Consider the following 144,179-nt stretch of genomic DNA (forward strand, 5'->3'; position numbering starts at 1 on the left):
GCAACAAGAAATTAAAAAACAATTGGCTAAAGGAAGGGGGTGCGCCTAGGTTAGAGGAAGGAAGACCCATCAAAGAAAATAATACAAAAAGCCTAAGACATCTTGTAGCGGTAAATTGATGATCATCAAGTTATGGATAAATTAGAGATCGAATAACAAGAGCCCCACCGCGCTTTTATTGTTTCCAAGGGAAAAGGGAAAAAGTATGAACAAAACCCAAAAAATAAGAAGTTTTCAAATCAAAACTAATAAAATGTCAGAGATTATAGGTAAGGGGGTTGGTTACACAGAGGGAAGGTGTTAGCACCAAAAGTGATCTAGGTACTCCTAGGGAGCCCTTTTTGTGTGCATATGTATTTGGTACAAAATGATGTTTACAAACAAATAGAATGGGGGGATGAGAAGATAATTCATTAATTATATTTTTGTGTTTGGCAAGACCTTTGGTCTTGTGCCTACGTACTAACATAAAAATGAGCGATCAAAACCTCGTAGTTCGTGATACAATTTTCAAAGTGGATGCATTGCTTTTAACAAAAAATTAAGTTTGAAAGACACAAAAGCCTAAAAATGGTTTGAATGAGTTAGTTATTTTTTGGCTTTTTGAAAGTTTAAGTCAAGTATAATTAAGTTTATTTACAAGTTTTTGATTTAAGAAAAGAAGTTTGAAAATGCAATGGCATAAGGCCAAAGTTTCTATCTTTTTGCAAAGTGGTCAAAGTTTGGAACAAAATAAGTTCAATCAAAGAAAGATTTTGAAAAGGGAGGGAGAGATTTTGAAATTAAAGAAATAGGGAGAAGATGAAGAGACTAATCCTATTCACAAAATTAAAAGTTAAGAGTTGAAAAGATCTGACCAAATGGGTAGCAATCCAATAGACAAAAATGTCAATAGAAACCCAGAATTCCCTTGGACATTTAGAATCAAGCAACACACAAATACATAATTATATTATCTTGAAGAGCAAAAGCATCAAATAAAGATAGCCACATCCAAGCTTCAACCATTCCATGATCTTCTTCAGATTAACCCATGTAACAGATGAATTCCACCTGTCACAGGCTCAAAATAACAGCTTCACAATGATCATGTTGCAGATGAACTCAGAAGGATCTTAAATGATGTACCAGATGAAGTTTAAAATTGCAAGCACTTGGTTTCTCAATAAGTTGGCATTGGCCAAGTCCTTTAGCATAGGAATGCTGCCTAAATTCTAAGTCCACTTGTCCAAGATCAAGCCAACAATCCACACAAGAGTCTTTTAGGATATTTGTTGTTATTATGTACATTAATGGTCAAAGACGACACAAAACAAGCAAAGTATACACAAACAAGATATATCACACAATATGGCCCAAGTGGACAAAGGGAAAATTGCATTAATATAAACAATTAGAATGGTATGAATAATGGCAAATGAATAAGGCTAGGATTAAATGACATTAAAGTAAATGGCTTGAAATTAAAAGTTAGTTGTTAATGAATTAGAAGTTAGTATTGTTTTCCTTTTGCTTTTCATTTTAAGACATTCTTTGGAGAATACTCAACCCACTTATCACAAGCATAGATCCTTGAACCAAGACATCTTCCAAAGGAAGGAAAAAAGGCAAAGTTTCCACACAATACCATGAAAGAGGGAAAACTTACAATCTCACTAACTAGAATGTTATGCCTTTTGTGTCACAAATTTAGCGCTATGTTAAGCAATCGTAATTGGACTTATGTAGAAGTCACAACTATTTGAGGTCGGACAATAGAATTTTGGTGTTAATGCATGTTAGAGACATAGTATAATGGATTATGCTCATGAAACATACCACACACAAAAAATGCAAAAGAGGTGGCCTAATCTCATCCATACTCATGTTAATTTTTCAATCAACTAGCTTTAGGACTTTGAGATATCATAGGCCAAATGAGATGAATGCATAAAGAAGGGGAATGAGGTGAAGAGGGAAGGGAATGGTGTTGGTGTAAGTCCTAGAGGCCAATACTTTTGGTACTTGTATCGAATTATTTATTAATAATAAAAGGCATTTTCTTTATTATGGTTGATTAATAAAGTCCCTGGAATAGATAGTCCGTTTAATGTATTAAGTGTGACTTAATCATGAGAGCATATTAAACATAAGGACACTATTCTTAAAGTATCCGTAGTCGAGCTTTAGTGTGAAGTGGGATAACATTAAAGCATTAAGATTATTATGTTTGTAAACTGATGATCACATCTCATGGATCATGGATAAGGAGTTATCAAGTCTTAAACATAGGTATGAATATTAAGAGTAATATTTATACCGGATTGACCCGCTATGAAAATACTGTATAGAAAGTTATGCAAAGTGTCATAAGTTATTCTCATGGTGATAATAGTGTATACCACTCTTCGACCTGAAACCACTATGGATCCTAGATGTAGAGTCGAGTGCTTTATTGCTGATCCAACGTTGTCCGCAACTGGATAACCATAAAGATAGTTGATGGGTACTCCACAAAGCATGCTGAGGGACATGAGTGTCCTAGATGGAATTTGCCAATCCTGCGTAACAGGATAAATGTCTATGGGCCCAATATTGAATTGGACAAGGATGACACGGTCTATACCTTGTGTTCAATATAGACATAAGGGCAAAGGGGTAATTATACACATAATTATTATCTCAGGAGGTTTTGTCAGATCACATGACATTTTTGTGACTTGGGTAGCAGTGATGTGTTGCTAGATACCGCTCACTGTTTATTATGTTAAATGCGTGATTTAATATAATTGCCAACGTCGCGAAAACCTACAGGGTCACACACAAAGGACGGATTGATGAGAAATAGAGTAATTAAGGAACACCATAAGGTATGGTGCACTTAAGTAGAATACGAAGTATGGTAATGTACCAAATACTTAAGTGATTTTGGCATATTATGAGATATGGGCCAAAATACACTTAAGTGGGCTTTTTGGCTTGAAGCCCACACAAGTGGTTCTATAAATAGAACTCTTGTGCAGAAGCATTGTATGGGAATACAAAACAACTGAAGAGTTGGAATTTCGTATCTCTCTTTCTCTCACTCAAAGCCTTCATTCATAACAGCTAGCACTGCGATTGAAGGAATCCGTTCGTGTGGACTGAGTAGAGACGTTGTCATCGTTCAACGTTCGTGATCGCCCCGTGGATCTGTATCCAAGGTTTTGATCGTTACAAGAGATCTGCACCAAAGGTTTGAATCGCCACAAGAGGTAACAATTCTATCACTGATCATGCCCATTCGTAAGGATCACTAAATGGAGAAAATTTTAAATTCTGCTGCGCCTTGGATGGCAATTCTCCTTCAGTGGTATCAAAGCCACTTACGAAACCATGAATCTGATAACTGTTTTTGTTCTGTATTAATATGATTAAAGACAGAATGAATCAAAAATTAAATTGAGATCGATCAAGTTACATATATATGATATATGTAATCCTGATGCAAAATACATTATATATGATATAGTGTTCTCGTTCCGTTCATTCAAACACTCAATGATTGTTTTCCTTTGAGCGAACAATGGTCATTTGCTTCTTGATCCGACATTAGTATGGTGAAGCAATGACGTGTTGATCAATCATACTGAATCAACAATCGAGATGTGTTTGACGGTCTGAAATTGGTGCATCAGGGTTAGTGACGGCACAAGGGTTGTGTTGTTAGAGAGTTATGCGATTGGGGTTATGACTGCACAAGAGTTGTGCTTTCTAAAACACTTTTTGGAACAGTGTTAACCAATTAACGCATATGGTTAACCGGTTAACGCAATACGAAATAATTTTTTTTTAATTTTTCAAACAGTGTTAACCGGTTAACGCATATGGTTAACCGGTTAACGCAAGACGGAAAACAATTTTCCAAGACATTTTCAAACAGTGTTAACCGGTTAACGCATTTGGTTAACCGGTTAACGCAAGGCAGAAAAGAATTTTTTGAATAGATTTCAAACAGTGTTAACCGGTTAACGCATATGGTTAACCGGTTAACGCAAGGCAAAACTCATCCGTTCGGCTAACTTAGTGCTTTAAAAGTATCAAGTGTTGATGCGAAAAGCGACATTGATTTTAAATGAATTGTTCATTAAAATGTAGTGATCGGTCGTCGAGATTTAATTTGGTTTTAATTAATTAAAGGAATTAATAATAATAATAAAGTGTTTATTATTGTCTTGTGGTGATCGGTTATGGCCTTAGTTTTCCTTTATTCTGCTTTGGGTTTTAAAATACGCCCTGCGTGTCGTGCCTCTCTCTTTATCTCCCAAATGTAACTTCTTTTCTCATCTCACTCCCTCGTATGTAAAACGAGTTTCTTTTTGTAATGTAATGATATGAATAAAGCAAAGAAGTCAGTGCCAAAGGAGGACAACCTTGAAGATCTTGCTTGGAGAAACTTAGATCGTTGTTAGGTTAGCTTAGGTTCTCTCATTGGCTTGGGAGAACAATTGCGCTAGGGGCCATAACTGTTTCATTATGTTTGTATGTATGTTGATGCATGTGAATGTATGTTGATGCATGTGAATGTATGTTGATGCATGTGAGAGACGGTTTATATGATAAACAAGTCGGTGAGATCATAAAAATTGTAATTCCCTTAAAATAAATATTAAGTTTATGCTTTCCAAGTTTTAACACTCATCAAGACTAGTATCGAATAATGTAGGTTTCGCCTACGCGAGGTGCATGTTCTATATTAGTAAGGTGCGATGGGATAATTGTAATATCCAACTGTTAAAACAATGGGTCAAACTTAACTAAACAAATTATAATAAGATTATATATATGTTTAGAAGCAAGAGTTGGGAATGATCCATATGATGGATTGGAATAAGGAGTTATTCACCCAACTGAAATTTTCGAGAGTTGTATGAGATACAATTGGAAGGAGTTCCTACCTAAATAACCTAGTTTTGTGTAATCCGCCTACGTGGACTTAGAACGAAGTGAAATATGGATCTCGACCCACTAGAAAATCTTCCAACGGGATTTTCCGAATCAAATGACGAGGGTCATTTGTTTTGAGTAAAATAGTGGGAGCATGTTTAATTAAAGGCCTAATTAAATATGTCAATGATACTTATATTTTCATTAATCCTTGTGTAGATTACCATGACAGCAAACACCTCTAACAACATCTTGCGATCAATCCTTGATAAGGAAAAATTATCTGGGACAAATTTTTTGGATTGGCACCGAAACCTGAGGATTGTCCTCAAACATGATAAAAAGCTGTATGTCTTGGAGACACCTGTTCCTGAAGAGGAACCTCCTAGTTCTGCACCTAAGGCAGAAAGAGATGCTTATAAGAAGCATGTCGATGATGCCAATGAAACTGCTTGTCTCATGCTAGCTACCATGAACTCAGAATTGCAAAAGCAACATGAGAACATGTCAGCGTTCGATATGATCGAACACCTGAAAATGCTCTATCAAGAGCAAGCAAGGCATGAGAGGTTTGAAGTTTCAAAAGCCCTTTTTCAAGGCAAGTTAGCTGAGGGAGCCCCTGTAGGTCCCCATGTTCTCAAGATGATTGGGTATGTGGAAAACCTTGAGAGATTGGGTTTTCCCCTCGAAAAGGAACTTGCGACTGATTTGATCTTGCAATCGTTGCCAGATAGTTTCAGTCAATTTGTCCTAAATTTCAATATGATTGATATGGACAAATCGCTTCGTGAACTGCTCGTCATGTTAAGAACTGCCGAGCAGAATCTGAAGTCAAAAGGGAAGTCCATTCTGATGATCGGAAATGGAAAGAGACAGAACAAAAGGCCCACTAAGCAGGGTGATAAAGGGAAAGGAAAGGAAGTTGCCAAACCCAGTCCCACCGTTGCTGCTTTAAGGCCTAGTGGAGGCATAGAAAAAGAAGGCACCTGCTTCCATTGCGGTAAGACCGGACACTGGAAGAGAAACTACGCAAAATACCTGGAAGATAAGAAGAATGGAGTAGAGACTTCAACTTCAGGTATTTTTGTTATAAATTTATCTACTTCTGCATCATGGGTATTAGATACTGGATGCGGTTCTCACATTTATACAAATATGCAGGGACTAAAAAGGAGTAGAAAATTGGCAAAAGGTAAAGTTGACCTACGAGTTGGCTATGGAGCAAAGGTTGCTGCTTTAGCCGTAGGAACTTATGTATTGACTTTACCTAGTGGTTTAATAATTCAGTTAGAGAACTGTTATTATGTACCTGCAATTAGCAGGAATATTAAGTCCATTTCTTGTTTGGACAAGTTTGGTTTTTCATTTATAATAAAGAACAATTGTTGCTCAATTTATTTGAATGATATATTCTATGCTTCTGCACAAATGAACAATGGACTATATGTCATTGATCTTAAAATGCCAATTTATAACATTAATACTAAAAGGATGAAACCTAATGAGTTAAATCCAACTTACCTTTGGCGTTGTCGATTAGGCCACATAAATGAGAAACGCATTTCCAAACTCCATAAAGATGGACTGTTGGACTCTTTTGATTATGAATCATATGAGACATGCAGATCTTGTTTAATTGGAAAGATGACAAAGTCTCCATTCACATATGTCTTACATGAAGATTTGGGGTTGCGAAGTTTATGTGAAACGACAAATTTCAACTAAGCTTGAGCCCAAATCTGACAAATGCTTATTTGTGGGGTATCCTAAAGAAACAAGAGGGTATTACCTCTACAATCCTTCAGAGGGCAAAGTGTTTTTCGCTCGTACTGGAGTTTTCCTAGAAAGGGATTTTATTTCCAAAGGAATCAGTGGGAGGAAAGTAGAGCTTGAAGAAATTCAAGAATCACAAAGCATCGATACACCTATGGAGGAATTAGAGCAGGAAACACAAGTAGTTGCGTAAGAGCAACCTGCTCAAGTAGAACAAGACCAACGTAGGTCAGGCAGGATACGTCACCTACCTGAGATATATGGATATCTGATCAAGGTGATGTATTACTCATGGATTCATCAAAAACAAATATGAGCCTTGTGTCTACAAGAAGGTTAGTGGGAGCATGATCGTTTTCCTGATGTTATATGTAGATGACATATTACTCATTAGAAACGATGTCCCTACCTTGCAACGAGTAAAGTCTTGGTTGGGGAAATGCTTTTCTATGAAGGACCTAGGTGAAGCTTCCTATATATTAGGAATCAGAATCTATAGAGATAGATCACAAAATGCTTGGCCTAAGTCAGGGTACATAGACAAAGTGCTGAGACGCTTTAATATGGATGATTCCAATGGTTATGTGTTTTGCTTAAATGGTGGCGCTGTGAGCTAGAAAAGTTCAAAGCAAGATACAGTTGCTGATTCTACAACCGAGGCCGAGTATATTACTGCCTCAAGTGCAGCCAAGGAAGTTGTTTGGATCAGAAATTCCTTAGTGAACTTGACATAGTTCCTAGCATAGTGGATCCCATTGCTCTCTATTATGATAACAATGGTGCTATCGCACAAGCTAGGAAACCTAGATCTCACCAACAATCCAAACACATACTTAGGCGTTATCATCTCATTCGAGAGATAATTGATAGAGGAGATATGAAAATATGTAGAGTACCTACACTTGACAATATTGCTGACCCACTAAAAAAGCCTCTTGTGCAGCAGAAGCATGATGGCCATACTAGATCAATGAGCATAAGGGGTATGCCTGATTGACTCTAGTGCTAGTGGGAGATTGTTGGTGTAAGCCCTAGAGGCCAATACTTTTGGTACTTGTATCGAATTATTTATTAATAATAAAAGGCATTTTCTTTATTATGGTTGATTAATAAAGTCCCTGGAATAGATAGTCCGTTTAATGTATTAAGTGTGACTTAATCATGAGAGCACATTAAACATAAGGACAATATTCTTAAAGTATCCGTAGTCGAGCTTTAGTGTGAAGTGGGATAACATTAAAGCATTAAGACTATTATGTTTGTAGACTGATGATCACATCTCATGGATCATGGATAAGGAGTTATCAAGTCTTAAACATAGGTATGAATATTAAGAGTAATATTTATACCGGATTGACCCGCTATGAGAATACTATATAGAAAGTTATGAAAAGTGTCATAAGTTATTCTCATGGTGATAATAGTGTATACCACTATTCGACCTAAAACCACTATGGATCCTAGATGTAGAGTCGAGTGCTTTATTGCTGATCCAACGTTGTCCGTAACTGGATAACCATAAAGACAGTTGATGGGTACTCCACAAAGCATGCTGAGGGACATTAGTGTCCTAGATGGAATTTGCCAATCCCGCGTAACAGGATAAATGTCTATGGGCCCAATATTGAACTGGACAAGGATGACACGGTCTATACCTTATGTTCAATATAGACATAAGGGCAAAGGGGTAATTATACACATAATTATTATCACAGGAGGTTTTGTCAGATCACATGACATTTTCGTGACTTGGGTAGCAGTGATGTGTTGCTAGATACCGCTCACTGTTTATTATGTTAAATGCGTGATTTAATATAATTGCCAACGTCGCGAAAACCTACAGGGTCACACACAAAGGACGGATTGATGAGAAATAGAGTAATTAAGGAACACCGTAAGGTACGGTGCACTTAAGTAGAATACGAAGTATGGTAATGTACCAAATACTTAAGTGATTTTGGCATATTATGAGATATGGGCCAAAATACACTTAAGTGGGCTTTTTGGCTTGAAGCCCACACAAGTGGTTCTATAAATAGAAATCTTGTGCAGAAGCATTGTATGGGAATACAACACAACTGAAGAGTTGGAATTTCATATCTCTCTTTCTCTCACTCAAAGCCTTCATTCATAATAGCTAGCACTACGATTGAAGGAATCCGTTCGTGTGGACTGAGTAGAGACGTTGTCATCGTTCAACGTTCGTGATCGCCCCGTGGATCTGTATCCAAGATTTTGATCGTTACAAGAGATCTGCACCAAAGGTTTGAATCGCCACAAGAGGTAATGATTCTATCACTGATCATGCCCATTCGTAAGGATCACTAAATGGAGAAAATTTTAAATTCCGCTGCGCCTTGGATGGCAGTTCTCCTTCAAATGGATCAAGACTCAAATTGGTCAAAGGAGGACTTTTACCAAATTAATATCATCCATTCATTTTGGGATATGGAATGTACATTCCATCAATCCCCTAAATCCAATGATATTAACTTGACAAAGTCAAATCAACCTTGACCTAGGCCCAACAACAAGAGTCAAACTCAAACAAGTCATCACAATTGGTCAACAAAATTATTTGACATTTATTCAAATTAAAAATACTAAAATAAGGCATTTAAATTAAATATGGTTTGTCAAATTCCTAAAACCTCATCAAAACACCAAAGAAATGGCCATGAGATTTATCATAGGTCAAATAAGGTCAAAGGACCTTGGAGAAAAAATTTCAGAATTTTTAAAGACTTAAAAGTATTTTTAAACAATTAAAAACAAATGAAAAATCAATTAAATCATGAAAAATATTAATAATGATCCAAAAAAATAATTTTAATTCAGAATATAAAAGAGGAAATTATTTGAATTTTTTTGGTGAAACTCTCATATTTTTTGGATCAATATTAAAATTAATATGAATTAATGAAAATAAAAGGAATAAAAGAAAATCAGAAAATAACAAAAAAACGTGGACCACTTGATCTCCCTCATTAATTGAGGTAGCAGATCAAGTGGTCCTCATCGCGCTTTCCACCGTGGACTTAAGTCAATGCGCCACATGAATGGTATCCAGAACCAACGCGTGAGATTAAAACAATTTAAATCATATCAATGGCTCTGAACGCTTCCAGCGCATCGCCGGAGTCCAAAGGCCGGTCATCTTCTTCGGTGACCCTGACCGGACTGGTTCACTCATCACCATTAAGAAAATGTAAAAGGAGGAGATGATCTGAAAGAAAAAATGGCGTAGAGCACGAATCTGACCTCAATTTTAATTAACTCCACATATATAGAAAAATATGAGGAGTTGAATTTTAAGGTGTGTCAACTGAGTTGCTTCGATTTGACCTCTAAGCAACTCAATCTTCTTGCCTACATTGGTAGGACTTCAGACAACCAAGGATCCAAGAAAATTGAGTGGAATTGAGAGAGAATTGAAGAGATGGAATTTTCTGGAAAATACCTTCAATGCAGGTCTGGATTCACTTGTTCTTGCTTTGGCTCGTGCTTGATCTTGCTCAGGATGCTTGCAGAAGTAGATTAGAATGCACAAAAGGTCTTGGATCCCTGGAGTTTTGAATCTCAAAACAGTGAGAATCCAACTCAATTTCCAAAGGAAATTCTCAGGATTATCCTCTCAAATGGAAGGGTTTGGTGTTTGGGATCAAAGCTGGCACGAAGGGGTTCTCCATCGTAAGCATAAGGAGCTCTATTTATAGCTGAATCATGTGATATTTGCACCTTACAATTGAGTTTCCAAAATTGGCAATGAGTGATGCATGTGTGCATGGGCGTATACAAGCCCATGATATCATTCCATTTGATCCAAAATTGAGTGTGAACAGGTCTGAAATCAAATTGGAGTGCTAGGCAATTGTACATGGAAGCTTGAAGTTTGATTTTTGCTAAATGATGATGCAATGTTCAGGCCATGCGCAACCCATTCTAACCTTGTCCAAAATGGATGAAATTGGACTTTTTGGAAAGGATAGATCAAGAGGAACAACTTTCATGTTCAAAACATTTCCACTTGAATCTTGTATCATGATGAATATTTAGGTGGAAGTTTGGAAATTTCAACATGTTGAAATTGTTTCTTAGTGTCAAGCCATATATCTCAATATTCCACCTTGCTTAACTTTTTATGTGAGCTTCAAATGAGAAAGGTTTCTTCATAAAAGTTATATCTATTTCAAAGAAATTCAAAATGGTCACAAATTTCATGTCATTTGGATTTGGGATGATAGAGTTATGCATTTTTAAAGTTTGGAGAAATCACTTGTTCAATGGTATAGGTCAAAAGTGACCTATAATGTACCCTCATATCACATGCTCATAAAAGTTGAATTAGATCTCACTCCAAACATAAAAGTTGAATTAGACATCTTAAACTTGATTGTGCAACTTGGAAATCTTTCATCTTATAAAAATTGAGCAAGTTATGGCCTTGGGAAGTTGACTTTCAAATTAGGGTTTAGACAAAATTTGACCTATAATGTTTCAACATAGAAAATGATTTTCCAAGCAAAAAAAGCTCTAGGTATCTACATTAAAGTTGTTTGTAATGTCATTTAGAGTAACTTTTCTCTTGGAATCATTTTTATATGGTGAAAATTGTAGGAGATAGGGTCTAGGGAGACCCAGTTTTGATCAGATGAATTCATCTGGCCAACGACCATCAACCAACTTGCTAACCTTCAATTCTCTTGACTTTTTTGGCTCATGGTAGATCATATATTCATAAGATGATGAATTTTGAAGTGTCCCTTGAGATATTTGATCAAATGGTAAGATAGCTTGTTGGAGAAGTTACTCAAGATACCCAGTCGAACTAGGGTTTCCAAGGCAAATCACCCTCAAACTCTTGAAGAATGCTTGATCAATATAACATGTAGGAATCAATGGAACTCATATATGATGCTTATACCCATTCTTGGATAAATTCATGGTTGTGCTCTTTGTCATGAGGGTCTCAAACCCTAGATATGAACTTCATAGATCAATGGAGATTATGCCCTACCTACAAAAGAGTTAGGCAAATACAAAGACATTTTTGGTATTTTGGTTAGTAAAATGATAATATACAAGTATGAGACAATCACATGGTGCTTGGTGATCTCTCCCAAACCAAACCCAATGAAAGAGGGGTAAGAAGGATGCCAAGGTATGATCCCAATGCTAATGCTTATGATGAAGTTGCATGAGGGATCTTAGGGTCAAAATTGGGGTCTTACACATCTAAATCGGTTGGATCACAAGCTGGACCTGAGTTGGGTCTAACCCAAACCCGAACCTGATCTTTAGCATTAACCATTAAAAAAGGTTGACAATCTGAACCATAACTTCCCTTCTTCTTTCTCCCCGACATCGCTCTCTTCTTCTCAACCTAAGCCTGTCGCCCAAACATCTGACAACCGCCATGAATGGAGGTAACGAACACCCCAATGAAACCCACGAGCCTACAATCATAAACCATGCCTTTCGAATTCAATAATTCCTTGATTAAACATGAGAGAATTGGAAACTCCCAAAATAAACCCTAAAATTCGAAACCATAAAAAATCAGCACATCAAGCAAAAGCAACAACATATGGCACACAAGCGAGTGCACAAAGCAAAAAAATCATGCAACATAAACAAACCTTATCCCCACAGTCTTATACCCCCTTCTCCATTATCTTAATATTTTACAAAAAAATACCAACATAATGATCAACGGGTAAGACAAAGAAAGAAGAAAGAAATGTAATAAGCTACCAAATCGAAGAAGGTGGAATCTCTAGTGGGGGCTCCAGCGAGGGAGAAACTAAGGTATTTGCTTGGTGGGGCTTAGCTCAAATTAATCAGAGCTTTAGCATAAATCACTATTAATTTTGGAGAAGAGTTTTTTGGGGTGTTCTGGGGAGTATTTGGTGGAGTCGTGGATCTTCTTCTTGATCATGAGTGAATAAGATAAGGTTTATATAATAGGGCTTTGGAGTGAAATTAAGTTGAAATAGTTAGCAATTGATGAATGTGAACCTTTGGATTAGGATCCATGTGAGAGGTTTAAGAGGGGCTGAGATGGAATCTCAATTGTGCAGTTAGGATTTGTGTTAGTTTAGAGTGTTTTTGTGTTAATTTGAAGTTGTTAGAGGATGTTATGGAAGTTAGAAATGAGATGCAATTGAGATGAAATGTAAATGATTTTTTTTTGGAAATTTGGTTTAGTTTGAAATGAATTTTTCACTATGATGTAAATGTGAATTTGAAGGGGATTTGTTATTGAGTTTGAAGTTTGACCATGTTCGAATGGCTTTCTTAATGCAATTTTTATGTTGATTGTTTTTTTTTAAAGTTTATTTTCATGTGACTTGAAGCTATAGCTTGAAGAGGACGCTGATGGCGAGGGAAATATGAAGTGGAAGCTTGAAGCTGAAGATAAGATCTCCTTTTTCTCTTTTATTTTTATTTTCCTGAAAATGTACTCATGATGTATAACATAATGGGTATGTATTATATGTAATATGGTGTATGTAAAAATAATTATTTGAATTAATTAATAAAATGAATTTTGTTTTATTTTATTTTCATATATTAAAAATTAATTAAAAAAAATACAAATCTAATATTTGAAATACAAATTCAAATATAAAAAATTCAAGTTCAATTAATTTTTGATATAAAATGGCAAGGAAAATAAATGCAAAATGCAAAATGCAAACGATGCAAATGAAGTTTGAAACAATGCAAATGAGCTTGCAACAAAAGTCAGCATAGTCAAACTTTGACTTTTGACTTTTATTCCAAAATATGATGATGGATGACAATGGTACAAATGAATTAATGAATGGAGAACTAACTGCGGAAAATCAACTCTTGGACTATTTATCTCTAATTCTCAATCATAAATGACACTTTTTATTTTCAAAGACAAATATGAAATTAAGTACTCTTGAGTCTTCATCCATCCGGGCCTCTGAATAATGCAATAAAATGAATGATGTTCTGAGATTAAGAAAGTACCCTTGATTCCTCAATCCAAAAATAAATGGATGAATACCATTAAGATAAGATAAAATGGCAGAACTCCTTACCTTTTTACCTAAACCCTAATGAATGTTTATGACTGATAGAATGCATGACCAAATGAAATGATCTTGCCTTGCTAATGCAGATGAAAAAACTCATGGTAAAATTTAAGATATGACAACTTTCCCTATTTAAATATCTTTAATTAGAAGATATGAAGAACTCTTGTCTTCATCATGGGTGAAAGATAGCTTAAATACCAAGCAGACCCAAATTTTACCTTCCAATGCCATAGGAAGACATGCTAATGATTATGCAGGAAATGTCCAAATGAAACATTACCCTTGAATTTTCATTTGGTAGAAATATGGGAAAAAAAGATCAAGCTCATGACTCTTTTGTCCTTATTGTAAGGGTATATGATGCAGATGAATTATCAACGGAGAACTAGATGCAAAGTAGTCAACACTTGGACGTTTTACTACTAATTCTCAAACATAAATGATAGTTAAAGCTTTACAAATACACAGATGAATTCAAGTACTCTTGACTAATCATTCATCTAGATCTCTGAGACCTGATGCTATAGCTTAAATGAATGCATTGAGATGAGATTAAGAAATACTCTTGACTTCTTAATCATCATATGATATGAATGAATGGACACATTGAGATTAAGACATATTATTGACTTCTCAATCATCAAGTGATATGAATGAATGAACGCACTGAGATTAAGAAATACTCTTATCTTCTTAATCATTAGATGATATGAATGAATGAATGCACTGAGATTAAAAAATATTCTTGACTTCTCAATCATCAGGTGATATGAATGAATGCACTGAGATTAAGAAATGCTCTTAACTTCTTAATCACCAGGTGATATGAATGAATGAACTGAGATTAAGAAATGCTATTGACTTCTTAATCATCAGATGATATGAATGAATGAATTCAATGAGATTAAGAAATGCTCTTGACTTCTCAATCATCAAGTGATATGAATTAACGCACTAAGATTAAGAAATACTATTGACTTTTTAATCACCAGATGATATGCAAATGTGCTGAGACTAAGAAATACTCTTGACTTCGTAATCATCAGATGAAACTTGCCTTGGGAGTTCATGAAGCTTTACTAGAGAAATTTCCACTGGAAACTCTGTGGGGAGATATCTACCGAGGAAACCAAGCCTAAATTATGTTGACACTAGAGCTTACTTGGGGGAATATCAATCAATTTGTTGGAGAAGATCATCGTCTTGAAGATTAACACCATTATTGTCCTGACTTCTGAACAACTCTGGCAATTCAGAATGAAGAAGAAATAAGTCTCCTTTGAGAATGACTTTTGGTTCTACTGAGGCTTAAACTGGACTTCCTTGAGAGGTCATTGAATCCTGGATGAGGCTTATGCATGTATGCTCTATGCATGATATGCAAGAAAAATGAATGCATGGATATATTGGTTTATGCATTCGGTGGGTATCAAGCTTTGGTTCCCTAACATCCTGGTCTTGAATAACTTTGACACCATGCAGATGGTTTACAAAACCCTGATTTCTGCTTTGTCTCCTGGTGGGCTCCCTGCTGATTCTTATTTCTGGAATAATAGAAACTTCTGACTTGCTTAGATTATGATGATTATTGAGATTCCTAACATCTTATGAATCAAATGCGTTATTATGAGCTAACTAATATTCCTTTAACACTTCAAAAATCAAAACAATTTAAACTTTTCAAAATATTTTTGTTTCTTTAGTGTTTTAATGTCTTTATTTTATCAAGAATAAAACAAACATTCTATAAACAAGCAGAAAAACAAAATTAATTGATGGAGAAAGATCAAATGGAGAAGAATAACTCATACATGGGATGACAATACATGAAGATGTAAATCCCTTTAAGATGAGATTATAGAAAGAGAAAACAAATAAATGGAAATGAAATTTTTATTGAATTTCCATTGAAACACAAAATTTAGGCAGGAAAGATCTAACCAAGAGACAACAAGCTTTATGACATAAGTCAAGAAAGATTTATCTCCTTTGGATTAAGCCTCAAGCAAGTCAAATAAACAAAGAATGATCCATGTGTCAGATGAAACCAAGATAATCAAGCAAAGTCTTCAAAAGAAGCCCAAAGTCAGAGGTATCAGATGAATCCCAAGGTCTAAAATCACCATCTCCCAAAGGAATGGCCAAGATCTTAGTTCTAAGTCCATAACTCCATAACAATGCTAAGGATAGTAATCATAAGTCCATGAATCAAGAGAATCAATTCTTTTTTTAGCTCTTTCCTTTATTAATATCTTTTTACAAGGAAATGAAAGTCCAAATGGACAAAGAACAAATAACACAAGTACAAATAATATGATGTTAGATGTTAAAAATAAAGCATAAAGTAAATGACAAAAGAGTTAAGAGCATAAGGTAAAGGACATTAAAGTAAAGTCAATGCAAATATATGTTATTAAATGTTAGTGATCAAAAGATGAAAAATGGTTTGGTCATTTTTTGGAGAACACTCAACTATGCACCCACAAGTACGAAAATATGGACCTTTACATTACTTATGAGAAGAGCTCCAACTTGGATAAAGTCAACAAGTATGTCACTAGCTCCCATAAATGAAAAGAAGGCAATATTTTCACACAATACCATGAGGAGTATGAGACTTACAATCTCAATTATAAAAATGACTTACTTTCGGGATAAATGTATCTCTATGTTAAGCAATCGTAATTGGACTTATATAGAAGTCACAACTATCTGAGTTCGGTCAATAATAATATTTGTGTTAATACATGCTAGAGACATGATATGTAAATCACTTTATTAAACCCATCCCACACAAAAACAAGAAAAGAGGATGGATCAAACACACAGGCTAGGAGGATGGTCCATTACTTCAATCCATATTTCATAGCACTTAGGAAAAACTTATGCATCAATCCAAAGTACCTTAAATGATCCATGATCAATTAGGAGGTAGATTTGAAATGATGAAAGTTCATCAAGTACCAATGCATACATCATGAACAAGACGAACACAAGCCATCTAATTGATCAAGGGGAAAAGAAAGAGACGAAGAAGAAGAGGACAATAGAGATCACACCCAAATTGGATCAAAGGTTTGATCGAGTCATCATCAAAATCAATCATCCGTTTTGGTGGATTAGGGTTTTCACCCCATCAACACTCAAGATCCATTGAGTTTGATGAGACATATGATCAAAACAACCATGATCCAAGCCCAACAGAAGTCAACAAAGGCCACATAAATATAAAATGCAATAAAATGAAATGAAATACAACAAAAACATTTTTAAAATGAATTTTAAAATGGAAATAAAGGGGAAAACTCATAAAGTCCTTCAAAACACCAAATAAATGGCCAATAAAATTATGGAAGGTTAGCAATAAAATAAGACGCGTATAATAAAATTTTCAGAATTTAAAAATGCAGAAAGATATTTTTAAACCAATTAAAACAAAGGAGAAAAGATAAATTCTATGAAAAATAGAAAACCAATAAAATAAAATATGGAAAAATAAAAATCAGATGGAGAAAAATGAAATAAAATTTTAGAAATTATTTTGGGATTTTTTGGATGTAAAATGATTTTTTTATGAATTTTAAAAGAAAATACAATTTAAAATAAAATCAGAAAAAAACACTGAGCATTGGATCTGACCTCATTAGTTGACGTGGCAGATTTAACAATCCTCAGGGTGGGGCGCACGATGGAATTTAACAAAAATTAAACACGTGATCTAATTCAAATTAGACCAATAGGAATATTTCATTTGTACAATGTGTCTGGCCAAACTCAGACGACCTGAGATAACTCCGGTCATCTTCCCCGATGGTTCCTCACCGGAGTTTCATCGCTTGGTAAATTTAGAACATAAGACCACCACCAATGTGACCGCCTCCTCATCACGAATTCAACCTCATGCTCCAAATTCATTTATCTAAACTGAGCACGGGGAAGTTCAGAGAAGTTTCAGAAGCAAGCAAGCTACGAAAAATAAAATTAAATGATGAACATGATCAATCAACACCAGATAAGTTAGGGAAAATCATCATAGAGTGAAGGACTACATTGTGGTAACTTGTTTGAGTTCAAACGGTGCTAAAAACTACCTTGTCCAAATGGCGATAAGAAGTTAACGAAGCTCGACCTGGTCAGAGCACTTTAGGAGGTCTCGGAGCTTGGGAATTATTGTAAAAGCTTCAGAAGAGGCCAAAGATGCTAATCGAATCAAGAAATTGGATTGAAACAAGCTGGAATTCAAAACACGATAGTTGATTTTTTTTGGAAAATTTTGTATTGAAGCAGGGGTTTCTTGGATCTCAAAAGCTTGGAAATGAATGCAGTAGCTTCCTCTATTTATAGGGAATGTGTTTGGATCGAAATACTTATAGAACCCAGCTTGATTCGTGAAAAACAGATTTGATCATGAAGTGAGAAAAATGTGACTTATAATCCATCAAAACACATCCAAATGATGCGTTTCAAGGGTTAATTAACTTCTGGAGACTTGGTTAAACATGTTTATGTCCAAAACACAAGCTAATTTGGCTTGCAATTGAGAATTAGTGAAGCTCAAATTCGGACAATGGTGATTTCTTGAGTTCCAAGTCACCATGTTCAACTCAATTTGGCATTTTGCTCAGGAGGCTTTTTGAAAATTTGGCAAGCAGATCCCGAATGTCGTACACGATGTTACGACCTCAGGGTTTGCACATTATCACACCACAAACAATAACAAATTAAATATAACAGTATAACAGTAAATAACATAATCAATTGTTAACCCAGTTCGGTGCAACATCACCTACATCTAGGGGCTACCAAGCCAAGAAGGAAATCCACTATCATGGAATTAGTTTGAAGTCCTGAACAACCTCAGGTTTTACAGAATTCTCACCTAATCTCTACTTGTGGACGTTACTATCTAGGACACTTCTAGATATGAGACCCCTCTCACTTCCCTTAACCACATGACAACTAACAACTGAAAAAAGTAATCCGCTATTGCTTAAAAGCTTCTGAGGGATAGTTAGTTATAACTCAATACACCAAGTCGAATTCAGGTATCAAAGTGATACTCAAATGGCTCATACAAAGCATACACACGAAACCCTAATGATAACAAATTTCTGCACTACTTCAATATAATCTTAGGTTTAGAACTCCTCTATAAATAGTAGTGAAAAGACCTGGGCTTCAGTCTTGATTTGCAACAAATCCAAGATCGCTGCATAATCTTCTGAAGATATGATTTCAATCAAATCAGATGTTTCCTAAAATGTCTTGACATTGTTACTTCGTAAATAAGTCAAGATACAATATTCTTCAGGTACAACGAAAATACTCAATAATATATGAGAGCTAAATCTTTAGAGAATCTTTAGATAAGACATTAAAGAGACTAAATCTCACAAACAGCTTAAGCATGGTAACATTGAATGTTGAAACAACATGTCAGGACATCTTGTTTAACATTTGTCAAATATAGTTGTTTTTCCAAAATGCAGTCAATCCCAATATGACATACCTAACAATCTTCCCCTTTTGGAAAATTTTGGCTAAAACAATCTTTGCAACAGTCAATAATTCAGAGGGATAGAAACAAGGATATACATCAACAAAAAAGCATATGACATCCTTTTTCACACAATCACCAGAGGCAGGCGCAACGATCAATATGCCTTATATTGTGTAACACACCAGGAAAATTTTTGTTTTTAGAAAGGATGTTAGGAAATTGATCCTGACATCATGAACACAAGTATTAGGCGCTCCCCCTGAGTATTAGGCACTCCCCTTGAGTATCAGAACCAGGGGCCGAGTTACCCCAATGGTTACTCCCCCTCCAAAGAAGCACATGCTCCCCCTCAAGGAGAAATTTAAATAAGAAGCAAAGCACAGAGCACGCTACTGGAATCACACATTCACACATACCTGCTCCCCCTTTTTAGCCATAAAGTTAACAAAAAAACACATTAACCAAAACATCATTGTAAGTAACACAAGGTCAAGAGAGTTTACAAACCAAACAAACCCAAGAGAACTTATAAAGTGCACAAAATAGAATGCATGGCACAACCCACAAAAGAAACAAAATAATAATAAAACACAAAATAGCTAGAGATCATTAATATTCATCACTGTTGGTAGCATCTTCCTCATCACTTGCATCAGACCTGTCTTCATTTTCTTCTTTTTCATATGTTCAATCACTTTTCAAACCACCTTCTTCTTCAGATAGAGCCTTAATCAACATTTCAATATTGCTTTTCCTTTCAGTACAACTTTTTATAGTTTCATCCAAGGTCTTGCAGGTGTCCCTTGAAGGAGTACGTCTAGTTGTCATGACAATGTATGGGACATGTTTCCCAGTGAACATTCTATAATGAAATGAGAGAGGAGGGTCCCTTTTGCATGTACTGTTAGAATTGATTAATATATTGGGGTGTTGACTCATGATAACCCCACAAGTCAAAGAAGGAAAATCTATTGGCATTTTCACAGCATAAGAGGCATCATGCTTCATAAACATAGGATCCAAAATCAAAATTTGACTTGGTCCCAACAATATAGATGAACTTACCTAGCCTAGTAGCTATATTGGAGGTGTGATTGGTTGGAACCCAGTTTGCAACTCCAATTTTGTGGAGAACACCATACTTGACACTCAATGTACTAGCAAACAATTTCCTTTTCCTTCGCCATTCCTTAACTTGCTTAGCAGTAATCTCTCTGCATATGACATTGTCAGAGACTTCAATTTCAGCTTGTTCTTCTTCATTTCTATCCAAGAACCTGTTGATTATTTCAAGAGAAAAGTCCACACATCTTCCTCGGACATACACTTTTATGAACTCCTTGGAGATGTTCACAATAAACTCTTTGACAAGCATTTCATAGCACTTGCCAAAACCTGTTACAGTTTCCATTAATCCAGCTTCTTGAATTAGACTCAACACCTCTTTACATTCAAAAGCATTCTTCCCCAATTCCCTTTCCAGTGCTAACCTTCTTTGATAAACAAATTTCCATTTTTCAAAATTTTCCACCTAGTGAAATGAAATGTTGTCAAGTGGAACTTCAGGAATATCAGCTGGCATCTTCTTCCCAGAGGCTTGCTTTTTGGAAGTAGAGATGATGTCCTGAACATTATGTTCGACATCATGATCAGATTCACTAGACCTAGAGGGAACTTCCTTCCTTTTCAGGGATTTCTTCTTAGATACAGGATTCATCACCTTGCTCCTTATTTTTGTGGGACCAACAATAGATTTGTTCCTGACAGATTTGGAGGGAGTGCTGGAGGATCCAACAACTTGGCCTTTCCGTTCTTCAATATTTTAGCTATTCCAAGAGCCAGTCTTTGCCCAATAGGAACATCATCAGAGTCTAGTTTCTCAATATTAACAATGTCAGTGGGTTGATCAACATGGTTTTAACTGTGTTACCCAACTCATTATTCATATCTTCATACCTTACTTTGTCTTTAAATTTCTTAGGAGACATAGTAGATGTATTAACATCAAGTTTATCTCTGGGGTTATTGGTATTATTATCAGGTTGGGCCAAGGATGTGGAGACATCTGGCATGACATTTGTCTTGGGGTCAGTCCCCAACACTTGAGAGATCAACACACGAATATTCTTATCAACATTGTCTCTATCAGCAACGATCATGCTAGATTTACTTAGGGTAGTAAAAAATCTAGGTTTGTTACTGGTCTCAGAAGCTTCAAAATTTTCCATAACATTTGTCGCAGTGGGACAATCTTTAGACACATCAAAATCAGGTTCAATGCTGATGGGATTGAGATACAAACTATTCATGGACAAGGGTTTCTTCACTACTGTAGGGGGTTCAGGATCATTCATATTTCTAGAAATTATGGCGGGAGTGGAAGAGGTACTTACTTTAGTAGGCTTACCTTTCGTTGAAGATAAAGTTCTAGCCTTTCTCATGGGAGTTGCATGGACAGGGACGATCGAGAGGGGAACAACATCAGTAATGACATCAGAGAAATCTATCTAAATGCTAATATTTTTAGGGTTTGGTTGATCTTTAGAGGATTTACTTGGAGTTGAGACAGAAGGTTGTGACATTTTGGAGGTTTTCGGTAGAGAGGAGATAGAGAGATGAAGATGTATGAGAACAAGTTTGAGAGAGAGAATGTAGAGGGTAGCGTGAAGGTGGCCAGGGTATAGTGTTGGGAAAATAAGAAAAAGTTGTAATGATAGTCCTTGAGTTTTATGCACAGTTAAGTGGAGGGAAGATAAAATTTTATTTCCATAGCTCCCCTTAAGTAATTGCTATAATTCTTCAAGCATGCAAATCCCCAATTTACATCTAAAGCTTTAGTAAAAATACCTTCCAGTTGCTTCTTAGTAGTTAAATGCTCAAGAGTGATAATTTGGTCTTCCACCAGATCCCTAATGAAGTGATGAGGGATACCAATGTGCTTAGTTCTATTGTGCTGAATAGGGTTCTTGGAAATGTTAATAGCACTTAGGTTGTCACAGTACGATGTCATGACATCTTGCTGGACATTGTATTCTTCTAGCATTTGTTTCATCTAAATTAATTGAGAGCAACTACTTCCTACATCAATATATTTAGCCTCAACCATAGATAAGGACACACTATTTTGCTTCTTACTGACCCAAGATATTCGATTATTTCCCAAAAAGAAACATCCTCAAGAGGTGCTTTTTCTATCATCAACATTGCCTGCCTAATCTACATCACAATATCTTGTTAGTAAGGAGTTTGCATTGTGAGAATACAACATTCCATATTCATTATTTCCATTGATATACTTTAGAATCATTTTCACTTGAGTAATGTGACTCATTTTGGGTTCATATTGATATCTAGCATAGACTCCTACAGTAAATGTAATGTCAAGTCTGCTAGTTGTGAGATAAAGTAAACTACCAATCATACTCCTGTATAGACATTGATCCATATTTACACCTTTTTCATCTTTGGTTAATTTCAAATGAGTTGGCGCAGGTGTCCTTTTATGGATAGCATTTTCCATTCCAAACTTCTTCACTATATTCTTGGCATACTTGCTTTGGGAGATGAAGATAGTGTCATCCATCTATTTGACTTGGAGCCTAAGAAAGTATTCCAGCTCACCAACAAGACTCATTTCAAACTCAGATTGCATCTTCTTGACAAAATGTTGTACCATTTGGGTCGACATCCCTCCAAATACAATGTCATCAACATATATTTGAGCTATCATGAGTTTGCCATGATCTTCTTTAACAAACATAGTTTTGCTTGTTCCTCCTTTCCTGTATCCATTGTTAACAAGGTACTCAGTGAGCCTCTCATACCAAGCCATATGTGTTTGCTTTAATCCATAAAGAGCTTTCTTAATTTGTATACATGATCTAGAAAGTTCGGATCTATGAACCCCTTGGGTTGTTCAACAAAGACTTCTTCATTCAAGTACCCATTTAAGAAGGCACTTTTCACATCCATTTGAAATAGTTTGAATTTAAGTAAACAAGCCACTCTTAACAGTAGTCTTATTGACTCAAGCTGAGCAATAGGGGAAAAGGTCTCATCAAAACCGACCTCTTCAATTTGAGTGTATCCTTGAGCAACAAGTCTGACTTTGTTTCTAGTTACCGTCCCTTTTTCATCATATTTGTTATTGTAGATCCACTTTGTGGCAGTAACATTCATTCCTTTAGGTCTAGAAACTAAGTCCCATACTTCATTTCTTATAAACTGACCTAATTCCTCTTGCATTGCATTGATCCAAAATTCATCAGTCAAAGTTTCCTTCACATTTTTTTGTTCAAACTTAGAAACAAAGCAAGCATTTGAGATCACATATCTAGATCTAGTGGTGACCCTTTCATTAAGGTTTCCAATTATGAGATCTGTTGGATGGTCTTTCTGTATTCTGATTGAGGTACCTTTGTTGACATGGGGGTTATTTGGTTCAATGCCTCCTAAATCAATATCTGACTCAATACCTTATTTTTAGGTGAGTTAATCTGCTGAGATGATGTCTCAACATTTGCCTTAACATCAGTCCCTTTTTCTGAGATATTGTCTTCCACTACCATATTGATGGATTCCATCATAACTTTGGTTCTAGAATTAAAGACTCTATAGGCTCTATTGTTTGTAGAGTATCCCGGAAATATACCTTTATCACTCTTGGGATCCATCTTTCTTCTTTGTTCACGGTCCGCTAGGATGTAGCATTTGCTTCCAAAAACGTGAAAGTGTTTGACATTAGGCTTCCTTCCTTTCCATAATTCATAGAGAGTAGTTAATGTACCGGTTCTTAGAGTGACTCTATAATGAATATAGAAGGCAATATTCATTGCTTCATCCAAGAGATGATAGGGTAGATGCTTGGCATGAAGCATGACTCTAGATGACTCTTGAAGAGTTCTGTTCTTGCATTCAACAACTCCGTTTTGCTGAGGGGTGATAATAGAGGAGAACTCATGACCAATACCTTCAAAGGAGCAAAAATCAGCAAATTTTCTATTTTCAAATTAATTCCCATGGTCACTTTGAATCCTGATAATTTCACCTTCCTTCTCTCTTTGAATCCTTTGACATAGATCTTTGAACACCTCAAAGACATATGATTTTTCTTTGATGAAGTTCACCCACGTGAATCTTGAAAAATCATCAACAACTACATATGAGTACATTTTCCCTTCAAGGCTCTCAACCTGCATAGGCCCCATTAAGTCCATATGAATAAGTTCCAAAATTGTTGAAGTCGTCTGATGTTGTAACTTTGGATGTGATATCTTGGTTTGCTTCCCAATTTGACACTCACCATAGATTTTACCTTCTTCGATCTTGAGTCTTGGAATATCTCTGATGGCTTCTTTTGATGAAATCTTGTTCACCCCCTTCAGATGTAGATGTCTAAGTGCTTGATGCCATGGGTTAACTTTGTCTTCTTTGGATATCAAGCATGTGGAAGTGTGGTTTGTTTCTTTAAAGGACCATACGTAATAGTTATCCTTAGACCTGACTCCCTTCATTAGCACTTCATTTTTCTAATTAGTGACAAGACACTCTTATTTTGTGAAGTTAACTTTAAGACCCTTATCACACAGTTGACTAATACTAATCAAGTTAGTAGTCAAACCTTTTACCAACAGGACATTATCAAGACTTGGGAGTCCAGTACATGCTAGTATCTCAACCCCTTTAATTTTACCTGTATCCCCATCTCCAAACATGACATGGCCGACTGAGTATGACTTGATGTTTTCAAGGAACTTCTTGACACATGTCATGTGTCTAGAACATCCACAGTCAAAATACCAGTCTTCTTGAGCTGAAGCTCTAAGAGAAGTGTGATCTATAAGGCTGGTGTTAACAGGTTTGGGTATCCATTATTTATTTTGATTAACCCTGGGTTGTATTGGGTACTTGTGATAGCCATACAATTTGAAACAGAAGGAATTTATATGACCATATTTTCCATAATAATAACATCTCCAACGAGATAATCTTCCTTTAGTTTGGGAGTTCTGATGATTAACATGATGTTGAGCCAGATGTTTAGACATTATGGGTTTAGACTCCCTCCCTAGAAGAACAAAGTTGGTCATAGATGATTCTCTTTGACCGTGCAAAGATTAATTTTTAAAGTCAATCCCTCTTGGATCTTCAACTGCTTTTCCAATTTGCAATACTTCATCTAACATGTTAGAACCCTTGTTTAGAATTCTTACAGTTTTTGTCATGTTGTTAAGTTTGGAAGTCAAAAGTATCACCTCATTTTGGAGATCAAAGATAGTGAATTGAAATCCTTCTTTTTTAGCTTGCATCTGAGATATGATGTTCTTCTGTTTTCTCCTAACTGGCATACTTCTTCACTTCTGATGCAGAGCTCTCTGTAGGAAGCAGTCAGTTCCTCAAAAGATAGTTCTTCATCACATGAATCTTCATCAGATTCATATCTTCCAGTTAGATCAGTAACATGTTTATCAGCTTCATCCTTAGGTTCACTTTCAGAGTTATCCTCATTAGACCAAGACTTTGACAATCCTTTTTTTTTTGTTTCTTGAGATAGATAGGATATTCAGCTCTAATGAGTCCAAAACCTTCACATCCATGACACCGAATTCCTTTACCTTGATTGGATCTCTCTTCAATTCTTGTTCTTTCCTAGAAGTCATTAGTATTCCTGATATCAAAAGGGATGTTCTTGACATTTGGGCTTGACTTCCTGTCAATTCTCTTAAGAACCTTGTTGAATTGTCTTCCTAAAAGAACTGTAGCATTGGTCATTCCTTCATCAGTATCCAAGTGACATTGGTTTTGTTCATCTTCAGTGTTGGATACAAATTCCATGCTCTTGGTTTTCTTTCCAGTTTTGTCACTAATACCCAATTCAAAGGTTTGGAGAGACCCAATCAGTTCATATACTCTCATGGAGCTGGTGTCTTGAGCTTCCTCAATAGCCGTGACCTTAGAAGTTTTTTCACCAGTTTTTCTTTTGACATCTTTTCTCCCAAGGTACTAGATGAATTAGCTATTTCAAGAATTCTCATGTGAAAATCATGAATATTCTTATCATCTTTCATATTTAGATTCTCAAATCTGGTAGTGAGAAGCTAAATTTTAGACATCTTCAGTTCGGATGTGCCTTCATGAGTAGTTATGAGGATTTCCCAAGCTTCTTTAGTTACAATACAAGTATTAATCAACCTAAATATATTTTTGTCCACCCCATTGAATAGGGCATTCAAGGCTTTGGAGTTTCCAAGAGCCAATTCATCTTCTTCCTTGGACCAATCCTCTTCATGTTTCAGTTCAGTAGTAGCCTTCCCATCCGTGTCATTCATAACAGGATGTTCCCATCCTCTAATGACAACTTTCCATGTCTTGTTATCCATGGATTTTAAGAAAGCCACCATCCTTGCCTTCCAATAGTCATAGTTGGATCCATCTAAGATGGGGGCATGTTGATAAATCCTCCTTCCTTGTCCATGGAGCCAGAAAATATCTTCCTTGAATCTCATCTAGAAACATAGAAGAATGCTTGCTCTGATACCAATTAAAATTATGGCAAGCAAATCCCTGATGTTGTACACGATGTCACAACCTCAGGGTCTGCACATTATCACACCATAAATAATAGCATGATAAATATAACAGTTGAACAGTAAATAACACGATCAATTATTAACCCAATTTGGTGCAACGTCAGCTACATCTGGGGGCTACCAAGCCAGGAAGGAAATCCACTATCACATAATCAGTTTGAAGTCTTAAACAACCTCATATTTTACATACTTCTCACCTAATCTCTACTTATGGACGTTTCTATATAGGACACTCCTAGATATGAGACCCACCTCAGTTACCAAAGCCATACGACAACTAACAACTGAAAAACACAATCCACTATTGCTTAAAATCTTCTGAGGGATTGTTAGTTACAACTCAATACACAAGGTCCAATTCAAGTATCAAAGTGATACTCGAATGGATCACACAAAGCATACACACGAAACCTTAATGATAACAAAATACTGCACTGCTTCGATATAGTCTTAGGTTTAGAACTCCTCTATAAATAGTAGTGAAAAGGAATGGGCTTCGGTCTTGATTTGCAACACATCTAATATCTCTACATAATCTTCTGAAGATATGATTTCAATCAAATCAGATGTTTCCTAAAATTCTTGACATTGTTACTTCGTAAATAAGTCAAGATACAATATTCTTCGGGTACAAGGAAAACACTTAATAATATACGAGAGCTAAATCTTCAGAGAATATTTAGAGAAAACATTAAAGAGACTAAATCTGACCAACAACTTAAGCTTGTTTATGTTGAATGTTGAAACAACATGTCAGAACATCTTGTTTAACATCTGTCAAATATACTTGTTTTTCCAAAATGTAGTTAATCCCAATATGACATACCTAACACTTTTTGATCTCATTCGTTTTGCAATGTGTTGACATCATAACAAAGATTAAAATGTGCCAATAAAGGTTGCATTTGGATGCTTGAGCACAAAGTTATGTCATGTTGAAGTTGGCACGAATAACTGGTCATGAAACTTTGAAAAATCTAAGTCCCAAATGCCTAAAAATGACCAGTAATGTCTCAATGAATTCCATGGCCTTCCAAGCATATTTTGACTCTGATCCTTGAATAAATCTTATAGATGGAATCACAAATGATATTTTTCAGAAAGAATCAGCCTCAAATGTTAAAAATTGAAGAAGTTGTAATCCTTGAAAGTTGAGAAAAAAATCACTTGAAAATAGGTCAAATTTTACTATGTCCATAAATGACATATAATGTCTCCAAAAATTTGATGATCTTCCAAGCATAATTGGATCTTGTCATGTAAAGAGAAGTTGTAGAGGATATTGAGAAGAGTCATATGCAAAAAGAAGCATTCAAAAATGTTGAGAATCGAAGGAGTTGTGATCCTTGGAACTTTGACTTCAAATATTGACTTTTGGTCAAACCACTTGGAACAAGCTTGTGCACTTGGACTTTTATTACATTTCAAAGTACATGGATGATTATATGAACTCAAAATAAGGTGTCCTTGAATGTAGTTTGATTAAGTTGCTCAAAGTTTGAGGTATCTTGTTGAAGAAGGCATGGAAATAAACACATGAACCTTTGATCTATCTTGAGAAGTAAGCAACAAACTTTGAGATGCTCTTGGTCAAAATAAGATTGAAATAGACTTGAGGACCTTGGAGATAATGCCTTGAGAGGTAGGTTCTTGAGAATTAATGGTTGATCAAACTTTTCTAAGGAATCAAAACAAACCCTAACTGAGGAAACATGCTTGATTTTCTTGATGGGAAACGATACCTTGCATAATAAACTTGAAAGAAACAAGACATATCTTTTCTATTTTAATTAATGGTTAGATAAGTAATAAACATATAATAACAAAAGTAAAATACCAACAAGGAGGTGCTTTATGATCGTTGCAAAAGGCAAACCCAAAGATGAGAGGGAGATGACCAAGATGTGATCTTGTTTGTATGCAAGGATGCAAATGATTTTGTGGGATATTAGGGTATGAAAGATGCCCCTATTTAAGTTTATTTGATTCAGAGATATGAAGATTGAAATCTTTGTCTCGACGAGATTGAAGGGACTTAAATACAGAAAACCCAATTTTTGGTCGTAAGATACCGCAAAATACTTATGATATGATATGAATACATAAAAGGATCTCTGCGGGGAATATAACGCCATGAGAGATAAAGAACTGCTGGCGAAAATAGGAGACTGAAATTATGCAGAGGAATAACAAATTCCAAAGGGTAATCCAACTGGTGACAACCAAAATTCCACCGGGGAAAAGACTCGACTCGGCAATAACTATTATATTGGAGAGAAACCAATGCATAGTTAGAAAATAAACGAACCAAAGGCCCAATGAGGGAAGACTTAACAAGGCAAGACTCCGACGGGAAAAGATCAATCAAGGGGGAATACCCAACTCCACTAGGGGATAAATTACCTAACTATCAGCCAAGTTATAGCTTAGCAAAGGTAATAAGCTCAAAAGGAAAGATTACCAACTATCAGCTCAGTGATAACTTAAGAAAGGTAACCAATAAAAGGTAAAAGAGATATTACCAACTATCAACCAAGTGATAACTTAACAAAGGTAATAAGCTCAAAAGGAAAGATTACCAACTATCAGTCAAGTGATAGCTTAACAAAGGTAATCAACCAAAGGTAAAAGAGATATTACCAACTATCAGCCAAGTGATAGCTTAACAAAGGTAATAAGCTTGAAAGGAAAGATTAACAACTATCAGCCAAGTGATAACTTAACAAAGGTAACCAATCAAAGGTAAAAGATATATTACCAACTATTAGCCAAGTGATAGATTAACAAAGGTAATAAGATCTAAGGACCAAAGTTCAACCCAATAAAAAAAACTGGAATGAAATGGTCAAAGTAGACTCAACCTAATGAGGAAATAAACTCAACTGGGGATTAATTCCATCTAGATAATGAACTGGAAAGGAAAACTGAAACAAGACCTTCCATGAGGATCAAAATCCGTGGGGAATTATAAAGGATAAACGCTCTCTACTTAAGCTCGACACTCTATTGGAGAGGGGACATACACACCTTACAGGGAGAAAAACACCAGAGAGTGGGGAAGCACCAAGAAATGAAAAATCCCTAAATAAACATCATGATGGTATGCACATGCATATGAACATATGTATGAATATGCTAACGAAATAGGCACAAAGGGTTGGAATGATGGCACAGTATAACCGGATACTCGACTAATCTCAACAAGATGGAGATGCTACTAGAGATCTTGCCAAGGATCAGCTAAAGAGAAACCTACAACGAATGATCATAATCCATCAAAGGAGCTAAATTCTGACATAGGGCTAAAAATATTTCTGAAAAGAGAGAAAATATATTACTTGGAAACCCAAAGCTTAATCTTCTGGAATCATGAACTCTGTTCTGAGTGAGGGCAATGTTTGTCGGGGATAAGGAACATCTAGACAAACTCCGTGACGAAGACCTTTTGGAGACTGATGCTTGTCGTGGCTATATATAAAATATAGTATATCTGGTATTTGACTGCAAGTGCACAATCCAGTCGCTTTAGTTTTAAAAGATATTGATCCCACAGGGACCTATGGTCAAACTAGTGTTACTAACGTCACTATGTTTAGCTAAGGGAATGATTAGTAGAAGTTCGGGTGCGAAATATTAAATCTAGGGGAAATTTAGTTTTAAGAAAGAATTGATGGAAGGAATCAGTATGCAACGCATTAATTGTCAGGGATTCGATAAGTCACCGGTGAATAGTTTAAATGCAATATATCTCTCAGTAGAAAATATTTATTTAAAAAGCTTTCTCTCACTCTCTCGTGATTGTTGATTCGGCCTATAGCTTTAAGTCAGAATGTACGCCCTCGCTGTCCCATTTGAAGTTAAAATTACTTTTTGAAAATAAATAAGTTCTAATTGCTTTTAAAGTGCTCTCGCTGTTTTTAAACTCAATGTCTAAGTTTTACTATCCAGCTCGAGCCTCACGCTCTCGCGATTGTTGGTTCTCACCTTAGTTAATTTCCCACTCTCGTGGCAAAATCGTATTAAATAGCTTCTCACGCTTTTGTGATAAAGTTAATTAAATTTAAATTAAAAACCTCAGCCTAAAAGATTGTTTGAGAAAAAGAGTTTTCACCGATTATTATTAAATCCCATCTAATTAAATTGTTACATACCGATACCGCTAATTTAGTCGGACATGTTAAATAAAGAAAACACATAGCATAAACAGATCAACATTGCGGCAAACATAATTAAAATAATAACTGGGCAATAATAATAATAATTTAATAAACACCGGCGGGAAAAAGAAGACAACAGAGCCGCCACCGTGCGTTATTTATCCCAAAAGAGGGAAAGGAAACGCTCGAAGTAAACCTGGAAAAGACATGGTCTTGTGACCAGAGAGAGATGGGATCGGGAGTCGGTTATGCGAAGGGAAGGTATTAGCACCCCTACGCATCCGTCGTACTCGACGGGATCCACGCACAAAAGGAAAGGATAAGGTTGCTAGAAACTGCTCAAACACCGCACAAGGCTGGAAGGAAACACAGAAAGACAAGAGAAACCAACTCGGTAGGATATCGCATCCTGGGCCTACGTAGTCTGTCAAGCACAGACATCAGAGTCGACGTAGTTCGGGACAGGGGAAACGTGCTCGCTAGGATGTTGCATCCTATGCATACGTATCTTCTCTGACCGGAGAAGAATCAGAGCACTCGTAGCTCGGCTAACGCACGCCAAACAAAACGCAAACAGGAAACCGACTGCCAATTGTTGGACTTACGTCAGACTCCACACAAACAGACAAACATGGAAACCGAATGCCAATCACTGGACTTACATCAGACTCCGAACCAACAAACACACACAGGAAACCAACTGCCAATCGCTGGACTTATGTCAGACTCCAACACACACAAAGGGGTTGAAAAAGAAAAAGGGCGCCCAGAGAGATCAGCTCATCTCCTGCCTACGTACCTCATCTGGCATGAGGATCAGGGCGACGTAGTTCCCCTTAACAGGGAAAGAACTTCTATCCTAACCAGATACAAAGGGAGACACAAACTACTAGGGAGACTACGACTCGAGCCTAGAAGTTGTCATGCATACGATCCCTATGTTAAGGTTTCTATCTAACTTGCACAGGAAACAAGCTACCCTAAACACGGCACAATCAATCAAAAGCACAAAAGCAAGCACACACACTATATGCAAACAGATGGGCTCATACACGGCTAGGCTTTAGTCAAGGGGTCATGTCAACCTCAACAAACAAGCCACTGGAATGGGGTATGATTAGCTCTTAACCCTAACATTGAGAGTTAGGGTGAAGCAGATGAAATAGGAAGTGAGGGTAAGACCTCAAAGCTCTTATCCCTGGCCTGGGAGAGCTTTTAAACAAATGAAAGTATGGGAGTTCAGAAAGTAGGAACTCTTCTCCACATATGACTGACACAACAAAGATCTTGGGTTATTATCCACAATGCATCAACACAAGGTGTGTGAGCAAAGTGAATGACACACTGAATAGCAGGAGATGGATTGCACATCTCTTTTATCTGCCAATTGCCTCATAAGAGGACTTTTCATGCTTGGCACAAAAATAAACAAACACAAGCATTGCCTCTTAAGGAGGGCTTCAGACAGGTGCCTGCCCACATAACAGGACATGTCTTCCAGACTACATGAAGTCAGAGAGTTATACCTAGGTTAAGCAACCCACAAGCTAGCAAAGCAAGTTCAAAAGAACTCAAAGCAACTTAGGTACCTGAAAAAATCTAACCCAATCAGTACACAATTCCAACAAACAGACAGACAACAGTCAATCACACAATCAGACAGATAAGGCATTAGGCAATAATGTGCAAGCCACAAGCCAATAGGCACAACACAAATGACTTGGCATCAACCTACAAAACAACATAAGGTTAGCCAACATCAATCAACTAATCAATCCAAATGAGTGAACCACTTCAACCATGGTAATGTGCTTCTCAACCTGAAGTAACAGAGTATGGCGAATCTTGGAGTACTTGAGCAGTCCTCCACAAGTCGGTAGGATTCTGCTTCTTCAATACAAATTGCTTACTTAAATTAAATAAAGTGTAGTAGTTCCCCGGTGTAGGAAACTACTACTATGGATAACTGGAAAACAGAAAGGAAAGGAGAAAAGGAAATTCTAAAAAGAATGGTAAAATGAGTTAAGGCAACGAAAACAAAGTTGCTGAAAAGAAAATAACTAAAAAGGTTGAATGCTGTAAAAAAATCAATTGCAGAGTGTAAGTGTAGCTCCTCCAATTTTTCCAACTTTGGTCCTTTATATATTTTCTTGGTAGGTCTTGGCGGTTGAGAAATTTAAGGAAGACTGGTTGAATGAGGAATCCACGGGGGATTCATGCTGGTGGAGAGAATTTAGGCATGTTTGGGTGCCTCTGATTGACTGTTTCAAAGCGTAAACTATGGCCGCGTGACGCTCGTCATGGGCCTGTGACGGTCGTCACAGGCTGGGTCGTGACGGTCGTCATGAGGCTTGTGACGGTCGTCACATCAACAATTTCTGCATTCTGGTTTTCTGCTTTTTCCTGTGCTTTCTCATCTGTTTCTTCTTCTTTTTCTTCCTTTTCTTCATTTTGCTCATTAATGCTTGGAGATTTAAATACCTGCAAAAACACCTCGAATACTTACGGAATAATCGAAATATTGATTAAAGTGGTATGATCTTTGAGTGTAAATCAAGGCAAATATCTGATGTATTTTCGCGTTATTAGAGACCTCACTAGGGATTCCAACATTCCCGCAATCTCATTCTAGGGAAACTGTTGTTCTTGGATACATTCACAAGGAAAATCCTACTTAGGGAGACCACAGAGCCCCGCTCTTCAAGATCTTACCATCCTTGAGATCAATGTTGACATTCCTCTTTAATATTCACAAGTCGAGGAAAAATATTTTTTTGTAAATTTCAAAAATATGATTGTCTATATATCTTTTATTTCAAAAATTATTATAAAAAATAAAATGAAATTTTGTGAATCGAAACAAGCTAAAAGTAGCAAACGAATGGGCAAAAGGCTCGAATTTTATTAATAGAATGTTAGTCCTCAAATGGCATGACCCCATGGATCATTACAAAGTTGAAGAATGGTAAATACATGGACATGGCTACATTTAAATACAATGACCATTATTTCCCTAACAACTTTGAATTCCTCTATGCTCAAAACATCGATCGAGGTTGACTGAATGAGAGTCTTTGATAAACATTGTTGCTTTACATGATCGAGTCTGGCCTGATGCAGTTACTTTCCATAATCCCTAACTTTTGCCTAGATTTGCCTTTCGGGTAATCAATCTACGGGGATGATTATTTTCTGTTTATGCCTCTAATTTTTTCGTGGACCACCCTTCCGGGTCTTCAATCCACCAAGAAGCTCATTTTTGTCTAAGTCGCCCTTTCTGGTTTTCAACTTAGCGAGTTATTCTTTTATATATATTTTTAGGCGAAGTATTTCTTGACTGCATCGGCATTCACAGGACGAGGGAGCTCTTCACCATCTATAGTCGTAAGAGTCATTGCACCTCTAGAGAAGGCTCGCTTAATAACATATGGGATTTCATAATTAGGAGTCCATTTGCCCCTAGTATCAGTGTTGAAAGACAAGATCTTCTTGAGCACGAGGTCGCCTTCTCTAAATACACGAGTTCGAACCTTCTTGTGAAATGTTTTCTTCATTCTCTTTTGATATAATTGGTCATGACATAAAGTTGTCATCTTCTTCTCTTTAATCAAATTCATCTGATCATACATGCTCTGACACCATTCAGCCTTAGACAATTTAGCTTCCATCATGACTCACATTGATGGGATCTCTACCTCTATAGGGACCACTGCTTCCATGACATACGCAAGAGTGAAAGGAGTTTCCTCTATTGAAGTACAAACGGATGTACGATACCCATGCAAAGTAAAAGGGAGAATTTCATGCCAATTATTATATGTCACAATCATTTTTTGGATAATCTTTATAATATTCTTATTTGCAGGTTCAATAGCCTCATTCATCTTAGGTCTGTAAGGAGATGAGTTAAGATGTTCAATCTAGAAATCGTCACAAAGCTCTTTCATCATCTTATTATTTAAGTTCGACCCATTATTAGTGATGGTCTTACTTGGAGCATCATATCGACAAATAATCTGATTCTTGATAAATCTAACCATAACCTGCTTGGTCATATTAACATAAGATGCTGCTTCTATCCATTTGGTGAAGTAATCAATAGTCATCAGAATGAAGCAATGCACAATCAAAGCTTTGGGCTCAATCATACCAATCATGTCATTTCCCCACATAGAGAAAGGCCATGGGGACAAAATAATATTGAGAAGCCTACACCAAATATAGAGAAGCAAATCAGAGGACTCCTTAGGCGTCTAAATTACATCTCTAGGCTTATATATCACATGACTGCGACATGTGGGCCAATCTTCAAGCTTATCTGTAAAGATCAAGGTTGTGTTTGGATAGAAGACTGCCAGAAAGATTTTGACGACACCAAGGAGTATATGCTTGAACCACATATCTTGTCTCCTCTAGTGGAAGGAAGACCATTGATCATGTACCTAACTGTGTTAGAAGAGTCCATGGGTTGTGTATTTGTACAACAAGATGAAACTGGTAGAAAGGAGCATGCCATCTACTATCTGAGTAAGAAATTTACAGATTGTGAGTCTCGATACTGCACGCTCGAGAATACTTGTTGTGCTTTATCCTGGGCTGCCAAACGTCTACGCCGGTATATGATTAACCATACCACTTGGTTGATATCCAAAATGGATCCAACCAAGTATATTTTTGAAAAGCCTGCTTTGACTGGGAGGATTGCTCATCAGCAGATGCTATTGTCTGAATATGATATTGAGTACAATACTCAGAAGGAGATTAAAGGTAGTATTATTGTAGATTTCATTTGGCTCACCATCCAATTGATGATTATCAATCCATTAGGTTTGACTTCCTTGATGAAGATGTTATGTACTTAAAAGCTAAAGATTGTGATGAACCATTTCCTGAAGAAGGACCAGAGCCTGGATCCCGGTGGGGTTTAGTGTTTGATGGAGCTGTTAATGCTTATGGTAATGGAATTGGGGCAATCATCATTACTCCTCAGGGGTCTCATATCCCTTTCACTACAAGATTGATGTTTGATTGTATGAACAACATGGCAAAATATGAAGCTTGTATTATGGGTCTTGAAGAGGCCATTGATTTGAGAATTAAGACCCTTGATGTATATGGAGATTTAGCCTTGGTGGTTAATCATATTAAAGAAGAATAGGAGACTCGACATCCTGGCTTGATTTCTTATAAAGATTGTGCAAGGAGGTTGCTGACTTTCTTCAGCAAAGTTGAGTTTTATCATATACCTCGTGAAGAGAATCAGATGGTGGCTGCTCTGGCTACTTTGTCTTATATGTATAAAGTAAATAATTGGAATGGCATGCCCAGTATTAGAATTATGTGCCTTGATAGGCATGCTTATGTGTTTGCAACAGAAGAAGTCACAGATGATAAGCATTTGTATCATGATATCAAGTGTTTCCTCCAAAGTCATAAGTACCCGCTTGGGGCATCCAACAAAGATAAGAAGAATTTGAGAAGAATGGCTGAAAATTTATTTCTGAATGAAGATGTGTTTTACAGGAGAATCTTTGACATGGTTTTGCTCATATGCGTGGATAGACACAAAGTTGACATGTTAATGCAAGAAGTTCATGAAGGATGCTTTGGTACTCATGCCAATGGACATGCAATGGCTAAAAAGACGTTAAGGGCAGGGTACTATTGGCTAGCAATGGAATCTGATTGCTGTAAATATGTGAAGAAGTGCCATAAATGTCAGATTTATGCTGATAAGATTCATGTGCCTCCGACGCTTCTCAATATTATTTCATACCCATGGCCTTTCTCTATGTGGGGAATTGATATGATGGGTATTATTGAACCCAAAGCTTCAAACAGACATCCTTTCATTCTGGTGGCTACTGATTACTTCTCCAAATGAGTTGAAGCAACATCTTATGCTAATGTGACCAAGCAGGTTGTGGTCATATTTATCAAGAATCAGATTATTTGCCGATATGGTGTTCCAAGTAAGATCATCATTGATAATGGGTCGAACTTGAATAATAAGATGATGATAGAGCTTTGTGACGATTTCAAGATTGAACATCATAACTATTCTCCTTACAGACCTAAGATGAATGGGGTTGTTGAAGCTACAAATAAGAAAATTAAAAAAATTATCTAGAAGATGGTTGTGACATATAAGGATTGGCATGAGATGCTCCCTTTTGCTTTGCATGTGTATCGTACATCTGTCCGCACTTCAGTAGGGGAAACCCCTTTGTCTCTTGTGTATGTCATGGAAGCAGTGCTCCCCGTAGAGGTTGAGATCCCATTAATGTGAGTCTTGAAGGAAGTCAAATTGTCTGGTAAGGTGAATTTGATTGAAGAGAAGAGGGTGACAACTTTGTGTCATGGTCAATTATATTAAAAGAGAATGAATAACACATTTGAGAAAAAGGTTCGACCCCGCGTATTCAGAGAAGGCGACCCCGTGCTCAAAAAGATCTTGTCTTTCAACACTGATTCTAGGGGCAAGTGGATTCCTAATTATGAAAGCCCATATGTTATTAAGAGAGCCTTCTCTGAAGGTGAAATGACTCTTATGACTACGGATGGTGAGGATCTCCCTCGTTGTGTGAATGTCGGTACAGTCAAGAAATACTTCTCCTAGAAAAAAAAACAGTTCTCTAAGTCGAAAACCCGAAAGGGCGGTTCAAGCAAAAATTAGTAACATAAATAGAAAATAATCATCCTGATAGATTGAATAGCTGAGAGGGAAATCTAGGAAAAAGTTAGGGATTATGGCAGTAACTGCATCAGGCCAGAGTTGATCATTTGAAGCAACAATGCCTATAAAAGATTCTCACTAAGTCATTCTCGACCGCAGTTTTGAGCACCGCGGAATTCAAAGTTGTTAGGGAGAATAGTGGTCATTGTATTTCAATGTAGCCCTTTCCATGTATTTACCATTTTTCAACTTTGTAATGATCCATGGACTCATGCCATTTGCGGGCTACCATTCCATGTATGTACCATTTTTCAACTTAGTAATGACCCATTTGTTTGTTGTTCTTATCGTGTTTCAGATTACAAAATTTCATTTATTTCTTATAATAATTTTTGAAACAAAAGATATATAAATAATCATGTTTTTTAACTTTACAAAAATATATTTTTCCTTGATTTGTGAATAAAAAAGAGGAATGTTAACAACAATCTCAAGTATGGTAAGATCTTGAAGACCGGAGCTCAGTGTTTTCCCATACATGATTTTTCTTATGAATGTATCCAGGATCATCATTTTCCCCAGTATGAGATTATTGGAATGGTAGAATCTCTAGTGAAGTTGCCAACAGGTCTTCATAGAAGAGTTTGTTCATATGTTTCTTATCCCCGACAAAACTTCCCCTCCCTCGAAGCGAAGTTCTTTTTTTGAAGATAAGCTTTGGGTCTCTAAGCAATATCTTCTTTCTCTCTCTAGAGGTATTTTAGCCTTGTATCAGGATTTATCTCCTTTGATGGCTTATGATCATTCATTGCAGGGTTTTCTTCATTTGAATCCCTAACAAGATCTCTAGTGGCATCTCTACCTTGTTAAGATTAGCCGAGTTTCCGGTTATACTATGTTATTGATCTAACTCTGTTGTGCCTGTTTTGTCAGCATATTCACACACATATTCATACGCATATTCATAGCATCATGATATTTATATGTGCATCTTGCATTTCTTGGTGCATTCCCCACTCTCTGGTGTTTTCCTCCCCGTAAAGTGTGTGCGTCCTCTCTCCAATAGAGTGTCGACCTTAGGAAGGAAGAGCTTATCCTTTCTAATTCCCCATGGAGTTTGATCCCCATGGAACATTTAGTTTCAGTTTTCCTTTTCAGTTCATTATCTAGATGGAATTAATCCTCAGCTGAGTTTATTTTCTCATCGGGTTAAGTCTTCTTTGATTGTTTCTCTCTAGTTCATTTCTGGGTTGAACTTTGGTCCATGGAGTTTATTACCTTTGTTAAGCTATCACTTGGTTGATAGTAGGTAATATCTTCTTTTACCCTTGGTCGGTTGCCTTGTTAAGCTATCACTTGGCTGGTAGTTGGTACCCTTTCCTTTTGAACTTACTACCTTTGTTAAGCTATCACTTGGCTGATATGAGGTAATATTTTCTCTTACCTTTGGTTGGTTACCTTTGTTAAGCTATCACTTGACTGGTAGTTGGTAATCATCCCTTTTAAGCTTATTGCCTTTGTTAAGCTATATCTCGGCTGATAGTAGGTAATAATTTCTCTTACCTTTGGTTTATTACCTTTTGTTAAGCCATCACTCGACTGATAGTAGGTAATATTTTTTCTTACCTTTGGTTGGTTACCTTTTTTAAGCTATCACTTAGCTGGTAGTTGGTAATCATCCCTTTTGAGCTTATTACCTTTGTTAAGCTATCCCTTGGATGATAGTAGGTAATATCTTCTCTTATGTTTGGTTGGTTACCTTTGTTAAGCTATCATTTGGCTGGTAGTTGGTAATCTTTCCTTTTGAACTTATTATCTTTGTTAAGCTATCACTTGGCTGATAGTAGGTAATATTTTCTCTTACCTTTTGTTGGCTACCTTTGTTAAGCTATCACTTGCCTGGTAGTCGGTAATCTTTCCTTTTGAACTTATTACATTTATTAAGCTATCACTTGGCTAATAGTAGGTAATATTTTCTCTTACCTTTGGTTGGTTACCTTTGTTATGCTATCACTTGGCTGGTAGTTGGTAATCATCCCTTTTGAGTTTATTGCCTTTGTTAAGTTATCACTTGGCTGATAGTAGGTAATAATTTCTCTCTCCTTTGGTTTATTACCTTTTGTTAAGCTATCACTTGGGTGATAATTAGGTAATATTTCTCCTCCTAGCGGAGTTGGGCACCCCCTTTGTTTGATCTTTTCCCTGGTGAAGCCTTGCTTTGGTAAATCTTTCCCTGTTGGGTCTTTGGGTAATTTGTTTTCTAACTATGCATTGGTTCCCTTCCAATACAATAGTTATTCCCGAGTCGAGTCGTTTCCCATGTGGAACTTTGTTTGTCCCTAGTCGGGTTTCCCTTTGGAATCTATTATTTCCCCGCGGAGTCCCAGTCTCCTATTTTCTCCAGCAACTCTTTGTCTCTCGTGGTGCTATATTCCCCACAAAGATCCTCATCTGCATTCATATCATATCATAAACATTTTTACAGTATCTTAGGGCCATAATTGGGTTTTATATATTTAAGTCTCCTCAATCTAGTCGAGACGAAGATCTCAATCTTCATATCTCCGAATTGAAGAAACTTAAATAGGGGCATCTATCAAATCCTAATTTTTAACCCTAAGATCCCACATATCATTTTCATCCTTGCATACCAAAAAGATCAACTTTTGGTCCCTCTCCATCTCATCTTTGGGTCTGCCTTTTGCAGGGATCATTGAGCACCTCTTTGTTGGTGTTTTACCTTTGTGTTTATATGCTCATTACTTATCTAACCACTGATCAAAATAGCAAATATATTTTTTGTTTTCTGCAAGTTTATTGTGCAATGTAGGGTTTTTCCATCAACAACATCAAGCATGGCTCCTCAACTAGGGTTTGTTTTGATTCCTCAGCAAAGTGTGCTCAACCATTGAATCTTAAGAGGTTTATCTCTCAAGAATGATCTCCAAGTTCCTCAAGCACATTTCAATCTCATTTTCATCAAGAGCATCTCAAAGTCTTGTGGCTTACTTCTCAAGAAAAGTCAAAAGTTCATGTGGTTATTTACATGCCTTCTTCAACAAGCTACCTCAAACATTGAGCAATCTAATTAAAATACATTCAAGGACACCTTATTTTGAGTTCATGTGATCATACATGTACCTTGAAATGAAAGAAAAGTTCAAGTGCACAAGTTTATTCCAAGAGGTTTGACTAAAAAGTTAACCATTTGAATTCAAAGTTCCAAAGATCACAACTCCTTCAATTATCAATATCTTGGAATGGTTATTTTTGAATATGACTCTTCTTATTATCCTATACAACTTCTATGTACACAAAAAGAGCCAACTGTGCTTGGAGGATCATCAAACGTTTGGAGACATTATAGGTCATTTGTGGACTTAGTGAAATTTGACCCATTTTCAAGTGACTTTTTCTCAACTTTCAAGGATTAGAACTTCTTCAATTTTTAACATTTGAGGTTGATTCTTTTTTCATATTAACATTTGTGATTCCTTCTACATTTTTTCTTCAAGGATCAAAGTCCAATTATGCTTGGAAGGCCATGGAATTCATTGAGACATTATAGGTCATTTTCAGCCATTTGGAACTTAGAACTTTCTAAGTTAGATGACCAGTTTTTTATGCCAACTTCAACATGACATAAATTTGTTCTCAAGCATCCAAATTTAATCTTTCTTGGCACATTGTAATCTTTGTTATGATGTCAACATATTGCAAAAAGAATGGGATCAAAAAGCCTCATGAGCAAGATGCCCCATTGAGTAGAACATGGTGACTTGGAACTGAAGAAATCACCATGGTCCGAATTTGAGCTTCACTAATTCTCAATTATAAGCCAAATTACCATGCGTTTTGGACCTAAACATGTTTAACCAAGTCTCTATAAGTTAATTGACCCTTGAAATGCATCATTTGGCTGAGTTTTGATGGATTGGAAGTCACGTTTTTCTCACTTCATCATCAAATTTGTTTTGCACAAATTAAGCTTGATTCCACACATATTTGGATCCAAGCATATTCCCTATAAATTGAGGAAGCTACTACATTCATTTCCAAGCTTTTGAGAGCCAAGAAATCCCTGCTTCAATATGAAATTTTCCAGAAAAATTCAACTATCGTGTTTTGGATTCCAACTTGTTTTAATCTATTTTCTTGATTCCATTAGCACCTTCGGTCTCCTCTAAAGCTTTTGCAACAATTCCAAAGCTCCAAGACCTACTGAAGTGCTCTAACCATATCGAGTTTCATCAACTTCTGATCACCATTTAGACATGGTAGTTTTGAGCATCATTTGAACTCAAACAAGTTACCACAATATAGTTTTTCACTCTCTGATGCTTTCCCCTAACTTATCTAGTGTTGATTAATCGTATTCATCATTTAATTTTTTTTCGAGGCTTTCTTGCTTCTGAAACTTCTCCAAAATTCCCCATGCTTAGTTTAGATAAATGAATTTGGAGCACGAGGTTGAATTATTGATGAGGAGGCGATCACATTGGTTGTGGTCTCGTGTTCTGAATTTACCAAACGATGAAACTCCGGTGAGGGACCATCGAAGAAGATGACCAGAGTTTATCTCATGTCATCTGAGTTTGGAGACAAGCTAGACATTTGAAATATTTTAAATTGTCCAATTTGAATTAGATCCCATGTTTTATTTTGACTAATTTCCACCGTGCATCCCATCCCAGTGATTATTGGATCTGCCACGTCAATTAATAAAGTCAGATCCAACACTCTGTGTTTTTTATGATTTTATTTATTTTTTACTTTTTTATTTTAAATTGAATTTACTTTTAAAAATTCATAGAAAATTTATTTTATATCCAAAAAATACCAAAATAATTTCTAAAATTTTCTTTTATTTTCCTTCATCTGATTTTTATTTTTCAACATTTTATTTTCTTGAATTATCTATTTTGTCCTTGATTTTAAGTGGTTTAAAATTACTTTTATGCATTTTAAAATTCTGAAAATTTTATTATATGCTTCTTTTATTTCCAACCTTCCATAATTTTTTTGGCCATTTATTTAGTGTTTTGAAGGATTTTATGGATTTTCTCTTTTATTCCCCTTGTAAAACTCATTTTAAAAATATTTTTGATGCATTTTATTTTATTTTATTGCATTTTATATTTATTTGACCTTTGTTGACTTCTCTTGGCCTTGAATCATGGTTGTTTTGATCACAGGTCTCGTCAAACTCAACGGATCTTGGGTGTTGATGGGGTGAAGAGTGAAGACCGTAATCCACCAAAATGTATGATTGATGTTGATGATGACTTGATCAAATCTTTGATCCAATTTGGGTGTGATCTTTTTTATCCTCTTCTTCTTCATCTCTTTATTTTTATCTTTTAGTCAATTGGATGGTTTGTGTCGATCTTGTTCATGATGTGTGGATTGGTGCTTGATGAACTTTCATCATTCCAAATTTACCTCTTAATTGATCATAGATCATTTAAGGTACTTTGGATTCATACATAAAATTTTCCTAAGTACTATGAAGTATGGGTTGAAGTAATGGACCATCCTCCTAGCCTTTGTGCTTGATCAATTCTTTTTTTTGTGCGACATAGCTTTAGGAGAATGATTTACATATCATTTCTCTAGCATGTATTAACACAAACATTATTAATGATCAGCCTCAGATAGTTATGACTTCTATATAAGTCCAATTACAATTGCTTAACATAGCCTTAAATTTGTCCCGAAAGTAAGTCATTTTCATAAGTGAGATTGTAAGTCTCCTACTCCTCATGGTATTGTGTGAAAATATTGTTTCCTTTTCACTTATGAGAGTTAGTGACATACTTGTTGATTTTATCCAAGTTGGAGTCCTTCTCGTAGGTGATGTAATTGTCCGTATTTTCATGTTTGTGGGTGAATTGTTAAGTGTTCTCCAAAATATGACAAATTTCATTTCCCTTTTTTATTACTAACATCATTTACTATCATTATTTTGTATTAACTTTACTTTAATGTCATTTATCTTATGTTCTTTATCCTTTGGTCATTTGTTTTATGCTTTTATTTTAGAATCTCATACCATATTGTTTATGTTCATGCTCTTTTACTCTTTATCTATTTGGGTTTCTTTTTCTTTTAAAGTCGTTAATAAAGGAAAAACATTAAAAAATGGTTCTCTTGATTCATGGACTTATGGTTATTATCCTTAGCATTATTGTGGAGTTATGAACTTAGGACTAAGTTCTTGAACCTTGCTTAGGGAGTTGGTGATTTGATACCTTGGGATTTATCTGGTACCTTTGACTTTGGACTTCTTTTAAAAACTTGACTTGGTTATCTTTGTTTCATCTGATACATAATTTATTCTTTGCTTACTTTACTTGCTTGAGGCTTAATCCAAAAGAGGGCATTCTTGTTTGACTTATGTCATAAATCTTGATATCTCTTGGTTAGATCTTTCCTCCCTAGCTTTTACTTTATGCTCTAGGATAGCCTCTCCTTCTCCTCTCCTTCTTTATTTTTCAAAATCTTCGCTCTTTTTCAAAACCTTCTTGTTTTAAACTTGAACCATTTTCTCAATAAACCTTGACTTTTGTCAAGTGATTTTCAAAACATTTTTCTTAATAAATGTTAATACATCTTAAACATATTTAGACCAATTTCAAAAAGACTTAAAAAATGGATGAACTTATTAAAATCATTTTGTGCAATTTGTGCATTTTTTTCTTTTAAACTTTTCTCAAAGCTTAGACATGAGTCATTTCCATAGTTGATATGTAATTCTCTTATCCCCACACTATTGATGATAATTCTTTTCCACCCAAGAGAGCTAGTGACATACTTGTTGATCTTTATCCAAGTTCGAGCCCTTCTCTATGGTAATGAAAAATTCTCATACTTTTGGGTGACTAGTTGAGTATTTTCCTTCAAATGACAAAATTCATTTTCATTAAAAATAAATCAAAACAAACATCTTTTGTTAATTTTGTCACGAACTACGAGGTTTTGATCCTCCATTGCACTTTGTTGGTGCATAGGCATGAGACTTCGAAAGTCTTGGCAAACACAAAAAAAACATTCATTTTCTCATCTCCTCAATCATTTGAAGACAACACCATTTTAAAGGAAAAATGCACAAATTTTCAAAGAGGTTCCTATAGAGTACTATAGATGTTTATGGTGCTACTACATTTCCTTTGCATAACTAACCCCAGACCCTTATCTCTTTTTTATTAGTTTTGTTTTAAAACTTCTTTAAGTTTTATTTGTTCTTTTTCCCTTTTCTTTGAACATAATAAAAACGTGCTGACGGCTCTTGCTTTATGAGTTAAGTTAATTAATAACTTAATCTCAAAAAATTTACCGCTACACTAAGACATAAAAATAAGGTTTGATGAGTTGATGTTTGTTTTAGGTTTTAAAAAGAGATTGTTTTTTATTATAATTGCACTAAAGACTACAGGTAGAGGTGAATATTTAAAACAACTAAGTCAAGTGTCTTCTGTCCAAAATACTCAAAGTAGGGGTAGGAAAGCTCCATTTTTACTCATTCTCCACCACTTAAGCCTCGTGGTGCGTAATTCTATTTGTATGTTTATTGTGTTATTTGAATTTGATTAAGAAAAATACTATTTGACGTTGGATCAATGGTTTATCATTTATTGCTTTAAAATGGTGAGGTCAGCTTAATAACAAAGGAAAAGAAAAGTTACAAAAAAAAGGGGAGGGATACATGGAAAATTATAAGGGAGATAATGCAAGAAATAAAAAACCTCATTATAAGGTATCCCAAGAGGAAGCTTTGTGTTTGCAAAGTGGCCTAATCTAAAAAGTGGATAATGGATTCAAAACATGCCTCCCTAAAGTAGTGCCATGAATGCCATTCTTGAAATAAAAGATTACAAGTCTAAAGAAACTCCAAGTCAAACAAATAAGTCAAATACAATCATCCAAATTCCAAATACAAGGGTCCTAACAAGTCCTCTAAGTCCAAAATTAGGTCACAAATGATAAATATTTTTGATATTTTTATTTTATCATGTTTTTGTTCTTTTTAGTTATGCATAATAAATAAAGAATTTACAAAAAATGGCATAAAATAAAGGATGTATGAGGTAAGTGGATGATAATGACCACAAATGTATAGTGCTTGAAATAAAATGGACAATAAAAGGTAAATTGCGGAAAGTAAATTGTGAGAAATTAAATGACGAAGAAATAAAGTGCAATAATATAAAAGTTAGTAGTTAGTAGTTAGTGATAAAGTTACAAAAGTGATCACCTAGGGATTTTCTATCCACAAGTCAAAGGACTCTAAATATGACACATTAAGGGATAACCTATCTTTGATTCAAAGTGTCAAAAATAATACAATGATCATTTATCGACATATTTGAATCAAAGAAGGTTGGATCAACCAAAATGTCTATCTATCAATTGTTTGAAATGTGAAAGAATTATCAACCAAGAAACCATACAAGATAAATAAGAATTAGCATAAAAAATAAATGAAGAGTTAGTAGTTAGAAGTTAGTGGTTAGTAATTAGTTATTGAATAATCGAATCGGGACCATTTAGCATAAGCAACAATTTATGTGCTCAAACATGTGAGAGAAATAATATAAAGTTATTCTCTTGAAACATGTAACACAATGAGAAAAAATAAAAACACAAACAAATCAAAAGAATAACATAAAAGGAATAAGAACATAATAGAAATTAATTGCAAATAAGTTGGAAAGAAAGTTGAAAAAGTCATAGCAAGGGTTTGAACCTGGCTCAAGGTGGTTGGGGGACCTTGATCTAAACCATTCCATGTCCAACTAGTTGCCATTTTTATGCAACCATTGATACAAATAATAATAAAAAATAGAATAAATAAATAAAATGCAAAATGAGTAGAAATCAAACACAATATTTTTTTTATGAACACATACTATTCATCTTCTCATGCGCATGAAAAAAAAAAGAACAAAAATCCCCAAAAATGCAAACCAAACTAAACTCATTTGCCACACTCTTGATTCAAAGTGTTTTCAGCAAAATACAACCCATGAATAAACACTCATTTTCAATACAAAAACATAACTAAGTTGTTGTGGTGTTGAGTTTGAAAGTGAAGCAAGAGGTTTAGAAAATGGTGGCTACGTTTGAAACTTAATGGAGGGAGGCTGAGTTGTGAGTATAGAAAATGGATTAGGAAAAAAATAAGAAGAAAGTTGTGAGTGGTTGTTTGAGAGAGGGTGATTGTATGAGTTTGGGTTAGGGTTTAAAGAGAGAGTTTTAGTGTGATTTTGGCAGAATTTTTAGGGGTTGTATGCTTGGAAAAATAAGGGGGGATTTTTATCTATTTATAGATAAAACATATGGGTTAGTGTGTGTGAAAATTGGAGTTCACTTGTGTAAAAAACAAAAATTATTGTTGTTGTTCGTGCAAGTGTAACCGGTTACCAGGATTTGGATAACCGGTTACACAGACTTAAAATGCCATTGGAAGTCAGCTAAAAACAGGTGTAACCGGTTACCAGGATTTGGGTAACCGATTACAGAGACTAAAATTTGCCTATGGATGCCTGTTTGAGAGAGGGTGTAATCGGTTACCACAATTTGGGTAACCGGTTACACATACCAAAATTTGGAATTTTTGCTTTGTTACACTTTTTTTAAAGCTTTATCCAGGAAATCTCAGTTTTTCCTCACGTGTAATCACCATGCCTTGAGTCTGTGTAATATGCATTTGATTATGAATGTTAATACAAATATGGTGATGAAACAATGAAGGCATACACGTGTAGTAGGGTCATGGACCAGATGAAAGCCATGGAATTAAACACAATTATAAATAACTTAAAATTGAGTTAGTGATAAGTTTTAGAGTTGATTAAATTAAGGGAGTTAAGTTGTTATGACTTTAGACTTGGTAACATGTCTAGTGTTGAATTTGAGTTCAGATATGCTTAGAGTAGTGAGTTAGTGTAATACCCCGTATTTCCTTAAATGCCTAAATTTCTATTAATTGAGGTCAACTGAGTTCCTATGTGCTCTAAAAGTTGCCAATTGGGATAAATAGAGCAAATAGTGAGTCCAGGTTGACTTAATTAATATTAATTGGGAACTGACCTTTTATTAATTGGGACATTTTGGTAACACTAATAATGGGTCAATAGCTCCGGTAGAACAAATATTACAAGTTAGTGCCACTTGAGATATTTGTTTCTACCACTCCACCCACTTTCTAACCATACAAATAAGCATGGCCACTTGTATATGACCTTTGACCCACTCACCACCACATGTTTGTGCCTTATACCACCTACCACATGCCATTTTTTTCTATGTATCATAAAGGTAAAGTAGAGAGAAAGGAAAGCATAGAAAGAAAGAGGAAGCAAGGAAAGCAAGGCTAGTGGAGGAGAAGAAGAAGAAGAAGGAAAACTTGGAACCAACACCATCATCTTCATCCTCATCTCATCTTCCACAACTTCTCCTCTTCAATTTCTTGAGGTGGCTTCTAGTTAGAAACCCTAGGTTCTAGAAGATTAGGGTTGTAGAATCATAGATAAATCATGAATAATTTATGCTATGTGATGAATATTTCTCTTGATGTTGTTGTTTTTATGAACATGTGATTGATATGCTCTTCAGGATTGTTATGATTGCATGATTTGTTATGGTTGTGTTCATGATATTGAAATCCTTGTTATACATGTACATATAAACATGTAATATGATGAGTTTGTTGGAAGAAGAAATGGATGGTGTGTTAGAAATGAAGTAACAGAGGAAAATAGTGTCTGTGAAGTGGAAAAATGAAAATGTGTGTGAACCAATCGATTGGCCCCTGTTATCAATCGATTAACAACCTTTGGTTTAGTAGAAAAATGGATTTTTCACAGGACCAAGCGATTGACACTACATGTCAATCGATTGCACAAACTTACTGTTTATGAACAGTGGAAATTTTCAGCAGGATCAATCGATTGACACCCAGGATCAATCGATTGACACTCAACAAATTTTGAAAAATAGAAATGTGAGTGGAACCAACCGATTGGGCTTCCCTAACCAATCGATTGACTCAAGTTAAAAACCTCAAAATCCAATTCTTAAGTGTTTCTAAATGCATTTTTCCATCCATTAATCAATTGTGATGCTATGTTTATGTTGAATACATGTTAATGGTGAAAATTACATGATGAATCTATTGAGTTAACCTAGGATTAAAATTAGGTCATGAGTGAGGTTTATATTCTAGATAATGCGAGAATACGGTATTCATTCGTACGACGCTTATGTGGAGGTCGTGTACGAATTGTTGCCATGATTGAGAATGAGACGTATTGTATGGAACATGCTATGTTATTTTTGTGTATTATGGTGAATGAAGTCACCTATGATTGATGAATTATGTTATTGTTCGTGGAACCGATGATTGTAGAACCGATCATGTATTTAGAATATGTCTTTTCTGTGATGGTACACATCTCTATTGGTATGCTTAGACGTGTAAGCATTGGGATGTGGGACCAATGATTCGAGCCTCAATTGGGTTTAAGCCCCAACCATAGCGGACATGGGGGAAAGATGGACACCTAGGTGGGTTGGAGTCCCATACGGTGAAAGATACCCTAGGTGGGTTAGAGTCCCATATGGGTGACGGTCGCTTGAACTGGGGATTAAGCCTCATAGAGAACCCGATATCCACCGCGAAAGTCGAATCATACGAGCATGCATGAACCGGGCCTGGCTTAGACATAAGTTTGTTCGGGAATTGATGCGTCGTGATCTGAATAATAATCGTGGTTGAGTTATGTGAACTCAGATGCATGTTGCCATACAATTGCGAGTTAGTTCCCCATCGCTCGAGTCTTCGTTCCCTTGTTGACTTGAGTTGGTTATGAGTTGAATATTGATTAGAAAACCCTGTAGAGCCGAATGGACCTATAAGATAGGGAACCCACTGAGATTATTATCTCACCCCATGTTGTTGATTATTTTTCAGGTGGTTCTGAGAAGGATAAGGGTAAGGGTAAGATAGAGTGATGTCTTGCTTACTATAGGACTGGTGGCTTTTCTTCCGATATGTAGATATTTTTGAGATCATTGTCTAATGATCTAGATCAGTAGTTTTATTTTGGGCACTCTTACGTACATTTATGCCATATTGTGTTATTTTGGGCATGTATTTGTATATGTACATTGTGCTGCTAGGCACTTATGTATTTCAGTACCAGTTTTACACTATGTATAATATGTATTCTAGACATATATTATATGTGGGTGTTACAGTTGGTATCAGAGCAGGTCGTATCCTCGACCTAGCCATGAAATATTATAAGTATTCCCTTCTGCCTCATATGTGGGTTGTCATCATTGTCCTTGGTGTTATATTCATAGTATTGAGCCTGATCAACTTAATCCTATTTGTATGACATTAGGGATCATGACTGGCAGACGCAGAGGTCGCGGTAAACCCAGAACTCAGAATTCAGACTCCGAACCGCCAGGTGGTAGTGATGGTCTCCAATGGCCTCAGTTTGTGCAACTGAGGCAGCAACCACCGAACCAGTTCGTGCAGCAGTGGAATAATGGTTTGCATCCTCAAGGAGTTCCACAAGAAGCTATAGGTGGTAGTTTCCGAGATTCCTTTCGCATGAATCCTCTTGGGTTTCATGGTGGAATAAATCCCGTGGAGGCTTATGGGGGGACATCCATCATGGAAAGAGTGTTCCCAGTCGGTGTAGGGGTGCAAAGACAATGTAGTGTGGCTGAGAATAATTTGAGAAGGGTTCAAGGAAAGGTTGATAAGTATGGAGTTGGCCAGATGAACCAGGGAGGATCAAGTCATCAGTTTAAGCCTAGACCTCGACCCTTCAAAAGAAGGCAGGTGCAACATGCAAGACCTAACCATCCTCCGCAATGTTAAGTATGTAAGAAGTTCCATTTCGGAAGATGTGCCGCTGGTGTAGTTAGGTGTTTTAAGTGTCAGGGAGAAGGTCACATGTCTAGGGAATGTCCTCAGAATAGGAATCAGATGCAGGGGAGGAGCGCCAATCGAGTTTATACTTTGGATGCAAGGAAGGCTAAGAGCAACAATGTCTTAATTTCTGGTACGTGTTTCATCAATAATCATCCTTATTTTGTATTGTTTGATTATGCGGGGACACACTCTTTTGTATCAATTCGGTGCATGAAGCGTCTTGGCTTGCAAGCAATTACCTTGTCTTCTCCTATGGTGGTTACTACCGCCATGGATGATGTGGTTGAGACACCGTTGATTTGTGAAAATTGTTCGCTCTCGGTGAATGGTAGAATTTTTCAGATTGATCTTATTTGTTTACCACTTAAGAAGGTTGATGTGGTTTTGGGGATGGAAATGTTTTCCGCCAACTCGGTGTTTATTGGTTGTGAAGAGAAGTTGATTATCATTGTATCTAGTGAAGCTACTCCAAAGGATGTGCTAACTACAATCTTGGAAGGTACGATTGGCATGGTTAATTTCTTATTTGAGAATGAAAAGTCAGTTCTCTTGGTTCTTACCAAGGAATCTAGCGATAATTTGAGTGTTACACAAATCCCTGTTGTTTGTGAATTTCTGGAAGTTTTTCCTGAGGATGTCTCCTATCTTCCTCCTGAAAGGGAAGTGGAATTCTCTATTGATCTGATACCTGGGACGAATCCAATCTCCGTCTCTCCGTATCGCATGGCGCCACTAGATTTGAGAGAGTTGAAGAATAAAATTGGAAGAGTTGTTGACCAAGCATTTATCCGACCTAGTGTCTCACCATGGGGAGCTCCAGTGTTATTAGTAAAGAAGAAGGACGGTGGTATGCGGTTGTGTATTGACTATCGCAAGTTGAATAAAGTTACCGTCAAGAACAAGTATCCTCTGCCAAGGATAAACGATTTGTTAGATCAGTTGAAAGGAGCCTGCGTGTTCTCGAAGATTGATTTACGATTGGGCTATCATCAAATAAGAGTTAAGAGTTCGGATGTGCCAAAGACCGCATTTAGAACCTGATATGGCCATTATGAGTTCCTTGTAATGTCGTTTGGTGTAGCGAATGCCCCAACTGTTTTTATGGACTGTATGAATCGGATATTCCAACCCTGCTTGGACCAGTTCGTGGTGATCTTTATTGATGACATTCTTATTTATTCTCGTACTCCTCAAGAGCACGGAGAACACCTAAGGATTGTTTTATCAGTACTGCAAGAGAAACATCTTTTTTTTTGCCAAGTTAAGTAGGTGTGGATTTTGGATGAACAAAGTGAGGTTTCTTGGTCATGTAATATCACGAGGAGGAGTATCGGTGGATCCATCTAAAGTTGAAGCAGTTATTAATTGGGAAAGACCGAAGAATGCTTTCGAAGTCAGAAGTTTCTTAGGTTTGGCAGGTTACTATCGAAGGATTATAAAGGGATTTTCACCGATAGCGTTATCAATGACTATACTTACCCGAAAGGAAATTTCTTTCAAATGGGATTCGAAGTGTGAGAAGAGTTTTATGAGTTTGAAGGAGAAGCTAACGACTGCTCCTGTTTTAGTCATCCCTGATCCTAGTAAGTCTTATGAAGTATTTTGTGATGCCTCTAAGAAAGGAGTAAGAGGGGTATTAATGCCGAGTGGTCAAGTTGTAGCCTATGCCTCTCGTCAGTTGAAGCCTCATGAAGAGAACTACCCGACTCATGATCTTGAACTGGCTGTTGTTGTCTTTGCATTGAAAATTTGGAGACATTACTTGTATGGGGTGCATTTTGAGATGTTTAGTGATCACCTGAGTTTGAAATACCTATTTGACCAGAAAGAGTTAAATACGATACTGAGGAGATGGATGGAATATTTGAAGGACTTTGATTTTGAGCTTAAGTATCACCCAGGGAAGGCGAATAAGGTTGCGGATGCCTTAAGTCGGAAAGAGATACATAAAGCTGAGTTGATGATGTTGGAATATGCGTTGTTGGTAAAGTTTCGAGATCTTAATCTTCAACTTTAGTTAGACGCAGGATGGTGTGATAATGGGAAATTTGAATGTTACTTCTAACCTAAGGGAAGAGATCTGACAAGGGCAAATGATAGATGCGAAATTGAAAGAGATGTCGACTCAACCAAGCTTCACTCAGTCACCAGATAGAGTCATTCTGTTTAATCAAAGGATTTGTGTTCCGAATGATGTCGAGATGAAAAGGAAAGTTTTGGAGGAAGCTCACAAAGGGGCGTTTACTATACATCCAGGTTCATCGAAGATGTATCAAGACTTGAAGAAGGACTATTGGTGGTCTAGGATGAAAAAGGATATCGCAGAGTATGTGTCAGAATGCATTGTATGCTAACAGGTAAAGATTGATCATTAAAAGTCAGGTGGTTTATTGAGGCCTTTAGAGATTCCGGTTTGGAAGTGGGATAGTATTTCAATGGATTTTTGCGGTAGGATTGCCTTGGACCCAAGGTAGTTATGATTTAATTTGGGTGATCGTGGATAGGTTGACTAAGTCCGCGCACTTCTTGGCCGTGAAGACTACTTACAAAGCAAGTCATCTTGCACGGTTGTTCATTTCAGAAATTGTTAGGTTGCACGGTGTTCCTACTAGCATTATGTACGATAGAGACCCGAAGTTTACTTCAAGGTTTTGGAGAGAATTCCAACAAGATATGGGATCGAGATTGTGTTTGAGTACCTCTAATCATCCTCAGACAGATGGTCAGACTGAACGGACAATACAGACACTGAAAGATATGTTAAGAGCTTGTGTACTTGAAAGTGCAGGGAATTGGAAAGGAGCTTTTACCATTGATCGAATTCACATATAACAATAGTTATCATGCAAGTATTGGGATGGCTCCTTATGAAGCTTTGTATGGGCGGAAATGTAGAACACCTTTATGTTGGACAGAAGTTGGCGAAGAAAGGATCTTAGGACCGAAGATTATTCAAGAGACAACGGAAAAGATAAGGACGGTTCGTGAGAAGATAAAGAAAGCACAAGATTGCCAAAAGAGCTATGCGGATCACAGGAGAAGACCATTGGAATTCGATGAAGGTGACCATGTATTTTTGAAGATAACTCTGAGGTTGAGACTGAAAGGACCGTTTAAGTCATGGAAGCTAAGTCTGAGATACATAGGTCCATACCAGATTATAGAGAGAATTGGAGAAGTAGCCTACAGATTAGCCTACCACCTTCTCTATTAGAAATGCATGATGTTTTGACGTATCTCAACTCCGGAAGTTCATTCCAGATTCTCTTCAGCCTATTTTTCCCGATTCAGTAGAAGTAGAAGCAGATCTGACTTTCGAACCTCTACCAAGTTACATTACAGGACGAGAAGTTAAGGTGTTAAGGAATAAGGAGATTCCTCTTGTTAAGGTCCAGTGGGATGAATCACACCCAGGCGACGCCACTTGGGAACTAGAGTAAAAAATGCGAGAAGCTTACCCTCATCTCTTCCAGGTAATATTTAAATTTGAGGACGAATTTTATTTAAGGGGGGGGGGGGGAGGATGTAATACCCCGTATTTCCTTAAATGCCTAAATTTCTATTAATTGAGGTCAACTGAGTTCCTATGTGCTCTAAAAGTTGCCAATTGGGATAAATAGAGAAAATAGTGAGTCTAGGTTGACTTAATTAATATTAATTGGAAACTGACCTTTTATTAATTGGGACATTTTGGTAACACTAATAATGGGTCAATAGCTCCGGTAGAACAAATATAACAAGTTAGTGCCACTTGAGATATTTGTTTCTACCACTCCACCCACTTTCTAACCACACAAATAAGCATGGCCACTTGTATATGACCTTTTACCCACTCACCACCACATGCCATTTGTTTTCTATGTATCATAAAGGATAATTAGAGAGAAAGGAAAGCATAGAAAGAAAGAGGAAGCTCAAGAGAAGAAAGGAAAGCAAGGCTAGTGGAGGAGAAGAAGAAGAAGGAAAACTTGGAACCAACATCATCATCTTCATCCTCATCTCATCTTTCACAACTTCTCCTCTTCAATTTCTTGAGGTGGGTTCTAGTTAGAAACCCAAGGTTCTAGAAGATTAGGGTTGTAGAATCATAGATAAATCATGAATAATCCATGCTATGTGACGAATATTTCTCTTGATGTTGTTATTTTTATGAACATGTGCTTGATATGCTCTTCATGATTGTTGTGATTGCATGATTTGTTATGGTTGTGTTCATGATGTTGAAATCCTTGTTATACATGTACATATAAACATGTAATATGATGAGTTTGTTGGAAGAAGAAATGGATGGCGTGTTAGAAATGAAGTAACAGGGGAAAATAGTGTCTGTGAAGTGGAAAAATGAAAATGTGTGTGAACCAATCGATTGGCCCCTGTTATCAATCGATTGACAACCTTTGGTTTAGCAGAAAAATGGATTTTTCACAGGACCAATCGATTGACACTGCATGTCAATCGATTGCACAAACTTGCTGTTTATGAACAGTGGAAATTTTCAGCAGGATCAATCGATTGACACTCAGGATCAATCAATTGACACTCAACAAATTTTGAAAAATAGAAATGTGAGTGGAACCAATCGATTGGGCTTCCCTAACCAATCGATTGACTCAAGTTAAAAACCTCAAAATCCAATTCTTAAGTGTTTCTAAATGCATTCTTCCATCCATTAATCAATTGTGATGCTATGTTTATGTTGAATACATGTTAATGGTGAAAATTACATGATGAATCTAGTGAGTTAACCTAGGATTAAAATTAGGTCATGAGTGAGGTTTATAATCTAGATAATGTGAGAATACGGTATTCATTCGTACGACGCTTATGTGGAGGTCGTGTACGAATTGTTGCCATGATTGAGAATGAGATGTATTATATGGAACATGCTATGTTATTTTTGTGTATTGTGGTGAATGAAGTCACCTATGATTGATGAATTATGTTATGGTTCGTGGAAACGATGATTGTAGAACCGATCATGTATTCAGAATGTGTGTTTTCTTTGATGGTACACATCTCTATTGGTATGCTTAGACGTGTAAGCATTGGGATATGGGACCAATGATTCGATCCTCAATTGGGTTTAAGCCCCAACCATGGCGGACATGGGGGAAAGGTGGACACCTAGGTGGGTTGGAGTCCCATACGGTGAAAGATATCCTAGGTGGGTTAGAGTCTCATACGGGTGACGGTCGCTTGAACTCGGGATTAAGCCTCGTAGAGGACCCGATATTCACCGCGAAAGTCGAATCATACGAGCATGCATGAACCGGGCCTGGCTTAGACGTAAGTCCGTTTGAGAATTGATGCGTCGTGATCGGAATAATGGTCGTGGTTGAGTTATGAGAACTCAGATGCATGTTGTCATACAATTGCGACTTAGTTCCCCATCGCTCGAGTCTTCGTTCCCTTGTTGACTTGAGTTGGATATGAGTTGAATATTGATTAGAAAACCCTGTAGAGCCGAGTGGACCCATAAGCTAGGGAACCCACTGAGATTATTATCTCACCCCATGCTGTTGATTATTTTTCAGGTGGTTCTGTGTAGGATAAGGGTAAGGGCAAGATAGAGTGATGTCTTGCTTACCAGAGGACTGGTGGCTTTTCTTCCGCTGTGTAGATATTTTTTGGATCATTGTCTAATGATCTAGATCAGTAGTTTTATTTTGGGCACTCTTATGTACATTTATGCCATATTGTGTTATTTTGGGCATGTATTTGTATATGTACACTCTGCTGTTAGGCACTTATGTATTTCAGTACCAGTTTTACACTATGTATAATATATATTCTAGACATATATTATATGTGGGTGTTACAGTTAGTGTTGTATTTTGAACTACTGATATGTTAAGAAACGAGTCAGAAATGGTTGAGTCGAATCTAATATGCTCAATGAGTTAGTTTGATGTGTTTGAAGTGTTATGTGAATTACATAATTCTTAATAATTTTGAGCCAAACTATAACCCCTTAGAGTCCAATAGAGTTATATTCTATGAAAGTTGTCAGTAGGGAAATTTTGAGCACTTTAGAGTACTTTTGGATACTCTAGAGTCATTTTGAGAGTTGAGAAATAATTTGAGTTATTTTTGAGATTTTTGAGAACTTTATTGAGTTATAAATAATATAATAAAATTTTGAGACTTTCTAAGTAATTTTGATGAGTTTTAGAGTTGTTGAGTAATAACAGGTGATAATAATCATTTTAAACTATACTTTTGAAAATTAGTAATTCGGTGGGACTATAGTGAGACCTGTTTATTAGAAAAACTATATTTTTTAAAATTAGTAATTTGATGGGATTACAGTGAGGTCTGCTTATTGGAAAAATTATATTTTTCAAGTTAGTAATCCGGTGGGATTACAATGAAGCTTTATATTGACAAATTTTAGAGTTAGGTATGTAGGACTACGATCTAGTGATGACCAAGTTCAGTGAGGAACGTTGGTGGTCTCATGTCAAGAGAGGGACACAATTCAGGAGGAACCGAGGACATGGGCATTCAGTAACAAACCTCTTACCCTAAAACCCCGATACCACCTTCATATGGAGGAAGGAGTTGGTGGAATTAGCATTTGCATAATAAATTGGAATGTAATTGTGCTTTGTGATATTATTATACTTGTTATTGTTGTTGTGGTTGTTTACCATCCTGTTGTTAATTTTCACCATTAACATATAAGTTGTATTATCTCCCCTTTTTCTTGTTGTCGCGTATGTGCTCCTCTAGGGTATAGCTAAACAGGTACTCAACATTAGTAGTTGCTTGTGAGTGGAAGATGAACTTGGAGTTTATCTTCGTTTATTTTTACATTTATCGCTTTTTAATGGTTTATATGCTTTGATTTGTAACATCGGGAACACGGCGTCTTATTTGTTTGAGTTGATGTTCTGGAGTTTATTTTCTTTGAGTATTTTCCGTTAAATAATTATTTGATGCTATGAGGTATTTTGAGTTCCACTGCGAGATTTTTGAAAAATATTCATGAAGTCGCATGTTCTATTTTGAGTAGCATCCTAAGTTGTGAAAATTCTCTTTTATATTAAGAGTCGGGGTTTAGGGTGTTACAAACTCTCTAATAACCCTTACCAACAAATATTGATTTATAAGTATAAACCTTTATTGCAGCGTAAAAACTTCTCGAGCGTACGAACACTTGAAATAACTACAGAGTCTCCGTCGAAGTTTTATTTTTAAAGGGAAACGTCGATAAAACCCTTGAAGGACGAAAACATGGCCATCACAACCAATTTTGAGTTTGGGATTTGGTTATGCGATGGAAAGGTATTAGCACCCCTCACATCTGTTGTACTCAATAGGAACCTTCTAATTATCTTAAGGAATAGAGTTCTTAGCTTAACTATGTTTATGGTTTTTCTGGTTATTAAAAGATAATTACAAAAGGGGGGAATTTTAGTTTCTTTATTAATGGGTATTACGAAATATTGAGTCTCTCTCCTACATATCCCCAAATGCGATGGGGAACTCAAGGCTACATAGTTATTTGGTATAAAATGTTTGTGTGTTGGTTGTTTTTATAGAATGGTGTTTAAGTCATTTGAGCGGTTAAACATCTGCTCGCAAGATGGAGGCTGAAGCGTTTGTTTGTACTTCGCGTTGAAATGAGTCTAACACCATTATTTTTATGAAAAGTTTGTTTTAGTTGCACGGAAAACAAATATAATTTGATGAGTTGAGATTGGTTTTATATTTATTGTGAATATTTTTTATGGAAGGAAAATAATCATTCAGATGAAGTGTACGTTAAGTCGTCGATCATTCAAAAAACGAGTGAGTGTCTTTCTTATTTTTAGGAGAGTCCATAATTTGTCTGAACTCTTCTAGGGTTGGAGCTAGTTGAAAATCTTAAAAAGTGAAGCACCTCAAGGGGGGGGGGGTCATAGAACTGAGCACAGTGATGGCTTCTATCTGCACCGGGACGTCCAAGAGATCCAGAATCTTCCCATATCTGAGGAAAAAATTCCTTTGAACGATACTAATCAGCTTGCCAGTGAAGAATTTCATACTTGACATATTAGGTAGTTGTGCCCTTATCTGGAGTGTCTTCCTTTATTTTCTTAACTCACTTCTCAAAATTCTCAACAATAAACTTTTAATTTCTTTGAAATTCCCTGGAAAAATAGAGTTTATATGCTAAAATAACCCATTTTAATGCAAATGTATGTAATGATATGCAATGGTTCAATTTTGTAATGGGATGGGTTTGAGGGTAGTAACAAACAACCTACACGGAAAGGTTCCTTATGAAAGAACAGTTCTAGGTCTTTCTACCTGGCCCCTCACAAGGTTAGCTCTAGGATTTTTTTTAGTTTTAGGGATAAAAACCAAGGTCACTGGCCTCATTTGTAGTTTCACCACGAGTATGGGATAACCAATTCATAGTGAAAATCCAAAGGATCTCCTTTATGCGGAGCCTTCATATATACCTAATGAGATGTGTATCTCGTAGGCCATACTACATGTCTCCAGGTCCAACACTTAGTATAAATCCTAAACAAGGTCCCTAAAGTCACAGGCCATGTTCAAAATCTCATCACGATGATGGGCTAGGAAACTGATGACGAAAGTATCGGACATACCGACTCTAGGAGGAGTATTTGTATGAAACCTATTAGGATATGCATTCCATTGGCCCATACTATAGAACATCCTTTCTAACTTATATTTATTCTCAAGCTCGGGTAGAGATCTTCTCTCAATAGCAGTCCCAAACCAACATATATATATATATATATATATATATATATATATATATATATATATATATATATATATATATATATATATTGAGGATCAACTTACTCCAAGAGTAAGTCTTTTTAACTTCCTCCAAATCATAGTGTTTGAATTGAATCTAATCTAATGGTTAAATTAACATTTTTACTTAATTAACCATTATTTTAGGATCAATTCAAAGACTATAATTTGGATTAATTTAAACCCCACTAAATATATATATATATATATATATATATATTATATATATATATATATATATATATATATATATATATATATATATATATATATATATATATATATATATATATATATATATATATATATATATATATATATATATATATATATATATATATATAGAATTTGCGAGCAAGAAAATAAAAACATAAAAGACAAGATAAATAAGTAAAAAGAAAAGAAAACAAGAAAAACATGCAAACAAACAAATAAACACCCAACCTAGAACTAAAAGGAATAGGTTTGACTCACTAGCATTCTCCCCAGTAGAGTTGCCAGCTGTCACGGTGCGAAAAATGTCTGAGCATACTAACTCTCAAAATAACTACAAAGTCACCACCGAAGTTTTATTTTTAAAGGGAAATATTGATAAAATCCATGAAGGACGAAAACATGGTCATCACAACCAGTTTCGGATTCAGAAACCTGTTATGCGAGGGGAAGATATTAGCATCCCTCACATTTGTTGTACTCAACGGGAGCCTTCTAATTAGCTTAAAGAATATAGTGCTTAGGTTAAAGATGTTTGTAGTTTTTCTATTTATTAAAAGATAATTACAAAAGGGGAAAATTTTAGTTTTTTTTATTAATGGGTCTAACGAGATGTTGATTCTCACTCCTACGTATCACCAGGTGTGAAGGGGAACTCAAGGCTTAGTTGCCGGATGGGTAGACTGGCATGGTCCCCAGGCTTAGTTGGTTGGGACGAAAGGCAAGGGGTTGACGTGTGAGGTGAAATGTATGGTTACAAGCGTCATCTTGGCGATGGAAAACCTGTCACACTACGAGAATGAGCGTGATTTTCTCAGTTGTGTGGATATTCTTTGTTGTTCTAATTTTTTATGTGTTGTTGTGAATTGGCTAATGTCCGACCACTTTTTAGAGGTGTTTGATGTTGTTTAATATGTTGAATGATTAAATTCACTTTTTTTTGTATGGAGAATAATGTTGTTGTTTAGTATGATAATTGCATAGTGATCATTTTTGGTGAGCTTGCATGTTATGGTGAATCATGCATCATGGTGTACGGGCTTCGATTCAGTTTTGGTGTACTCTGGTCTGGTGGTATGGATTCTGGAGCGAGTAGCTAATTCTAATGAGGAGTTAGTGAAGCATTAATTATGGTGATAGTAGCGAATTTTGGTGTGCTCTAGTCCGATGGGTGGATTAAAGAGCGAGTAGCCAGTTTCATGTGGGAAGTGGTGAAGTGTTACTTATGGTGACAGTAACGATTTGGTGTGCTTTGGTCCTATGGTGGGGATTCAAGATCGAGATGGACCTGATTGTCCATAATGGTACCACATGAATTATTGAGTCGAGGTGTTGAGTACATTTCCGTTCATTATTTGCATATATATTGAATTATTTTGCTGATATTGGCGATTTAGAATGCTTTAGTGATGTTTTTGATTGAATTATGTTGATGTTTGTTTAGGATACCCTTGTATACTTTTGCACCATTATATATTATGAACTATTCTTTCCCCTTTGTTGTTTGTGTGGTTCTGTGCTCCTTCTTAGGTTTCAGACGAGTGGGTAAATGAGTGGCTGCTTAGAATCTGACGAATGGTGTTGAGGTTGTTCTTCTTTCTTTTTCGTTTTTATACGATGTTTTAGATTTTGTTGCTCTGATCTATAATACTGCGAGGATGAACATTGTGTTTATCTATTTTATATTGGTGAGATGTTGTTTGTGTTAAAGGCAATTGCCATAACCATGTTGATGATATGAGATATATTTGGTTGTTTAATTATTTTAAATTGATTGTTCCTCTGAGATTAGCCTATTTAAAGGCGAGCATGTAACATCATGTGCTTAATTTAATGCATTTTTAGATAACTTGCGTTATGAAGCAGGTTTTTGTTGTGTTTGAGTGATACCCTATGTGTGTAGTTGTTTTGTATTCATTTTTTTATTCGGGGTTTAGGGTGTTACATAGTGGTATTAGAGCAGGTCGATTCGTTAGGCCAGGTTTTATATTGATGTATATTCCCTAGTATGCAACATGTGTATGCATGTTGCCAATGCATTATTTCTTCTAATGCCAATTTGGTGGTGTGTAGAGTAATGGCTGGAAGAAACGACCGTGCAATTACAGATTCTTTAGAGTTAGTGGTCCAGGCATTGGAGGGGAAGCATAATCAACAAGGTGTTGATGATAAGTTATGTGGGCTAGACAAGTTTCAGAGAAATAAGCTTCCGACTTTCAAGGACAAATATGATACCGAGGGTGCGTAGGCATGGCTCATAGAAATTGAGAAGATTTTCCAAGTGATAGCTTGCACAGGAGTTTAGAAGGTTCAATTTAGTTCTCACGTGTTATCTGAAGAGGTCGAAGACTCGAGAGATAATGCGCGCCAGAGACTGGAAGTTATTGGTACTTTGATTTCTTGGGTTGTGTTCCAAGTTCATTTTTTTCGAGAAGTACTTTCCCGAAGATGTGAAAAGTAAGAAGGAGATTGAGTTCCTCGAACTCAAGCAGGGGAATACGATTGTTGGAGAATACGTTGCTAGGTTCGAAGAGCTAGTGAAGTTTTTTCTTCACTGCAATGGCATGGTCATGGAGAGTTCGAAGTGCATCAAGTTTGAGAGCGGAGTGCATCCTGAGCTAAAAAAGCGACTTGGGTACCAGGAGATTCGCTAATTTCCTATGCTAGGGAGCAAGTGTAGAATTTATGATGAGGATAGTAGGGCTTGTTCTACTCATTATAAGAGTATTAGTGAGAATAATCAGTATCGTAGGAAGTCGTATATTACTCAAGATGATAAAGATAAGCCAAGAACTTCAAATGAGAGAAAGCCAAGTGGGGGAGAGAATCCCACTTCTGTCAAGTGTGGCGAGTTGGGCCATTATGCTAATGAATGTAGGTACGAAGTTCTGAGGTGCTTCAAATGTGGGAAGATAGGTCACCGTGTTGCAAATTGCAAGAGTATTGGGTGGACTTATTATAACTGCGGAAAGCAGGGTCACATTAGTACTAATAAGTCAAAATCCAAACAAAGTTAATCTTAGGAGAAAGTCTTTGCTCTATCAGGGTTAGATACAACTAGCTCAGATAGGTTGATTTAGGGTACACATTTTATTAATAGTATTTCGCTAATTTCTATTATTGAAATGAGTGCAACACATTCATTTATTTCGCTTTATTGTGCTAATAGGTTGGGTTTGAAGTTGTCTTCTATGGATGGGAGTATGATTATTGATAGCCCGACTTTATGTCTGGTAACCACTTCGTGGATTTATTTGAATTGTCCACTTACTATTTTTGGTAAGAATTTTGGGATGCATTTAGCATGTCTACCTCTGCAAAATATCGATGTTATCCTTGGTAGGAACTGGTTGGAGATCCACCGTGTTCATACCAACTGTTACAACAAGATAATTTCATTTCCCGAGTTTGATGCAAGTGATGAGTTGTTTGTGTCTGCTAAGCAAGTAGGCGAGTTTGTAAAGGATGACGTTGAAATGTTTATGTTACTAGGATGAAGGCTGAGAACAAAGTTGTGATTGATGAATTACCGGTGGTGTGCGAGTTTCCATAAGTGTTTCCAGATGATGTCAGTAATTTTCCGCCAGGGCGTAAAGTAGAGTTCACCATACACTTAGTACCTGGTACTAGTCTGGTGTCAATGGCGCCTTATAGGATGGATGCTTCAGAGTTAAGTGAGTTGAAAAAGTAGTTGGAAGAGTTGCTAGAGAAGAAGTTTGTTCGACCGAGTATTTCGCAATTGGGAGCGACGATGTTGTTCGTGAAGAAGAAAGATGGTAGCATGAGACTGTGTGTTGACTATCAACAACTAAATAAGGTAACAATCAAGAACAAGTATCCACTTATGAGGATTGATGATTTGATGGATCAGTTGGTTGGTGCTTGTGTGTTTATAAAGATTTATTTGTGTTGGGTTATCATCAAATTCGTGTGAAACCAGAAGATATTTCGAAGACTGCGTTTAGAATGAGGTATGGTCACTATGAGTATTCACTGATGTCGTTTAGTGTGTCTAATGCTCCTGGAATACATGAATATAATATTTCATCCGTATTTAGATCAATTTGTGTTTGTATTTATTGACGATATCTTGATATATTCGAAGTCTGATGAAGAGCATGTGGAGCATCTAAGAGTTATGTTGCAGACCTTGAAAGAGAATAAGTTGTATGTGAAGTTGTCCAAATGTGAGTTCTGGTTACGAGAAGTGAGTTTCCTTGGTCATATAATTTCTAGTGGTGGTATCGTTGTTGATCCTTCGAAGATAGGTGTTGTGTTGCAGTGGGAAACTCCAAAGTTAGTTATATAGGTTATAAGTTTATTTGGTTTGGCTGGTTAATATAAGAAGTTTATCGAAGGTCTTTCGAAGTTAGTATTACCTTTGACTCAGTTGAATTGAAAGGGGCTTTCATTGTGAAGAGAGTTTACAAGAACTCAAGGAGAAGTTGACGTATGCTCCATTTTTTATTTTGCTGAATCGAAGTGAATCCTTTGTGGTGTACTATGATGCTTTTAAAATGGGTCTAGGTGGGGCAATGATCCAGAATTATCAGGTTGTAGCTTACGCTTCTAGACAGTTGAGAGTTCATGAAAGGAATTATCCTACGTGTGATCTCGAGTTGGCTCTAAATTTGATGTGTTCAGTGATCACAAGAGTTTGAAGTATCTCTTTGATCAAGAGGATTTGAATATATGATAGAGGAGATGACTCGAATTTTTGAAGGATTGTGATTTTGGATTGAGTTACCATCCGGGTAAAGTCAATGTGGTACCTGATGCATTAAGTAGAAGTCATTGCATATGTCGTTGTTAATCGTTCGAGAGTTAGAATTGATTGAGCAATTCAGATACATGAGTTTGTTATGTGAAGAGAATCCTAATAGTGTGAAGTTGGGTATGTTGAAGTTGACCGGTGGTATCCTTGAAGAAATCAGATAAGAATAGAAAGTTAACTTGGGATTGGTTAATCGGTTAGTGTTAATCAATCAAGGTAAAAGAGTGTTTTCAAAATTGACGAGAATAATGTGATGAGGTTCAGAGACAGGGTTTATGTACCAAATGTTCCAGAACTAAGAAGAGTATTCTTGAGTAAGGTCATAGGAGTGGTCTGGGTATTCATCCTTGTGCCTTGAAGATGTATCAAGATTTGAAGAGAATGTTATGGTAGCTAGGAATGAAGAAAGAAATATATTAGTTTGTTTACACTTGTTTGACTTGTTAGAAGTCGAATATTGAACATCAGAAGGCATTAGGTATGATGCAACCGTTGAGTATTCCTGAGTGGAAGTGGGATAACATTTCCATGGATTTTGTGACGAGTTTTCCGAAGATGATGAATGGATGTGATTCCATTTGGGTTATCGTTGATAGATTGACTAAATCAGCCTATTTCATTCCGATTAAGATCAGCTATCCTTTGCAGAAGTTGGTTGAAATGTATGTTGAGAAGATTGTTAGCCTGCATGGTATTCTGTCAAGTATTATATCATATAGAGATCTGAGGTTCACGTTAAGGTTTTGACAGAGTATGTAGGAAGCGTTGGATACTAATTTGAGGTTGAGTTCTACTTATCATCCACAAACAGACAGTCAGGCAGAAAGGACTACTCAATCCTTGGAGGATCTGTTAAGGGCTTGTGTGCTAGAACAAGGAGGTACTTGGGATAGCTACTTGTCATTGATTGAGTTCACTTACAATAATAGTTTCCATTCAATTATTGGCATGGCCCCGTATGAAGCATTGCATGGTAGGAGGTGTATGACATATTTATGTTGGTATGAATCAGGTGAGAGTGTTGTGCTTGGACCTGAGATTGTACAACAAACTTCTGATAAGATTAAGATGATCTAAGAGAAGATGAAAGCTTCACTGATTCTCCCGAAGAGTTACCATGATAAGAGGAGGAAAGAAATTGAGTTCCAAGAGGGAGATCACGTGTTTTTTAGAGTTACTTCAGTAACTGGTGTTGGCTGAGCTTTGAAGTCTAGGAAGCTCACGCCATGTTTTGTTGATCCATAGCAGATATTGTAGAGGATAAGAGAGGTGGCCTATCACATTTCCTTGCCACTGCCACTTGCTAATCTTCATGATGTGTTTTACGTGTTTCAGTTGAGGAGATACACCCCAGATCTGTCTCATGTGATCCAAGTGGATAATGTATAGGTGAGAGAGAACCTCATTGTTAAGGCATCAGCCATACGGATCAAGGACCGGGAAGTGAAGTAGTTGTGTGGTAAGGAGATTGCATTGGTAAAGGTAGTGTCGGGAGGGCCAACTGGTGGAAGCGTGACTTGGAAGCTGAAGAGCCACATGAGAGGGTCGTATTCGACTCTGTTTCTTTCAAATAATTTTTTAGGGTGAAAATTATTTAAGTGCAAGAGAGTTGTAATACCCCGTTTTTTCTAATTTATTTATTTAATTGAAATTCTGTGTATCTAATTATTTAAATTGATTTCTATGTGTATAGTTCTAGTTAATTAATTAAATAATAGAATTAATAATATTAGAATAATGAGAATTTTTATTATAATAATTAAAATACACCTATTTTACTTAATTCATTGAGATAAAATAGAAGAGTAGAAAATAGTATAGAATAAAGGAAATTATTATTATTATTATTATTATTATTATTATTATTAAAATAATATTAGAACTAAGAGGGATATTTTGGTGAATAGGGAGATAAGTGAGGGTAAGTTGAGAAGTCACTAATTGAGAGAGATTAGGTTACTAATATAATAGTTAGTAGACTTTTGAGAGAATAGTAGTGTACGTGAAAACAAAATTTATGGTGAAAGAGGCAAAGACTATGGAATATGAAGAACATCTATTGAAGAGTTTTAAGGATTTTTACTAGAAAATCTAAGGTAAGGGGGGACTACTCCTAATATCTATGTAGATTATATGAACAGGTATAGGGAAATAATTAATCGCATTAGATCTTTCACAATTGTTTTCCTTTTTGATGAAAGAATGATGAACACAAAAAAATCTTTAATTGTATGATTATGTGTTGTGTGATTTTCGTTCCCTGTTTTTCCATGAAAATTATGAATTATGAATTTTTGTTCGTGAAATTGGTCTGAAAGTGTCTTCATATGTGGTTGTGAAATTCATGAACAAACCATGTCAAATCCACGATTAAATAATGAGATTGAATGTTAATTGATGGATAATTGATGCTTTGATGTTAGATATTATATTCCATGTTGTTGTTATTAGATTTGGGGTCTAGGGAATTAAAATCGGAGTTCTGATTTGAAATCCAACAAAGAAAATACAGGTTATGTTCTGATTCAAGGTGATGGACGTCACCCTAATGATGCCTTGGTCGTCATCACTTTGGAGGCGCTGACGGGCGTCAACTTCCTGATTGTTAGAACGTCATGGTCCCTAGGCTTTGTTGGTTGAGACAGACGTCACAAGGGTAACATGTGAGGTGACGTGTGAGGTGATGGGTGTCACCTTGGTTACGTGTAACCCGTCACGCTGCCAGATTGAACATCATTCGCTCAGTTGTATGGAATTTCTTTGTCGTTCCTATTTTTGATGTGCTCCTATGAATTGGTTACCGTTTTGCCACTATTTAGAGGTGTTTGATGTTGTTTACTATGTTAAATGATTTAATTCACTTGTTTTTGTATGGATAATGATGTTGTTGTTTATTATGGTAATTATATGATAATTGTATGGTGATCATTTTGGTGAGTTTGCATGTTATGGTGAATCATACCTCATGGTGTACGGGCTTCAGTCCCTTTTTGGTGAGCTTGCATGTTATGGTGAATCATGCATCATGGTGTACAGGCTTTAATCCAGTTTTGGTATTCTCATGTCTGGTGGTATAGATTCATGAACAAGTAGCTAATTCCAATGATGAGTTGGTGAAGCATTACTTATGAGGATATTAGAGAACTTTGGTGTGCTATGGCATGGTGGTGTGGATTTAGGAGCAAGTAACCAGTTCTATGTGAAAATTGGTGAAGCGTTACTTATGGCGATAATAACGACATGGTGTGCTCTGGTCCTGTGGTTGAGATTCAGGATCGAGATAGACTTGTGTTATCCATTATGATACCACATGCATTATTGAGTCGAGGTGTTGAGTACATTTGCATTCATTATTTTCATATGTATTGAATGATTTTGTTGATATTGCTGACTAAGAATGCTTTGGTGATATACATGATTGAATTTGTTGATGTTTATTTAGGATAACCTTGCATACTTTTTCACCATTATATGTTATGATCCTATTCTCATTCCTTTGTTGTTTGTGTGGTACCGTGCTTCTTCTTGGGGTACAAACAAGCATGTAAATGAGTAGTGTCGCACCTCGAAAAATGGGGATACGACTTTTAAGCGAAGCGCAATCGCACACTCGCAATGATGGACTGAATAGAGTCGCCACCAAACTTTATTTATTCTCAAAAATGGGAAAGGGAAAATATCGATAAAACCCCTAAAAGAAAGGATAAGATATGGTCATCGCAACCAATATCAGGGTTCGGGAGTCGATTACGCAAGGGGAAGGTATTAGCACCCCTCACGTCCGTTGTACTCAACGGGAACCATTAGGTTAGTTGTGTGCGTTAGTGTTAGTTAAAATATTAGGATTTTCGAATTATTAGGTGGGAAAGAAAGAAAGGATGAGAAGAGAATGTTTTTGGATTTTTAACGAAGGACTAAACCTAAGTTTTTTATTAGTGGGCCTGACAAGATTTAAAAATCCTGCTCCTACGTATCTCAAAAGAGAAATCGAGGCTTACGTGGTTCTGGGTTGAAAAATGTTTGTTAGTTGGTCGATTTTAGCGAAAACTATATTGTATTAATCGACAAAAACATTGTTTTACCCAAAACAGATGAGGACTAGACGCATACCACACATCGAACGGATTTATAAATCTACATTCGGAAAAGCGTCACTTATCTCGACTCAACAATCGTGGCCGAAACATTGTTTTGCATCACCTTAAGACAATATATCTTTCGTAAATGAAAAAGGTTTTTTCGATTAGTCGTACGGCGGCGAGAAGAGTTTGATTGGTTGGATGTATTTTGAGTGATGGCGAGAACTTGGATAAGCGAGATATCCATCTCGAATCCTAGTCTCAAGAGTGCACCGTCTACACCACGTTCCATTTCCATCTTTATTGAAAAAGTATTAAGGTAGGAATCAAGTGTTTTCGAGTTTGAAAGACGAGTACTTATGACTTGCAAGCTCTTACAGCTTGGGTCTAATACTCGAGACTACGTCTGGACATTCCACCCAGGCAGTCTGTTTCTTTCCAATATTGTTAAGAAAATGATTCGAATATTTACAAATGTTTTGGAGGGAAGACGAATATTTATGGCTTGCAAGCTCTTACAGCTTGAGCCTAATATTCGGGATTATGATTGGATATTCCATCCAGGATAATCTTTTTCTTCATAATTTATTTAGAAAAAGATTTGAATATTGGAGTGTGGAGGAGAAGACGAATATTTACGGCTTGCAAGCTCTTACAGCTTGAGCATAATATTCGGGATTATAACTGGATATTCCATCCAGGATAATCTTTTTCTTCACGTTTTATTTAGAAAAAAGATTTGAATATTGGAGTGTTAAAGAGAAGACGAATATTTACGGCTTGCAAGCTCTTACAGCTTGAGCCTAATATTCGGGATTATAACTGGATATTCCATCCAGGATAATATTTTTCTTCTCTTTTATTTAGAAAAAGATTTGAATATTGGAGTGTTAATGGAAGAAAGACTTGAAATTGTATTTGAAGGTGATGAGGAAATGAAATTGAATGTTGAATGTGATTATTTACATGTGTAAAAGTATGGACATGGGTACTAATAACCTAGCCAAATTAATTAACACACAAAAATCGACTAATCGAATAAAAAACAATATCGGAAATTCAACCATTAATTAAATCTAAAAGGTAAACTTTTAAAAATATAATGATTAAATTAAATTGATAAAAATATAAAGGTAAAATAAATAGCAAGAAGTTATGAAAAAAAAAATTAAATAGTAAGCATTAAAACAAATATGGATAAATGCTACTCCGAAGTATCAAACCCATCCCCCTAAAATAAAAATTCAAATGAGGTGGTCTGTTATTGGACAATTAATTGAAATAATGGAAGAATCCCAAAGGGTGACCCTAGCCGCCTGGCTGTTGGGTTCAAGAGACTAATAACTAGTAAATTACTAGGGAACACAAAAAAACAATGCATTAATATACACTATTTAAAAAAACAAAATAAGACTAAAGTATTAAGTTTTTTAATAGTTTAAATGTTTGTATTGTGTAAAAAATAAATAAAATGAGAAAATGTGAGAGGTACGGCAACAGAAACAAGAAATCCTTCATCGTCCTCACTCTTCTCAATCGCTCTCTCTCTCTTCCCAATCGCTCATCTCCTCTAACCTTCGCTCATACCAAACCTCAATCGCTCATCCTCAACCTCAATCGCTCATCTCTCCGTCTCAATCTCATCCACAAACCTTCACTCTACATGCCAAAAAAACAAATGCTTTAAAGAGATTCAAGCAGTAAAGCTCACCTTCGGCGGTGGTCCGGCGGTAATGACGATGCTTGAATCTTCCTCCCGTCGCCGCTCAACTCTTCTGGCTCTAGGGTTTTTCTTCAGTTTTCGAATTAGGGTTTCGTGGTGGTCGCCTCTGATTTTTTCGTCCTCTCTCTTCTCAATCTCACCTTCCCTTTTATATTCAGCAATTAGGGTTTTAGGTTGGCTTATGGAGATCGAAACAGGTATCTCTGCGAAACCCTTTCGGTGCTTAGAATTTTGGTCTGCCTCTTTGATGCTTGTTCTGGAATGGTAATGTGAACCGTGTACCTTCTTCCTCTACTTTGTCTCAATTCCGTTTTGGGCTGTTTGTTAACTTTTACCGTCTTCCCGAGTTGATGTATTTTTTACTGCAGTGAATTTCTTCATTGGTAGCAGCGACCACTCCATTGGGACAAAAGCTTGTAAAGTTAATTTCTTCATTGATGTATTTTCTACTGTAGTGACTTGTTGTAAAAAAAAGGTTCGTACTTTCTGGTTGACTTATTCGTCCGTGGAGTAAGCAGTTTGGATTTGGGGAATAATTCTTTAGCTCATTTATTTTTATTGATCCTTCTTGCTATTGCAGATTGAACGTGATGCTTCAATTTAGGTTTGATGATGGTTTGATCCTATGAAGTGTAGGTTGCATTTCCATTGTGTTGCTCACGATTTGTGCACCTTGCTTATGGCATGTTGTAGGTTGCTTGCAGCTGTTTGAAGAATGTGTTATGTAGGGATAATATTTAGAACAAGTTTGAGTTGATCTTGCAGCAGAAAAGGCCTGCTATGGTCTGTTATTGTTGTTGTTGCAGTGTAATTAGCTTGAACTACTAGTAATTGAATTATTTGTTGTATGGTATGTTGTTGATTTCTGAATGCCATGGAAGTTTGAGTTGGGTTGATGGTGATTATGGTTTATTGGTGGCTTACTGCAATATCATTTTGCAGGTTGTTGTTAGTGGCCTTGACAACAAAATATTTAGACGGTATAAGGTCCATTGTTGCAGGTGTGAAATTAGAGGTGTTGAATTGAGTTAGAGTGAGGTGCGGTGGATTGAAGATTGAAGTTGAGTGGAATTGGAAAGTTCTGTTATTTAGAGTGCGGAAATGGAATTAGTTAGGTTTTTGAACTGAGTTCTCATATTGGTTATGAATTGCTCATTATTTGCAGGTATGCTTGAAGTTCTTTCCATTGGTTGCTTGGCTTTGATATGGTTTGTTAGAGTGTATGATGGATCCTTTGACTCGAGTGCTCGTGGGATTCAAATTCAATGGTTGTCTTAGAGTTTTCTTCGAGCTCATAGAATTGGATATTGGTGCTGACTTGGAATTGAAGCTTGTAGGTCACATGTGGAATTTTGCTTATGTTGCAATGGTTTAATGTATGGTTTATGTAGATATGTATGTTGCAATTTGGTTCATGGTTATGTAATGGCCTAGATATGAATGTATGGTTGAATATGATTTTGAATGTATGGTATTAATGAATGAATGAAAATTTGGTTGAAACTTGATTTGATTTGAATTTGGTTAAATGGTATGTAATTTTGAAATATAATGAATTTGTGATTGTAATTTGAACTTGGTTGAAGTGTTTGTAAAATGTAATAAGAATGGCGAGACCTTGGTTTATGAAATGGATGTTTGGTTATAAAAATGGATATGGATTTTAGAAATAATCAAAGGCTAATCTAAATGTCAATTTAAAATTAAAAAAACAATAAAACCAATTAAAATCAAATTAATCTATAATTTGTTAAAATTACTTTGATATCAATTCTAACATTTATTTGAAAATTAAAATCAATTAGAGTTTGAATCATTCGTAAAAAAACAATTAAGATTAAATTGAAATTTGGAATTAGACTTAATTTGAAATTAAAATCAAATTGAAAATTAAAAAGTCAAATAATTAGAATCCATTTTATAATCAAAAGCACCATGATCAAAAAGCCTAGATAATGACCAATGTTTATCAAAATCAAGACAATATGAATTTGGGAATAGACGGTTGACTTTGGTCATGAATGTATGCAAATGAACTTTAGGCCAAGTGCCAAATGAAAAATGGAAAAACGAAAAAAAATTCAGGACCAAAATCGGGGTATGACAGTTGCCCCTATTTAAGTATCTTCAACTGGAGAATATGAAGCAGGACATTCTTCATATGATCCTGGTGGGAGATAGTTAAATACTAAGAAGATCCAGATTTTGATCCTGAATCCCTATGACATGATATGATATGATATGTGCTGATGCAAGATTTTTTTGTAATTTTTATATGCTAGGGATATGGTGAACCCTTAACAGGAGATGCTACTAGGCAAACCAATCTATGGGGAATGCTTATGGTCCACAGGGAGACAGACAAATGGTAAAAAACACACTTGCTTGGGAAAACAAATCCTGCTGGAGAATCAGACACACACTGGGGAGTACTCAAAGTGAAATTTGGTAAACGATACTTAGAATACAAGAGATTTCGGTAGTAAGTTCACATATGACTTACTAAACCCGAATAAGGAAAAAAATACTACAACAGGTTCATATATGACTTGGAAATACTGGAATAAAACACAACAACAGGTTCATATATGACCTGACAATGCTGGGGAATATCAAGAAGTTCTGACAGCAGGTTCAGATATGACCTAACAAACTCAGAAAAATTCAAGAAGAGTGTATCAACAGGTTCATATATGACCTGGTAATACTGGAATGAAAGCTCAACAGCAGGTTCATAAATGACCTGACAACACTGCAACAATCATAGAGAAAGACTCTTCAGAACAGGTTCATATATGACCTGACACTGGAATAAAGCTCAACAACAGGTTCATATATGACCTGAATAAAGCCCAACAACAGGTTCATATATGATCTGACACTAGAATAAAGTTCAACAACAGGTTCATATATGACCTGAATAGCACTGAACAACAGGTTCATATATGACCTGATAATGGAATAAAGTTCAACAACAGGTTCATATATGACCTGAATAGCACTGAACAACAGGTTCATATATGACCTGACAATGGAATAAAGTTCAATAACAGGTTCATATATGACCTGAATAGCACTGAACAACAGGTTCATATATGACCTGACAATGGAATAAAGTTCAATAACAGGTTCATATATGACCTGAATAGCACTGAACAACAGGTTCATATATGACCTGACAATGGAATAAAGTTCAATAACAGGTTCATATATGACCTGAATAGCACTGAACAACAGGTTCATATATGACCTGATAATGGAATAAAGTTCAATAACAGGTTCATATATGACCTGAATAGCACTGAACAACAGGTTCATATATGACCTGATAATGGAATAAAGTTCAGCAACAGGTTCATATATGACCTGAATAGCACTGAACAAACAAGTTCATATATGACCTGACAATGGAATAAAGTTCAATAACAGGTTCATATATGACCTGAATACTATTGAACAACAGGTTCATATATGACCTGATAATGGAATAACATTTGGATTCTTAACCGTAAGTAATGGATTACAACCAACTTTTAACGGATTTTGCCAACAACAATTGGAGGTGGAAATGACTGCGAAAACCGGATGTTGGTTTAAGGGCACCAAAGACAAACTGGAATTAGAGGTCAAAGGATATAAGATCAACAACAAGACCTAGGTCAATGCAAAATGAGCACGGAGTACATTTCGGCTATGCATGATTTGGATTTTTTTATGCATGATATATGAATGATCATGATATGAGAATGTTGACACTTGAGTGGACTGGGAGTTGTAGAGACTATTTATGGAGATCGTGATTCCTCAACACCGAGAACTCAACCAAATATTTTATGATAGATGTTATCAAGGGAGACTTTTATCAAGCTTGACAGCCACAACTTTGCCAATGGGATCCTTTTGGAGGATTAATGAATCGTGCTAGCATAATTTCTGGGCACACGTCTTAAACTCAATAGTGGTTGACGTATGGCAGAATTTGTTTGAGCAGTTTGAAAGCATGAAGAAAGAGGTTCTGCCCCTCTGTGGCTCATCTTGCCCCAGTCTGTTGGGACTTTGGAAATGTTCACCTTGAAAGTGAGTTTGGAAATAACTTGCCATGAGACTACCTCGAGATGGCTTGCCCCAAGTGTTTGAAACTTTCAATGGTCTGAACTTGACTAACCAAATGTTGGAATGGTACACTCTTGATTGACTATCCTTTGGATAGTTGGACTCATTGAGCTCTGAGGTGGCTTGCCCCAGTCTAAGTCTTGAAGAAAATTACTCTTGGCTAACTGAACCATGGGGTGATTGGATCGGATTGGATGATCCTCAAAGTGATTTCCCCTGTTTGGACTTCTTTCACTTTATCAAGTTCCTCAACTGTATTTGGAATTTCTTTGATGCTAAGTGTTGACTCGCAAATAAGATTGTGCATTCAAAAAAATGGTAATTTTAATGCAATGTTTATGCAAAAATTTGAACTCAAAGTTTATTGATATGAATGGGTGAAATATAGTGAAAGAGTCGTTGATAAGAACACAATGGTGATCAAGTCATTCACAGTATGAAAGTTGGTGCCATCACGTGATTAACAAAAATCGTTTGGAGTCAAGTTAACACAACCTTGTTATAGTATGCTTTCAAAATAAACCCTGTCTCAATTAGGTCTTTTAAGGGTTGTAACGTGGTCTGGTTCACGGGTTTTTTGAAACAAAAGGATATAAGGCTCAAAATTTATTTTTACCCACCCCTTCTTCTTGATGATCTCCAGATCCTACGTTCAGTTAATTCAATACACGCATTCGACTTCCAAGAGGCTGCAAAAGTGGAAATGAGGGTTCAAGGTGAGATTTTCTTGAAATGGGAGTCACCTTATTTTGTTTTTGTTGAGGATTTAATGACCTCTTTTGATTTACTTATTTTATCCCTAATTTTGCCTGGACAGCTTCTTTGAAGCTTTCGGTCCATCGGGATGCCCTGACTTTTGCCTAAGTCATTTTTGTGGTGTTTGACTTAGCGGACTTTTTCTATTTTTTTTACGTGTTGACTGCCACATTATTGGTGGATGAGGATCAACCAACACTAACTTTAGCTTTTCTCAACTTCTTCGACACTTCAACATGTGCGCGAAGGATAACATGTGGTTGAACCTCATTGGAGGGTGTTCATATGGATGATTTTTTTTTTTGAAAGATCAAATGCACGATCAAACTATCTGAACATAACTACCCTGCCCCAGGTTAAGATTAAGGGTTTCAGATCCGAAATAAACACCAACTTCTAGGCTCAAAGTGGTTGACTAGGGATTAACTCCTTATTTCTTCAGTGTTTGGGGATTTGAAACAATGCCTTACATCATCGACAAGGTTTTACTCAAAAGCATACCACAACAATTTCAGGTGTTTCGTTTTCATCATCCTCCTTCCAATCTTTGTTAACACAACGGTTTGATAAACAAAAGTGAATGAGAGGAGTATTTTTGTTTTTAACATAAATGAGAAACAAGTGAATACGAATGGGTCAATTCAAAAGATGCATAAACATTTCATTAATCTTACCAATTCAAAGAAAGCAACAATGCTTAAAAGCAATTAACAATCAACATGCAAGGAAACTACAAAAGAAATGCTGAAACAGCCAAATGATTGCCAGCTCTAGGGAATTGACTTCTTCAAACTTGAAGGTTGGGATCAACAAGCTTTTTGACATTGGCATGATGATCTTTAAATTCTTTTCCTTCATTCTCATCGTTGAACGCAACCTTCTTGGATCCACTACTCACTTCTCCTTTTCTTTCATTGGTATGGGTCGTGACATTGGAAATCCAAGGCGGTATCTCAATGCTCTTACCAGGAAACAATGATAGCTCATTAGCCATATCCCTGACATCTTCCTTGTGGAACAAAACCTTGAGGGGTTTCAAGGGTCCTTTCCCTTTATCATTACTTGGCCCAGAAATCAAGGTATATGTACCTGAGCCTTCCTCCTTGAGTGTTGGTGACCTTATGTCAATCAATCTTTGCAGCTTGAGCTTAAAAGTCTTGCATTCCTCGATGGAGTGCCCCATTGTCCCAGTATGGTATCCGCACTTGATCTTCGGGTGATCTTTGTTAATCAACTCTCGTACCAAGGCTTTCAACGCTAAGCAAGAATCCAGGTCATGTCCCAATGCTCCTTTATGGAATTCACATGTTGCATTTGGATTGTACCATGACAGGTATGGTGACACAGGTGTGAGAGCTCGAGGGGTCACCAAAGCATTCTAGATCAGTTGTGGGTAGAGCTTGCTATATGGCACCGGAATTAGGTCATTGTGATTTTTGTTCCTCTTGTTCTGATTCTGATTTTTGTTCTGAACCTGACTTTGGTGATTTTGAGGAGGAATAGCCAGAGGATGTTGATGATGACGTCTTGAGGGAGGGCCATATGCCGGTAGATGAGGAGCTTCCACATGGAATTTCCCTTGACTTGAGGTAACACTAGATGGATGTGGAGTAGTAGCTCTCTTTGTTGCAGCAGTGTATATTGGGTGACCCTCTTTTCTCAACAAGACTTTCAGGGTTTCCACGACCCATCCCATTTGGCTCTTCAAAACATTGAGTTCCTCCTTCAGCGCTTCTTGGCTTTTCCTTAGGTCGTTCATCATCTCCTGAGACATGGTTCTTTGTTCTAAACGCGTGTTGAGAATCACTTTTGCTGATCATGGACAAAGGATGGATGAGTTTTTTTGTATTCTGTCTGGACAATGTCATGCATTATGATGAGATACAGATGCAATGGAATGTGAATGAATGCAATGCAAGCCATGCATATTTGTTTTTTTTTTCAATACACGGGTTCAAAAGTCTGAGGTACTGATGAATCAGATTGCTCTCCAAGAACAGGTTCTCACCGGGTATGATCTAGGGTTACAAAGGTTCCTAGAGTCATGGATCCATTAGACTGTTTGCTACTTGTGGCAACTTACTTGCCGGGCATCAACTCTATCCAAAGAATCTACTCTAAGTGAGGTTCTGGCATCGATCCAACGAGAAATTCATCTCGCAGACCCACACTACGCGACCATCTTTCCTAGTTGGACAAAGAACTAAGGTTCTACAAATGGTTCTCATAGTCATGGATCCTAAAGAAAATATCGAAGCTTACGGAAACTTACTTGCCAAGCGACAACATCCTCTCAAGAATCTACTCTAAGTAAGGTTCTCGTACCGGCCCAACGAGAAATATATCTCGCGGACCCGCACTACTCAACCTCGTCCTATCTTATGTTTTTACTCGAGACTCGGGTAAAAAGTCTTTTCCACAAGGTTTGCAATCAGAGTATCCAAGTACCAAACCATAATCGAACCAATACAACAGATTCATATCAATATGACAATAGAGATAGTAAAAACAATAAAGAAAAGCCACATAGGTAAACAAACAAAGGCACACAAACGACCTAACTAGGCTTGACTCACTTAAGGATTGTTTCCCCAGCAGAGTCGCCATCTGTCGCACCTCAAAAAATGGGGATACGACTTTTAAGCGAAGCGCAATCGCACACTCACAATGATGGACTGAACAGAGTCGCCACCGAACTTTATTTATTCCCAAAAATGGGAAAGGGAAAATATCGATAAAACCCCTAAAAGAAAGGATAAGATATGGTCATCGGAACCAATATCAGGGTTCGAGAGTCGATTACGCAAGGGGAAGGTATTAGCACCCCTCACGTCCGTTGTACTCAACGGGAACCATTAGGTTAGTTGTGTGCGTTAGTGTTAGTTAAAATATTAGGCTTTTCGAATTATTAGGTGGGAAAGAAAGAAAGGATGAGAAGAGAATGTTTTTGGATTTTTGACGAAGGACTAAACCTAATTTTTTATTAGTGGGCCTGACAAGATTTAAAAATCCTGCTCCTACGTATCTCAAAAGAGAAATCAAGGCTTATGTAGTTCTGGGTTGAAAAATGTTTGTTTGTTGGTCGATTTTAGCGAAAGCTATATTGTATTAATCGACAAAAACATTGTTTTACCCAAAACAGACGAGGAGTAGACGCATACCACACATCGAACGGATTTATAAATCTACATTCAGAAAAGCATCACTTATCTTGACTCAACAATCGTGGCCGAAACATTGTTTTGCATCACCTTAAGACAATATATCTTTCGTTTATGAAAAAGGTTTTTTTAATTAGTCGTACGGCGGCGAGAAAGAGTTTGATTGGTTGGATGTATTTTGAGTGATGGCGAGAACTTGGATAAGCGAGATATCCATCTCGAATCCTAGTCTCAGGAGTGCACGGTCTACACCATGTTCCATTTCCATCTTTATTGAAAAAGTATTAAGGTAGGAATCAAGTGTTTTCGAGTTTGAAAGACGAGTACTTATGACTTGCAAGCTCTTATAACTTGGGTCTAATACTCGGGACTACGTCTGGACATTCCACCCAGGCAGTCTGTTTCTTTCCAATATTGTTAAGAAAATGATTCGAATATTTACGAATGTTTTGGAGGGAAGACGAATATTTATGGCTTGCAAGCTCTTACAGCTTGAGCCTAATATTCGGGATTATGATTGGATATTTCATCCAGGATAATCTTTTTCTTCACAATCTATTTAGAAAAAGATTTGAATATTGGAGTGTGGAGGAGAAGACGAATATTTACGGCTTGCAAGCTCTTACAGCTTGAGCCTAATATTCGGGATTATAACTGGATATTCCATCCAGGATAATCTTTTTCTTCATGTTTTATTTAGATAAAAGATTTGAATATTGGAGTGTTAAAGAGAAGACGAATATTTACGGCTTGCAAGCTCTTACAGCTTGAGCCTAATATTCGGGATTATAACTGGATATTCTATCCAGGATAATCTTTTTCTTCTCTTTTATTTAGAAAAAGATTCGAATATTGGAGTGTTAATGGAAGAAAGGCTTGTAATTGTATTTGAAGGTGATGAGGAAATGAAATTGAATGTTGAATGTGATTATTTACATGTGTAAAAGTATGGACACGGGTACTAATAACCTAACTAAATTAATTAACACACAAAAATCGACTAATCGAATAAAAAACAATATCGGAAATTCAACCATTAATTAAATCTAAAAGGTAAACTTTTAAAAATATAATGATTAAATTAAATTGAGAAAAATATAAAGGTAAAATAAATAGCAAGAAGTTATGAAAAAAAAAATTAAATAGTAAGCATTAAAACAAATATGGATAAATGTTACTCCGAAGTATCAAACCCATCCCACTAAAGCAAATGAAACTACTCTCTCTCCACTAGGCCACTCATGGTTATTTATAATGTTAATAACAACTGGAATACATAAACCAGAATAGATTAAAATAAAAATTAAAATAAAAATTCAAATGAGGTGGTCTGTTAATGGACAATTAATTGAAATAATGGAAGAATCCCAAAGGGTGACCCTAGCCGCCTGGCTGTTGGGTTCAAGAGACTAATAACTAGTAAATTACTAGGGAACACAAAAAAACAATGCATTAATATACACTATTTAAAAAAACAAAAGAAGACTAAAGTATTAAGTTTTTTAATGGTTTAAATGTTTGTATTGTGTAAAAAATAAATAAAATGAGAAAATGTGAGAGGTACGGCAACAGAAACAAGAAATCCTTCATCGTCCTCACTCTTCTCAATCGCTCTCTCTCTCTCTTCCCAATCGCTCATCTCCTCCAACCTTCACTCATACCAAACCTCAATCGCTCATCCTCAACCTCAATCGCTCATCTCTCCGTCTCAACCTCATCCACAAACCTTCACTCTACATGCCAAAAAAACAAATGCTTTAAAGAGATTCAAGCAGTAAAGCTCACCTTCGGCGGTGGTCCGGCGGTAATGACGATGCTTGAATCTTCCTCCCGTCGCCGCTCAACTCTTCTGGCTCTAGGGTTTTTCTTCTGCTTTCGAATTAGGGTTTCGTGGTGGTCGCCTCTGATTTTTTCGTCCTCTCTCTTCTTAATCTCACCTTCCCTTTTATATTCAGCAATTAGGGTTTTAAGTTGGCTTATGGAGATCAAAACAGGTATCTCTGCAAAACCCTTTCGGTGCTCAGAATTTTGGTCTGCCTCTTTGATGCTTGTTCTGGAATGGTAATGTGAACCGTGTACCTTCTTCCTCTACTTTGTCTCAATTCCGTTTTGGGTTGTTTGTTAACTTTTACCGTCTTACCGAGTTGATGTATTTTTTACTGCAGTGAATTTCTTCATTGGTAGCAGCGACCACTCCATTGGGACAAAAGCTTATAAAAGTTAATTTCTTCATTGATGTATTTTCTACTGTAGTGACTTGTTGTAAAAAAAAAGGTTCGTACTTTCTGGTTCACTTATTCATCCGTGGAGTAAGCAGTTTGGATTTGGGGAATAATTCTTTAGCTCATTTGTTTTTATTGATCCTTCTTGCTATTGCAGATTGAACGTGATGCTTCAATTTAGGTTTGATGATGGTTTGATCCTATGAAGTGTAGGTTGCATTTCCATTGTGTTGCTCACGATTTGTGCACCTTGCTTATGGCATGCTGTAGGTTGCTTGCAGCTGTTTGAAGAATGTGTTATGCAGGGATAATATTTAGAACAAGTTTGAGTTGATCTTGCAGCAGAAAAGGCCTGCTATGGTCTGTTATTGTTGTTGTTGCAGTGTAATTAGCTTGAACTGCTAGTAATTGGATTATTTGTTGTATGGTATGTTATTGATTTCTGAATGCCATGGAAGTTTGAGTTGGGTTGATGGTGATTATGGTTTATTGGTGGCTTACTGCAATATCATTTTGCAGGTTGTTGTTAGTGGCCTTGACAACAAAATATTTAGACGGTATAAGGTCCATTGTTGCAGGTGTGAAATTAGAAGTGTTGAATTGAGTTAGAGTGAGGTGCGGTGGATTGAAGATTGAAGTTGAGTGGAATTGGAAAGTTCTGTTATTTAGAGTATGGAAATGGAATTAGTTAGGTTTTTGAACTGAGTTATCATATTGGTTATGAATTGCTCATTATTTGCAGGTATGCTTGAAGTTCTTTCCATTGTTTGCTTGGCTTGGATATGGTTTGTTAGAGTGTATGATGGATCCTTTGACTCGAGTGCTCGTGGGATTCAAATTCAATGGTTGTCTTAGAGTTTGCTTCGAGCTCATAGAATTGGATATTGGTGCTTACTTGGAATTGAAGCTTGTAGGTCACATGTGGAATTTTGCTTATGTTGCAATGGTTTAATGTATGGTTTATGTAGATATGTATGTTGCAATTTGGTTCATGGTTATGTAATGGCCTAGATATGAATGTATGGTTGAATATGATTTTGAATGTATGGTATTAATGAATGAACGAAAATTTGGTTGAAACTTGATTTGATTTGAATTTGGTTAAATGGTATGTAATTTTGAAATATAATAAATTTGTGATTGTAATTTGAACTTGGTTGAAGTGTTTGTAAAATGTAATAAGAATTGTGAGACCTTGGTTTATGAAATGGATGTTTGGTAATAAAAATGGATATGGATTTTAGAAATAATCCAAGACTAATCTAAATGTCAATTTAAAATAAAAAAAAACAATAAAACCAATTAAAATCAAATTAATCTATAATTTGTTAAAATTACTTTGATATCAATTCTAACATTTATTTGAAAATTAAAATCAATTAGAGTTTGAATCATTAGTAGAAAAACAATTAAGATTAAATTGAAATTTGGAATTAGACTTAATTTGAAATTAAAATCAAATTGAAAATTAAAAAGTCAAATAATTATAATCCATTTTATAATCAAAAGCACCATGATCAAAAAGCCTAGATAATGACCAATGTTTATCAAAATCAAGACAATATGGATTTGGGAATGGACGGTTGACTTTGGTCATGAATGTATGCAAATGAACTTTAGGCCAAGTGCCAAATGGAAAATGGAAAAATGAAGAAAAATTCAGGACCAAAATCGGGGTATGACAAGTAGCTGCTTAAAAGCTGAAGGATGTCATTGAGTTTGTTCTTCTTTGTTTCCCATTTTTATACAATGTTTTAGATTTCGTTTCTCTGATATGTAACACTGGGCAGACGAACATTTTGTTTAGCTATTTGTTATTGTTTTGATGTTGTTTGTGTTGAAGGTGATTGCCATAACCATGTTGATGATATGAGATATATTTGGTTTTTGATATTTTAAATTGATTATTCCGCTGCGAGGAGTCTATGTAAAGGCAAGCATGTGATAACAGATGCTTAATTTATTGTATATTTTAAATAATCTGTGTTACGGAGCAAGTTTATGTTGTGTTTGAGTGATACCTTATGTGTGTAGTTGTTTTGTATTCACTTTCTGTTTTGTTTCGAGGTTTAGGTGTTACATAGGTTATGTAGCTGAACATGTGTTTTTTGGTCTCTTTTCTTGTGTGTTTATGCTCCCTCTTATTTATAACAAAACAATATTTAAAAAAAGAAAGGAAAAAATAAATCTTAATTAACATAATAAAAAAAATCAAAATAATATTTATTTTTTATTTTTTGTCATATTTAAGAAAATCACACAAGTACTTTCATGATCCCTTACTTGGTTATCAAGAAAGCAAAAAAAAAATTGAAATAAAAAGAAATAAATTTTAAAACATTTTTTTGTATTACATATAAAGAAATAAAAGAAAATAAATGCTAAAAATAACTATTTTATAAAATGAAAAAAATGAAAAATATAAGAATTAATTAATTAAAGAATCAAACTAATGTAAAACTAATGTAAAACTAATGTAAAACTAGAAAAATGAAAAATATAAGAATTAAATATAAAACTAATAAAAAATAAAATGAAAATTAAATTAGTTAAAAATAAAAACAGACTAATTAATAAGCTAAAATCAAACTAATGTATAAACTAAATTGATTCAAATTAGTTTATAAAAATTAAATAAAAATCAAACTAATTCAAATAAAATGCAGAAAATAAATAGAAATTATTAATCGATCTATGAACAAGAAAAATAAAAATTAAACTATTTTTGTTAAAAGAGAAAAAATTAAACACTTAGACAAAATTAGGGTAAAACAACTGCCCCTATTTCATTATCTTTAACCCAAGAGTATGAATGATAATTATCTTCATATATTTGTGGTGAAAGATAATTAAATACGAAAAGGACCCTAAATTTTGTCTCTTGAGGGATGAAAGGAAATACATAAGAAATATGAAGACTTCTAGATCAAGATAGGACGTAAGATCGTCGTTAATTCGAGAGTTGATCCTTAGATCAAACAGGAGAGGATCGTCAAGAACTCGAGAGTTGATGCTTATATCAAACGGGAAAAAATCGTCATCAACTCGAGAGTTGACGCTTAGATCAAACAGGAAAGGATTATCGTCAACCCTATAGTTGATGCTTAGTTCAAAACAGGAAAAGCTTATCGTCAACTCAAGAGTTGATGCTTAGATCAAACGGAAAAAGATCGTCGTCAATCCAAAGACTGATGTCGTCTTCAATTCGAAGTTTGATGCTTAGATCAAAATGAAAATATCATCTGCAATCCGAAGCTTGATGCCTATATCAAACATGAATAGATTGTTGTCGACCAAATGTTAGTGCTTAGATCAACAAATGAACAAATGGATCATTGTAATACCGAAGATTAATGCTTAGATCAAGGTGAGACAAATCACCGCCAACCCAAGGGGTCGGTGCTTAGATCGTATGGAAAAAAGATCGTCGTCAACTCGTAAGTTAATGCTCAAATCAAACTGGGAAGGATTGTCGTCAAACCAAAGATCAATGCTTAGATCAAAGATGGGGGACCGTTGTCAGCCCGAAGACCAATTATTAGATCACATATAATAAGATTGTCGTCAACCCTTAGGTCAATGCTTAGATCAAGAGAAAGGAAGTTCGTTGGGGATATGAAAGGTCAGCACCTACTCATGGGTTAGTATGGATCGTTTAAGATGACTATCCACTAGGAAAGTCTCCGAAAAGGACTCACTTGGGAGAATGCTTGTTTGGGAAAACTTTCAAAGAGACTCTTGAATTGCTTCAAGATATATTTTCCTCCCATTGATTCCTTTGAAAATAAAATCCTTTTCTAGGAAATCTCTGATTCGAGCGACAAACTTTGCCATTAGAATGATTTTTAAAAGTAATAGCCTTTTGTTTCTTTAGGATACCCCACAAAAAAGAATTTATCATATTTGGGCTAAAGCTTATTTGAAAATTGTTATTTCACATATACTTCTCAACCCCAAATCTTCATGTAAGACATACGTGGTAGCTTACCACTCCATATCTCATATGGTGTCTTCTGAATATTTTGTATGAAACATGGTTAAGTGTGTAAGATGTTGTCAATAAAGCATGTCCCCGAAAAGGAGTTTAGAAGATCACTGTGACTCATCATGGATCAGACCATGTCTAACAAGGTCCAATTTCTAATCTAGGATACACCATTCCATTATGGTTTTGCAAGAGGAGTAATATGGGAAAGAATCCCGCACTATTTCATATAGTCATCAGATTCTAGGCTTAAATATTCATAACCTTGATCTGATCAAAGGGTTTTAATATTCTTGTCTAGTTGGTTTTGAACTTTTCAAAGGATTCAGATTTGTGTTTCATTAAATAAACATAAGTATATCTATTTTAATCATTAGTAAATATGATGAAGTACTGAAAATCTACTCTAAGAAGCGTGTCCAATGATCCATATACGCTAGTATGTATGAGGGCTATGTAGCCCTTTCACCTTTTCCCGTGAATAGGGACTTTATAATATTTCCAAGTAAACAAGATATATGTGTCTCATATGATCCATAATCAAAAGAGTCCAAGAGCTCATATTTATGGAGTTTGGAAATGTGTTTCTCATTTATGTAGCATAAGAGACAATGCAAAAGGTAAGTTTGATTTAACTCGTTAGCTTTCATATTTTTAGTATTAATGTTATAATTGGCTTATCAAGATCAAGAATATATAATCCATTGTTCATTTGTTCAGTAGTGTAAAACATATAATTATTCTTTATCAAAAATAAAAAAATAAACTTGTCCAAAGAAAAAACAAAAATAGGATTCTTGCTAATTGCAAGTACATAATAACTGGTCTCTAATTGAATTGTCGAACCACTAGGTAAAATCAATGCATAAGTTCTTAAGGCTAAAATAACAATATTATCTCCATTTCAACTTATAGATAAACTTCATCTTTTTCCAATTATCTACTCCTTTTTATCCCTTGCACATTATTACAAATGTGAGAACTACATCTAATATCCAATATCCATGATGCAAAAGTAAATAAATTTATTTCTATAATAAAAATACCAAAACTTGAAGTCTCCATTCCGTTCATCTTATCTTATAGATACTTCGGAAGTTTTTTTCCCAATGTCTGGTCTTACAACAATAGAAGCAAGTGTCTTCCTTAGCTATACCTCCACTAGTTATAAAAGCACGAGCAGTAGGTTTGGGCCTCACAACTTCCTTGCCATTCCCTTTACTATCCTGCTTGTTCACCCTTTTGTTCTGCTTCTTTCCATTATTTACCATGAAAATAGTATTTTATATTGATTTCAAATTCTTCTCATCAATTCTCAACATGCTTAGAAGTTGTGTAAGAGTTTCGCCCATATCATTCATATTGAAATTAAGGACAAATTGACTGAAGCTCTCATACAAAAGGAAAAACTCAAACTATCATGGTTATCCATTTAAGAAATCATCTTGAGTACATTGTGACCTAACGATGATCCCTCTTATGCCTAGCATGATCTTGATAGAGCGTTTTTGGGTATTTAATCATGTCAAATACTGCCATGTTCTCTTGTTGCTTTTGCAATTCAAAGTTCATGGTAGTCAACATAAGGCAAACAACTTATGTGGCATCATCAACATGCTTCTTATAAGCATATTTTTTATCCTTAGGATCATAACTTAAAGGCTCATCTTTAAGAACATAAGTCTCTAAGACATACAACGTTTTCTAATGTTTGAGGATAATCCTCATGCTTTAGTGTCAATCTAGAAAATTTTCCTCAAACAATTTTTCTTGTCTTGATCGTAAAATGTTGTTTAATGTGTTTGTTGACATGGTAATCTACAATTAAAATAGTAAATATATAAGTATTTAAAAACATATTGAATTATGAATTTAATTAACTATGTGTCCACTATTTTACTCAAACTAACTGATCCTTAACATTTGATTCGGAAAATCTCATTGGAAGACTTTTTAATGGATTGATATCTATATTTGACTTTCTTTTATGCCAGTGGTAGGATGATTACACATAGTTATTTAGAAATGAACTCCTTCTGATTTTATCTAATATATCTCTCAAATATTATCAGTTGGGTGAACAACTCTTTATTTTAATACATCATATGAAGTCTTATCAACTCTTGCTTTTAAACGTATATAGTATCATTATAATTAGTTTAATTAAGTTAGACCCAATATTTTAGAAATTGGATATCACATTTATTCTATCAAACCCTACTAATATAGAACATGCATCTCATGATAGCCATAACTTACATTACTTGATACTAGTCTTGATGAGTACTAAATATTAGAAAGGTTAAACTTAATATTTGTCTTGAGGGAGTTTTTAATTAATTTGGTCTCACCGGATTATTTATCATATAAATCTTCTCTCACATGCATCAATATACACTCATATGCATCAACATACATATAATAAAATGATACGATTATGGCCCATAGTGTAATTGCTCCCTCAAGCCAATGAGAGAGTCTAAGAACGATATATGTTTCTCCAAGCTAGACCCCCATTGTTTTCCTCTTTTATCTTGTCTTCTTCTATTTCTTCATTACATTACTAAGAATAATACTCATTTTACATACAAGAGAATGATATGAGAAAAGGAGTTACAAATGGAGAGTATCGAGAGAGAAAGGCACGACACACATGTCATATTTAAAATCCAAAAACAAATTAAAAGGAAACCAAGGTTTTAACCGCTTACCACAAGACAATAATAATAAACGCACTTTTATTATTATTATTATTATTATTATTATTATTATTATTATTGTTATTATTATTATTATTTTATTATTAAATTTTTTTATTAAATAAATTAAATTAAATTTTAGTGATTAATCACATAACGCAAAACTTTAACGAACATTTCACTTTGAATTAGCGTCATTTTTCGCATCAACACTTGATACTTTTTGCAAACCCTAAAGGCACAACTATTGTGTCATCATAAACCCTAATTGTATAACTAATGACAACAAAACTCTTGAATTGTCATAAACCCTAATGCAATACGTTCATACTATAAAAAACATAATGATTGATTGTTCAATTTAACTGATCAAAATGTCATTGCTTCACCATACAAACGTCTGATTTTGAACCATAATAAACATTGATCATTCAAATGAATGACAATCATTACACTAATCAAATGGAATCAACATAAACAATATAATACACTAACATCACAAAAGAATAATTTATATCATATATAAATTGATCTATCATATTTGTATCACTTATGGATGATTGAAGTGTCATTGTTTCACGATACAAATGCCGGATTCCTAAGTATAGTCAACAATGAAAATCCAAATTATACAAAACATGATGACAATATTTAACTTCTTATTATATTACTTAATTAATTATATATTTAATTGAATTAATATACAAATTACAGAAAATAAATAGCTATGAGATAACGCAGTAGAACACAAAATTTTCCCTTAATTTGATCCTTAAGAATGAGCATGATCAGTGATAGATTGATTACCTCTTTTGGTTATCAACTATTGATGCAGAATCATAAGAACGATCATGAGCCATAAACAACACCGCTTCTACTTAGTCCACACGAACAAATGCCTTCGTTTTCAGTACTAGCTGATACAAATGATGCTTTTGAGACACACACACACACACACACACACACGCATATATATATATATATATATATATATATATATATATAGAGAGAGAGAGAGAGAGAGAGAGAGAGAGAGAGAAAGAGAGAGAGAGCATGACTAGGGTTTTATAAATAGAATTTCATCAAGTAGGAAAACTTCAGCACAAGGGCTCTATTTATATATAACCGCTTATTTGCGCGGTAAGCTAAAAAATCTTACATAAGTGCATTGTAACTTATGGTGTAGTGTATTTTATTTAAGTACACTGTTAGATACCCAAAAGTGCTTATTTGAGCCATCAATTAAGGGTATCTTTCACTCTATTTGCTTGCTAAATTGTCAAAATCACCTTTGTTTTTGATGAAATGCATTGCATTGATAAACAAGCTTGGTGCCTTTGATTTGTGTGTTATTGTGCAGGAAGAAGGCATGAAATAATTGAAATTTAAGACACAAGAAAGTTGGCAAAGGAACCAAAGAAAACAAGCATTCATCAGCATGCTCGCTAGGCGAAGGCTGTGGCGAAGCCTGCTCGCTAGGCGAGCGCCCAGCGAAAAGCTCCAGTAAAATGTCAATAAATTCGCCAGACGAGCTGATAGCGAAGGTGGTAGCGAGTTCGTTCAGTTTTGGTGAAAAGCGCAGCCAGCACTCACTCGCTAGGCGAAGCTCTAGCGAGTCCCCAGCGAGCATTCCAGTAGCAAAACCTCTCAACCTCGCTGGGGCGAAGGTTGAAGCGTGTCTTTCGCTAGGCGAAGGTTTGTTCGCTAGGCGAACATGACAGTTTGAGTTAGTCTGTTTTCTCTGGGCGCAGGTGCCTTTGGTGCCACAATTAGACCCTCGCTAGGCGAGCCTTTCTGCTCGCCTAGCGAGCATGACAGCCCAGTACTACTCTATAAGTAGCAGGTGCCACTTTTGAGTGTCATACCTAGTTTTTACCTCATTTTTCCACTTTTGTACTTTTGTTAGATATTTTTACAGCATTGTTCTTGGGAGCTTTTATGCCCTAGAATTCATTTCTCTTCATCTTGTAACCATCTTCTACAAAAAGAAGGTGGATTCCCATCCAATATCGATTATCCGACTTGGATGTTGATCAACCTTCTTCCGAAACTTGCCGACCAAGCTACCATGAAAATGAGTAGCTAAGTCCTCCATTTGTCAAGGTTAGATGTAGGTGATTACTAGCTTTGTGTGTAAAGGTAAGGATCTTCATATGTAAACTCTTTAATGGTGAATATATGATGAAAACTTTGTTTCTATTTAAAACTCTTTGTGTTGGTTTATGATCGAGAGATGTTTACCAACTCTTGACCTAGGTTTTCATCCAATCTTGTTTGTTAGCTAGAGATAGTAATGAATGATTTTGTTCACCATAAGGTTGAATTAAAAAGTTGTCATTTTGATAGATTGTGTTCGAGAGAAACAATGGATCAAAATGGCAAAACTCACAATGGGTGTTCGAGAGAAACACATTGGGAGGACCTTGTGAAATAATTTATCATCTAAAGGAGTTTATAAGATTGTTGACCGAACAAATACATGCAAAGTGATCATCGAACCCTAACTTTGGCAATATTTCTCATTTATTCAAACCATAACTTTTACCGCAATTTATTACCTTTTTATGCAAGATAACGTGACAACCAACCAAAACCTTATTGTTACATTGAGTTAGAATTAATACAACCATCGAACGGCGGTGATATCTGACAATCCCTGTGGATACGATAACAAAAACCCGACACGTAAATTTACAACTAACAAAATGGCGCCGTGGCCGGGGATTGTAAATTGATATTGCGAGCATCGCAATGGTTGTTTAAGTTTTAGCTTGTGAATTTTTGACTTGTGCTTGTAATCTGTTTGGTTTAGTATGCAGCTTACGTTTTATGCGAGGGCAAATCCCTGTGGACGAACTTCTGTTTGATCCTGAGATCGAGAGAACCGCAAGGAGGCTCAATAGCAAAACGAGACGTAGGAGGCAACAGGCTAGACAACGCCAAGAGCAAGGAGAAAGTTCTTCAACCACAAATCCACCACCATTCATACCAAACATGGAGCCACAACCACCACCACCTATTTCTACTCCATGCATCAATAGTCCAAGGAATACCGCTCAGTTTGCCAACCACACCGGAAGGCAAGCTGAGATGAAAACGGGAACTCTAAATCTATTATATGGAAGTCCATTCACCGGAATGGACCATGAAGACCCATTTGCTTTTCTCACAAAATTTTATGAGATAGCATTGGCTGCCGGAGTGGATCAGGCTCAGGAGCTTCCGTTGTTCAGACGATTATTTCCCCACGCTTTGCTCGGTAAAGCAAAGGATTGGTACCTAGATCAAACACCAGCCGTAATGACAGACTGGAACGTGTTAGAAGAGAAATTCATCGAAAGATTCTTCTCCCATAACCGGTTCATGGAATCCAAGACGACCATCTCGGTGTTTTCACAAGGAACCAGTGAATCTTTGAATGAAGAGTGGGAAAGATTCAAGTCCATGCTTCGGAAATGTAAAGGGCATGGATTTGATGAATTGACTCAAATCCATATCTTCAAAAATGGACTTCAACCAAACTGCAAAACGTTGTTGGATGCTACCTCGGGTGGCTCTTTATTGTCAAAAAGTGCCGAAGAAGCCACGAACATCATAAATCGAATGGCTTTAAATGATCTTCAGAGTCAAAGTCGAGGAAATTCTTTGAAGAAGGCGGGAGTGCTTGAGCTAGGGACGAACGATGCCATCCTTGCCCAAAACAAGCTCATCTCACAACAAGTGGAACTCTTAACGCAACAAATCAAAGAGTTAAGAGAACCGTCAAAAGCTAAACAAATAGCTTGTTGTGAACTTTGTAAAGGTGAACATGACACCGGATTTTGTCCACCTCCCGGTTTTGACGAAGTAAACTACATGGCCAATCAACGGGACTATCAACCGAGACAACAACAACAACCTTATCAACCGCACCCTCAAAATCAACAACAACAATTCCAAGGGAACCAAGGGTTCCAACCTAGAAGCAACTATTATCATAACCAAGGTTATGGAGGTGGTTCTTCTAGCCGTCAAAACCCTCCCCAAAATCCGTATCAATCTCAACAACCGCCGGTCGTCAATTCTAAATTGGAAGAGACATTGACGCAATTCATGCAAATGTCAATGGCCAATCAAAAGAGCAATGACGCGGCTATAAAAAATCTCGAGACTCAAGTTGGGCAACTTGCCAAGCAACTCGCGGAACAACAAACCGGTCCTTCCTTTTCGGCAAACACGCAAACAAATCCTAAGGAGCATTGTAAGGCGATCATGACGAGAAGTGGGAGGGAGTTGGGTAGTGAGAATAAAAAAAGAGTTGAGAGTGAACAAAGAGAGAAAGAGAAAGAAATTGAGGAGGAAAAATTGGAGGAAAATGTTGATGGTGAAGTAGGAGAGTGGAGTGAGGGTGAAGAAGTTGAAAAGAATAAAAATAATGGTGAAGTTGAAAAGAAAAAAGGTGTGGAGATTGAGAAAAATACAAGTGATGAGGTAATAGGGGAGGTAGTAAAAAAGCCTAGATGGAAGAGTGCTAGAGTTGCAAAGGGAAAGGAGGTAGTGAGTGCTACTCCAATCCAAAACCTTCCTTATCCTCATGCCCCGTCCAAAAGGGAGAATGAACGGCATTATGCCCGGTTCATGGATATTTTTAAACAGTTGCAAATCAACATTCCGTTTGCCGAAGCCTTGGAGCAAATGCCCAAGTATGCCAAATTCATGAAGGACATACTAACAAAAAAGCGGAGGTATACGGAACCGGAGACCATCGTCCTTGACGCAAGCTGTAGTGCCATTATTCAAAGGACGCTTCCTAAGAAAGAGGTTAATCCGGGAAGAGTTACATTGCCGGTTAAAATTGGTGACGTTTATGTCGGGAAAGGACTTATTGACTTGGGGTCAAGCATTAATCTTATACCTTTGTCAATTATCAAGAGACTTGGCAACATTGAGATTAAGTCCATCCGAATGACGTTGCAATTGGCGGATAAGTCGACGACCCATCCTCATGGCGTAGCCCAAGATGTTTTGGTGAAGGTCGACAAATTCTTTTTCCCGGTCGATTTTATTGTTATTGATATGGAGGAAGATGATGATGCTCCGCTCATCTTGAGCCGACCGTTCATGAAGACCGCACGAATGATGATAGATGTCGATGACGGTTTAATGAAGGTGAGAGTTCAAAATGAGGAAGTGACATTCGATCTATTCGAGGCAATGAAGCATTCAAAAGATAGAAATGATAGCTTCCGCATCGATGTGATCGAAGACGCTATTATGGAGGTTTCAAAGCATATTCATGAGATATCTCCTATGGAGTTAGCTCTTGACGTCTCATTGGAGGTTTTCACTGTTGAAGAAGAGCTAGCTCTTGAGGAATGCTTAAAGGAACTTGATAGTTTAGACGACCTACAACCATGGGAAGTAGAGGAGGAAAACTTGAAGAAGGAGGTTATTGACGAAAAAGCGCCAATTGAATTGAAAGTGCTTCCCTCTACTTTGAAGTATGTATTCCTAGATGAGACCGAGGCAAAGCCGGTCATCATAAGCAACCTTTTGACAAATGAAGAAGAAGCCCGTCTAATCATTGTGCTAAAAACAAATCAAGAAGCCATGGGTTGGACTCTTTCCGATCTAAAAGGAATTAGTCCATCCTATTGTATGCACAAGATTTTGATGGAAGAGGATTTCAAGCCGGTAGCTCAACCACAACGCCGCTTAAATCCTACCATGAAGGAGGTTGTTCAAAAGGAGGTTGTAAAGCTATTGGATGCGGGAATGATTTACCCGATCTCGGATAGTCCATGGGTTAGTCCCGTGCACGTTGTTCCGAAGAAGGGGGGGATTACCGTGATCCGGAATGACAAGGATGAATTGATCCCCACTAAAGTTGCAACGGGGTGGAGAATGTGTATTGATTATAGGCGGTTGAATACCGCGACTCGAAAGGACCATTTTCCACTCCCATTTATGGATCAAATGCTCGAAAGACTATCGGGCCAACAATACTATTGTTTTTTGGACGGCTACTCCGGGTACAACCAAATTGCGGTTGACCCGGCCGATCATGAGAAGACGGCTTTCACGTGTCCGTTTGGAGTGTTCGCATACCGAAAAATGCCCTTTGGGCTGTGCAATGCACCGGCGACTTTCCAACGATGTGTGCAAGCCATTTTTGCCGATCTGATAGAGAAAACAATGGAAGTCTTCATGGATGACTTCTCGGTATTTGGTGGGTCTTTTAGTCAATGCTTGGCGAACTTGAAGACGGTGTTGGAGAGATGTGTGAAGACCAATTTGGTGCTTAATTGGGAGAAGTGTCACTTCATGGTGACCGAGGGGATCGTGCTAGGCCACAAAGTCTCTAGAAGGGGGCTTGAAGTGGATAGAGCTAAGGTTGAAGTGATAGAAAGATTACCTCCTCCGGTGAATGTGAAGGGCATCCGTAGCTTTTTGGGGCACGTCGGGTTCTATCGGCGCTTTATCAAGGACTTCTCAAAGGTGGCTAAGCCTTTGAGCAATTTGCTCGCTAAGGACTAGGTATTTCTCCTAACCGAAGATTGTTTGCAAGCTTTTGAGGCTTTAAAAGAAAAATTGGTTACCGCTCCAATAATAGTCGCTCCCGATTGGAATGAAAATTTTGAACTAAAGTGTGATGCGAGTGACTATGTTGTTGGAGCGGTACTTGGCCAAAGAAAAGACAAAACTTTTCATGCGATACATTATGCAAGTAAGGTTCTTAACGAGGCTCAAATAAATTATGCCACAACGGTAAAAGAACTACTTGCAATAGTGTATGCGCTAGAAAAGTTTAGGTCTTATCTTATAGGGTCTAAAGTCGTTGTGTATATCGACCACGCGGCGATTAAATATCTGCTAACCAAACCGGATTCGAAGCAAAGGCTCATCCGTTGGATCCTCTTGTTACAAGAATTCGATGTGGAAATCAAAGACAAGAAGGGGTCGGAAAACTTGGTAGCGGATCATTTATCCCGCTTAGTGAATGTGGAGGTTACCGCGTCTGAAAAAGAAATCCGGGAAGAATTTCCTGATGAAAAACTGTTTAAAGTTCAAGTTAGGCCGTGGTTTGCAGACTTTGCAAACCACAAGGCTAGTGGTTTTGTGCCTTCCGACCTAACTTCGAACCAAAAAAGGAAGTTCCTTTCGGATGCTAAGTATTATGTCTGGGATGACCCATACTTGTTTAAGTTGGGTAGTGATAACCTATTAAGGAGATGTGTGACTGGCGATGAAGCGCAGAGCATCCTTTGGCATTGTCACAACTCGCCTTACGGCGGACATTATAATGGGGTTAGAACGGCCACTAAAATTCTTCAATCGGGATTTTATTGGCCCACTATTTTCAAAGACGCACATTCCCATGCGCAAAGTTGTGACAGTTGCCAAAGAAGCGGTGGGATAGGTAAGAGAGATGAGATGCCTCTCCAAAATATCCAAGAAATGGAAGTATTTGATTGTTGGGGCATAGATTTCGTAGGACCTTTCCCACCCTCTTATGGGAACGAGTACATGCTTGTCGCAGTCGATTATGTCTCTAAGTGGGTTGAGGCGATTGCCTCACCTCGGGCGGATGCCAAAACGGTGATAAATTTTTTGAAGAAAAACATATTTTCCCGTTTCGGAACCCCCCGAGTGTTGATAAGTGATGGAGGGTCACACTTTTGTAATGCACCTTTGGAAACTATTTTAAAACATTACGGTGTATCGCATAGGGTGACAACTCCGTATCACCCACAGGCTAACGGGCAAGCTGAGGTCTCTAATCGTGAGATTAAGAGAATCCTCGAAAAAACCGTGTCTAATTCAAAAAAGGAGTGGTCCCAAAAATTGGACGAAGCATTATGGGCCTACCGTACGGCCTTTAAAGCTCCAATTGGCCTAACTCCTTTTCAATTGGTATTTGGTAAAACTTGCCATTTGCCGGTTGAATTGGAGCACAAAGCCTTGTGGGCCCTAAAATTTTTAAATTTTGAGAATGAGTTGGCCGGTGACAAAAGGAAAGTGCAACTACTTGAGTTGGAGGAGATGCGCAATGCCGCATACCACTCAAGTTGGTTGTACAAGGAAAAGGCAAAAAAGTATCACGACAAGAAGCTCCGTAACAAAGAATTGTGCCCGGACAATTGGTCCTATTGTTCAACTCCCGGTTGAAATTGTTTCCCGGGAAGTTGAAATCAAAATGGTCCGGGCCATTTCGGGTGAAAGAGGTGAAGGAGTACGGGGCTATTGTCATTGAAGACATAGACAAGAAAGATAGTTGGACCGTGAATGGCCAACGATTGAAAGTTTATCTCGGCGGTCATGTGGATCGCGAGAGCTGTGCTTTGCCGCTTGATGCTCCTCTGTGAGCACCGCACCGTCGAGCTTAGCCGACGTTAAACAAGCGCTAGTTGGGAGGCACCCCAACATTGTAAGTATTTACTGTTTTTGTGTTGTGTTGTGTTGGGTTACTTTGTGCTTAAACCATGTTGTATGAACATGAATTGCTGCCTTTGAAAAAGCAATTGCTGTCATGCTCGCTTGCTGTTCGCTAGGCGAGGCAGTAGCGAGCTGATTCGCTAGCTGCTCGCTAGGCGAGGCAGCAGCGAGCGCTGCATGACAGCACTTATTTAAAAACTCAGCAGGGCACTCATTTTTGCCCTAACACAATTTTGCTGTCTTGCAACCCTGCTGAGAACATTTTTTACAGAGCTCTCCACAATCTCTCATTTGCATCTCTCTCACTAACACTCTCTTCCTACTCGGTCGATTGCAAATCCTACTCACTTCACATTTTCAACCTATCACTGTAACTAAGGTTTGCCCTACTACATTTTTCTTTTTGTTTGAACTCTATATTTCCAATTTGAATGTCAATTAGGATGAGTGTGGCATGGGAAACTTTAGGTCTGCATGTGGTATTTAGGGTTTTGCAAATTGGGATTTTAGGTTTTAGAATTGGGGATTTTAGGTTTTGAATGCAAATATGTAATCCCCAATAGCATAGAACGGTTATTTACTTAATAAATCATTAGGTTCTGATGTTGGAACCATTTGAGTATGGGTTTTGGGGGAGAATCTCTGAACATGCTGAAAAACCCCAAAACCCGTAAGGTTCGCTAGCACTCGCTAGGCGAACCTGGGGCGGGCGTTCGCTGCCACTTTGCTAGGCGAAGCAGCAGCGAGCATGTCAGTCTTTTGAATATTGCTTTGATGTCTAATCTGTTTGTTTGGTGTGTGTTGTTTCCTCTCATATTTTGCAGATGGAATCAAGGTCTGGAGCGCCTAAGAAAAGAAAGGGAGCGACTACTTCCCGGACTGTGCCTATCCAGTTTGACCACGACAAATTTGTCGGCCCGAAGCAGGCCGTCAGGTACATTTCTCTGGAGAAGCGGAAAATTCTTCCAGAGAAGCGATTCCTGATCAACCCACAGGGCACTAACAGAAATTTTGTCGGGTTGATTGACGCGAAGACATGGGATCGGTTGATTAATCCCTTAGAGCATTACGACATAGCTACAGTGCGTGAATTTTATGCTAACGCACTGCCTGACGACGACGAGCCCTTTACTTGGGTATCTAAAGTGGCCGGGCGTCCAGTAGCATTTGATCGGGATGCCATCAACCGAGTCCTTGGGGAACCGCTCCAGCTGGGAGCTGAAGAGAGGGACCAATACCACACTGACCTACGACTTCACCGTGATGTTCCGGCCATTTCTGCCGCCCTGCTCTTACCAGGGAAATCTGTTGAGCTGAACCCATCTGGGGTTCCAATGAGGTATCACCGGGAGGACATGACTCCCATGGCTCAACTGATACTGCTCTTGGTTTTGACCAACATACAGCCGAAGTCCCACACCTCTACAGTGCCGATCCCAGTGGCACATTTGGTCCATTCTATCCTCACCAACGTCCAGATCGATGTGGCGAGGATCATCGCCAATAAGCTTAAGTCCGTGATAGAGAGCGGGCTAAAGTCGGGGGCTCGTGTAAATTGTCCCCTAGCTTTCCCGTGCTTGATCATGAGTTTGTGCATTCAGGCAAGGGTGAGACTTCCGTCTCGGGGTCAGGTAAGGATCCCGCCACCTATCGATGACCGGTATGTGGCCAAATATTGTAGAGCGAAGAATGCTAGAGGCAGTGCTGCTACAGAGAGTACCAGGGCTTCTGATGGTCCTGGTACTTCTACTCCTAGACTAGATCCATACGTCCAAGCTGTGTGCAATTACAGTTTGGAATGGATGGCGGCATCCCAGAGAGCCATGTTAGATATGCACGACTCTATGCAGCGGTTGCTGCTGCAAGGAAGTGGTGCTCATGCTTTGATGACGCGTGAGCAGTTTCTGCTTAACGCCAACTGGCCTGTGGACACGCCAGTGTATAGTGAGGGGGTGGGCGCTGCTGCTGATGAAGATGATGATGATGATGATGTTGATGATGAGGCTACCGGTTCTGATGCCGGTAGCGAGGAGGAGTCCTGAGCCCTTAGAGGGTTAAGTTTTTGTACTTTTCAGTTTTTATGTTTATTTCTATTTGTATTTTCGGATTTTGTATCTTGACTTTGGTGTTGTACTATTGGGGTGTTTTGTCCCCCATGAACAAATTTATATTTTCAGTTAATGTTATTTATTTATGTTTTTAATTTTGTTTGTTTAATAAATTTTTGGGTGATTAAGTGGCAAACCTTCTAGATTGGTTGCTCCTCAAGAAGTACCCAATGAAGGTGCATCCGAGCTTGGATGGCAATGATAAGAATAAACAAGTGAATGAAGCTAAGGTACATGGTTACCTCCGGCTAGAATTTTAGAATGCATTAGGAACTTTACTCTTTTTGGTAAATTGAATATTGTCTTTTTGCAACATAATTGAATGAATGTTTCATCTAGAACTTAAAACCACAAATTGTGAGGAAACCTCCATTGTACACTTAAATGCTGGATTCTAATAAGTTTTGTTGATTCATGTGATTCATGCTTTGTCTTTTATTATTGTGAAATTGTGGAAGCAATTAGAAATGATCAAGGCACTTGTTTTCTTTTGAGCAAAACTACATCCAAAAACAACTTACCTGTGAGCAGAGAGAGTGTTTGTTAACCCCTTTGAGCTTAAACATTTGAATCTCGGCTTGAAATAAAGCGAGATCTCAAAAATCTTTTTTTTCTACAACCCGGAAAATCTTGATTATTGTTCTTTGGCCGTAAAAAGTTAAGAGCATTCACTTAGGGTGAGGAAGAAATAAGTTGGGGAGAACGAAAAAGAATCGGTAAGTACCACAACTCTTGAAAAAGAAAAGAAAAACCGAGCAAGCATAAAAAAATATATGTATAGAAAATATAGAAAAGAAACATCTGTTTTGTATATTTGATGTGAAAGAAAAGAACAAAAATAGAAAGAATGAAAATGAATGCTTGCTTGGAAGAAAAATAGTGAAAAATAAAAATTGAGTTGTGGAATATGTGTTGTGAAGGTTTCAAATAAGAAACAAATGAAACAAAGTCGAGATGTGTGAATAATACTGTGAATGTCTCTTTTGCATCGGCACTTTCGTTTCAATGGCCTTAGAAATGACCCTTGTTTGTTAACCTAGCCAAGCTTCAACCGAAAAGCCCTTAGTGATCTTTATGCTTCCACAGTACCATTTATAATTGTTAGACATTGTATGAATCTATTTGATTTCTTCATTGTTTGTTAGAGAGTGAGATTATTCCCGCGGTTGCAAACGCGTAAAATCTTCATTCCTTATTCGAAGAGGAGAGATAGGATGATTCATTCAGAATAGTATTGTTGTAGATAGATAAATATTTTGCATTGCTATTTAAGTTTTAGTTCTTGTGTATTATTTTATTCGAACGGTTGGAAACTTGTATATGCGGATTTCGCTTGTGTTTGAGCCGTTTATCCAACTTCGGAGAAACCTTTTTCTTAAAGCAAATCCTCTTGTCCTTCAAGGGGCATACTTTGCTTGAGGACAAGCAAGAATCTAGTTGGGGAGAGTTGTTAGATACCCAAAAGTGCTTATTTGAGCCATCAATTAAGGGTATCTTTCACTCTATTTCCTTGCTAAATTGTCAAAATCACCTTTGTTTTTGATGAAATGCATTGCATTGATAAACAAGCTTGGTGCCTTTGATTTGTGTGTTATTGTGCAGGAAGAAGGCATGAAATAATTGAAATTTAAGACACAAGAAAGTTGGCAAAGGAACCAAAGAAAACAAGCATTCATCAGCATGCTCGCTAGGCGAAGGCTGTGGCGAAGCCTGCTCGCTAGGCGAGCGCCCAGCGAAAAGCTCCAGTAAAATGTCAATAAATTCGCCAGGCGAGCTGATAGCGAAGGTGGTAGCGAGTTCGTTAAGTTTTGGTGAAAAGCGCAACCAGCACTCACTCGCTAGGCGAAGCTCTAGCGAGTCCCCAGCGAGCATTCCAGTAGCAAAACCTCTCAACCTCGCTGGGGCGAAGGTTGAAACGTGTCTTTCGCTAGGCGAAGGTTTGTTCGCTAGGCGAACATGACAGTTTGAGTTAGTCTGTTTTCTCTGGGCGCAGGTGCCTTTGGTGCCACAATTAGACCCTCGCTAGGCGAGCCTTTCTGCTCGCCTAGCGAGCATGACAGCCCAGTACTACTCTATAAGTAGCAGGTGCCACTTTTGAGTGCCATACCTAGTTTTTACCTCATTTTTCCACTTTTGTACTTTTGTTAGATATTTTTACAGCATTGTTCTTGGGAGCTTTTATGCCCTAGAGTTCATTTCTATTCATCTTGTAACCATCTTCTACAAAAAGAAGGTGGATTCCCATCCAATATCGATTATCCGACTTGGATGTTGATCAACCTTCTTCTGAAACTTGCCGACCAAGCTACCATGAAAATGAGTAGCTAAGTCCTCCATTTGTCAAGGTTAGATGTAGGTGATTACTAGCTTTGTGTGTAAAGGTAAGGATCTTCATGTGTAAACTCTTTAATGGTGAATATATGATGAAAACTTTGTTTCTATTTAAAACTCTTTGTGTTGGTTTATGATCGAGAGATGTTTACCAACTCTTGACCTAGGTTTTCATCCAATCTTATTTGTTAGCTAGAGATAGTAATGAATGATTTTGTTCACCATAAGGTTGAACTAAAAAGTTGTCATTTTGATAGATTGTGTTCGAGAGAAACAATGGATCAAAATGGCAAAACTCACAATGGGTGTTCGAGAGAAACACATTGGGAGGACCTTGTGAAATAATTTATCATCTAAAGGAGTTTATAAGATTGTTGACCGAACAAATACATGCAAAGTGATCATCGAACCCTAACTTTGGCAATATTTCTCATTTATTCAAACCATAACTTTTACCGCAATTTATTACCTTTTTATGCAAGATAACGTGACAACCAACCAAAACCTTATTGTTACATTGAGTTAGAATTAATACAACCATCGAACGGTGGTGATATCTTACAATCCCTGTGGATACGATAACAAAAACCCGACACGTAAATTTACAACTAACATACACCATATCTTACGGTGTTTCGTATTCCACTTAAGTGCATCGTACCTTACGATGTTTCGTATTCCACTTAAGAGAACTATACCTTAAGGTGTTATACAATTCACTTAATCCCACTGCAACTTATGGTGAACCATATTTCTCTAATTAACGCTACTGCTTTATAAGACTGCATAATTGAATAAGCTCCAAAGTGGTTTCAAGTCGAAGAGTAATATACACAAGTATCACCTTGAGAATAACTTATGACATTTGCATAACATTCTATATAATATTCTCATGGTGGATCAACATAATATAAATATTACTCAAATTATTCATGTGAAGACTTAATAACTCTTTATCCATGACATGTGGGATGTGATCATCAGTATATTCATATAATAGTCTCAATACTTTAATGTTATCTCACTTCACAATAAATATTAACTATGTATACTTTAAGAATAATATCCTTATGTTAAATGAGATTTCATGATTAAGTCACATTTATGTTTCATTAAACAACATAGCTATTCTAGAGACTTTATTATTTTTGAAAAACAAGCATAACAAAAAATCCTTATTATTATTAATAGATAATTCGATACAAGTATCAAGTTCAAGATAAGATTATTGACCTCTATAGGTTTAACCAACATATTCACTTTTGGATCGTCATCCTTGATAAATCTTTCATCAACACACTTGAAACATCAAAACCTTCCCCCCATCCTCTTAGGGGTCTAGTTTCATCAAAATCTATATGCATAGTCTCTTTAACAACAAATGTTCTATTGTCCAACATCATATAGGCTTTACTAGATAAGGAATACCCTAGAAGATTCCCTCATCAGTTGTAGCAAACTTACCTAGCTTTTCTTTACCATTATTTAAAATAAAACATTTTGCAGCCAAAAATAAGAAATGTTTGGCTTTCTACCTTTAAGTAACTCATATGGGGTCTTCTCTAGGATAGGTGTTATGATCACTCTATTTAAGATGTGACATATGGTGTTAATCGCATTTGTCCAAAAGTACTTAGGTAGAATCATCTGACTTATCATAGTTCATGCTATTTCTTCTAAATTACAAATTTTCACTCTACAACACCATTTTATTATGGAGTGCGCGAATGTGAGAATTTTTTGGTTATACTGATTTTATTGCAAAAGTTTTCAAAATAATGGTTGATGTTCTGGACCGGCTAAAAGGTCTAACTAACCAAGGCCCAATCTATCTAAAGCCCATTATACTCAACCCAACATATAAAAACAGTTCACATACTATGAGAAGGTACAAAATCACTGATCTCCAATTTCAGTTAGTTATCTTGAATCTTGAACTGTCTTGGGCGTCAGAGTGCTAACCATGCAAGTCCACTTTGCATCACCACAAAGGAGACCAAATCCACCATTCAAGATCAAATGTTATCCAACTCTCATCTTTTTTGGTTCCTTTGTGAAGTTGGAACATCCTTTTTTGGTTCTCGAATGAAATAGTGGCATCGTCTATGGGAATTAACATATAATTCCCGCTAATTCTAACCTTCAGGTCAATCTTGATCTGAAATCTGATATGTAGCCGCAATACGAAGAAAAAAGGTGTTAATTCCGGTAGTTATGGCTGGAATCTTCAAGGCATTCCTTGAATTTATGGTTTATCAAGTGTTACCGCTTGTTGAATTCCACGATATCACACCATCTGACACATATTCTTCATCAGGTCACTACATACTTGTAACTTATGCTGATGCTCGGCAAAGAATAAATTGATCAGAGTTAGGATATTTAGATCATGATAAGATTAATGGAATTCAAAATAATGATCTACCTTTGATTCTTACAATCACCATAATTGATATTTATATAACTGAAATCCTCGTGGATGATATAAGTTCGTGTAACATCCTCTTTTCAAATACGATGGACTTTATATGAATCTAGCAAGCGGATCAAAATCCATATGGTAAAAGAGATCAAGTAGCATTCAACTATTTAATCACTCATCATCATGGAGCCATGGATTTTTCGGTGACTGTTGGCGAGGGAGATCTTGAAATAAAAGTGGCCTTTAATTTCGTGACAATATTGTGTTGGAGTGCCTTCAGAGGCATCCTAGGGAGATCCTTCATAGTAAGACTAGATATAATAGTGTCTCGGATCCATTTGAAAGTTATGTATCACGATGCGTAAGGAAGACCGATCTTGGCGACCACCGATGTGGATGAAGAAAAATAATCAAATAAATTATCCAAAGAGTTATCTTCGTGTAATCCACTCTTGTGTATTCGATACATACTAAATGCGTTATTGCATATCTGATATAACTTAAATTACATTTCGTACATTTCTGCATATCCGAGCGTCTTCTAGAAGAATACCTGATACCAAACTAGAATTCTTTGACTTTTTCTTCTTTGATGGACTCCCCTATGCGACTTCCTTACCACGACCCTTAGTAGCAAGACAATCGTGGTGCTTCTTACTCTAACTCACTAAAAATGCAGAAACAACTATCGGAGCCTCGAAATCTAACACAAGAGCAACACCATCAATCAATGGATCTTTATTTTTTAGACCATATGTGATAAATAGGTATTTAACCAGTAAGATAATAAGAAAATGCACTTATTTCAAGAAACAATAGAGAATAAATGATACCAACAAAATGTCTTCTCTCATCCACAGACTTAACCTCAACAATGCCATGGCATGGTATTTCTGAATTAGAAAAGGAAAGCAATGCCTTCTTCATATCCTTTTTCTCATCAGTTAGAGACTCATATGGAAGATAGTATACCTACCTTTCTAAGTAAAGTGATTCGAGGACCAAAATTGCATCCTTCGTTCAGAATAGATTGTCGAGAGCGAATAAGAAGAAACTATGTAGAATTCACTATGGGCAAGATGAGAGGGGGGGGAGTAGGAAATAATGCTCTTTGAACCTCTTTCATTTACTGATATAAACATGGAAGATCTTGTTTCTCAAACAACGAAGAGAAACAACCCACTTTCTTTTGCTCTTGAAAAATGGATTAACTTCAAAAAGATGGAAGAAAAGATTTAGAGAAGCCGAGTCCATTTTTTCTTGATATTCACACTAGTATTGGAAGACCCTCACAAAATTCCAAGTGAAATGATGAATCTACCATATGGGAATGCAAAGATGCTCCAATACCCCCTTTTCAAAAGCATTCAGGGGAAGTTTTACTTCTAACTTCTCGAAGATGCAAGAGTAAAAGGGGATGAAGCACCCCTCGAACATATGTCATACCCTCTTACCTACAAGGACCGCCAAAATTTTCCAGTCTGAAGGAGACTTAACTTCAAAGGAAACCTATATCTCATCCCCGTCCTTTTCAACATGATTTGAAGGGATCTCTAAATACTGAGGATCTACCCATGAATAATCTTCGACATTATTCGTGGCCATATCAATGGTATCTTCACCTATGCATGCAAGTATATCTAATGAGTTAGTTGCGACAGGTCGACATTAAAATATGGACCATGTAAATGACAAAAAGGAACAGTATAAAGTTTGACGAGATACCTGGATAAGACGTAGGAGAATCATGATGCAAACGATACATTAAATAAATGAGACAATATTCAATGACGCAAAAAGACAATCATAAATGAGCCAAATGAATACCATGAGACGAAACAAAAAATTTATATAGGAAATCGATCAAATATTGACAACCTAGATTAAAGTAGAATATTAATCCAAGGGCAATCAAAATGCGGCTCAATGAATAAAAAAACTCAAGTTCCTTAAATAGATAAATCATTCCCTAGACTAGATTATTAGGATGACATGACGGTAGCACGTATCCGAGTGTTCTTAAGATAACATAAGCATTTAATACTCTTGTTTCCCACTACTCTTTTAACAAATTATGGAGTATTCTAAATCCATTTCACACCAGACCTCGTCTTAAAGGCCGATATGAGTTACTTAAGGCCTCATCCGGATCCTTCAGTGTCTAACAAAGCCTTGGGGGCAACTGTTCTGGACCGGCCAAAAGGTCCAATTGATGAAGGCCTAATCCATCTCAATCCCACTCTACTCGACTTATTATACAAAAATATTTCACACACCATGAGAAGGTACACAATCTTTGATCTCTAATTTCACTTTAATCATCTTGAATCTTGAATTGACTTGGGCGTTAGAGTGCTAACCATGCAAGTCCACCCCCACGCCACCGTAAAAGAGATCAAAGCCACCCTTCAAGACTAACTGTTATCCAAATCTCATCATTTTTTGTTCCTTCGTGAAGCTTGAACATCCATTTTTATTCCTGAATAGAACAGTTAATATATTCACCACCATTATCACTTTTTAAAGAAATTAATTTAAAAGAAAATTGGTTTTGGGAGTCCTTGGTAAATATAACAAAAGCTTTAAAAATTTCTTTCTTATGGTCTAAGAGTAACGTTAATGTAAATCCAGTGTAATCATCAAGTTTTATCAATGACATCTTAGACTCTTAGTCCTTGAGGGGACAAAAAGATCTATATAGATAAACTCAAGAGGTTTGTTTGTAGGAAAAAACAAACTTGGTTTAAAAGATTTTATTATTTTATTTCTCATTTGGAAAAAATCACACAAATTTTCTTTTGAAAGCTTGATTTTAGGTAGGCTCGTCACTAATTCATTGGAAAATATCTTATTATTTAGATCAAAGTTGACATGGCCCAAACACCTATGCCACAACTCGAGGTCTTTACTCTGAGTGACTAAACATTTGGCACCAATATTGTATACACCTTCTAAGCTAAGCATATTAACATTTCAATTAGAATACCCTTAAACACCATTATCATCTTTATGCTCAATCATACAACTTATGGTGTTAAAAGTTATAGAAAAACCTTTGTAACACAACTGATTAACTCTCAAGAGACAGTTTCTAAGCCCTTTAACCAACATCACATTCTCAATGATGATTATGAAATTATTTCCCACAATTTATTCAACTAAGATTTTATCTTGGTTATTATCGTCGTATGTGAAGTGACCATGATCTTTATGCATAAAATTAATGAATTTCGTGTCTCCCGTCATATATATTGAACAACCACTATCTAGAAACCACATTCTTTTCGTATCAATAAGACACTCCAGAAAGAAGATTAACAAGGTAATTTAGATCTCCAACTCGTGTAAGATATTTGGGGATAGTACAAGGGCCTTTAGGAATCGATGTCATGAGACCTTAGGGAATTTTACATTCCTAATGTGACATATAGGCTTAATATGACCCTTTTCTCTATAATGATGACAAACAAATTTAGGAGAATTAGTCCTTCCATTATTTCTAGGGAGATAGGCGTTTTTCTTAAAATATTTTCTAAAACGCTGCCTTTCATCCCTGGAACTAATAGAAGTAATGCTAGGTGATTTTGAAAGATGAGTTATTTGTCCTTTCAAATTTTCATTTTAAGTTTTAAACTAGAACAAGTATCACACTCAACTACATCTACCTTTTTCTTATAAAGTTTTAGAGATATTCATTTGGTCATTAAAAAGATATGCATGTTCCTATTTCAAGGATTCTAAAGCATTCTTAATAATTTAGATTTTTTTCCTTAAGTTTTAAAATATTTTTCTTTTGAGGGAGAATTCTCTTAAATGCATTTAATGCTTTAGCATGCATTTCTTGAAAATCATTTGATAACTCTTTATACGAAATTTTAAAATGTGAGTTGGTATCATGTACCTCCTAGTCTTTTTCTTTGTGACATATCATTAAGAAAAGATGAGCCAATTCGTCTTTTTGAAATAGAGGAGTAAGATTCTTCATCTTATTCACAAGCAATGTAAGCTATAAGATCTTTGACTTTTTGAATCTTTGTCTCGTTGAATGTTTAGTTACTCTTGCGCTTATTTAAGCTTGGACAATAAATCTTGTAGTACCTAGGTTCACCATATTCATAACCGGTCAATTGCTTTTGATCCTTCTTCTTATCTTCCAATTTCTTTGGTGGGTTTGATTTTATAAGCTTTACCAATTTTGTATTAGAATGATTTAGACCATGTCTCTTAATGTATATGTCGTAGCATTTAACGAATAATCTCATTTCTTCTTCTTTTGAAGAATTTTCATCAGTACTATATTTATATTCCTCTAACTTGGCCTTGGAAGTGGAGGCCTCCATAGATATGTTTCTACTTTCCTCTTTAAATTTTTCTTTCTTTTTCAAATTTGATTCACTTATTTTGAGTCTCTTTGATTCATGTTCATACCCGGTAAGATTTTCAATTAGAGTAGAAATGTCAATAATTTTAAGATCATTTAACACGTTTGCAGAACTCACTTTCTATTATCATTCTCTGCATAAAGATCTTAATAATTTGTTTGCACAATCTTGGTTAGATAATTTCTTTCCAAAATTTTCTAACTTGTTGATTATGTGAACAAAGTGAACCTGCATGGAAGTTATGATTTCACCGATTTCCATATGGAATATATCATATTCTTTTATTCAAATGTTAACTTTAGATTGTTTGACATCTTATGTTCCCTCAATGTGGACTTAAAGAGCGTCCCACACTATCTTAGTCATTTTACAAAGAGAAATCGAGAAAAACACATACGCTCAAGGCAGAAATGAGTATATTTCTAGACTTCAAATCATAAGAAATTTGGTTAGTCTCTTCATCATTCCAGTCTTTAGGGGATTTATTAAATTCAATGTCATCGACGATACTTTTTTAGACAAAATGATTGTCTTTAATAACAACCTAAAGCATTTTATAACAATAAGTACATATAGTTTTATCCCTTGAGTAGGGTGCTCTATTATACTCCCCTTTTAAATATCTCTTTCCCATATTCACAACTATTGATTTCATGAGACGTGATTAAAAATCTATCTCTTTATGCCAATTGTTGCGTTGAATATGGGGCAGAATGATCTAGAAAGGGGGGATGGGGGTTGAATATACCTTCCCCTAATAACAATTCTTTTTAAAACATGGGAGCATAAGTTCTTAGAAAATATATTATATGGAACGAGTTTACTTATTGCTTAGTGAACAAAAATAAAATGAAATTTGAAACGATAAAACTACTAACAAACAATGTGAATTAATCAAATTCAATTCACAAGATGTTTTAAATTTATTTTATTAAGCAAATGACAATATAATATTACAAATTTATGCAGATATAATCAGCAGAAAGAATATTCATTAGAAAAGATCTAACACATACCAAAGCTTAAACATTAAAATATTATGAGCAATAAACCTAACGATACACAATTTTAGAAAGTGATAAAGCCCTAAAATCATACAATTCTAGAAAACGATCAATCCTATGAACATGCTAACTATATTGAAATTGAAATGAGAGGGATAAATAGAATTATGCATCAATATTTTTATTGGTTTAGTGCGTTGTCGTCAGCTTGTCCATACTCCAATGGCAAACCATTAAACATTCGCTAGTCTTCAACTATTTGAGAATATTAAATGCCTTTTAGTTACAATAGATAATCACCGACAAACTGAAAACTTAATTCAATTACTAAGTAACTCAGATCTAAATCTTAATTCTTCTTCTATTGAACATAACTCACCTGTCAAAATTTCTCTTGTCAGAGTGTTTGAACTACCGAAGTAACCATAAACTCAAAAACATCATCCGTGACGATCTTCACTTGACCCTACCAAAAATTTCCTTTGGAGAATAAGCTCTTATTTTTCTTTCCTAGATATCAATCTCAAGAAAAACCAAACACACACAAAATCTTTAATTTGAAAAGCAACAAGACATTAGATCACTAATGAACCTCCTTAAACAAGATCTTTATCTTCTCTCTTAGAGTTGAAATCAAAACATACGCGATGGAATTTTGACTAGAGGTTGAAAATGATGATTTCCGAAAGAAAAAATATAACAAATACTTGTTAGAGCACTCACAAATTTAACACAAGAAAAAGGGTTTATTCAAGTTTGAATTAATAGAGAAAGTTGTGTTTCATAAATATTAATGGGTATGCAAAAGTATCTTGGCAAGCAATGCACATTTTTTTTGCAAGATGTGTTAGGGGAGAGACAAAATTTTGGTTTATATATTTATTAAAGAAATGCATTAGAAAAGAGTAAAATTTGAGCCTTTGATTTGAGTCGGAAGCAACAATTGTGATTCGAGTCAAATGAGAATATGACTTAAATTAAGAACATAAAATTTAGATTCGCACCCTTGATTTGAGTCATGTGATTCAAGTCAAGAAATTATATGATTCAAGTCAAATTATCCAAAATGAATTCCAATTTGACAAATTTAGTCAGGATTCAGATCAGATTGTAATGTGATTTAAATCAAGCTCTTACTTATTTTGAATAAGAAGATCTTTTGATTCGAATCACACTACCAGTGAAAAATTATGATTTACTCATAAAGTATTTATTATTGAATCTACAATTTTTCTGACTTGAGTCATGCTTATGTGAGTTTTTTATTCAAGTTTTAAGATATATTATTGACTTGAATCATTTTGCATTGACTTTAGGTGAAAAACTTGTTTTATGCATGCGAGAAATACAATTTAATGAAAATGGTCAAACATAACAAATGTGTAGAAACCTATCCGTGAGGAGAGTCAATTACTACTAAAAAAAGAAGAAGAAGAAGAAATGGTTTGGAGACAACTATTATGAGTCGTTTCTAAGATCCATAACCAAAGACTCAAGAGCGGCATCAAGCAGAAGATCACTTAGAGTAATAGTCCATTATTCTACCAAGAGTTGACGATTCAGCTCTCCATACGTGTCAATCATCGTCTCATTAGATAAAACGGTCACTCATTCAACGCGTTTCATCTCATGCAAACCGCTCACACTATATAATAAGAAAAACATGTTCATTCAAGTATAAAATTAACTCTCACTCTTACATTACTCCTCATTCTCATACTAATTTAGATATTAGAGAGTTAATCTTACCGATCAATCACCTCTTCACCACACTGAAAACATAACTTCACCACATTGTAACATTATTTCATCTTTTCCCTAATATTTTAAGTTCTAAACATAATACCAATAATGAACAGTCTATAACTACTAAATAACTTATAGTACACTTGTCAAACGATAATCATTGAACAAAAAAAAGTTCTTTTAAACTATAACTATTGATATTGTTAGTTTTTGTTAATGGTGGAGATCACACAATCAACCTCCTTATCATTCTGTTCTCAAACACCCCACCCCAGCAAATCAGTTTTCTTCCTAAGATGAAAAAAGGTACTAGTACTAATTTTATATACCACTTTTTGAGGAATTTGCCCATTCTCAAATCAGTTGAACGTGGGGAACCGAAACAATAATGTGTCTATATCAGCAATCATTATATTCACCTCAGGTGCCTTTCCACTTAATTTCCTCTTCCCTTTACTTTCGGGTAAATCTCATTTCATTTACGATACAACAGATTATTTCAATTAAAATCAATAATAGATATTTTTGGGATTAAAGAAGCTTATGTATAGTGGTAGCCATGGTGGCAGATTAGATATAGTATGATGGTGGGGGATAGGATGACAGTTTGATCACGTCTAAGACTTTTGTTTCACTACTTGTTTGCTTGTTTCAACCTTCAATCAAACACTGTTAACTCATTTACTTTACCTTTTATCATAACATTTTTCTTTTGTCATCTTTATAGTTTTCCTGTTTTCTCTCATACCCGTAGAACAATGGCTTAGCGTACGGGCATGAACAACTACCAAACATTTTATTACACGTGTTCTTCTTTGTGTGGTTTAACTTTTCTTACATTTGAAAATCCAAAATTTTATTTTAAAATAACCAACAATTTATCAATTTACATACATGTAGTATTTGATTTTATTATTGTTCTTGACAAATAGATGGTGGACCTTGCTATGAGATATCACCAAGATCTTGTAGTATTTAGATATACGGTAAAGTTGAGATGATTATGATGGAAGAGTTGAAGAGATACATTGGGATAAAAAGTTTAGAAAACATAAATTAGATGGTGTGTTAGAAGTAGGAATTCATTATTTTAGTAGATAAATTTGTATTTGACAGAATCGAACTTAGTTGTATTCGACATAGTCGAAATTAGCTAAGTAAAAGTTAGTTGTATTACACATTTGAATACAACATATAGTTGTTGTCGTCGAAATATGTTAGTATGTATTCGACATTATCGAATGATTTGAATACATCATGTAATAAGTCAAGTATGTTAGTTGCATATAAATAGGCATGCAAGGTTGTAAACTTACACCAACTCCTTTCAATATACAATCATCTTCACATTATTCTCTCTCTCTCTCTCTATCTATCTATCTCTCTATTTCTCTCTCTCTCTCTCTCTCTCTCTCTCTCTCTTCTTCATTTTCAAATAACCAGATTGTTCCAATAAATTGGTATTATCGAGCCCAGTTGTGATTCAGTTAGCAACGAAAAATGGTAACACAACATCAACGCAGTTTTCGGAAAACTTATCAGTTCCAAAGGTGAGAACTATGAGAGGTGGGTTGCACGAATGAAGAGTCATCTTTAGATTTCAAGATGTGGCTAAAATTGTGAGTGATGGATTACTTGCGTTGGAAGTGAATGTAAGTGATGTTCGGAAGGTTTCGCACAAGGAACAAAGGAAGAAAGATGGAAAGACTCTTTCTTGATCCATTAATGTGTGGATCCTAATGTGTTCGAGAAGATCATTGAAGAAGAGACATTCAAGGAAGCGAGAGACAAGTTAAAGAACTTGTATGTTGGAGATGAGAAACTAAAGAGGGTGAAGTTGCAAATGTTAAGAAAGAAGCTTGAGATAACACATATGAAAAAAGATGAATCGGTGTTGATTTCCTTTCAAGATTAGTGTTACTCACCAACCAGATGAAGGTGTTTGGTGAATCAATCAATGATTTGCTAAAGATAGAAAGAAAATGTTGTGATCTTTAACTGCAGATTTTGATTACATTGTCATGTCCATTGACGAGTCCAAGAACCTAGATGAGATGAAGTTAGAAGAACTTCAAGCTTCAATAGAGACGCGTGAGATGGGATTGAAGCAAAGAAACCCAGAAAGGGAGAAAGTGGCAAAACAGACACCGCAAGTAAGATTCACTAAGTAGTATGGAAAAGAAAAGGAAAAGTAGAGAAAGAATCCTTATAATGGTGATAATTTGAGCAAGATTTCAAAGAATCCTAATGAGTCCACCAAGAAATACATGACCAACAAGTATGCAAGGAAGAAAGTTGACATGAAGGAGGTGCATTGTTACAACTGTCAAGGATTGGGTCATTATGCCCGAGATTATCGAAGAAAGAACGAAGCAAGCGCAAAAGAAATGAAGAAGTTAAATATGCACATGCTGGAGAAAGCAACTCTGATGATGTGTTGCTCATGGTCAATACTCAGTCAAATGACGAACAAGTCAATATATGGTATCTAAACTTAGGATACTACAACCACATGACTGTGAATAAAAATCGGTTCATCAAGTTAGATGAATCAGTTAAGAAAGTCATCAAGTTTGTGAATGGCATACATGTTACATAAGGTGGAAAGGGAAACATATATGTAGTTTGAAAGGATGGTCGGAATGCCAGTATCATTGATGTATTGTATGTAACTTCGATGACAAGTAATTTGATAAGCATGTGTAAATTATTTGTAAAATGGTACAACATGAAGATGGAAAAGAATCAGATGAAGGTGTATAATGGTGAAGGAAGGATGATATTTAACACCACTAGCAGATAACAAGACCTTTAAAGTAGAGATTAACACAACTCATCATCAATGTCTTAATTTGACTATCAATGGAGACAAAGATTGGTTGTGGCATCATAGGTATGGACGTTTAAACTTCAAAAGTCTAGGTATTCTTAACCCTAAAAACATGGTGTCTGAGGAGTGTTATGGAATAAAGCGGGCTAGGGAAGCATTCAAACATGACATGTCCATGAAGTCAACACAGAAGCTAGAGTTCATTCACTCTGATGTGTGTGAACATTTTGAAGTAAGATCAAATGGAGGTAATTATAATTTCCTAATTTTCATAGATGAATTCACCAAATATATGTTAATTTATCTTATTGAAAGTAAGAGTGATGTATTTACACAGTTCTAGAAGTTTAAATTGCATGTCGAGAAACAAAGTGAATGCAAGTTAACGAAACTGAGAATTGATAGTGGAGATGAATATGTAAGAACAAAAATAGTTCTACAATAGATTCCATGATTTTGATGATAACAAAGGATGAAACCAAAAGTGGTACCCTAACGAAAAGTTTCTAAGTGTGCAGGGTTCTAAAGAAAGAAGAAACAAATCTGATGATGTCATCAGATGCAAAACAAGATCAGATGCAAAATCTCAAGTATCAGAAGCATCTAAAGAGGAATCTCATTCAAGAAGCTCTGACTCTGGACAAAACTGCAAGTATCAGAAGCATCTGAACATGAAGTAAAGTCTAGAAGCTCTGACTCTGAACAAATGCCTTCTGTAAATTCTGAAGTTATCAGCGCCATCTGAACATTCAAGAAATAACATCAGAAGCAAGTTTCTCCAGATACACGAAGACTCTAATCAGAATTGTTAATCATGATGAAGTAACGTTTAAGCCAAGTTAAAGTTCTGCAAATGGATTTCCTCAATTAGAAAGAGACGTTAATCTCCACTTCCAAGAGAGAAGATACTAATTGTGGTAAGTAGTCACTTCTAAGTGAAAAAGTCTACTGCAGAAGCTATTAATGGAATGGCGTAACTACATCTCAATATCCAACAGACTCAACGCTACTTCAACTCTACTTCAACTCCTATAAATAAGAGAAGAAATCTCATTCAGTATACACGAAGAAATCACTAGCCAAAACTATACTGAAATCATATCACGCTCAAGAAAAACATCTTTGTTCTTCAAAGATTTTCACTAAGCTGTTGCTTATCAAGTGAAAAATTTGTTCTTAAGTTTGTAATATTTGCTTTCTTAGAAGCACTCTAGATTACACATCTTGTATCTATTTTTATTTGATTTCCTCAAGTGACTCTTTGTAGTCTGTAGACTTGAGAGGACTAAGAGATTTTCTTCTCTCTTAGGGGTTGTTTGTAATCTTTCAAGATTAGTGGATTAAGTCCTTGTTGAAGGCGAAATCACCTTGGCCGGGTGGACTGGAGTAGCTTTGTGTTATAAGCGAACCAGTATAAAATCATTGTGTGATTTTCATTATTGCAAAAGCGCTTATTTTTCAAACAATTCAAACCCCCCTTTCTTGTTTTTCTCACCTTCAATTGGTATCAGAGCTCCGGCTCTGTTATTGATTTTCAAATCAAACACTTAACCGTGTAGAGAGATCCAGTGCGAGAAAAACAAATGGCCCACTCAAATGAGAAAGATTCTTACAATGCTAAACCTCCTGTTTTTGATGGAGAAAAATTTGATTACTGGAAAGACAGAATCGAAAGTTTCTTTCTGGGTTATGATGCTGACCTCTGGGACATTGTCACAAATGGATACAAACCTCCAGTCTCAAATGGAGCTGAAATTCCCAGAAGCAAAATGTCAGAAGATCAGAAACGTGAGTTCAAAAATCATCACAAGGCCAGAACAATACTTCTAAATGCTATATCATACAACGAATACGAAAAGATCACCAACAGAGAGACGGCTAAAGATATACTTGACTCTCTGAAGATGACCCATGAAGGAAACTCCCAAGTCAAGGAGACGAAGGCTCTGGCGTTGATCCAGAAATATGAAGCCTTCAAGATGGAAGATGACGAAGCTATAGAAGCTATGTTTTCCAGATTCCAAACTCTTATTGCAGGTCTTAAAGTGCTAGACAAGGGATATACGACTGCAGATCATGTTAAGAAGATTGTCAGAAGTCTGCCAAAGAAATGGAGACCAATGGTTACTGCTCTGAAGTTATCAAAGGATCTGAACAACATCAGCCTTGAAGAACTTGTTAGCTCTCTCAGAAGTCATGAGATAGAACTAGAGGAGGATGAGCCTCAGAAAAGAAACAAGTCCGTGGCGCTGAAGTCCAGATCTGAAAGACGGAAGTCAGACAGAACCAAAGCTCTCCAGGCAGAAACTGCAGATACTGACGACTCTGAACCTGAAGACTCTGATGATGAAGAAGAACTGTCCTTACTAACCAGAAGAGTTAAGCAACTCTGGAAAAGAAGGAACAACAACAACTTCAGAAGATCAAGACCCAGAAGGGATAGATCAGAGTCAACTTCAAAAGGTAAACCTAATAAAGATATTACCTGTTTTGAATGTAAAGAAACAGGTCATTACAGAAATGAATGCCCCAAGCTGAAGAAAGATGACTCTAAGAAAGAAAGCTTCAAGAAAAATACCTTCAGAACAAAGAAGGGATTAATGGCCACCTGGGACGATAGTGAATCCGAATCATCAGAATCTGACTCTGATGAACAGGCCAACGTAGCTCTTATGGCTACCACATCCAGCAGCTCAGATGAAGAATCTGAAGAGGTATTTTCTGAACTTTCTAGATCTGACTTAGAATCATGTTTATCAGAAACTCTTACCTCTCTTCAGAAATTAAAACAAAAAGTTAAAAACATTAAAGGCCTTCTTAAAGCAAAATCTGAAGAATGTAGTGAACTTGAGACAACAATTCTAGCACATGAAGATACAATCAAATCTTTAACGTTAGAAAGAGATGGAGCTAAAACAAAAAGCTTAAAATTAGAAGAAGCGTTGTCTCAAGCACCACAAACTTCAAATGAAATTATTTATAAATATGAAGAAGCCTTTCAGAAGTTTCTGAAGAGTGGAATAGATAGGAGTATTATGGCATCCATGATTTATGGAGTAAGTCAGAATAATAAAAGGGGAATTGGGTATGATTCTGATTCTGATAAAACTTCTACCAGTAACCAGCTTAAATCTCCTTTTTCATATCATTACACACACACACAAGAACAAAAATTTAAGAATGCTAGAAGACCCAAAGTTGTAAGAAACTCTGGGAAAACTAATCTAAAAGGACCCAAGAGATTCTGGGTACCGAAAGATAAGATTATCTATGTTGCAGATATCCTATGCAGCAAAGTTCAGACACCAGTCATGGTACCTGGACTCTGGATGCTCGCGACATATGACGGGAAGAAAGTCTATGTTCCAAAGCCTGGAACTTAAAGACGCTGGCTTCGTAGGCTTCGGAGGAGATCAGAAAGGAAGGATCAGAGGCTCCGGAACTATTGGTAACGGTACTCTTCCCTCTATATCTGATGTTCTTTATGTAGAAGGATTAATGCATAACTTGTTATCCATAAGTCAATTAAGTGATAACGGTTATGATGTAATCTTTAATCAAAAAACGTGTAAAGCCATTAATCAGAACGATGGCTCTGTCCTTTTCACAGGCAAGAGGAAAAACAACATTTATAAAATAAATCTTTCTGATTTAAAAGATCAAAATGTTAAATGTTTAATGTCAGTTCACGAAGAGCAATGGGTATGGCATAGACGCTTAGGCCACATTAGCATGAGGAAACTTTCTCAGCTAACTAAACTTGAGTTAGTCAGAGGCCTACCTAAACTGAAGTTTTCTTCAGATGCTCTGTGTGAAGCTTGTCAGAAAGGAAAGTTTTCAAAAACATCTTTTAAAAAGAAAAATGTTGTTTCTACCTCCAAGCCTCTGGAGCTTCTTCACATTGACTTATTTGGTCCTGTGAAAACAGCATCAGTCAATGGAAAGAAGTATGGACTAGTAATCGTTGATGATTACAGCCGCTGGACATGGGTAAAATTCCTAAAGCACAAGAGTGAGTCTCACTCTGTATTCACCAGTTTCTGTTCTAAAGTGCAAAAAGAATTTGACTCTAAAATTGTTAGAATCAGAAGTGATCATGGTGGAGAATTTGAAAATAGAGATTTTGAAGAACTATTTGATTCTAATGGAATATCCCATGATTTCTCCTGCCCTAGAACTCCACAACAAAATGGAGTTGTAGAGAGGAAGAATAGGACACTCCAAGAAATGGCCAGAACCATGATCAATGAAACAAATGTAGCAAAGCACTTTTGGGCAGAAGCTGTAAATACAGCGTGTTACATTCAGAATAGAATCTCTATTAGACCTATTCTGGAAAAGACTCCCTATGAACTGTGTAAGGGAAGAAAACCCAACATTTCATATTTTCATCCTTTTGGATGCATTTGTTTTATATTAAATACTAAAGAACATCTGAACAAGTTTGATTCCAAAGCACAGAAAGGTATTATGTTAGGATACTCAGAACGCTCTAAAGGATACAGAGTATACAACACAGAAACCAAAATTGTGGAGGAATCAATTCATGTTAGATTTGATGATAAGCTTGACCCTGAAAAGTCAAAGCTAGTTGAAAAGTTTGCAGATTTAGAGATCACTCTGGTAGAATCTGAGAAAACTCCAGAAGCAACTGTCACTCCAGACTCTGAAGAAATTAAATCTCCAGAAATTCCAAGGAAAGTCAAGAGCCGTAGCAACGTATCTGAAGATTTGATTTTGGGAAACAAAGATGAACCTGTTAGAACCAGATCTACCTTCAGAACTTCTGAAGATATTCCTCTGGGACTAGTGTCTCTGATTGAGCCTACGTCCTGTGATGAAGCTCTTCAAGATAATGATTGGGTGGCAGCTATGCAAGAAGAGTTAGATCAATTCTCCAAGAATGATGTCTGGGATCTCGTTCCTAAACCCAGAGGCACTCATGTCATTGGAACCAGATGGGTTTTCAGAAACAAACTGAACGAGAAAGGAGAAGTTGTCAGAAACAAAGCACGACTGGTAGCTCAAGGTTATAGTCAACAAGAAGGTATTGATTATAATGAAACTTTTGCTCCAGTCGCAAGGTTAGAGTCTATTCGTCTTCTTGTATCATTTGCTATTAATCACTCTATAAAATTATACCAAATGGATGTCAAGAGTGCATTTCTAAATGGTTATATTTCAGAAGAAGTGTATGTTAATCAACCTCCTGGTTTTGAAAACTCAAATTTTCCAGAACATGTTTTCAAACTTAAGAAATCCTTATATGGACTTAAACAAGCTCCCAGAGCTTGGTATGAACGCTTAAGTAATTTTCTTCTGGAACAAAATTTTATCAGAGGGAAGGTTGATTCTACACTCTTCTGTAAAAATCATGAAAATGATCTCATGATATGCCAAATTTATGTTGATGACATTATTTTTGGTTCTGCTAATATCTCTGTTTGCCAAGAATTTTCTAAGTTAATGCAGGCAGAATTTGAAATGAGTCTAATGCAAGAACTAAAGTTCTTTCTGGGAATTCAAATCAATCAAACTCCAGAAGTCACGTACATTCATCAAAGCAAGTACATTAAAGACGTTCTGAAGAAGTTTGATATGTCTGAATGCAATTCTGCAAAGACTCCTATGCACCCAACTTGCATTCTGGAGAAGGAAGAGGTAAGCAACAAGGTTTGTCAGAAGCTCTATCGAGGTATGATAGACTCTCTTCTCTATCTGACTGCTACTCGTCCTGATATTCTCTTTAGCGTTTGTCTTTGTGCCAGATTCCAATCAGATCCTAGAGAATCTCATTTAACAGCTGTTAAGAGAATTCTTAAGTATCTGAAAGGAACTCCTAACCTGGGCCTGATGTATGAGAAAACATCAGAGTATAGGCTTTCTGGTTATTGTGATGCAGATTATGCAGGAGATAGAATAGAACGTAAAAGCACATCTGGAAATTGCCAGCTTCTGGGAAACAACTTAATCTCCTGGGCTAGCAAAAGACAGTCAACAATTGCTCTATCAACTGCAGAAGCAGAATACATCTCAGCATCACTGTGCACAACTCAGATGCTCTGGATGAAGCATCAGCTTGAAGATCTCCAGATATTTGAGAGTAACATTCCTATCTTTTGTGATAATACTGCTGCTATTTGTTTAAGTAAGAATCCTATTCTACATTCCAGAGCCAAACACATAGAAATTAAACATCATTTTATTAGAGACTATGTTCAGAAAGGAATAGTAACGCTGAAGTTCATTGATTCAGAACATCAATGGGCAGATATCTTTACTAAGCCTCTAGCTGAAGATAGATTTCTTTTCATCTTAGAAAATCTGAACATTAAAAACTGTCCTGAGTAAAATTTGGCTCTGAACATGTAAAATGAGAATCTGATAAAAACAAATACACTTCTGCCTCTGACTCTGATACTTCTACCAAGTTAAGAAGATATCTGAGTTAGAAATCTTCAGAAATCCTTTGGTATTCCTGAAGATCAGATACATCAACACGTGGGGAACATGCGTCTAACCCTAGAACTTCTAGACAGCTGTCAAAAGAAATCAAAGGTCAGAACGCTTGAAATCTCCTCGAGCAGTGTGCTTACTGTTGGGATTAGACATTCATTTATTAGCTATAATCATTTTTCCCCCCAAGCGTGCCTTTTTGAGTTTTGTGTCTAACGCTGGTATTTGTGTCGTTTTGCATGTGTTTTTACCCTTAGTATATAAACACTTTTCTCACATTTCACACACTTATCACTCTTCACTCACTCTTAAACCCTAAACCCTCTCTCGAAGTTTTCTCTGCAACCTTCTCAGTTCTTCATCTTCTTCATCAATCTTCGTCATGAATCCTCAAGAGCAAGAAGTTTTTAACTTCTCCCAACAAATGGAAGCCGCTTCTAACCCCCAAACCTCAAACACTCAAACACCCATGGTTGTAGACGTTACCACGACCCCAGTTTACAAAGAACCTCACATTTTGGAACGTGAACAACACATTCATCTTTCAACTCCCTTTGAAGGTTTGGATGTACTGTGTGAATCGCTGGTGGATTTTGAGAATTTGAGAAGAAATGGCGTTGATTTAACAGAAGATCTTCGCAAGCAAGGTTGGGAAACCTACTTCAACAGGCTTTATGGTCCAATCTATCCTCTTCTGGTGAAGGAATTCTGGAGATGTGCAGATGCTGATGATGAGTTCATTGTTTCTTTTGTTCTGGGAGTGAAGATCATTATCACAGAAGCGTCTATTGCTTCTTTGCTGAATATGGAGAAAGCTGGAGGTAAAAGGATTTACAACATTCCTCCAAGGTCCAAGCGCATCACAGAAGTCATTAACCCTACAATCTTCAAAGCAAATGTTGAAGGAAACCCCTCTAAGAACAAGGAGCTTCATCAGAACCTCCGAGTTTGGCTGAAGATTATCCTGGGAACAATCCATCATCGTCCAGCCTCCAACTCTTCAGATTATATTAATGCTGATCAGAAATGCATCCTCTACTGTATTCAGAAGGGTATTCCTATCAACCTCCCTGTTCTCCTCTTCAGATATCTGAGGGATTCAGTCAGAGAAACCAGGAATAACATGAAGCCCAGATCCTACATTCCTCTGGGAAGATTGCTCTCTGACATCTTCATTGAGCATGGGCTGGTAGATGCTCTGGAGAAGACCAGATGTATGGATGATCTGGCAATTGATGTGGGAAAGCCTCTGAATGCCAAAAATCTGAGGAGTATGGGAATCATCAAAGACATCAGAGTCAAGCCCACTATGAATGTGACCTGGGAAGCTCTGAAGGATCAGAGGAAGATGCCTCATGGCCTTGAAAGGTTCTTCAAGAATGAACCCAGAGATGCCATTGCCATCTACCTTCAGGATCGTCTGGATGAAGGCATTGATATTTCTGATTTCCGCCTTGAAGACTGTCTGGACTCTGTAGAAGATTTGGTCAGATACAAAAGAGGCCTTTCTGAGAAGAAGATAGCTGAGGAAGCAAGGAAGGCAAAGAAAGCCAGACTTGGAGAAACCTCTGGAACCAAATCTCCAGCTCCTCTGCAAACTTCTTCTTCTGGTAAGTCCATTCCTCCTGTTACTTCTGTACCTGTAATGGCTTCTTCTACTCCTCTCCCAACACCTCCCATATTTACAACCTCAGAAATACCACCTTCAATCACCAGAACCTCTCAACCTCCACCTGTTCTAAAAATTGCTCGTACTTTTACAACAACCTCTGACCCTAATCAACTATATCACCACAGCTCTTCCTCATCCTCTGATTATGAATCACCCCCTTACCATTCACCTTCCTCTGACCAAGAGTCCTCTGACCAAGAGTCCTCTGACCAAGAACACTCTGACCCAAACTCCCCAACAATAGCTGAAATTTATGCTAAAAATTTCGCCCCACAAACTCAAACACAATCTGAAGTAACCTCTCCCCTCCGAACTTCTCTTCCCCAACAAACAACCACCATCTCCTCTGAAAATCAAACTTCCCTTCCACCACAAACAACCACCACACCCTCTGAAGCTCAACCATCTGTGATTCAACCATCTGAACCTTATATCACTCCACCATTTATTCCCGCTGTACCTGGACCAGACTCTGACCCTTTAGACCTAAATCCACTATATGCTTCATCCCCTAGTCTTCAACCAGACGCAGATTCTGAACTTCAAGCAGAATCTGAACCTCATCAAACTGAACCTCAACCTCTAAATCTCAGCCCTCAAAACTCTCCACCTCATTCACCTGAACCTGAACCTAAAATTATCATACCTACCCTTGAGGAGGCCATTATACAGGTTGCAGAAGCTTCAGTCCAGAAGGTCAAGTCTCTGGCTAAAAATTCTGAAGTCAGTGATGATCCTAAATCTGTTAGGACACACTGGAACAGAGTTATTAGTTGGATGACCTCTGAGTCTTATAGGCTGAAGAGTATCTCTGAACAAGTCAGAAATGGCTACATCAGAGACTCTGAGGAAAGACTCCAAGAAAGACTGGCTAGAGAAGCTGAGGCCAAAAGATTAGAGGAAGAGAGACTGGCTAGAGAAGCTGAGGCCAAGAGATTAGAGGAAGAAAGGTTGGCTAAGGAAGCTGAAGAAGAAGCTAAGAGGTTGGAAGAAGAACGCCTGGCAAAGGAAGCAGAACTTCTAAGGATTCAGGAAGCTGAAGCCAAGGCTAAGGCAGATGCAGAAGCCCAAGCTGCTGCTGAAGCTGAAGCTCAGCAGGCTCTGATTCAGGGGGAGTCTTCCTCTGCGATCCCTCTGATTCTTAACACTCTGAAGGAGATCAAGCAAGATCAGAAAGAGATCAAGCAAGATCAGAGTGAGCTCCGGGCAAGGATGGACAAGCAAGACGCTCTGAATGAAAACCTCCAGAATATGTTTGCTATGCTACTACAGAGACTTCCTCCTCCTCCAAACCCTTAGGCACTTAGGATTTCTTTTGTTTGCCTAGTGTTTTTGCTTCTGTCTTTTCTTTTTTAGCTCTGATATTTCTGTTGAATCTGATGTTTTGACTGCTGCTTGCCTTTGTGCTTTTGTTTAATGAAGTGTTTTTCTCTCTATTATTCTTTTTATGTTTTATGCCTTTTTGATTATGCCAAAAAGGGGGAGAAATTATTAAATAGCTCTGATGAAAACTATGTCTAAAACCTTAAGCATTCTGCAACAATTGTAGAAATAGTTCTGATAAAATTAGCTCTGATTAAATAATAGCTCTGATTAAATAGTTCTAACATTAAATTAAGAAATTGCAGAAAGTTTTCAGAAATCTTATTGCTTGGAAAGCTCTGGTAAGAACTTCTGAACTCCCTAGTACTAACTCAGGGGGAGCTTTTGTCTATCTGATCTAATATTTTTCATGTTTCATCTGATAATTTTATTTGTTTTGTCATCATCAAAAAGGGGGAGATTGTAAGAACAAAAATAGTTCTACAATAGATTCCATGATTTTGATGATAACAAAGGATGAAACCAAAAGTGGTACCCTAACGAAAAGTTTCTAAGTGTGCAGGGTTCTAAAGAAAGAAGAAACAAATCTGATGATGTCATCAGATGCAAAACAAGATCAGATGCAAAATCTCAAGTATCAGAAGCATCTAAAGAGGAATCTCATTCAAGAAGCTCTGACTCTGGACAAAACTGCAAGTATCAGAAGCATCTGAACATGAAGTAAAGTCTAGAAGCTCTGACTCTGAACAAATGCCTTCTGTAAATTCTGAAGTTATCAGCGCCATCTGAACATTCAAGAAATAACATCAGAAGCAAGTTTCTCCAGATACACGAAGACTCTAATCAGAATTGTTAATCATGATGAAGTAACGTTTAAGCCAAGTTAAAGTTCTGCAAATGGATTTCCTCAATTAGAAAGAGACGTTAATCTCCACTTCCAAGAGAGAAGATACTAATTGTGGTAAGTAGTCACTTCTAAGTGAAAAAGTCTACTGCAGAAGCTATTAATGGAATGGCGTAACTACATCTCAATATCCAACAGACTCAACGCTACTTCAACTCTACTTCAACTCCTATAAATAAGAGAAGAAATCTCATTCAGTATACACGAAGAAATCACTAGCCAAAACTATACTGAAATCATATCACGCTCAAGAAAAACATCTTTGTTCTTCAAAGATTTTCACTAAGCTGTTGCTTATCAAGTGAAAAATTTGTTCTTAAGTTTGTAATATTTGCTTTCTTAGAAGCACTCTAGATTACACATCTTGTATCTATTTTTATTTGATTTCCTCAAGTGACTCTTTGTAGTCTGTAGACTTGAGAGGACTAAGAGATTTTCTTCTCTCTTAGGGGTTGTTTGTAATCTTTCAAGATTAGTGGATTAAGTCCTTGTTGAAGGCGAAATCACCTTGGCCGGGTGGACTGGAGTAGCTTTGTGTTATAAGCGAACCAGTATAAAATCATTGTGTGATTTTCATTATTGCAAAAGCGCTTATTTTTCAAACAATTCAAACCCCCCTTTCTTGTTTTTCTCACCTTCAGAATACACTTCTATGTAATGTTCAATATTTTGCAATGAAGAAGGTATAGATCATGAAGTAATTGCACCATATACACCACAACATAATGGTATAGCTGAGAGGAAAAATAGAAGTATACTTAACATGGCCAGGAGTTTGTTAAAAGCTAAAGAAATGCCTAAGAGATTCTGGGGAGAGGAAATTTCGAGAGCAACATACATACTTAATAGATGTCCAACCAAGAATATAATTGACAAGACACCTTATGAGTCTTGGACGGGACTGAGGCCAAACTTTAGTCATCTTAGAGTATTTTGATCAATGTGTTTCAGGCATGTTCCTGAGAAATTGAGGAAGAAGTTAGATGATCAAAGTCGGACCATTGTGCTTATAGGTTATCATTCGACTGGTACATATAAGTTGTATTTACCAAATGATGATAGATTAGTGATTATTAGGGATGTTCTGGTGCATGAAAGAAAATGGTGGATGACTCAGGGGTCAGTTTGACATGTGAAAGAGATAGTCCCAACTATGCTTGAAGCAGACAAGCAAAATGAAGCCATATACACTGAAAATGAAGAATCACTTGAGCAGAATATTAGAAGATCGACTAGAATAAGAATTGATTCGACAAGGCTAGATAGATATGAGAGATTTCCATATCACAAAATTGATGCAAATGGTGACTGTAAGACCCCAAATTTTGACCCTAATATACATCATGTTATCTCATCATATGCATTGGCTTTGGGATCACACCTTGACATCCTCCTTACCCCCCATCCATTAAGTTTGCATTGGGAGATATCACCAAGAACATTTGATTGTATCATGCTTTTTTTTCATTATTTACTAACCAAAATACCAAAAATATGTCAATGTATAGTTTAACTCTTTTGTAGGTAGTGTGTGTGCTCACCTATGCTCCATCAAGCTCATATCTAGGGTTTAAGACACTCAATGTAGAGAGACCAATCAAGAGATGGTTCGCAATGGTTCTAGACATCATATATGGATCCCCATGGTCTTCACATATCATTTTGACCAATAATTCTTCAAGAGTTTGAAGCTTGTTTGCCTTGGAAGCCCTAATTCATTTGGGTATCTTGTGTGACTTCCTCAGCAAGTTTCTTCAACACATGATCAAATATATTAAGGGATACCTCATATTACATCATCCTACACATATATGATCCTACATGAGTCCCAAAAATAAATATAATGTCAAGCTAGCAAGATGGTTCATGGTGGTTGACCAAAGAAAGTCAACTAGTCAAAATTGGGGTTCCCTAGACCCTATCTCCTACAATTGTATCATATGAAAATGATTCCAAGATAAAACTTACTCATAATGACATTCCAAACAACTTTAATGTTAAAGTCAAGATCTATTTTTGCTTGGAAAGTCATATTTTATGGTGAAATATTATAGGTCATTTTGTCTGAACCCTAGTTAGGAGGTCAACTTCCCAAGATCATAACTTGCTCAATTTTTATGAGATGAAATCCATTCAAATTCCATGATCAAGTTAAATATGTCCTTTTAAACTTTCATGTTTGGAGGAAGTTAAAATTAAACTTTCAAATGCATGTTCCAAGAGGAAACATTATAGGTCATTTTGGGTCATTACCATTGAACAAGTGATTTCCCTCAACTTCTAAAATGCATAACTCCTTCATGCCAAATCTAAATAAGGTCAAATTTGTGACCAAATTGAATAGTTTTGAAATATATGCAACTTTGATGCAAGAAGTGTTTCCATTTGAAGTCCATAACAAAAGTTATTCAACATGGAAGAAGTGAACATATGACTTGGTACTTAGAAAATTTCCAAATATGTTTGATTTTCCAAACTTCCACCTCAAAATTCATCATTATCCAAGATTCAAATGTAAAAGTATTCAACATGGAAGTTGTTCCCCTTGATCTCACCTTTCCAAAAAGTCCAAGATCATCTCATTTGGATCAATATTGAAGGACTTGCGCATGGGTGCAATGTATGGTACCATTTGGAAAGTTCTCATGTTCAAATTCATTTAAACATTGCATGGCTTAATGCATTGCTTTCAGCATCACATGTGCACACTTTTGGACCTTTTCCAATCATTCTTTAGGCTTTGTACACGCCCATGCAATATCATGATGCAAAGTTGCTAATTTTGGATTTTCAAATGGAAGTGTGTGGAAAGCATGTGATAACCCTGTAAATACAAGAGCAATGTGATCAGAACTCCATCAACACCTTGCCCAAGCTTTGCCAGAAGAATCCAAACCCTCCTTTCCATAGAATTCTTGAAGATTTCAATTGAAATTGAGCTTAAACTTCATTTTCTATTTGGAAGTTCAAACTCCAAGAAGTCATTGCGTTTTTCATCTCAATTGACTACTGCAAGCAAGAGGAAGAGGAATCAAGCAAATCCAGATCAAGATCAAGTGAATTTTAAGCAACTCGAAGGTGAAATTTCAGAAACTTCATCTCTTCAATTCTCTTTCATTTCTCCACTACTCTTTGTGATTGTTGGTTTACTGAAGTCCTACCAATGTAGGCAACAAGATTGAGTTGCTTTGAGGTCAAATCGAAACAATTCAGATCATGAACCTCAAATTTCAAATCGATGTATCTTTCAATATATCTGGAATTGGAAGAAATTGAGGTCAGATTCGTGCTCCTGAGCATTTTTTCTTCAAATTAGTGTTTTTATTTTTCATTTTTCATGAAGTTTTGGTTGGACCAGTCCAGTGGTCCTCACCGGAGAAGATGACCGGAACTAGGGCTCCGGTGGTGTGTTGGTGTGACGTGAGCCATCTGATCTTGGTCCAACGTTTTAATCTGAGCCATTCTTCCTGATTACAACGCGTGTACACGCGTTGACTGCAGAACATGATTGAAGCGCGCGCTTGGCCATCAGATATGCCACCTCAATAAATGAGGGAGATCTGATGGCCCTTGTTTTTTTGAATTTCTTTTTATTTTCTGATTTTTCAAATCTCTTTATTTTATTTAATTCATATTAATTTTATTTTCAATCCAAAAAATTTGGGACTTTTACCAAAAATCTATAAATATTTTTCTCTTTCATTTTCTAAATTAAAATTATTTTTTGGATTAATTTTGATATTTTTCATGAATTAAATGTTTTGTGCATATTCTTAATTGTTTAAAAATACTTATGACTTTTCAAAAATTATGAAATTTTTTGCCTAAGGTCCTTTGACCTTTATTGACCTAGGATAAATCTCTTGGCCATTTATTTGGTGTTTTGAAGAGGTTTTAGGTTTTGGCCAAATTAAATTGAATTTTAATGCATTTTTAATTTGATTTTTATTTGATTAATTGTGTAAAACTTATGTTGAGCTATTGCTATGATATTGTGATGTTTGACTATTTGTTTGGTCTTAGTCAAGGTTGATTTGACTTTTGTTGGATTAAAATCATTGGATTTAGGGGATTGGTGAAATGTACATTTTATCTCCCAAAATGAATGGATGATTTTAATTTGATAAAACTCCTCCCATGACCAATTTGTGTTTCTCTCATTCCCCTTCCCTTTCATCTTGATCTCCATTCTTTCCCATTCCTTTGATTGACCAATGAAGTCTCAATATCCTAAGGCTAATTGGTTCATCAATGACTTTGTGTCAGATGAACCAATACAAGTATGGATGAGATAGGTCCACCCCTTTCGATCTTTTCTTTTAGTGTGTGGTGTGTTTTGGGAGTTTGGTTTATTATACCATATCTCTAACATGCATTAACACCTAAATTTCTATTGTCCGACCTCAGATAGTTGTGACTTCTAAATAAGTCCAATTACGATTGCTTAACATAGAGCTAAATTTTGACCCTAAAGGCATAGCATTCTAATAAGTGGAATTGTAAGTCTCCCATCTTTCATGGTATTGTATGGAAACTTGTCCTTTTTTCCTTCCTTTGGAAGATGTCTTGGTTCAAGGATCCATGCTTGTGAATAGATGGTTGAGTGTTCTCCAAAGAATGACTTAATCAATTAAAAAGCAAAACTCCACTAATATCTAATTAACTTTGACTAACACTAACTATTGTTAATATTGATTTACTTTCAAGTCATTTACCTTATGCAAATTTAATTCCTAGTCATTTATCATTCATTGCCATTTTCATTTCATTAAACTTGTTTATGTTTATGCCATTTTCACTTTGCTCATTTGAGCCATATATTTTGATTGTATATATTTGTTTGTGTATCTTGTTTGTGTTTGTGGTCTTAGGACCTTAAAATACTTAATAAACAACAAAAAAACCTAAAAAAATGTTTGTGTGGACTGTTGAGCTTGATCTGAACTTTTAGACTTAGGACTAGGCAACATTCCCTATGCAAAAGGACTTGGCCAATGCCAACATTTTGATACCAAATTATTATTATTTAAGCTTTCATCTAATGCAAGTATTGGGATCTATTTGAACTTATATGCTACATGGTCTTGATGCAACTGTTAATTTGATCTTGTGTCTGAGGCATTATTCTGAGTTAATCAAGGAGTATTCCATCTGATACATGAGAAGACAAAGTAGACGGCTAGCTATGGATTTGCTTGCTTGGATGTGGCCATCTTTATTTGATGCCTTGATCTTCATGATGTCTGATATTGCTAATTGTTTGCTGATTATTGCTTGATTCAAAGTCCAAAGTGAAAATGGGTTTTCTATATGACATTCTTGTCTGTTGGATTGCATCCCATTGGTCAGATCTTTTCAACGCTTAACTTTTAAATTTGTGCTTAGGATAACCTCTTCATCTTCTCCCACTTCTTAAATTTCAAAATCTCTCTCCCTTTTCAAAAACTTTCTTTGCTTGTGATTTCAAACTTAGACATGTTTCAAATTAGAAACTTTGGCCTTATGTCATTGAGTTTTTTAAACTTTTTCTTAAATCAAATTTGTAAATAAACCTACTCATATTGACTTAAAATTTCAAAAGACAAAAAGAACTAACACTCATTCAAACTTTTGGCCCCTTTGTGCCTATTTTCATTTAAACTTTTGTTAAAAGCGACTCACCAACTTTGAAATTGTTACCACGAACTACGAGGTTTTTATCTATCCTTTTTATGTTGGTATGTAGGCAAAAGTCCGAAGGTCTTGTCAAACACAAAAAAATATAATTAATGAATTCTTTTCTCATTCTCATATTCTATTTTTCTCAAACATCATTTATACCAAAACCACATACGCACATAAAAAAGGGCTCCCTAGGAGGACCTAGGGCACTTTGGGTGCTAACACATTCCCTCTGTGTAACCAACCCCCTTACCTGTAATCTCTGGTATTTTATTAGTTTTGATTTGAAAAATTCTTATCTTTGGATTTTGTTCGTAATTTCCCCTTTTTCTTTGGAAATAATAAAAGCGCGGTGGCGACTCTAGTTTTATTGATGTTAAACTTATCCATAGCTTGATGGTCATGAATTTACCGTTACAGTGACCTCATAGAAAAGTGATGATGATGGTTGAATCAGAACCAATTAATTCATATCAAGCCATGAATGATTCAAATTGGTTTGCAACTATGACAAAAGAACTCAAGGCAATTGAGAAGAACAAGACCTGGGAACTTGTCGAAAGATCAAACAAAAGACCCATTGATGTGAAATGGGGTTTAAAGATAAAATTGAGGTAAAATGGTGAATTTGATAATTATAAGGTAAGACTAGTGGGAAGAGGTTTTCTACAAAAGCCTAGTATTGACTTCAATGAAGTGTATGCACCTGTCGCAAGGCTGGAGACGATCAAGATCAAGGATGGAAGATATACCAATTGGATGTTAAGTTGACATTCCTGAATGGACCATTAGATGAAGAGGTTTATGTTAGTCAACCACGAGGATTTGAAATCAGATGGGAGAAGTAGAAAGTGTACAGATTAAGGAAGACTCTATATGACTTGAAGCAAGCCCCAAGGGCTTGGAATAAAAGGATATGCAGCTTCCTAGTTAAGGCATGCTTCATAAAATGTGTTTCAAAGCATGAAGTATATGTTAATGATGCAGACAGAGTCATTCGAATCATTTTATGTCTATACGTGGATGATTTGTGGATCAAAGGTGCATATGAGGCAGAGATAAAAAGGGTCAAGACTAAACTAGTGCAGGAATTTGAAATGTCTAAACTAGGAAACTTTTCATATTTATTAAGAATGGGGTTTAAAGACACACGTGAAGGAGTGATATTGCACCAAAATAAGTATGCTCAAGACATCTTGAAAATGTTTAAGATAAGCAATTGTAATGCAGTTTGTACACCATTAGAAACAGGTGCAAAGTTGAAAAGACAAACAAATGATGAGTTTGTAAATGTACCATTATACAAACAAATCATTGGATCTCTAAGGTACTTATGCAATATCAGACCTAACATTTTCCAAAGTGTTAGGCTTTTGAGCAGGTTTATGGAGAAGCCACAAGAATTTCATCTCACTGCAGCTAAGAGAGTGTTGAGATACATCAAAGGGACAATCGACAATGGTGTGATGATTCCAAATAAGAAGAACATGAAGAACAACGCAAAAGTGTATGGCTATCCAAATTTTTATTTCAGTGGAGACCAAGATGAAAATAAAAGTATTGTAGGCTACATATTCATGATTAGTGGAACACCATTATCTTATAGCTCGAGAAAGCAAGGCATTGTAGAATTATCCTCATGTGAGATTGAGTATGTAGTTGCATTTTATGCGGCATATCAAGCATTATGGATAGTGATGTTACTTGAAGAGATCAAGATCATAGAACCTAGGAAGATGAAGTTGTTTGTAGATAACAAGTCAACCATCAACCTGGAAAATCACCCTTTGTGTCATGGAAGAAGTAAACACGTAGATAAGAGGTATCATTTTCTTAGGGATCAAATAAATAAAGGAAAACTTGAACTAGAGAACTGCAAGCCAAAATTGCAACTAGCTGATATACTCACCAAACCATTGAAGAAAATCAGGCTCCAAGAGTTTAAGGGAATCATAGGGATAAGAAGCCTAGAAAATATGAATTAGGTGGTGTGTTATAAGTAGTAATTCATTATTCTAGTAGAAAAGTTTGTATTCGACAGAGTCAAACTTAATTGTATTCGACAGAGTTAAAGTTAGTAAAGTAAGAGTTAGTTGTATTCGACGCATTTGAATACAATATGTAGTTGTTATTGTCGGAATGTGTTAGCATTTATTCGACATGGTAGAATACATCATATAATAAATCAAGTATGTTAGTTGCTTGGTAATAGGCATGTGAGGTTGTAAACTTACACTAACTCCTTTCAATATACAATCATCTTCACATTACACTCACTCTCTCTCTCTCTCTCTCTCTCTCTCTCTATATATATATATATATATATATATATATATATATATATATATATATATATATATATATAATAACCTAATTGTTCCAACAAAACTATTTTACAACATTCCACACCTTGAAGTAACACACACACATATGGACGCACACATACACACACACACCCACGCACACAAACACATACGCATACCCACACCCACACCTATGCACGCAGGTACGCACATACACATGGACACGCACATGCACATGGACACACACAAACACAAACACACACCCACACTTATGCACGCACGCATACAACACCCTCACACACACACACATTCTTGCATGCACACACACGCATACGCACATGCACACACACGCATATGCATACACACCCACACCCACACGCAGATGCGCATGTGCACTTAAAACATACACACACACACATGTGGACTCGCGCACACACAGCCAAACACATTCATGCGCACACACACACACAGACACACACACACGCGCATGCACGCACACACACACACACACACACACACATATACAAACATATCATATATCTGTGATTTACTATCAATCTCATGTTCAACATTTTGAAGAGAAGAACTTACGATAGTGTATTGTTGTTACCTTCAAAGGGGGGTTATCAAGATAACTTGATATTTAAGGTAGTATATTGTTTAGATTTAAATAATTGGAAAACTTTGATTAACCCTCTAAAAAAATACATGATTGTTTTAGAATTTTTCAAGAAATTAATGCAAAAGAAATGAGTAAGGGTGCAAAAAGCAGCCTTCTAAAGTCAAAATCCAACACAAGGCTCACAAAGACAAAGGAGGCTAAAAATACACTAACTAGTAAACTACCTTATCCTCATCTTCCTACCAATTTTAATCCTTCTCAACCTAAGAGAAATAAAAAAATTCAATTGCTACTACGTCGATTGAGAGATCTTTGAATCTCCCTACTCGGATGAGAATCTCTTCGAAGAGTGAAACTTTGTTAAAGCTTTCATTGTGGCCGGTTTGAGAAACTTCATCTTTGAAGTACCTCGAGATATATTTCCCACCTTGGTGAGGTTTTTCAATGCCAACCTTGAATATTCAAGTGGAATTATTAACTCCTAAGTGAAGAAGCATCCAATTTAGCTTACGCTTGAAGAATTCCCATAAATATGCAATCTTCCTGGAAACAACTATGGATATGACAAAAGCCGAGAAGGTATTTTACCACTCCCTTCACTGTTGGCTTAATAAACCTGGATATTCGATTAATTCCCTATATGGTGAATTATATTCTTTTCCCAAGAAAAAGCAACTCTAGTCACATAAACAATTCGGACATGCCTCTGGTTTGCTTTTTGGAAAATAGATTTGAGAAAAGTTAGGTTGATGTTGTGATCCATCATATGATGGATAGCTAAAAAAGAACATGCTCTTACTACATCGCGAATTAATCACAAAGTACTTAGCGTACTCTGGCTACGACTTAGAGGGGGAGGAATTGGATTTAAAATGATCAAAAATAGGAAAAGTCACCATAAGTCAGACGAGGTTCAAGATTGAAAATAAGGAAATAATCTCACTACCTCTAAAAGCACCACCAAGAGCACGACAACAAGCAGAGAATAATAATTTAAAGGGGAGTATAGTATAATCTCTACTTATGTGAGGGGGAGTTTAACCATTCCAAATTGTATCTACCTGTTTTTCTTTTAACCCAATCAGTGAGAGATGTGGTGTCATCATCAAAAAGGGGGTAGAATGTGGAACCATGTTCTTACAGGTGATTCAAGATGTTAAAGATCATGGATAGATAGACTTAAGAAGCATATTTGTCTAAGTAATCAACATATTGTAAAGAATCAAGGGTGTTTTTGGAAGTATTATGGATAAAATCACACACACAAAAATGTATTATTGAAGCCTCACTCTTTTAATTAAAATCACAAAAATGTTTTTGGAGCCTAGCTAGTTAATTAGGAAATTGTTCAATTGATTAGAAGACTTTTTTGAAATTGTCTAACTGATTAGAAACTTTCCCTAACCAATTAGATAAGGGATATTTGAGTCTATAATCGATTGTGACAGTATCTTAATGAACGGTAATGAAACTCTATATAAACCTTCCAATTTAGGTAGTAATAATTGATTATTTCAAGTACCAAATCGTTTGGCTAATCAATTAGGTCAATCACCATAGTTCGAAACTGATTACCTAACTTTCACCATTTCTTTGTCTATTAATAGAGAGGTCTTCTACCATTTAAAATCATCTAGTAAATGTGAAAAAAATCACTTCTCTCTCTCTCTCTCTCTCTCTCAATCATTTCCATTTTTCACATATATAAGCCATAGTTCTTTGAGAGCATTATTGAGTTTGGTGAGGTACTTGTTTTGGGTGAGGGATTTATTGTAAATTTACCAATAGTAACATTTTCTCTTGAGTAAATCATTCTTCCTTAGGAAGTGATTATTTTAGTTAGGAGCTAAAGAAATATAAAATATTTTTTTGGGGATTAGTATAAGTCTTTGTATGGTTTGTGAGCTATGACACTAGAGAAAAATCTTGACAATGATTCTTGAGGTCGACCCGATTAAAAGCTTTATTAGTTCAAGATCATCTTGGTATAAAAACTCACTCGATTTTTAAGTTCGGTCTGTGTAAATGCTCAGTAGGTTCGAGATCATCCCGGTAAAAATCTCAATTTGGATCGTGGCCAACCTTTGTAAAGCCTAGGTTCGGTTTGAAGGGTAGCCAACTTAAAACTTCATCTTGGTTAGAGATTAACCTGTGAAAAATGTCGGTTTTGCAAGAAAACTAATAGTTTCAATCCTATTTTTAGTTTAGCTTTGAGACTAACTGCTCGAAGCTCTGTTTGCTGTTTGGAGTGAAAACTAACTGCTTCGTTCCTCTGTTCTTTGTTTGGTTTGAAATCGGCCTGAAAGTTCATTTATTTGTATAAGGGGGTTCATGGACTTAACCTTCTAAACATTGTCAAGCGTTATTGTATTATCTAAAGATTAGTTCTTGGGGAGGGGAATAAGTCACTTCTTTAAGACCAAACCTCTATAAATCTTTAGTATTATCTCTTTTCCCTTATCTCTTTTATTCCTCTTATTTTCCTTACTAAGAATTTTGCTTCACTTTTAAATGTTTTTGATAAAAAATTTCAAAATCTAATTAGGAAAAATGATTTTATTTTAAATCAACAATTTTTCAAACATCCACAATTCATCCCCTATTGTGTATGAAGTTACATATCTAACAATCATAGGGCCCAGTAAAACTAACCATGGCCACAATCATCATTTCTCACCACTCATTTACCCCATATTTCCCTAGAGGATGCAAAAACAAAGTTCTGATATCACCATCAACACCATTGTCGGAACTTTCACTGGTGTATGAAAGTCTAATTCTTCCTACAAAAAATATTCCATGCAGATTTTGACAAAAAATGTCTTATCCACCAACATCATGGAAACCAAAGAGAGAGAGAGAGAGAGAGAGAGAGAGAGAGAGAGAGAGAGATCCCAAATTTACCTTCTCCAACAAGGACACCATTGGCATTCTCCCTCATAATAATGATCCCATGGTCATCATGGTTCAATATGATGATCGGGATATGAAGAGAGTATTGATTGGCCCTGGAAGCTCAACATATATCATATTATGGAACGTCTTCCAGGGAATCGTCTTGACCCTAATGACATTCGATCATTCTAAGGGTCTCTGTTAGCTTGTTAGGTGAACATGTACATGTGAAAGGTCACATAATGTTGGAAATGATGTTTGTCTCAAAAGAAAGCATGAGATAAATTAAAGTGAAATATATCATGGTAGACATCTTGACCTCATACAACGTCATCCCGATGAAGCTTGCCCTTAATTTGTTTGGGGTGATCTTATCTACCTTTCAGGTGAGTTGAAGAACCTATTACTTGACGGGTGAGTTGGACTTGTTCAGGGGGACTAAGAGTTCACCCATCAAATCACTAAACTAGGCAAATCATTATCTAATTCCAAGGAAAAGGAGTTGGTCACTCTGTTAAGGAAGAACATGCACTTATTTGCATGGGTACCTTATGACATGTTTGGAATAGATACAAGAGTTGTTTGACATTTCCTTGCCATTGATTCCATAGTTAAGCCAGTGTCTTAGAGGAAATACAAGGTGGGTGAGGAGCATAGAGCGACCATTGATGAAGATATTCAGAAGCTAAGGAGCGTCAACTTTATAACCGAGGTAAAAATACCCATCTTGGCTGACTAACCTGGTTTCAGTAAGGAAGTCATAAAAAAATATGCATGTGTGTTGACTTCACTAACCTTAACATCACCTGCCATAAAGATCAATATGGACGCATATTCTGGCTACAACCAAATCAAGATGGATCATGTAGACGCACTAAGAAAACATTAATGCCCAATCACGGAAACTATTACTACAACATAATTCCCTTTGAGCTTAAGAACGTAGATGACTTCTCGGCAAGTGTACCGATATTATCAATGCAATAAAAAGATCGAATCCACGTGGACTGCCTTCAAGAAGATAAAATGTGTGTAATTTGTAAAAAACTAGTAAAAATAGGGGTTCGAGTTTCAGTGTGGAAAGTAAATAAACAATTAAACAATATCACGAAAATGGGATGGTTGTGTATTAGAATTCCCTATTACTTTATTTTTGATGTTCGATTGTAAGACCCTAATTTTAACCCTAAGATCCCTCATGGCATCATATCATTGCTCAGTGCATTACCTCAAGGATCATAGCATGTTTGGCTCCTTAACCCTATGGTGGGACTTGTGTGAGTGGTTTGAGACCACCAAGCATGCTTGTATCATATATTATTACTTTTCTTATTGTATACTAACCAAAAGCACAAAAATATGTCACTAACTCTTTTTGTTTTGAAGCTCAAGTGATCATATGCTCCAATGCTCCTAAGAGGCTCCTAAGCCCAATGAAATGGCTAGATGAAGATGAGAAAAAGCATGAAAATGGTCCACAAAGTTCTTAATCATCATATATGTCTCCCAAGTATCTCAATTTGCCAATTTTATCAAGATAACCCAAAGGGCTTGAGGATTGTTTCCCAAGGAAACCCTAATTTCACTATGCCTTGTCCATGAAGCAACCTCAACCTATGATCAAATTTAATCAAGGGAAGTTCTTTAATTCACTATTTATGCATATATGATCCTATATGAAGCCCCTCGATCATTTATTCATCAAGATTGGAAGTTTGGCCTTGAAAAGTTGACCAATCAAGTCATCTGACTAAACTGAGACCCACTGAGATGTAACTTTTGATGTGTTTGTCAAATTAAGATTACCCCAAGAGACAAAATGTTCTTAAGAACCATATGAACAACTTTAATTTTCATCAAAAATTCATTTGAAACTTGTAAGGTCATCATTCATTTCAAAACATTATAGGTCATTTTGACTGAAACCCTAAATTTGGGTCAACTTACCAAGGACATAACTTCCTTAATTTTTATTATTTTGAGGTTAAACCAAATTCATTGTAAATATTGAGATGTCTACGTAAAATGTTATGTTGGACAAAATTTCATAATCCTAAAACAAATACATGTGATAATACAAAACATTATAGGTCACATTGGACCTAAGTCATTGAATTTAAAAAAGTACCTAACTTCAAATGCCCATAACTTTGTCATAGAAAATCAAAATTATGCAAACTTTGAGTATAAATTGATCATCTTGAAAATATATACAACTTTTATGTTGAAGGTTTTTCTATTTTAAGCTTTTATCATGAAAACAAAGGGGTTTGAATAGGCTTACTTTTGGTGAAAATTTTCAAAGGTGACTTAAACATGTTTTGTACCTAAATTTTCACAGCCAGTTTTCATTAGGTTCCAAATTCCAAATGAATTTTTTCCCAACATGACTTTTATTCCTTATTTCATGGGCTTTCCAACCATTAATCACATTACTTTTTTGGACTTACCATTTGGGAGTTTCGAAGAGCTCTTCATTTATGTTCATTTTGGCATTTCATGATGAAACTTAATGTGCAAGCTAGTTCCACTTCATGTACACGTCCAATTCCATTCCAAATGAACTCATCATGGTTTTGCACTCATCATTGGGCCTCACATGCGCCTGTATAGGCCCATGCATATCCATTTTCAAATGCCATGCACACGAGGGAAGCATGATGCACAACCAATTTCAGCTATAAATAACTGCTCATTCTCATTCATTGATCAACCTTTTGGAGACCTGAAACGCTGCATTATTGAAACCATAGCCATACTAAAGGAATTTTCCAGAAATTTTTCTCACTTTCAAGCTTGAAATTCAACATCATTAGTTGATTTTCAAAGCTCAATTCCTTAGCCTATCATCTCCACTGCATCCCTAGAGTAAAGAGGGGTCAAGATCTTGAAGGTTTCGTGGCCTGAAGAGCTTCAAATCAGAGTTATACCTTCGAACTTTTTGGATCTAGAACTTGCAATTCAATGTAGTATTCTCTTGTTTGTGTGATTTTCTGAAGTCCTCACACTTGAGGTAAGGTGGTGGTTTCAATTTTCCATTTCGTGCACTTTTAGTTTGAATACCATGATCTTATCCTTCACATTTCTCTCAATATAGGAAGAATGAGGAAGATCTATGGATACAGTGGTGATCTCCAGCACACGAGCTTCATTTCCATGTCCTTACTTTCCATTTTTGTTAAACTTTTTTCTCTGCAACTGGTGGCCGGATTCTGTTGGCTCTCCGGAGAAGACTGTAGCGGGGTATTCGTTACCATTAGAGATATTGACTAAATCCAAGGTAAATCATACAAGTCGAGTCGCCACCGCACTTCTATTTATCCAAAGGAATGGTTAGAAAGCGAACAAAAACCTAATAGTTTTAACAAAAACTAGTAAAAGAAACAGAGATCTGGGTAAGGGGGTTGGTTATGCAGTGGGAAGGTGTTAGGCACCCAAAACATCCTAGGTACTCCTAGGGAGCCCTTTTCATACTTGTTGTGAAGGTTGTTTGTTTTGTGAAAGTTTATTTGTGCAAACATGATTGAAGAGATGAGAAAAGAATGTAAAAGTTATTTACATTTTGTGTTTTGATGGATAAACCCATTGCCTACGTACCATCTTATAAAAAGATTAGGATCAAAACCTCGTAGTTCGGGGTAAAAATCTCAAAAAACAAGTTGGTGAATGGATTAGTCCAAAAGCCTTAAGGTCTTTTGTTATCTAAGGGAGAAAACTCAACCAAACCACAAATCCACCATGTGAGGATAGCTTCAACATGCTAGTGAGGGGTAAACCCTATAATAAGCATGGAAGACTCATTGTCCATCACTACGGATATAGGTGAGTATTACATCTACCACCAAGATGACTCAAACCTAATAGCTAAAGGTTATGAAAGATTTTGATTAAGAAGTGGTCATTGGAACCACAAAAAGAAATTTGAATGGTTTATATTTACCAATTAGAAGTATATACAAAATGGTCGAAGTTGACTTAAAGATTCAATTCAAAATAAGTGTTATGAAAAGAAAGTTTGAAAATTAAAAGCATAAGGCTTAGGTTTCTAATGTTTGAAAACAATAGTTAAATGTTTGCACAAAAGGTTTTGGCTTGGGTTAGAGTGGAGAGAAGAAGAAGAAGGGCTAAGTCCTAAGCAAAGCAAAAAGATGAGGGATAAGAAATGAAACCACACTAGGAGTTCCTCTCTTGAGATCATATTGATGATCCAAGTAGCTCTCATCCTTTGGAATAAGCAACCACAAAGTATAAGCAATCAAACAAGTCTCATAAGAGATCCTCAATGTGTCTTGTATCTTCAACTTGAATGAACATGGTAATGATCCTCCAATTAAGCTCAAATGGGAACTCCTAGCACAAAAGCACACACATCAAAAGTTCCATGAAGTAAAACAAGAATGGACAAGAGTGAGTTTAGAGATTTGGTCCTTCTAATCCATCTTCATCATTAAGATCCTTTTACTCCAATTTTGCATAAGGAATGTCCTAGAATCTAAGTCCAATTCTCCATTTGTTTGCATAGGGAAAGTCCTAGAAACTAAGTCCATTTCTTTGCATTTGGTCCACAACAATCAAAACAAAAAAACACAAGCACCATAATATATACACAATTATGTGCTCAAGTGAGCAAAAGGCAAATGGCATTAACATAAACATGTGCTCAAGTGAGCAAAGAGAAAAGAAAATGGATAATATGTGCAAGAATAGTAAATTGCATAAAAGTAAATTGCACAAAGTAAATGTTAATGGTCAATAGTTAGTGTTAGTAGTTAGTGTGCCATAAGGCAAATTTAGCGCTATGTTAAGCAATCGTAATTGGACTTATGTAGAAGTCACAACTATCTGAGGCCGGTCAATAATAATGTAGGCAAAAAACATAAGTTAGGAGTCTTGATTAGTGAACCAAGTCCCAATAACTTGCCATGCCAAAAAGAAGAAGAGAAATGATCTTGTATTGGTTTAAGTCTTTTGCATGATTTAGAAGACAACTTATCCTTAATGCAAAGTCATTCACTTAATCAATTGATCAAGATGAATTAGATTTGAATCAAGGAAGGTTAAATCTTCCTAATCAATGCTAACTTATCAACCTTCAACTCATTGATCAAAAAGAAAAGAAGTAGAAGAAGAAGAAAGAGAAGATGGATAAGAGAAATAAAAATGGCAAAAATTAAAGTGCATTAAATGAAATACAATGTACCAATCCTCATATGTTGACCAATAGCATTGAAAGTCAAGGTCAAACAATCAAAATCAGAAGTGAGATGAAGATTGGGAGGCAAGAAATGAATAAACTATTTTTGGCATTTTTTAATATTTAAAATAAACTTGAATTAAAATAAAAGAAAAGGTTAAACTTCAAAATTACTTCAAATCAACCTTGAAAGGTCCAAGTAATTTATCCTAAGTTCAACAAGGTCAAACAAAGTTTGACAAAAAAATTTCAGCATTTTTAAAAGTCAGAAACTATTTTTAATCAATTAAAAATGAATAAAAATAACCTAATTGAACTAAAATCTCAAATAAATCTCAAATCAATTCAAAAATTGATGAGAATATTTTTCATAGATCCATCATCATTCAAATAGGTTAGGAAAATATTTTGGTATTTTTTGAATATCAAAAACTATTTAAAATGAATTAAAAAATAACCAGAAAAGAGAAAATTCACAAAAAATATCAAATGACAAAATAAAAAATATTAAGAATCAGAAATAGAAACTAGAATTTATTTGGGAAATAATGCAATTGGTCCCATAATTTTTGGATAAAAAATGAAAGAGATATTAATTTTTGAAAATAATTGGAATTAAAGAAATTAAAACCAGAAAATAAAAATGCAAAAAAACGTGGAGCGTTAGATCTGAGCTCATTAATTGAGCTGGCAGATCACACGCTCCAAAGCTGCGCGCCTATGGTGATCCTCAGTCAATGCGCTCACATGGAAAAGAAATGAAAGTCATAACAAGCAACGCTCCTAATTGCATCTGGAAATTAGATCACACGGCCAGGATTCAAACTGGAGATGATGAAGGCACCGGAGCCACCGTCTTCTCCGGTGAGCTCGGATTTTTCGGCCAAAATTGCAGAACTTCAAATCTTAATGAAAACGCACGATCTATACATCTTTAGAAAGCTGGGATGATATACATCATCCCTGTACCATCCATTTTCCCTCTAGATCTCCATAGTGTGAGAAATCAGAGATGGAAAAATCTGGTGTTCATCATGAACTTAATGGATTTCAAAAATTGAATGCATAAACATGATGCCTCTATTGAGAGGACTTCAGCCAACACAAAATCTAAGCCAAAAGGTCAATGGATTAAGAGAATCGAAGAAAATACCAGTTGGAATGGAACCTTGAGTTCTGGTAATTTGAGAACCATGCCTTGGTTGCTTTGCTTAAACAGAAGTTCAATGAGGTAAATGATGAAGGTTTAGAAGCATTAGATCTAAGAATTCAACCAGATGAAGTTGAATTTTAGATCTGAAAAAAAATGAGAAAAGTGAACTTGCTTCTTTAGTGATGGCTATGGAAAGAATTCTGTAGCATTTCAGGTTAAATTAGGCGTGTGAAATGAATGGAATGGAGTCTTTATTTATAGAGGAAGTGGTAAGGAGAGTGTGAAATGATCTGTGTGCATGGCATGTGAAGCTTCATTGCATGGGCTTGCATGATCATGCACAAGGCCCAAAAACAATGCCAAATTAACTCTGAGCACCAGCAAAATGAAATTGGACGTGTGACTTGCAAGGCAATTGCTCATGTAACAAGATTTCAAGTGAATTCCCAATTTGTACCTAAACAATCATCTCTTCGAAAGTACCGTTTAAAAAATCCAAGCATAGGCATATGGGTAATGGTTGGAAAGGTTTTTGTATGAGGAACAAATGTTATGTTGGACAAAAACTCATTTGGGGTGTGTAAATTTATGAATTTTGAGCTTAAAGTGTAAGGTGCATGACATGGCAAGGCAAGGTTTCAAAATTGGCCAACTTTCAAGCCCTTCTGTTTTGATGATGTAAGTCTCAAATCGAAAAACCTCCAACATCAAAGTTGTATATCTTTTCAAGAAAATCAAAATGGACTCAAATTTTGCATCATTTGGATTTTTGATGAAAGAGTTATGGGCACTTAAAGTTGGACTTTTTTTACTTTTAATGCCTTTGGTCAAAAGGGACCTATAATGTCTTGCATTATCACATGTATTTACTTTGAGATATTGAAATTTTGTTCAACATAACATTTTAAGTAGACATCTAAATATTTCCAATGCATTTTATCCCACCTCAAAATCATAAAAAATGAATGAGTTATGTCCTTGGGAAGTTGACCCAAAATTAGGGTTTCAGTCAAAATGACCTATAATGTATTGGAATGGAAGATGGTCTTCCAAGCTTCAAATCAATTTTTGTTGAACATGAAAGTTGTTCATATTGTCCTTAAGAACATAGTTTCTTTTGGAACCATCTCCATTTAACCAACACATAAAAAGTTAGGTCTCAGTGCATTTCAAAATAGTCAGATGAATTGACTGATCAATTTCTCAAGTCCATGTCTCATATCTTGATGAATTGATGATTGAGGACACTCAAATAAGTTCAAATATGCATGGAATGATGAATTAAAGAACTTCCCTTGATTTTATTTGATCATGGGCTGAGGTTGCTTCAAGAGCAAGGCATTGTGGTGCACAGATGAATTAGGGTTTCCTTGAAGAACAAAACCTCAAACCCTTTGACTTGCTTTGATAAAAAATGATGAATTGAGATACTAGGGGGGCACATTTTATGGATGAGAGCTTTGGGAACCATTACCATGCTTGCTTTCATCTCCTCTTGACCATGTCTTTGTACCAATGACCTCCTTGAAGCTTTTGACCTTGTGATTGCTCAAGCTACAAACAAAAGATGTTAGTGACATATTTTTGTGCTTTTGGTTAGTAAACAAAATGAGAAAAGCAATGATATATAATTCAAGCATGCTTGGTGACCTCAAACCACTCACAAGAGATCCCACCCAAAGGCAAAGGGAACCAAGATGCTTAAGATCCTTGAGGCTATGCAAATCAATGTTATGATGCCATGAGGGATCTTAGGGCCAAAATCGGGGTCTTACAGATGGCCCTATTTAAGGTCATTCTAGCCGGAGAAGTGAAGCTTAAAATCTTCGTCTCGACGAGGTAGAATGGGCTTAAATAATAACAAAGAGACGAATTTTGGTCCCTAAGAGACCTCATGATGCAAATGTATGTATGCAAATAGTAAAAATATGTGGGGATATGTGTCCATAAAGAAAGAAAGAATTCAGGAGCGACTGAAAAAATTCACTGGAGTAACATCTCATAAATGGGACAGTGACTCTGGGGATTCTTATGGGGATAAGACAGGAATAAAGTGCATGAGCAGGTCACGACTCGAAGCTTGGGGGACAGAATTCCAAAGGGAGTAAATCCAATGGAAAAACTCGAGCTGACTCGAAGGTGCATGTGTTTGGGAATATGCCAACACAACAACATTATCCACAAAGGATACTTCGGATAAAAATCCGGACTCAGGTGAGGATAATCCACTAAGGGACCTCACTGGGGATATCCAAAAAGGAATCTCGTGGGGAAACAACGGGATGAGGTATTACCGGTTAGTGGGTAATAAGCTCAAAGAGACATGTGATCTGAACATCGGTATAAGGGTAAGAGAACAACATGCTCGGGAAGAATGAATATCTAAGACCGGTATAAGGGTGAGAGATATCAATCATCCAAAACATCTGAGGAAGACCTAAAAAGGTATATTTCGACTCAGGAAAATCTGACTCCACAGGGGACGAAAAGTCGTAATAGGGAGCAGAAGGAAGGAACACCAGGGATGCCGATTACTGGGCATATAATAGGTGACCGACCAAAGCGTGAATCGGGGAATATTCCTAAAACACTCATCATCCGAAAAGAGGGCAAAAAGCAAATTTGCATTAAGGGATGGACATTCGATTCCAAAACAGGGATACAATCTTACTCAACTGGGGAAGAACAAATGGCTTCGACCAAAGAGTGCATGAGATATATTATCTATTACCGTCAGAACATAGATAATACACTCGCATGGACGATTATCCACAACCAGTTACGGGGTTAATAAAGGATAAACTGACCGAAAAGAAAAGGCATCAGGATACTGAAACTAAGTACATAATGATGACCAATTCAGGAGAGAAACAATCGTTACCAACAGCAACAGGGTAGACGAGGGATGACTCGCTAGGGATAAATTGCGTAATCAGGGCAATTATCCAGGCAAAAGAGGGAATATCAACACCGAATATGGAATGAAGATAACCACCAAGGAGGGGATTACACCTACCGGATACTAGGTAGAAAACCACGGAAAAGTAACCGTCATCAACTTAGGATGGACAACAGGTTAACTCTGCAAAGGAGAGAAAATATGGTTTACAACTACCGGTATAAGGGTAGAAAACCACGTAAAAGTAACCGTCATCAACTTAGGATGAACAAAAGGTTAACTCTGCAAAGGAGAGAAAATAGGGTTTACAACTACCAGTATAAGGGTAGAAAACCACGGAAAAGTAACCGTCATCAACTTAGGATGAACAAAAGGTTAACTCTGCAAAGGAGAGAAAATAGGGTTTACAACTACCGGTATAAGGGTAGAAAACCACAGACTTCGCCGGGGATAAATATGAATGATTACTAATTACTGAGCAATTATTCATTTATACCACGGGGAAGCAAAGGAAACAATCACAAGACGCCAATTTAGGATCAAACCAAAGAGGCAAACTGAATCAAGACTCGTCCCAGTGAGGATATAACTCAATAGGGGAACCCATCCCAATATATGTGTTGGGAGGAAGCAAAAACAACCGTCGTCCACGAGGATATAACTCAGTGGGGAATGTAGCAGGAAAGATAAACACTTTCTGCCTAATGGGCTAACTCTATATTGAGGGATCA

The sequence above is a fragment of the Lathyrus oleraceus genome, chromosome 4 (genome assembly GCF_024323335.1).
Source record: "Lathyrus oleraceus cultivar Zhongwan6 chromosome 4, CAAS_Psat_ZW6_1.0, whole genome shotgun sequence".
Classification (NCBI taxonomy): domain Eukaryota; kingdom Viridiplantae; phylum Streptophyta; class Magnoliopsida; order Fabales; family Fabaceae; genus Lathyrus; species Lathyrus oleraceus.